This window comes from Vicugna pacos, chromosome 11 (genome assembly GCF_048564905.1).
Source record: "Vicugna pacos chromosome 11, VicPac4, whole genome shotgun sequence".
NCBI lineage: Eukaryota > Metazoa > Chordata > Mammalia > Artiodactyla > Camelidae > Vicugna > Vicugna pacos.
The window spans coordinates 33,198,049-33,326,683 of record NC_132997.1 but is presented as its reverse complement, the minus strand read 5'-3'; the positions used below and the strand labels follow the sequence as shown (position 1 = coordinate 33,326,683).

The window sequence follows — 128,635 nt, the reverse complement described above, 5'->3', positions numbered from 1 at the left end:
ACCCTGGGGACCACTACTGATCCATCTTCTCCATGTCCATGGGCATTCCTGGAAAATCTTCAGGCTAAGACTGGTGGAAGCCATACCCCCAGAAGGCTTGTGCTGGAAAAGATGCACAGTTCCTAGTGCCACCACCTGGTGATGATGCTGGCCACGGCAATCCCATCCCTGCCCTCCACCATGTCCCCTGAATGCATCATGCCCCGATCACATCCACATCTGCTCCTCCTGAAAGAGCTGACAGGGTCCCAGATTACCCCCACAGCCCTTGCTCCGCTGAGGCCACAAATCCTCTCAACCTTATGTGCTAACTGGCCTCTGGGTAACCACTTAAAGAATGACAGGACTTTTCCAGATGGACAAGGCAAGAAAGGGCACTCAGCCTGGGTAAAAGCAGCCTGGTAGAGGTGCCTGCACATCAGAGAAGCACACTGGCATGGCCCTGCTGATTTCAGCAGGCGGCAAGCAGAAGAGAGAGCCAGGCTCTGGGCAGCCCCGAGCTCAGCTCTGTCCTTCCAGAAAGAATCACCTCTGCCTGCGGGGGCCCAGCAGGTCACCCCCAGGCCTTCCAGCACCTCTGCTTGCCCTACAACTCAGGCTCTGGGTACCACCACCTCGCTAGCTACTCCAATAATCTTAACACCCAGGAGCACTCACCCTTTCCTGAGCCACCCTCATTATCTGGGCCCTTCCATTCCTCCTTTAAGCTGGCACCAGCTTTATTAATATTTGAATTCTAATGGTGAATCCTTTAAATTAAGGTAGCATTTATAAATACTTTATAGTCAATGAATAATTGACTAAATTTAGTATTGTCATAACTCATAGTAAATTATTGATCTATGGAGAATAAATATTTTTCATGTTTTATTAAGACATTTAAGAGGTAAACAAAACCATCAAGTTGGGGGAGACGGGTGGCAGCGCCACACAAAGGCAAGTGCGAGCGCTCGGGCCCTGCAGGCCCTTGAGCCCCACGCCCCTCACCATCAAAAGGCCCCCAGTGGGGAGGGTCACCAAGACTCTGCCTCCCTCCTGAGCACAAGACAGACTTGACAAGCATCCTGTCCTGCAGACCTTTTGCTTAAATGACTCTCCCGCCAGCACCCTCCTGCCTTCACTCCCGGCTCCCTGCTCAGTTTGGTTTCTGTCCATCCATCATTACAGTCACTCTGTTGCAGAGTCCCTTGCTCCTCTCTCTCCTTAAGCAGCACGCCTGGTGTACTCCAAACCCGAGGTCAACTTACCCACCTACACTTCCATGTCTGTGAGCAAACAGCAGAGAGTCAGAGAGACCCATGCACCCAGCAATGAGGGGACCCTTGAGAGCTGTGTTAGCTACTTCAGCAGGGCTCGGCCCCACCACCACCTTCACTTGCACCCTCTCCATCACCCCCCTTGCCCGTTCTCTTCCAACCTTCCAGGCTTCTCCCCCAAGTCCAACTCATGACCTTGCTCATACTTCATAGATAAAAACAGAAGCCACCATCGCAAAGAACTCACTCCACTTCTTCTAACCAGATCTACACGACTGCCTGCTTTTGTCCTGAAAGTTGAGGTAGAAAGCTTCTCCCATCTTAGGTTGGTCCCTGCTTATAAGCTTTGGTTGCTCCCACCTCCTGCCTTCCCTGAGACCCAGATCCAGACCCAGGCCCAACACGATGTCCTCTCTGTATGGCATCATCAACCTTCCTTGTATATTTAACTCATCTCTTCAAAATTATGCCCCAGTCCTGTTGATAATTCCTGTTATTGGTCCAGCCCACCGGGTGCCCTGGGCTCCTGACCCCCAGCCAGGGGTCTCCCATGGTGAGTACATTGGCAGCTCAAACTTGGTGTGTCAACACCGAGCTCCCTGGGGTGTGATCCTGTCCCTTCTGGTCTGCCAGTCCAATAAAGGGGCACCCCCACCCTTATTCTTGATTCTTCTCTCTCCCTGACCCGCTCTCTGCACCCAAGCCATCACCAACTCCTGGTTGTTTTAGCTCCAAGAAATATCTTGGATCTGTCAACTTGCCTCCATCTCCACTGCCATTTCCTTGGTCTGAACCACCATCACCTCCCCGCTGAGCCCCCACAAACCCAACCGTCCCTGGATCCACGTGCCACCCATTCTGCACACTGTGGTGGAAGAGCCTTCATGAAACACCAGACTGTGCTGTCCCTGCTTAAAATCTGCATTAGCTTCCCATTGTCCTTAAAGTGAAGCCCACACCCCCATCAGGTCCCCACATAACCCACACCCATGCTCTGAGTTCCCAGTCACCAGCCCCTGTGCAGCAACTCAGATACCCAAGCTCCCGCCACTTGGGGGTCTCCTCACACACTCTCCCTCTGCCTGCAGCACTCCTCCCACTTCCCACTGCTGGCTGGCTATCTCTCCTCATTCTGTGTTTTTTGTGGGTAACTGTGACTTTCTCTGAAGAACTTCCCACGACCCCAGTCTTCCCTCATGGTACTTGGCCTGCAGACCACCCACTGATATTTTCAATTGTGGGCTGTTCTGTGTGGCCGCTGCCAGTCAGCTCATTCTCTGAACCACGAGCCCACGAGCAGAAGCACCTGTGTACTGCTCACCCTCCCAGCTGCTGGCCCAGCACCCGGCACAGCCTAGCAGAGCAACAAACTAATACTCATAATGACTCCACAAGACAAACACTGTTGGTGTCCATGTTTCATTGGTGAACAGAGTTTTCAAATTTGCTAAGGTTCCCAGATGCTCACATCTTCCACACAGTGAAGCCACATCCCACAATTTGGAGAAGGGGAGTTTCTTAAAGCCAACCCTCCACTCTAAGGTGGGTTTCACCAAGAGCTTAGAGGGTGCCGAGGGGCAGTGGAGGGGAAAGTTGGCTGGACCAGATGCCTGGCCAAGGCAGCAGTGCCTGGGTGGGTATCTCTTCTGGAGCACTTCCAGGCTCACCCCTCTGGCCTCAGGGTCAGCCCGGCCCCAGGAGAGTGGATGGAAGCAAGACCAAAGGGTCACAGTGGATGTTGGACTATAGCCCGGGGCAGATGGACAGCTGGTGCGGGCAGGATGCATGGTGCCAATCAGGAGAGTGGGGAAGGGCTGGCGGCACCATGCCAATCTCTGGGGCCTCATCCTTATGCCAATTAATGAATCAAAACAGATTCCCTGCTCCCAAAGACTGGAAACACAGGGAACACTGGGTGGGGTCATGCTGGCTTATTTATAGCTCTCCGGCTCCTCGTTAATGACTTTTACTGCTCCGCCAATGGAATGCAGGCTCCCCGGCCAGGATTCACCGGAAGCCTACGCTATGAAAGTTAAATCAGGACAGGACGAGTCCTGGGAGACTTGGAGAACCTCGAAAGCAGCCAAGTGCCAGGGGCCTCCTGCAGCATCTCTGCCCGGAGCCTACACATCTCTTCCTGGGCTCCCCTGACCCTGCACTATGTTTCACTTACTCATTCCTTCACCCCAAAATCCCCTGATCATCGCTGTATCAGGTCCTGTGCCTGGAGATACAGAAAGCCATGAAACTCAGCCCCTTTCTTGCGACCTTTGGAATTCAGTATGAAGTCAAATCATACACACTCAACACAAGTGTGCCAGGATCCTGCAGGAAAAAGAATGATGATTTTGCCTACCAACGGGATGTCAAGGAACGTTCCATCTGTCTGTGCCACTCCTGGACCAGTCACCTGGTTGGAGCCAGGCCTGAAGCCCTCCCAGGGAGGATACTACAGCTGAACCCCAAGCTTCTGGGCTCTACTGGTGCAGAAAAGCCCCCCCCCCGAGTCCATCTTATCACCTTCCCTGATTCCATGACCAGGAGAGCCATGCCCAGCCTCCAGAAGTGAGCCTTGAGCTCAACCTGCCAACTGCAAGACGTCCCTCAAATGAGATGCTCGGGCTGCCGAGCCCTCTTCAGATCCAATACAGAGTCAGGTTTGCCCTTCTCTATTACATTATTATTATGATATTTTATTAGTAGTATTACTATATCATTACTATTATAATTACCATATTATTCTGTTATTATTGCTTTTATGGCACAGTGTTATTTTACTATGATGATTATTATTATACACATGAAGAAACTGAGCCAAGAGGTTCATTCATGTAACATCAATTTTTTAAGTTTTGTCTAACTAAAAGCATCATGGCACATGTGTACATGGCCCTATGCTAGGTGCTGGGGATGACAGGAAGATGAAGGTAGAGTTGTTTCCACTTGGGATTCTCAATCTGGGAGGAGAGTACCATGTGTGAGGGGAGCAGGGATGAAGAAGATGGAGACAGAGGAGCACCTTCACCCGTTCACCCTTCACCAGCACAAGTGAAGGTCTTGGGAGCAGATGGGAGGAGCGACTAACTTGTAAACTGGGAAAGGCAGCTGAACAGCTGTCCTATTACAGATGGGTCTTGATGAAGAACCACGTGTTTACCAGGCAGAAAAGAAAGAAATGGCATTAAGAGTAGGGAAAAAAAATACATAAAAAGCGTGGGGATGACGAGTGTGTGATGTGTTGGGGACAAATAAGTTCACTGTGATCAGAATTTTGGGAGTGTAAATAGAAGTTGCTAAAAGATAAGGCTGACACATAGTGCATTCATTATTTATTGCTGTTTAATAAGTCATCCTAAAACCTAGCTTACAGCAGCAAACATGTATTATCTCACAGCTTCTGTGCATCCTTGCTCTGGGTCATGTATCCAACAAGGCTGCAATCAGGACCAAAGTCATCTCCAGGATCTACTTGGGGTTGGTGCACTTTTCAGCTCAGTCACGTGGCTGTTGGCAGGTTTCAGTTCCTCACTGGCCATTGGCCCCAGACCTCTTCATAGGGAAGCTCACAACATGGCAGTCAGCTTCATCCAGGTGAGCAAACCTTAAGGAAAGTGTGACACATGGGAGGGTGCCAGCAATGCGTGTTGCAAGGTCTTTTCCTAATCTTAGATGTAACATCCCATTCAATTTGCCATATTCTACTGGTTAGAAGTGGGTCGGGAGAGGAGATTACACAGTGAATAACAGAAGAAAGGAAGGGATCCCTGGGGATCCCATAGACTCCTGCCTAGCACATGTAGGCTGTGACATTTATATGCTCCATTTATATGAAGGTATTTATATGCTCAATCAAGGAAGTGGTATCTTATTTTATTGGTCGTGGGAAGCTACTAATCCTGTTAAAGGAGTGGGGAAGGGAGATACTTGATGCAATTAGATTTACATTGTAGATTGGATCACTCTGTCAGCAGCTGAAAGAAGGATTCCAGTTGGGGAGATTGGAGATGAGGCCAGGAGGGAGCCCATGGGACTACTCCAGGTGGGCAATGATGGGGCTTGGTACAAGGTAGGGAGAGAAGAGGTGGCGAGGAGGGGGGCAGGTACAGAGCATTTTGAAAGTAGAAACAATGGATCTAACTTAGTGACTCATTGTAGGGATTAAGAAGGGAAACAAGTCAAACCTAACTCCATATCCAGGGACTCTATGAGCAGGAAACACTGAAGGATAAGCAGTTCTGGGGTAGAAGTGAGCCAGAGGTATTGGGCTCTGGACTAAGCTAATGGCAAACTGGAACTGGAACTCAAGCTGGCATCTGGCTTTGTTCTCCACAGCCTCATATCCTGGTGTATAAGAGCTCGGCGAAGTGCGGGCCCTCACACTGGGTCTATCACTCACTAACGATGTGACCTGAGATGAATTATTGCCTTGCCTGAGTTTCTTTAGTGGAAAGTGGAAACAAAGCTGGAAGTTACCTTCACAGATGATGATAATTAAATAATATATCCCACACCACATGCTCAGTGAAGCCTCTGGCACGTGGTAAGTATTAGCTACTATGATGATTTCCGGCACTGTGAGCTGTGTGGGTGTCTGAGTGCTGCCAGGGCTCAGCTCCAACACCCTTTAAATCACACCTAGAGATGTACAGAGGATTTTAACTACAGGTAAGTTCACCCGTATCCCCATCCTAGGCCTCTGGGATGGCTGCTGCATTCTTAAGCAGTTATTTTTAGTTAGGTCTAAATTTCTGTTGTATTTCACCTCAGTGTTTTCTGCCTCCTGGTGCAGTTGTGTTGGTTCCCACATATATGGCTTTTTGCTGGTTTCTTGTGTGTCCTTGAGGTCTCACCATCCAGGCTAGAAGTTCCCAGAAGGCAGGGCAGAATCTTTGGCTTTCCAGATGCCTTTGGTCCTAGCAGGGAGGTGGGGCTGTCTGAGTTCACTGGCCATCAGCCTCTTTACTTGGCTTCCTTCCTTCCTCCTGCCCACACTGCCCTGCCCCTGGCAGTGGCCTGGGAGCAGCTCACAGAGGTGGGTGTCACTGATGTTCCAGCATCAGCTTTCCTGAGGGGGCTCAGACTCCCCTGACCACCTTGCACAGGGATGCAGGGAGGGCACCAAGGTGCCCATGGGGAGGAGAAGGACTTTAAGGACCTGAGTAGGGGAGCATAGGGCAGGGTGAGGGGCTTGGGACCCCTTCTTTTAGCCTCCTGTCCTCCACTCCCCAGCTGTGGCCCCTGGGTTCCTCATCCTTTGGCATTTAGAGCTTGGAGGAGGAATTTTCAGCAAGGAATTTCAGCAGGGGGATAACTGCCTCTATTTTTCTCTCTCTTGTCCTTTCAGGTGGATCCAAGAGTTTGGAGTTTAACTCTGGCTTTTGGGCTCCATGTCAGCTCTAGATGAAAATGGTGGGTTTAGGTTTTTGCTGCTTCCCATCCCTTCCAGGTCTGGGAGGCTGGGAGTTTGAGAGCAGGAGGCTGTAGATTTGGAGACATGAGAATGCGAAGGGCTGGGGCTGAGGTCCTTGGACTGTTTCAGCCCGAGTAAGAGGGAGCCAGACCTGATCTTGCAGAGGCTTCCAGTGTGTGGGGGTGAGTGGTGGCTGCTGTGCACACAGCTGAGGACGTGGCTGGATGGTTGGACACCCCTCTCCCCTGGGACGTGGCTGGGAGCCCATAGCATGATGTCACCCACCGCCTTCCCACCCCCAGCTCTGTGCTTGGAGGAGGTCTGGCACATTGTCTCACCCTCGGAGCATCTCTGGTGGGAATGGGAGTGAGAGGAGCACAAGGGTTGAGCGCATGCCCACAATCACCCAGCGAAGCCCTGAAGGCCCGAGACCGACCTTGGGGGGCAATTCCCAGACTCTTCCACTGAAGCAATTCCAATAGCCAAGGAAAGAATTATGTGTCACCCAAGTCCAGGGTCAGACTAGGAGGGCAGTGGTGTCTGATGGGGGTCCCAAAAGGCTCAGCACAAAGCTGTGAGATCTCACTGAAGTCTCTTACTTTATCTCACAAATGCATGTGAATTTTATGTTCACAGCCATGCTCCAACTATGCTTATTGTTACATAAAAAAAGGCTTCCCTCCAACAACTTTGAGTGAAACTGACCGTCCAGGTGGACAAACAGTTGCACAGCCCCAACCACAGCCCTGGAGAGTACTGACTGGGGAGCATTTCATCAGATTTCAGGGCTGGGCTGACTTCTTTGTCCCATACAGTTGAGAAAATGGTGGCACAGCCTGGTCCATCCTGGTCAGTCTTCTCACAAACCATAACAACCACAGGAGCTTTTGTCCATGGAGCTGACTGTGCCACGTGCAGATGCCGAGTGTTTTCCGTGCTCTGTCTCTCACCAGCTCCTCGCAATGACTCAGTGATGTCAGTAATGCAATTAACCTCCTTTGACAGAGGTGGAAACTGAAGCTCAGAGAGGTGATGCTTCCTGCTCTCAGTGGCTACCAGATGGTGGAGTCAGGGATTGAATCCTGGCCTCCCAGCCCCTGCTTCATCCCTCTGGGGCTCTGTGTAGCTGGGTGTGGTGAGGATATGCAGTGGGGGTGTGTGGGGAGGAATCCTGAGTGCTGGCCTTTGCCCGTAGGTGCCCCCCTTGTCAGCATGCCCCCCAGGATCCATGGCTACCTGTACCAGCCCTTGCTGGTCTCCTTCTCAGTGCACAGTGCCCTCCCCTTCCGGCTACAGCTGCGGTGGGACGCAGCCAGGCTGGGCAAGGAGAGGCACTTTCGGTTAGTGATTGATGGCTGCTCATTGTCCCCAGCCCCAGGACTCCTGGGAGATTAGTGCCCTGGTGGGATCTGAGGGGAGTGGGTGGGACCTTGGCCTTGGTCATAATGTGTTCCTGGGAACCTCCCAGCATGACCACTACTGGATCATTGCCCTGTGAAGGAGTCATGGGCCTTCCCCAGATTCTGAAAACTCAACCCATGCAGGCCCAGCTCTGTGCTGGTCAGAGCAGGAAGGACCGCTGAGCCCCTCCCCCTTAATTGTTGGAAGTCCAGGGCTTAGCGATGGAAAAGGACTTACTCAAACTCATACAGCGTATCGTGGGATTTGCATGTCCTTGGCTGCCTGCCTCTTCTCACTATGTCTCCAAGAGGATTTGGGCCTCCCTTCTGGGCAGGATTCAGGGGACCAAGCCCCCTGAGGGCTGGAAGAGGCTGGAGGACCTTGACTGGGGTCAGTGCGACTGTGTGCCTCCAGCTGTTCTGTGTTCGCAGGGAGTCAGGGAACAGCAGCTGGGAGATCCCATGGGCCTCCAAGTCCGAGGCGGGCACCTATGAGTGCACAGCGATCAGCAGGGCTGGGACCCGACGAGCAAAGACCCAGACTGTTGTCACAGGTCTTTCCCTTTGGGCCCATCTGCATATACCCTCCCTACCCTCTTCCTGGTTCTCCCTCTAGGATTTCCTCCCAGGGTTTCTCCATCCATGAGCGAGCGTGCCAGCCAGCTGCTGGGGGCTGTCCATCATCCAGAGTCTGATGCTCATGCTGCACCTGCCTGCTGGCTCCCGTTTGGCCTGTCTCAGCCACGAATGGCCTGTGGGCCTCAGTTGCAGGAAGGTTGAGAACCAGCACTTGGGCCATGGCCCCAGCCCCCAGCCTCAGTCCCACCCTTGACTTCTTGGTCTGGTGTCTGGGGCCTGGTCAGCTCCGAGGCCCTTCCAAGAATCATTGTCTATCTTGTAGTCAGGATCCCTTAATTCCTCCAGGCCCAGCCACGTGGCACCACTGGGCTCAGGAAGGTTGGAAACACCGCAGACCCTCCTGAAATGAAATTGGCTTTATTTTAAAAATAATAAGCCTAAGCTCTCTTGAAGAGAAGAAAAGGGGCCCAAAGAACATGGAGAGATCACCACTCTGTATTCCTAATTGCACACAAAATCACGCATGCTCCTTATATGAACTGGGGAATATAAACCAGCAAAAGAAGATGGAAATGACCTATGACCCCTCCATTGTGGAGAGGACCTTGAGAGCATTCAGATTTACTGCCTTTTGGACCTTTATCTATGTGTGCATTTTAACAAAAATGGGATAATTTGTCATCTAACACTAGCATGTCAGCAAATGTTTTACTGTTTATAAGTGGTGAGCAGAGAAAAGTAAAACAGAGTAAGGAAACTTGCACATGCGTTTATCAGACCTAACGGGTGCTAATCTTTTGTCGTATTTGCTTTTTCACTTTATAGTTAAACTTATAAAAAGTAAATTGTAGTCGATGTGACATTTCAGTATGTGTCTCTTTTTTTAAAAAAATTGATTTTCCTGTGTAATAAAGATTCTGTGATTGAACCTAATGAAATGAACAGTAAGTAATACTTAATGCTATTTGATTTGGTCCAGAGTCAGATTCCCCCTTTAGGATGCTTGGACATCATGGTCATTGGCATGTGGACCCAACATTTTTCCTGCAGGTTCTCAGCCCACGTCCCTGGTTAGATGGCCTCTGATCTGTCACTTCTTATGGCCTTTTCCTCTTGAGAGAGAGTGGGTTTCTTAGTCTTGCCTCCTGTGGGCAGTGGTCTTTTTTAGTTCCACGTTTGGCCGCTGAGTGTATAGAGAATAGCTCTGTATTTGTCTGAGGCTTTATTCCCCAGGGTGGAATTATTGGCTCAAAGGGTGTGAAGAGTGGTGTGGCTCTTCTAAATATTGCATTTGGCCGATGTGTGGGGAGCAGGCACACACGTGCAACCCTTGGCGGGTGTGTGACGGAGGTAGGGTGGTGCCATCCCAGCATGGTGGGCCTGCAGGATGTCCCCCTCCCCATGTCAGCCCCTTAGTGCCTCCTGTATTCCTGTTCCTGCAGAACCCCCACCACAGTTGGTCCCTGTCCCCAGTGTGACCATGTGCCCAGGAGAGACCACCATCCTGTCCTGCCGGGTCCTGGGCGAGGCCCCCTACAACCTGACATGGGTCCGGGACTGGCAAGTCCTGTCAGCCTCAATGGGCAGAGTCACACAGCTGGCCAACCTGTCCTTGGAGGTCAGTGACATCATCCCCAGTGACGCCGGGCAGTACCAGTGCATGGCCAGCTAATCCAACGGGATCACGAGGGTGTCTGTCTGGCTCCTGGTGTGAGGTGAGGTTGCTGCCCTCCCAATTCAACACTGCGTAGTGTTTTCCCATCAAGTCCATCAAGGCATCCTTCTGCCCAGCCATCACCTCTGGCAGGCAACATCAGCCCTTCCAGTGTTTCCTGAACCTTCAGAGAAAGCATTCTGTAGCCTTCCAGCCTAAATATAGTGGTTCTCACAGTTGGGAAGTTCACCCTCATATCTAACCTAAGTACCTACTGCTGTAGGCCAAGCCAATTTCATTGGCTGTCCTTTTCCTGTGCCACTGAGCAACTCCATTGTCCACCCCTCCCAACATGTAGGACAGAGAAGAAACACTAGAAATTTCCAAAAGCCCAGAGATCAGATGTGCTTGGCAGGGGCTGGGCAGCACTGACCAGATGAGGGTAGAGGAGGCAGTGGGAGGAGCACACGTCTTGAAGTGTTAGTGCCTGGACATAGCCTCAGTTCTACCCAGGATTAGATAGATCCTCCTCTTTCGGGTGCTATTTCCCGAAGTGCAAGAGTGAGTGTGGTGGAACAAGATAGGTGAGTTGGCCCGGGAGGCCTGTTTGAGCCTGAAAGTCTGCTGTACTGTAAGATTTCTGAGGGCCAGGATAAACCTAAGTTTGCAGCCCATAATTAGGCAGGCCTTGGGGTCTACTCAGGGCCCCTGCCCTGGCATCTCAACAGCTCTTTAAGCCTCTTCAAGGTGCCCAGGCCAGGGCAGAAATCCAGGGAGCTCAAGTCTCCCGCTTGGGGGTGTTGGCAAATCGGGGTCCCTGTGGGGTCTGGGGATGTGTCTGAGCAGCTGTCTGGTCAACCCCAGGTCCCAAGGAAGCTGTTCCCAGGGATGCAGGCCCCTCAGAGCTTCCTTTGTCTCTGCCGTCTGTGGCTGCAGGGAGGTGAAGAGGGCCCAGGGCTGGGTACCTGGTACAGCACGACTCCTCTGACAGCCTCTTCTCCCCTTGTCCTCTCTTTAAACCACAGGGGTCCCCCAGGTCAGCATCCACACCGGTCCCAGCGCTTCTCCCAGGGTATGGAGGTGAGGGTCAGCTGCTCAGCCTTTGGGTACGTGGCACCCCACATCTCCTGGAGTCATGAGGGTCGCGTCCTGCAAGAGGACAGCAGGTGAGAGGCCTGGGACTTGGAGCTCTGGGACTGGGAACAAGTGGTCAAGAACAAGGTCAAGGTCAAGGTCAAGGACTCCCAGGGACCCCTCTGAGCCTCAGTCTTCTTAACTGAGAATGGAGGAGTAGCATGTGCCCTGCCTTCTTCCTGGATGACATGAGACTCAAGTGAGATCACTTTGGCAACATAACGATGCCTCAGGATGGGCCCAGGCATTAGGAGCTACAGCTCCAGAATCCCACAGACCTGTGCTTGAATCCTGCCTCTGCCATTCAGGCTGTGTGACCCTGGGCAAGTCACCTTACCTCTCTGAGCCCCACAAATGAAAAAAGACCACATAAGTAAAATGCTGACCACACAGCCCAGCACAGAGAAAGCAGCCAGTGTAGAGCGGTGTCACTAGTGATCTTGTTAATTAATTTGTTAATTAACATAAATGACTGGAGCAACCACACGTGACCCAATATAACCGGCCCCTTGCTGTTGAGCTCGTTTCATGACATGACTCCAGAGTCTGTGTGGATGCCCATGGAACCATGATTATTCAGGGAGTGGCCCCAAAGGATGCTGGGAATTTCAGCTGCAAGGCTGCTAATGAGGTTGGCACAGACGTGGAGACAGTCCCCCTCTACTCTACATGTATGCAGGTGAGGGCATCTGCAGGAGAGGCATCTCCAGCCCTCTCTCCGTCCCTGTGGTCCACAATACTTATCGAGCATCTACTGTGTGGGAGGCACTGGGGATATGGCAGTGAACACATGGTCCCTGTCCAGATGGAGGGTAGTGTGATGGAGTGATGTGCAGGTGGGGCAAGGGGGAAATGGCTGTTACCCACAGGACCAGCCTGCACAAGGATGTGACCCTCGACACAGACATGAATGGGAACAGCATTCCAGGCAGAGGGACCAGGCGGAGCAAAGGCCCTCAGGTGGGAATGAGTGTGGGTGTAAAGGGGCTGCAAGGAGGCTGGCTGGGTGGGGGTGGGGTGTGGAGGGGAATTTTAGAACTTTGTAGAATTTCAGCTTTTATCTCAAGTTCAATGAGGGACTACAGGGTGGGGGTTGGCCCCAGGAGTAACTGTTGTTTTGAAAAAACGGCCAAAGTTACATCATTCAGGGGTGACTGTCCCGGGTTCTGGAAGTGGGGTGTGGGGTGCGGAGGAGGCAGGTGCTCACCATCCTGTCCCCACCGCCCCTCCCCTAGCTGCGGAAAGCTGCATTCTCACTCCAGGGAGTCTGTGGGCTGGTCCCTAATTCTCCATCTGCTCCCCACACAGAGCCGCCATCCATCTCAGTCGTAAATGCTGTGGTGCTCGCTACTGTCGGGGAGGAGGCTGTGCTGGCATGTGAGGCCATCTGGTATCAAGGTACGTTAGGTGGGAGAATGGCCCGCAGAACGGTCCCCCTAGGGCCCCAGAGGATGGGGGCAGGATGGTCACTAGGGGCACTCTGAATGGAATGTCTGGGGAGAGGGAGCCATTTCCAGCAACCCCACTCAGCACTAGCCCAGCCCAGTGTCCACAGAGCTGATGCAGGCTGGCACTGTAGTTAGGTGCAGGATTTAGAATAGACCCAGATTTGAATTCTGGCTCCCCTGGGTATCCTTGGGCGAGTGACTTGGCATCTCTGAACCTGCTTCCTTAGCTGAAAAATGGGGAAGATCAAAGATGGGTTGGTTGTGTCCATATGTGGATTAAATGAGTCCATATGTGTCAATTGTTTAGAAGAGGCCTGGCTTACAGGCTGGGCTCGCTGTTCTTAGTGACGGTGATGGTGATGGTGATGATGTGATTATCTGAGAAACAGGAATAGTGGTAATAGGGCTGGTGTGAGGCTTTTCTGAGTTAATGGGTGTAGAGGGTTTTCTCTGATCTGCGGTTTGAGTCACAGACGCTGTTCCTGGGCCCACACCAATGGATGTGGGTCCTGGGGCTGCAGCCGCAGACTTTCTAGAAGCAGAACGCTGGGCTCTGCCTCCATCATCAGCCCCCTCCCATGTGCAGACACTGGTCACCAGCTGGTGGTGGCAGAGGCCTTGCGACTCCTTGTTCAGGGCTCCTGTCACTCTGTGCTGTGGCTGAGAGCTCCTCCGGCCTGGCTGGGGAGCCCCTTTTTGAAGGGGAATTTCTCAAAGGAATGTTATTCAGCCTTAAGAAAGAATGAAATTCAAGTTGTACAACAATGTGAATAGAGTTACCACTGAATCGAATACTTTAAAATGGTTTGGATAATGAATTGTATGTTTTTTTTACCATCTTTTTTTTTTAGTTGAGAAAAAGAGATGAAATTTTATTACAACGTGGATGAACGTTGAAAACACTATACTAAGTGAAATTAGCCAGGCGCAGGGAGACAAAGATTATATGATTCCACTTGTAGGCGTGGACTCTTACATGGGTGACAGCTGGAATATGCAGATTTATAGAGACAGAAAGGAGAATGGTGGTTGCCAGGGGCTGAAGGAGTGGAAAATGGGGAGTTGGTATTTAACAAGCCAAGTTTCAGTTTGAGAAAATGAAAAAATTTTGTGGATGAATGATGGTGATGGTTGCACAACAATGTGAAGGTACTTAATGCCACTGAATTGGACACTCAGAATGCTTAAAAGGTAAAAATTTTGTGTTTATGTATGTTTTACCACAATTTAAAAAATATAAATTGTAAAAAGGGGTCAGAATCAGGGTAGTCCCTCAGGCCTCAGGAGTTTGGGGGTGGGGTAGGGGTAGGGGGATAAGGCAGGGACAGAGGGACAGCAGGCAGGAGAAATGAGGGAAAGGCCCTCAGAGAGGCAGCCATAGGGGTTGGTCATCTCAGTGACCCTGAGCCCCTCCCAAAGCTGATCCAAGCCTCACCTTGCACCTGGGCAAAGGGTGCGGGGACCTGGTAGGGAAGCCCAGGCAAAGAGTTCTTGGGTGATATACCTGTCACATGTTGGGGGACAGGCTGAGACTCACTTCTGGTCAACAGTGGGGCTCGGGGAACTGGACCCAGGGGTGCTGACTTAAACATTTTTTTAATTATGATAAAATATACATAATATTCTCCATCTTAACAATTTTTAGGTGTACAGTTCAGTAGCACTGGGAATATTTGCAGTGTCATACAACCCCCCCATCTGTCTCTAGAACTCTTCATTTAGCAAAACTGAAAATCTGTACCTGTTAAACAATAGGGGTCCTGACTTTTGTGGGGAACCTTTCCCTCACACTCACCCCTCCAAGGTTCCAGCCTTGTGAAGTTGCAGGAGGGCAGGGTCAGGAAGGCAGCCTGATTCCCTGGCCTTCCACGGCAACCATGGGTACCTGCCTGATGCTTTCTCTTCATTGGTCCAGAGGGTGTTGAAATGATTCTGGCCCCTGAGGCCCCTAGCTCTGGGATGCTGCAGATCCTGGCGGCTCAGGAGAGGAACGCTGGCATCTATGCCTGCCGAGCTGTCGATGAGTTGGGCGACACCTTGGCGGATGTCTGGCTGGAAGTTGGACTTGAGTGTACACCTTGTCCCCACCTGCCACCCCTCCCTACCACCTGCCCTACCCCTGAGCAGGGAAGAGAGAACGTAGCCACGTAGCCTGCCAGTGGGGAATCTGCATCATATAGATACAGAGTATGTGGGACAGGGGCTTCAGAGGGAGATGGCATATGCGTTCCCTCTTGCTGGGTAACAAATTGCCCCCCCAAACTTTGTGGCTTAAAGCAATAAGCATTTCTTATCTCACAGTTCTGGAGGGTTAGGATTCTTGGAGTGGCTTAGCTGGCTGGTTCTGGCCTCAGGGCCTCTCTTGGGATGGCCATTAATACATTGGACAGGACTTTGATCATTTGAAGGCTCAACCAGGGCTGGAAGATCCACTATAAGTTCACTCATGTGGCTGTTGGCAGCAGGCCTCCATTCCTTACCCATATGGGCTTCTCCAGAAGGTTTCTTGTGACATGGATTTTCCCAGAGGGAGTGAGTCGAGAGAGATAGAGATGGAGAGGATCCAAGATGGAAGCAATAGTCTTTATAACCAGTCATGGTCTTGGAAGTGACATACCATCACTCCTACCATATTCTCTTGGTCACACAGACCAACCCTGGTACAAGGTGGGTGGGAGGGACCACTCAAGTGTGTGAATACCAGGAGGCAAGTGTCACTGGGGCCATTTGGAGGCTGCCTACCACAGAAACAGTTTGGTTCAACTTGAGCATGGTCATCCCCAAGACCTGAGGTCCAGTCTTGTCTCCATCACTTACCATCTATGGGCTTTGGTGAAGTCATTGACCCTCTGTTTCCTCATCTGTAAAATGGAGCTGACCACATTACTTCTTTTACTGGGTTGTTGTGAGGGTTCAGTGAAATCAGGCATTAAATGCTTAGCACAGGATTTGGCCCATCATGAGTGCTTAATAAATGGAGAAGCAGTTACCCCCTTTTTACAGACGAGGAGGAGGCTGGAGTCTTCTGTGGCTGTACATGGACTTGGCTGTGATTGTCATGATGTCTAAGCTCCAGGCCTAGATCCTGGGCACTGGGATCTGCTGAGATCTGCTCAGAAGCTGTGGGCATGGCTCCTTGGCATGCTGAACCAGAGCGGATTGGGCTCTGAGGGTTGGCTGTGGCCACAATGGGAGAGACAGGTGTTAGAAATTCTGGGCAAGTGCAGAGAATGGACAATGTTGTTAACTGGGCTGGGTGGGATGTCCAAGGGGCTCCCCACAGAGGCTCAATCAGGAGGGTCTGGCCCTGGGGGATATGGTGCCATCTCAGGGTTGGGATCCTCTCAACCTTGGGGTACCCTTAGCCTTCATTCATCTCCATCATTTATTCCTCTGACACATGGTCACCAAGTGGCCAGGCCCTGTACCCAGTGCCCAGTCCTGGGTTCAATCCCTGATACCTCCATTAAAAATTTTTAAAAAAAGAAAAGAAAAGAGATGGTAAATAGACAATTAGAATATTCAGTGTATCGAGCATTTAGAAGTAGCATTCTCGGGGCCTGTGGGTGGCTTCTTTGTCTCTGGCAACACTGGAGGCCAGGAAGGCTTCTTGGAGGAGGTGATATCTAAGCTGAGCCTAGAAGCAGTCAGGTGATGAGCTGGGAAACAGTGTTTCAGGCAAAGGGAACAGCATGTGCATACCTCCCCATGGGAAGGGAAGCAAGGTAGCAAGTGGGACATAGAGACGGTGGGAAGAGGGGAGGCCGAGGTGGCTGCCCTGCTGTGGGTCACCCCCAGCCTCGGGTTAGGGAGCCTGGTGGAGTTTGGGCTTTGTTCTGTGGGGGCAGTGAGAGGTTTTAAGGAAAGTGTGCTCAGACTTTCCATTTCTAGAGTGTACTGTGTGGCTGGGCTCTCGGGTGGGTGGGGTGGGTGTGGAAAATCATGTTTACATAATAATAAAAGTAGAAGTAAGACTTCCCATGAAATCTGTCACATGCCAGGGCCAGCGCTAAGCACATTTCATGTACCAACTTGAAATCCTCCTCACAGCCCTTTGAGATGGGCTCTATCATTATCCCCTCTATAGATGGTGGAAACGAGGCACAGAGAGTTTAAGTGCCTTGCCCAAGGTCACACAGCTGGCAAGCAGCAGAGCTGAGATTTGAACCCATAGTCGAGGCCTTTAGCCCCTGGACTTGATCCTGATGCTCCCAGCAGGTGAGCTTGGATGTTGCTTCCCCACTGTGAGCCTCGGGCTCCTCACCTGCATGTGTTCCTGGATGTTGTGTGAGTGAGAGATCGCAAAGACCTGGGACACGGCGGGCTGCCAAATGCCACTGTGGTTGTGATTAGTCAGTGGGTCCTGGGTCAGCGGAGAGGGGGCTCTAGGGAGGGCTGCTCTTGGCATCGTTACAAGTGTCATCCTTTGCTGAATATCTCATTTCTTTCTAGCAAAGCCTTATTTCTTTGGGGCCCAGGCTGACGTGCCTGCCTCGTCCTGTGCCTTCCACCTGCCAGCCATTGGTCTTGCGGCCCTTTCCCCCAGCAGAGGGAGGAGGTAGCTGGATCCTAGAAGCAGGTTTCTGGGGTCACTGGGCCACTGGTGGCCTCTGGCCTTCAGGTCAGGGACAAGGTGGATCGTGGCCTAACAGCTGTGTGTCTGGGGTGAGCTGGCCTGGCAACGGTGGTGGGAAATTGAATTTCCCACCCATCTGCTTGGCAGCTGTGGTGCAGCCTTCCTGGCCAGGTTGGCAGAGCCTGCCAGAGCTGGGAATGGGTGGGCACTGTGCCCACTTCCTGCTGTTAAGCTGGGAACCCATTTCCTGGTGGCATTTGGGGCACAGAAAGGAGGGCAGCCCTCTTCTGCACTGCCAGCCAGGGCCTGTGTTCGGGGCTGCCCTACAAGGTGCTTTGGCATTCCCTCTGGACCTGGCGTTTGACAGAGAAGAGTCCTGGATCGATGTCCAGGTCCTGCTGCTTGTTTGGCCAATTTATTTACCTTTCTGAGCCTCATTTTCCTCATCTGTGAAATGGGGATGTTTATAGTGGAGGCTTGCTCATAAAGCCCTCCAGAGGTTTAATGAGATAATGTGCTTCACTCCAGGCTTGAATGGGCAGGGCTGACAAGGACCCGGTGAGGTGGGGTGATTTGTCACATGCCTGGTGACCAGGCTCCGATGCGGGCCCCCCTCCCCTAGTTTGGTGGCCTTTCTATTTTACTTTACAATTACCCTGAGCTCAGATCCCTTTGCCCTGCTGGAGTTCTCTCCAAGTGGGTGTTCATGCAGCCCTGTTTCTCTCCTCTGATTCTAATCTCTGCTTCCTATTCCCAACCGTGAAGCCCCTGCTTGCTGTGTGGATGAGCAGGTGGGCAAGGGGTGTGCTTTTGTGGGATCAACACCTTCTGGCCAGCCTGGGGCAGTGGGAGAGAAACAGGGTCTGGCTCTGTGGCAGGTATGGCCAGTATCCGGGCGGCTTCTCCATCAGGCCCCAGAGGCCAGGCCCAGAGTCCGTGACACTTTCAGGGCCCCTGGATGGTGTTCTGGTTTGAATTTCTTTTGACATCAGAAGAAGAAAGTGAAGAATATTAAATAGATAAAAATGAATCCAGCCTGGATTGGGTTTGTCTTTATAAACAATCATAAAATATAATTTAAAAAAATTTTTTTCGGGAGAAAGAGGCCCGTGAAAGTCACGCTGCAGTTCTGGCCAGGGGGCTGTGGCTCCAGCTGGATCTTTCTATGAGGGAAGAAGGGGGATGCCAAGGCCATCCACCAGCCTTGTCTCATTCACAGACACCCTGGCATTCTGTGTAAGTGCAGGGCAGAGCCTGAGGCCGGCCTCTCCCGTGGCCCACCCTGCCCATCTGTCCAGTCTTTGGGCCTGAGCCCAGCCCCCTTCCTCCTGGCCAAACTAAGTCAAGGCTGATTGCAGTGCTCCTTCCCAAGCAGGGTCAGGGCTCTGAGTCACAGGAACTGGGGGGCTGGCAGAGGAGATGGGGGCTGCAGGGTCTCCAGACAATGATAAAGAGCCCTGGAGCTTTAAAGCATTGGAACCAGGGTAAAAGTAGTTACCTCATTCTGGATAGGGAAACTGAAGCACAGAATGGTAAAGGGGTTCACCCGGGTTCCCCAGTGGGGCCGAGACAGCATGGGGGCCCTGCCTAGGCTTCAGGCCTTCAGGCCAGTGTCCCTTGCCCTGGACGCCAAGTCAGAGGAGGGGAAGTCGTCACTTCTGTCAAGGTGTTGCGAACCTAGAATCGGTGGGCACCTTTCCCTCTAGAAAATCCCTGGGAGCTGGGGGTGTGGCCCCATCTGCTGGATGTTGTTATTGTAGTCTCGGCTCCTCTGAAGTCGGGGAAGGAGGGGTGGGGGTTGCAGGGACAGGCTGAGGCAGCCCTCAAGGTGGGCAGACCCTCCAGTCCTGCCCTGTCCTGGGCTGTTGGCTGGCATACTTCAGGGGGGCTGTTCTCTCTTCCTGGGTGTTCCAGGGCCCCCTCACAGAGCTGCCTCCCCACTGGCACATGGTAGCTGTCAGCTGATGAGACCTGGAGCTCCCTAGGGAGCCCAGCATCTTCTGTAGTCAAGAAGTTGCATGAGAGAGTCCATGGGTGCAGGGCATTCGCAGCTCCTGCCCTAGAGACCTGCCCAAAGCCACGGCAGAAAGGGCCATCCCTGGGGAAATCTGATGGCGGTAGAGCCAGCTACCTCACAGTCCCTCCCTTCAGAGGGTCACCTGGGAGTCTGTGAGGAGGGGGCTTGGAGCCTGAAAGCAGAGGTGGCTGAGCCTGGAGGATGAGGCCCTGGAAGGAGCCCGGGGTGGAAGCCCCACCCCGCCACGTGCTGCAGGATCAGGACTGGCCCCGCCCCTCCCTTGGGCCTCAGTCTCCCATCTGCACAGTGAGGGGACCAGAGGACCTTCAGCTCTGCCGTACAGGGTTCTGGGGTCCTGGCTTATTTAGGGGGCTCCAATGAGGAACAGGGGGATGGCTGCACGGGAGACCGAGTCACCGTTTTCTGGACAGGATGTGACACTAGATTTAGTTGCTTTGGGATTCACTTCTGGAGAAGACAGAAGAGGTACCAAGTTGTCCCTGAGTAATAGGGGGAAGGCAGGGTTGTGGTGGCTGAGAGCCTGGACCTTAGCAGCAGCCAGACCTGGGCTTTGATCCCAATTCTGCCATTGACTTCAGTCTGCGTTTCAGGCTGGTTCCTTAATCTCTCTGGTCCTCAGTTTCCTCATCTGTAAAATGGGGTTGTGATACCCATTTCATAAGTTTACTGAGAACACGAATGAAATCATGTTTCTAAAAGCACCATCACCATAGCTGTCAGTAGGCATTCCAGATGCTCCCCTTTGTACATGTTATTCACTTATTATTACGAGTCAGCTGTTGCTTCTCAGAGGTAAGGGCAGGGCTGGGAGGGGAACAGGGAAGAGAGCATGCTCTGCAATATCCCACAGTCGGAACACAAAGCTGGGCTGTTTGGCTAAGGACAGAGGGGGTCAAGAAGTAGCCTGAGAGAGACAGTGGAGGGAGGCCTGCCTGGAGGAGGGAGCTTTGAGCTGAGCCCTGCAGGGAACTGGGCAGAGTACAGAAGGCAGGCTCTGGGGGTACCTGTCCTTGGAGATGAGCCTCAGCTCTGCCTGGGAGGCCCGGGGAAGGGGAGGGGGAACAGCAAAGCCATGCCCCCAGGGCCAGGGCTCTGCAGGACCAGTAACCCCAGCTGAAGCACCTGAATCAGAGGCTTTCTTGAATTCTGAGCTGCGGCAGCTTCCAGGCCCCAGTGAGAAAGGACAGTGGTGTGCGGGTGGTGTCTGAGGTTGGGCCCAAGACTGTCTTCCTCCTTCGCAGTGATTTTCCAAGTTGTGTCTATGTCTCCCTGGAACTTCCCTACTGCTTGAAGCCAGGAGGGGAATTTGATGTCATGATTTGGATGGATAGGGGAGATTTCTGGAAAGAGATTGCAAGAAGAAAGAGGCGGAGGGTTTTCCATGGTGCTGGATGCAATGTGTTAAAAACAGGTCGAGGGACCTTCCAGGTCATGGGTCTGGGGACAGGGACCTGAGGACAGTGCCCAGAAGCTGCAGGGCACAGGGCTTGGACCTGTCTGGAGTTGGACCTGCTTCTGGCCCGCAGAAAGGGGGAAAGGATCATGAGTTTCTGTTTTGGGAAAGAACTTATTTCCACTCCCTGATTATTAAAGTAAGAGAATGCTTAGAAAAAATTTTGGAAGAAACACTACAATCTGTTAACCGTGGCTACCTTGTATGAAGGGCATGGGATTTGGGGCGTGTGGGACAGAAATTAAGGAAATAAACCCTTGTGTGTTGCTTGAACATTTTTTTCTAACTCAGGTGCGCAGGGCGGCCTGGCTGATATCCGTCATCCCGGTGTAAGGATGCTCTTTTCACTCTCAAGTGTCCCACTGGGACCATAAATATAAGTTCAAGTTATTTATCAGCCTGTTTTGATTTTGTGGTAGAGATTTATATGCTTATTATACAATGTTCAGCAAGCAGAGAAAGATGTACTTAAACAAAGATGTTCTAGAATCTCCCCAGAAGTTGGCTTTTTGGGGTCATGGAAATGGTTCCCGGAGTCCAGGGCACCAGTGAGAGGAAGCTCCTGTGGCCCAGGAGGAGGGCGGCAGTGGGGGAGCTCGGAGGCGCTGGGGCTCCAGAGGTGGGCTTCCGGGAGGTGTCGCCGCTGGGAGCAGGCGTGCTGCTTCCCTGCACGTCTGGGCAAAGCGAGGACCTCGAGACCCCATGCAGGGTGGGAGGTGCGTGGGCAGCTTCATCCCACCAAAGGCCACTCCCTCTGCCTCATTGTCCCCATGCGCTCTCCAGGGGTGGGCCCTGCCAAGTTCAGGAGCCCTGGAGATGGGTCAGCCCCAGGTTCACAAGGGTGAGGCTGGAAGAGAAGGAACCTTCCAGAAATGGGAGGGGAGGCAGTCCTCAGAACAGTGGTATGGGGGCTGTGTGCGTCCAGCCACTGGGGTGTGGCTGACCGGTCACCTCCCTGCAGATGCACCCAGCTGAAGGAGCTGCCCCGGGATGTCACAATGAAACTAGGGAGGAGTGCCCTCCTAGCGTGCTGGGCCACCGGCTGCTGCCCCAGTCACCTGGCGCCATGGAGACGGCCAGCCACTGGGGCCCAGGCGGGGCAGCAGGACTGGGCAGCCTGATTCAGGAGTGCTGTTTTTTGAAAATAAGAGACTGGGGCTGAGGGATGGTGGACAGGGAGACAAAATGGCTTCCAACACCCTCAGCCCCCAAGCTGGGTGGCCGGGAGTAGGACCTTGACTGCCAGGTCTGGCCTTGGGTCAGGCTGATGCAGGGTCACATTTTGGCTGGGGGACTAGTCACGCCATCCCAGTCATGCTAGTGATGATGACAGTACCTACCACCTGGGCTTAACAACAGGCCACCTGAAGAAATCGTTGGGGAATGAATGCACGTAAATCTCTGAGCACAGTTCCTGACACAGAGTAAGCGTCCCTCGTCATCACCATCACCAGCTCGTCACCATCACTGCTGCTACTGTTACTTCCTACGTGCCGGGCCCAATGCTGAGCTCTGTATTTGCACCACCTGTTGACCCCTCCAATCACGCTACAAGGTGCAGGTTTTGATAAATGATCCCCATTCTACACATGAGCAAACTGAGGCCTTCTAACCCTTCCAAGGCCCAGCTGTATCCCCCATCTGTTTCCTCCCCGCCGTCCCAGCCCTCTTACCTCTGCAGGGCCAGGCTGTGCCCAGGGCTCTGTCTGCACCTGGGGAGCTGGAGCCTGTGGGGGCTGGAGCCATGGTCTGCTCTGACAGTCAGGCCTGCCTCTTTCCTGCCCCGCAGGTGTGGTCCCTGAAGACCAGGCCCTGTACGTCTGTGATGCTCAAAATGTCTTTGGGAAGGTGCAGGCAGAAGCCTGCCTCATCGTGACTGGACACGGTTCACTGGTGGGTCTGGAGAGGAGGATTTGGTGGGGAGGCTGGGCACCCCTGGGGTGGCCCCCATGCTTGCCTGTCCTTTGGGACAGGTGTGTCCATAGCCAGGTTCTCTAAGAGGAGTATCTGGACCCCTACTTCCTGGGCAGTGTGCCTCAAGAAGTGTGCCCTTTGACCCTATAGGATCCCCAACCCTGATGATTCCACTGGGGTGAGGGGCCTCTGTCCCCTGAATGACCACCCACAGGAATCCAGTATGTCTGACACTGTCTCCTCTCCCCACAGACCCCCCACAGATCGCCAGCAGCACCTCCACCGTCCGGGTGCTGGAGAGGCAGCCTGTGTGCCTGCCCTGCATCATCCTGGCTGGGAGGCCCCACCCCGAGAGGTGCTGGCTCAAGGCCGGCCGGTGAGTGCTGGGCTCCCGGTGCCCAGGTGGAGGCGCTGTCACCTTCACGCCTTAGCCTCCGCTCTGTGGTTCCCCTGTTTTGTTCTGTCTTGGTTTTTATTTATTTACTTTTTAATGAAGTATAGTTGATTTACAATGTGTTGATTTCTGCTGTACAGCATGGTGATTCACTTACACATATGTTCCCTTTCAGATTCTTTGTCATTCTAGGCCATTACGAGGTATTGGGCATAGTTTCCAGTGCTGTACAGTGGGACCTTGTGGTGTATGTATTTTATGTAGCGGTTCCCCTGTTTTGGAATGTCCTCTTCCTTCCTCCCTCTTTCCTGCCTCTTTCCAGAGCCCTCTCTGATAATGCGCTGATGGAACCCTTCAACCTGTAGGGTCCTTGGCCGGAGGACCTTGTGCTTCATTAGTGCTGTCGCTGAGCAGCAGCCGTTTTGTGGGGGCACAGACACAACAAATTTGTCACCCCCACTCTGATGGTTCCAGGGCAGAGACAGGACCTGTGCAGCTTAACATTTGGCGTGGCTGCCTGGCACGCTGCTGGGTACACAGTGGCTGCTTCGACCCTTCCCATCAATTTGATTTTCTTTATTATCCTCTGTTTCCCCTCTCTTGTTCACTCTTTCTTTGTTGCTCCCTTTTCTTCAGTGCTTATGGCCTGTCCTCGGACATATTGGGGTCTTTGCCCTGGAGGCTGTAAAGAGGTGCCCTCACCCCAGCAGACGGCAGACACTAGACATGCAGGGAGGCAGTGACTCTGTGGCATCTTTCTATTCCCTCTGCCCTGGTCCTAGCCCCGTTTTCCCAGCCCTGATGCAGTGCAGACAGGGTCCAGTTCTCGGAGCGTACAGGCTTGGAGACTGATCGTGCCTATGACACCCTCTGCAGTCTGTATAATTAGATGTGACCCCGAGGAGGACCCTGCCTGGGCGTGTGGGCTGGGACAGTGAGACACCTGCCTGGGTATAGTCCAGCGGGCCTCATCCATACCAGGACGGGGAGTAGCCAGAGACGCAGAGCCTGTTTTGGCTCAGTGGGGACACTGGGTGGACCCGTGCGTGCCCAGCTGCCAAGCGCAAGGAGCAGAAACGCTCTCAAGCTCGCTGAGCCTCAGAGGGTCCGGTACCAAGACAGCCAGGGGAATATCCTGGACCCTGAGGGCAGAATGTGCAACGAAGTTCATGGGACAGGGACAGGGAGGCCCAAAGCCGGCTTAGGCCTGGTGGAAAGTTTTGGGCCCCTCATCAAGAATGGACTGGCTGGACTTCTTTACAGAAGTTGCCTCATGCCCCATTCTGGACCAGCACTCCCCGCCCCACCCTGGTCCTGATGGGGACACACTGGGGCAGCCACCAGGATGCTTCTCTCTCTGGGACCACTTCTGATGTGGCCACACCTCTGCTCTGCTCCGCGTGGTTCTGTTCACTCCCCACAGACACGGATGGGTTGTCCCTTCTCTCTGTGGCCTCAGTGTGGAAGGGCCTCGGAGCTCCAGCCCCTACTCAGTAAAAGCTCTGGCCCCAACTCTGGACTTCCAGAAGAGGCTCCCTCTGCCCCCTTGGGTCAGATGCCTTGCCCTGGTCCAGCTGGCCATGGGAGAGTGGGGTCAAGGGTTTGCCAGCGGTCAGGCCCACCTGGCCCTGAGGGTCTCTGGGGGTGGACAAGTCTCAGGGAAGTGGTGGGAGCTGAGTAGTTGTGACATCCACCCCGCTACCTTCTCTGAACCCCTGGCCTCTCAGTCCAGGCTGCCCCCTACTGGCCTGCAGGCAGTGAGCTTTCTGGAGGGCTCTCTCTTAGCCGGTTCTGAGTGGGGCCCTTGAAACAAGCTGGTGGTTCCTCATCTTACCAGCTCCCACCTGGCAGCCAGCATTCCGTCCGAGCAGATGGCAGCCTTAACCTTGACCAAGCACTGTTGGAGGACGCAGGGAGGTATGTGGTCACCAACACGGCAGGCTCTCAGCATAGCGACATGGACCTGGTTGTCCAGGGTGAGTCCTGGGATAGTGGTGGTGGGAGGGGAGGGGACAGGTTGGGATGGGGTAAGACCCCTGGGGGGAACTTGATCTTGAACACCTTTGTTTTTAAAAATTGCCCAAATACTGCATATTCACTGTAGGATATTTAGAGGTTGGAGAAGAAAAAAAAAAAGATAAACCTCCTATACCAGTAGCTACAAAGAACCAGATAATTTTACATTTCGGTGTGTATCTTTTATACTTTCTACACACATGAGCTTGCAAGGGTAAACATACATACACGGTATGTATGTAATGCATATACATTATATATATTCTTTATGTACATTGCATATAAATTATTTTTACATGGTATACTTTATAAAAATTATATATAAATTCTTTGTATGTACATACATACAAATACTTAAAAACCGACTGGAACCACGTAATATTACTGTCTTGCAACCTGAGTGTTTCTTGCAACCATATATTATAACTGTTTTCTGTTAATAATAAAGCATCATTTAAGGCTGCACTGTCCCCTGTTTGGATGAGCCAGGACTATCTAACCTGTCCCCTCATGTCCAGTTTCTCACCAGCGTGAACACCTGGGCTGAAGGTCCTTGTGTTCCACCTTTGCCCCCGTGATCAGTTCTTCCCTTAGGATAAACTGTTGTTGTGGACTTGAGTTTTAACTCACAGAGACTGCACATTTTTAGGGCTTTTCGTGTATTTTGCCCAGTTACTCTCCCACCTACAGTGTTGGAGGGTCCCTGTTTCCCTTTGCCCACCCACCAGGTACCACCGTTCTTTTTAACAGAAGACAAGAAGTTTAAACTAAGCTCAGTTATGTTTTGTCATTTATCTTGGATGTTAGTATCCTCTGTTTGTTTGTGTCCTTTGCTTTATTAACCCCCCGAGGGATGAGCAGGAAGAGCTCATCGTTCCCCATTTGGTAGAGCAAAACCGAGGTTCAGAAGGAGGCTGGGTTGAGAATCCAGCCGTCCTGCCTCCTCATAAATCCAATTAATAACAGTGATTGAAGGTCGGCTGTGTGTCACGTGCCAGACCTCTGAGAGCTTCTGTGTGTGTTTCACTTAATGTTCTGTTGCTCCAAGAGGTGGGTTTCAAAGACTGGCATGTTCTGAAGTTAAGGAAGCTAAGGCTCATAGAGGCAGGGCAACTCACCACATCACAGGATGAGGGAAGTATGCCTCTGCAGACAGCATCACCCACTAACTCCCCACCGCGCAGAGGTGGCCGGCCATCAAGCTCTCTTGGCTCATTTCATTTCCGTCCAACAAATACTTATCGACTTGCTGGCTTTGGCCACCTGGGAGAATCTGGGAGGGCATTTCCCTCCCTAAAGGATCGGAGTATTACTGTCAGAGCCCCTGGCTTCTGGCTCTCCCTCCTGAATTTTCCATGCCAGTTCCCCCTACCCCGCTCCTCTTAGAGATCCCAACCCCTCCCCACCTCCTGTTTTAATGCCTGCAAATCTGGATGGTGCTCAGGACGGATTTGGCATTTGTTTTCAAGTTCATTGTGTCCAATGAACACTATTTTCTGCCATTTCTCATCTGTCTCTCCCCAGAGAGTGGGCAGGGGGGAATTGGGGTCAATTTAGCTTCTTTGCTGATCAAGGAATATGGGTACCAAAAGATTAAGTGGTTTCTCCAAAGTTCCAGAGTTAAGATATGACACAGCTGGTTCCTAGACACAGGCTGCCCTTTGTCTGGGGCATTAATTTATAACAGTGATGGCTGTATTCTTCTGTTAACCCTTTTTTTTTAAATCATGGTAAAATTCACATGAATACTTAACATTTTAACCATTTTTAGGTGTACATTTCAGTGGCATAAGTAGCTTTCTCATTGTTGTGCCACCAGGATCATTTGCCCAACTCACAAGACAAGGCACTGAGACACCGAGATTTGCAGCAAAGAAAGAGTTTATTCACGAAGCAGCCAAGCAAGGAGATAGAACAGGTCCCAGATCTGCCTCCTGGAAGGCGAGGGGCTTGGGATATTTACGGGACAAAGAGGCAGGGTGGTCTCAGGCATGGGGAAAAGTGATTGCAGGTAGGGAAAAGGTGAGGTCATGGGTGTTCTGTGCAGGTGTATCTGCGTTGCTTGCTTCTTCATGGGATGCACGTTCAAAAATGGAGGTGCCTAGCTTGATCGGAGAGTGGAGTTTTTAGCCCTCTGATGTCAAAAGGTCATTCATCGGACACCCGCCCAGTTTTAGGGTCGGTGGTCCCAACCAGTCTTAGCCAGCTTAAGCTCAAACTAGACACAGCTGACTTCAACTTCCTGGAAAACAACTGGAGTAAATATCTTATTGTTTAGGCTGCATGAAGCTTGCAGGGCATGCAATTTGCAGCAAAACAATTAAGCGAGCTCGTTCAGTGAAGCCGGGCTCAAGCAGAGGGGGTTCTAACCAGCTAGAAGACAAGCTGAAGAATTTCTGTTACTTGCCAGTTTCTGTTAACCCCATGGGGCACAGTTTCAAGATGGGTTTTTTAACTCAGTGGGACACTTTTTTCACAACCAGCACCACCATCTATCTCCAGAACTTTCTCATCTTCCCAAACTGAAACTCTATGACCAGGTGCCATCCCTGATTAAGCACTAACTCCCCATTTTCCCCTCCCCCAGCCCCTGGCAACCACCATTCTACTTCTGTCTCTACGGACCTGCCTCTTCTAGTCATCTCGTATGAATGGAATCATAGTGTTTGTCCTTCTGTGTTTGATTTATGTCACTTAGCATCATATTTTCAAAGTTCATCCATGTTATAGTATGTTAGACATTTATTCCTTTTTAAGCCTGAATAATATGCCATATGTACACACCACATTCTCTTTATCCGTCATTCTTTGATGAATGGATATTTGGATTGTTTCCACCCTTTTGGCTATTGTGAATAATGCTCCTCTGAACTTTAGTTTATGAAATTGGTTTGTTTTTAAAAGTGCCACCTAGAATCCAGCCCACTGCCACTCACCATATCACTAGTGAAGGGGTTCCAGCCTCTGGTCCCCTGTGTAGCCTCAGGAGTTCCCACACCCTCATCACCTGGACCAAGGTAGGTGAACCCTGTTACCATAAAGGTAACAAGAGAGGTAGGCCCAGCACATCATGGGGAGAGGAATGATGCAAGCTGCCGCCATGGAGTGTGGGCTCTGCTGATGTCACCTGTGATCTACCGCAGGAAACCAATGCCCTGGCTTCCAGGAATCCCCACTACAATGTGAGTGAGGATGGCACCCTGGTCATCAGCCAGCCATCTGCCCAGGATGCAGGGGCCTATGTCTACACGGCCACCAATGCCGTGGGCTTCTCCAGCCAGGAGATGCGGCTTTCTGTCAACAGTGAGTGATGGCCGCTCCTGTCTTGGGAGAGGGATTTGGGAGGCGTGAGGGGCAAGGGCATGGACAATCTGACCTTACCTGCATCTTCTTTGCACCCTGTCAGTCCTACCTCCAAATTCTTCCTGTCTGAAGGGCATGTAGACGAGAGCTGTCCTCCCGCATGGCACTGTCCTCAGTAGCATGAGCATGCTCATGGTACCAAGAATGGTTCCAGCTCAGCCCTCTGTAACCAGATGGAGGGAGGCCATCACATTAACAAGCCTTGGAAAGACACAAGGCCCTACACTGGACCCCCTCCCACCCTGGCAGCCCTCTTGCCCACCCTTCTCCCTGACACTTTGTACCCAGACCCTCTGGGTTCCTTAAACTACCCATCCTGCCTCAGGGCGTGTGCACATGCAGTTCCTTCTGTTGGAATGCCATTCCCTCCTAACCTCTTGGCCCAACTGACTTCTCCATTCAGTCAGATCTCAGCTGTCTCTGGCCCCTCAGGCTGAGTCAAATTACCTTGCTGTGAACTCTCTGGAAAGTTCTCTTTAAAGCCCCCATCACAACTGTGATTAAATGATTAATTGTATATTGAGCTATTTGGAACCAGTGTTCCCCTGGGACCCGAAGCACAGGGAGATTGGGCATCATCTGGTGATTGATCCTTATTCCTGAGAATATTTGAGATAACTGAGGATGAGAAGGGAGGACAGAACCTGCCAGAATGTCCCTGGGGAAGGGAAACCAGACAGAAAGAAGCTAGAGGAGTGGAGACACTGGGGCAGGAGAACCATTCCAGGGTCATGAAAGCAAGACAAACTTCCAAGAGGGAGGATGGTCGTGGACAGGTAGGGGGAGTCTGGGGGAACCATCGGATCTGAGCCCACCCCAAGACTTACACTCCCCTGTTATAACAGAGCCCAGCCACCTTCCATACCTCCCCGAGGGCAGTACAACCTCAACTGCTTAAGGAAGCCATGCTGGTCCCCTCTGGGCCCCATCCCTGTTTCCCTACTCTGTTCACAGTCCCTGATGCTTCTGCCAACAGCCGGGCCCGGGTTCCATGTGAACAGGTCACATGACACAGACAAGCCTCTGAGGGTCATGGCCAAGGCTGGTGACGAGATGACCCTAGACTGTGAGGCCCAGGGTACCCCACCCCCATTGATCACCTGGACCAAGGACTCCCGCTCTGTGCCTCCTGTCACCGACAGGTAACCCCAATCACATGGCCTTGGGTCTGAGGATGGACAGAGCTTGGGGTTAGAGGAAACTGGCCTCAAGGTGACCAGTGACCCAGCTGGAGTGTGGGATCCTGTGGACACTCCCAGGGGGATGCAAGGGCCACTAAGGGAGCATGGATGCCCTTCAGAGGGGTGAGGCCTTCTGGAATAACATGCACTGTGCTTTATGTGGTGGCCGCGGGGTGCTGCATACAGGACCTCCTTCAATCTGCACAGCAGCCCGTGTTATCTGAGCGGAACTGAGGCTCAGCGAGGTGGTAGGTGGTGAGAGGCTCGTGGTCACTCAGCTAGAAATGAGTAACATCATGGTTGGAACAGTGTCCTGAATCCTCAGTTCAGGTGTCTGGCAGCTGGGCTTTCAAGGATCCTGGGAGTGGGCGGAGAGGAAGGAGGCTGGCTTGGGCGTCCTTCAAAGCCAGGGCGTACCCCCCACCCCAGACAGGGGTGTGGGGTGGGTTGATTCCAGACAAGGAGGCCTCAAAATTCCTGGGGCCCTTGACCTTTGAAGGGGAAGCAGGAGAGGGGATAGCTCTGGTTGGTGACATCAGTCCTGGCGAGGTCTTTGAGAAGTTCCGGACAGAGAAGATCTCAGAGCAGCCTGTGGTGTAACCCCCCACCCACCTGACCCCTGCATTTGGGGCTCTGCCTCTTGGAACATCTGTTTGGTGAGTGAGCGCTCCCAGTCCTTGAAGGTGCGCACCTGTATACAGCTGGCCTGGGGCTGTGGTGCCCCCGCCCCCAAGCCCTTTGGCGGCTCTGCAGCTCCATGTCCTGGGTGGGGGTGGGGACCAAAGAATCTGCATCTCTTCCCAGAAAGCCTGGTCCTAGTTCCTCAGCTAGGCAGCCACCAGCGAGTGCATGATTATTTTTGACTTGTTACTGAAATGGGGAACCACACTTCCCATTTGTTCACCTCTCCTTGTTGTGATGAGTTAATAGATCAGCCTGGAACCACAAATTTGTGAGAGCTGCTTTTGCAATCCTGGAGCTTTGTTCTGTTCCTCTCCCTTGCCCTCCCTACTTCTTGCTAGCTTGTGGCTTTCTCTTGAGATTTACAAGAGTCTGGGAGTTTATCTAAAAGGAGAGGGAAATATGCCTGGGGTTGAGCAGGCTGGGGTGAAGGGCTCAGACCTCGGCGTTCATCAGATCTGAGTGTGGATCCCAGCTGGTTCTGTATTAGTCGTGTGGTCTCAGGTGGCCACCGGTTGCTCTTGGCCTGTTTCTGCATCTGTAACGTGGACAGTTTAAATACTGCCCTTGAGATACAGTGATGGATGTGTGATGCTGGAAAATCATTCCCTCTGGTATCATTTTCCTGCTGCTGCTATGAACTAAAGCATCATTTCCAGCTTTTAAAAAACTATCATCATCATGTCTATCTCATTTAATTCTTACCTACTTTTTCAAATATAAAAGCTTTTGTGAGATGGAATTCACATGCTGTACAATTCTATGATTTTCGATAAATTCAGTCGTGCAGCCATCACTACCATCAATTCTAAAACATTTCCAGCCCCTTCCCCCCACCCACACACACAAAAAGTAAAAGAAAAGAACCCACACTCATTGGCAACCACACCCCAGCCCAGCCCCTGACAACCACTCCTCTGCTTTCTTTGGATTCATCTATTCTGGACATTTCATATAAATGGAATCATACACTCTGTGGCTTGTTGTGCCTGGCTCCTTTCACTTACCATGTTTTTGTGGTTCATGCTTGTTGAAGCAGGTGTCAGGACTTCATTCTTTTTTGTGGCTGAATAATATTCATTGTGTACATAGACCACCTTTGTCCATTTATTCACCAGTTAGTGGACATTGGGGTTGTTTCCACTTGTTGGTGATTGTGAATAACCTCATTGGCTTTTTAAAAAAATTTAACATTTTTAAAATTTCATTTCTTATTGAAGTATAGTTGACTTATAATGTTAGTTTCAGATGTACAGCAAAATGATTCAGTTATGCATATACATACATATATTTTCAGATTCTTTTCCATTATAACTTATTACAAGAAATTGAATATAGTTCCCTGTTCTATACAGTTGGTCCTTGTTTATCTATTTTATATATAGTAGTGTATGTCTGTTAACCCCAAACCCCTAATTTATCCCTCCCCTCCCCTTCCCCTAAGGTAACTATAGTTTGCTTTCTATGTTCATGAGTCTATTTCTGGTTTGTAAATAAAATTTGTATCTTTCTTTAGATTCCACGTATAAGTGACATCATATGATATTTGTCTTTCTCTGTCTGATTTACTTCACTTAATATGATCATCTCTAGGTCCATCCATGTTGCTGCAAATGGCATTATTTCATTCTTTTTTTACAGCTGAGTAATATTCCATTGTATATATATAGACCACATCTTTATTCAGTCATCTGTTGCTCTTTAACTTTTGATTGTATTTGAACTTCATTTGCAGGTTCTGGGTCCCTGTGGTTCTTTGGGCCTCCCTGTGGCACTCTGACACTTCCCCACACAGAACAAAACTCAGTTTTCTCCCAGACACACAGCTCCTCTTAGTCCCACAGCCATTCAGCTGGAAAATACAGAGTTTAAAAACCCATGGAAAACACACATTGAGCAGTGGTAGTGCTGGTGGCATGGCCTTGCTGTCTGTCTGTGCCTCCTCCCCGGCTTTCTCCTCCATCTCTTCTGCTCCCTCTGGATTCAGTGCTCCTTCTGCCTGGTTGAGCTGCCCCCTCTTCTGCAGTGGACCCCTCCTCTGTCCTTGGGGACGGAAGCCTGAACCTACTCCGTGGTTGCCTGGTGTCTGTTTTTCCTGATCCTGTGCTGACCTTGACCTGAGCCTCTGAGGCCTCCTCCATCTCTGTTTGGACAAAGGGTGGCCCTCTTCTCCTGCCGGCCATCCTGGAGGTGGCTGGGGTGAACGACATCATGCCCTGAGCACTGAGAGGGAAACAAGCCATGGTGTGTGGGGACCTGGGATCCTGACCTTCCGACTCCTGGGGCTGGGCCTTAACATACACACACAGACCATGTCGACATGAATACAGGTGGACAGGTGCACAGACACAGTCACAAACACGTGGGCATGCACACAGACACACCTGAGATGGAAGCGTGACAACATGTAGACACACACATATCAGGCCAGGGTCAGTCTGGACCCCACTCTCTCTGCAGATTGTAGAGAATATTCTGAACTCAGGGAGCCTTGTTCTCCTGAGTCAGAAAGTCCTAATGGAAAGAAAACATAGTAGGAGCTTCAGTCCCCATGAAACTCTCAACCACTCACCTGTGTCCACACCCCTTCCAGTGTGTTCATGCAGGTGCTTCTGTACAGTTAAAGTTAGGGCATCTTCTATTCTGCCCTCAGCACTGATTTTTTTTCCTCCATTTACCTATTTTCTAGATCCATCCTGGCCCATGTCATAGATTTGCATTTAAAGGGTAAAGAACATTCCAGGGCATTTAGTTCTCATGGTTGCTAAGATCTTCCTCTGTTTGGGGCAGATGCTCTGTTGCTAGTTTTTGGTGGTATTAAATAGGACTGTTGGAACATCTTTGCTCACATGCTTTTCTTTATCTTCTGGGTCGTTTCCTTGGGGATGTAGCCCTGAAAGGAAACGGCTGTATCCAAGGGTGGGAATGGTCACTGGGTGCTTCTTACCCTGCGGGACTGTTGTTTGTGAAAGGATCATCTGAGTTGTGAATTCAGAATTGGAGTCAGGAGGATTTACTGAGGATCTCTTGTGCTCAGCACTGTGCCAAAGCAGCCTGGGAGAGAGAAGATTCTAGCTCCAGGTGTGAGAGACATCAGGTGGCAAAAGACCTGGGGTCCCATCCCAGCCTCACCCTCAACTCCCTGCATGAACTTGAGCAAGGCCCTTCCCCTCTCTGGGCCTCAGTCTTCCCATCTGAGAAATGAAAGGGTTGGACAGGCAATGATGGCCGGAGAGTGCCTAGTGGCTCTGGTGCCATGATTCAGCCCATGATTCTGGTGCCATGGGGTGAGGTGGTTTCTAGGCAACAGTGTTTGTGGTTCTGATGTGTAGCTGGGACAGCGGCGAGTGCTCCTGGCTTCAGCTCTGGCTCCCAAGGGCAGCCAGCCAGGGTACCACATGGGGTCTAACCATTCAGGGGAGGGGAGAGGACAGTGAGAGGATGGAGCAGCCTGAGGGTGGGGCAGGGCAGTCAGCACACCCACTCCTTCTCCTGGCCCAGTGGAGGGGTGGGGGCTGCAGCTGTGTTATGATGATCCAGGAGAATAGCTGCCCCATCCCCGGGAGCCAGCAGTATGGCAGGGACCGCCTAGGGGCCCCGCATGGGGTCTCTACCTCTGTGGGTCCTCACGGCTCATGCTGATTTCTGGCTTGGTGGCTCTGAGGTCAGGTCTTTCCAGCCTATGGCCAGTAGCTCTCTTTCTGGGGAACATTTGAGTGAAATAAATTTCTGAGCCGAACATCGATGTCACCAAAGTGGTGGGGAGCTTGTTTGCAGAGTCCCAGTTCCGCCCTGACCACGGGATGGCCGTGGACGACAGGATTTCATCTCTCTCGGTCTCAATTTTCTCATCTGCAGAAGAGGGTGATGATAGTAGGACCTGCCTGCCTTGCGTGTTTGGCTGTTGGGAGTTTCAGATGAGAATGTGCGAAAGGGCTTAGCTGTGCCATGGGACACAGGAAGCGCTCAAGCATTGACAGCCATCGCTGTTAGCATCCCTGGATTTACATTACATGAGCTCCCAGGTGGTGCGTCCTCCCTCCCTGCCATACGTTGTGCTTGGCCCTTTGGTTAGTACTAGGCCCCTTTCCCTAAATTTCTCCAGCTTGGGGCTCCTGTTTGGGGCTTTCTTACAAAGGGGCTATGATGTGGGTGAGGCCCCAGCAAGGAGGTGAGGTTCAGAGAGGCCACTGGTGGATGGAGATGCCCTCCAGGCTGACTGGTGCTGGTGGCAGGGAGGGGAGGAATCCTTGCCTCAGGCTCCCACCTCAACCCAGCAGACACACACCCAGCACACGTTGACGTGCGGTGGGCATCTGTCCTGACCACGTGCTGTGGGTGAGAATCAGTTTCTGGTGGGCTTGGTGCTGCAGGGAGCGCTGTTCATTCAACAGCCACTGACCCTCCTCCCAGAAGGCTCTGCTCGCCCAGGGAGGTTGGATGTGCTCTTTAGAAATGGGGACAACAGGATGAGCACGGGACACAGCAGGAGGGACTGGGTGCAGACACACCACCCAGACTCTAAGCAGCCTGAGGACAGGGAGCATTTCCTCCACCCCAGCGGCAGCCGGGCCACCTTGAACCCCGTGGCTCTTTGTGAAATGAGTGAATGAGTGAATGAGTGAATGAATGAATGAAGGAGCATTTAGTTGAACTGGGCTCCAGGGATCTCAGAGCAGGGGAAGTTTAACCTGCCTGGATTCATCAGGGAAGGCTTGTATGGGGGCAGTGCCTGTGCTAAGGGCTGGGGACATGGCAGGAACCTGGGCACACCTGGCTCCGCCCCTCATGGAGCCATCAGACAGTGACAGGTGATTTCAGATGTGACAAATGCCCCAGTGGCTCCAGGAGCATGAAACTGAGAGCAGGGATCCAACTGGGGCAACAGGGGTGGCTTCCCTGAGCCACAGAGCAGCTGGAGAGGTGAGCCCAAGCTGGGTTGCAGCCAAGGTGCAGCCTGAGGATTTGCACTTTCTATCAGATGGCTTTTGGCCTCTCTGGGCCGGTATGTCCCCCTTGGAGCTCACGGGACCCGGGGGACCCAGAGGAGTAAGTGGACCACTCCCGAATCTCCCCCAGCACCCCCCACCATCTGCATGCCTGTGTGAACTTACAGTGAAGGCTCGAGCCCAGTGGATGTCATGAACAGGAAATTCCCCTCAAACTTCTCTGTCTTTTCATCTGGGCGCCACACAGACCATCTGGCTGCTCTCACGATGCTGGAGAGGCTGCTGCTAATGACACCACACTCACATGGCAGGAGTGCCTTCCCCACTTCCTCACACCTCTCTCCTGCCCTCCCCTCCCCTCCCCTCCAACTTCTGCAACCCCCAAACCTCGAGGAGTCTTGGGCTGTGGAGAGAGAGCGTGGCATAAGAGACAGAAGGGCTGTCCTGGAACCCCCAGGACTCCAGGTCCTGTCCCACTGGCCCCATGGGCCCATGGCGGCTGCTTTATTTTTTCCCGACATCTCATCCCAGTGGGATTTGCTCTGTGCCAGGTCTGGGCTAGGTTCTGGGGATGCAAAGGCAAATAAGACAGAAGGGAATGTGTCTTCTTCGGGCCCACAGGTGACAGGTGACACGAGCCGGCGTGGTGAGGGCTCTGCAGGCCTCAGCTTGTCCATCTGTAAGATGGGTCTCCCTTTCCATTTCCTCCTTTGGGTGTAGTGAGCAGCATTTCCTTTCTAGGAAATGACGTGTGGCTCATCACGAGAAAGACAAGATGCCTAATTTTATTGTTGAGAATTGTTTCTACTTTTGGAAGTTTCTCTCATTTTTTTTCCCCCAGAAGCTTCCCCTTCCTATCCTTTTAAGGGCTAGGTGAGGGAGGGAGCAAGGGGTTCTGTGGTCTCTAAAGTTCTTAGAAAAACTAGACAGCAAACTCTGAGATCAAGGTGTCCAGAGCTGCCTTTTCAAATATGAAGAAACTGGGGTTCAGAGACACTGACTGCCCCACCTGGAGTTGCACAGCATATAGCCAAACTGGATCTCACATCCCCAACTCTGGTGCTCAGCCTAGACCTCTTTCAGCTGACCCACGTGTCCCTGCTGGGCTAGTCAAGGTTTGAAGCAAAGTCACCGAAGGAAGGAACTGTGTCCCTTCCCCCAAGTGTCATTGAATGTGTATGTTTCAGCCTCAAGCTGATTTGGCTTGTATTTGGTGGATGTCAACATTATTTAACTTAAAAAAAAAAAAACTGTGGATGAGTAAAGCCAGGCTGGCAGAGTGGAGCCAAGCAGGGGAAATGTTTACTTGTCCCTGGGACAAATAAACATCTTCCCCCTTTTTCTTCCACTTTGACAGGTTAAGGAAACTACTTAGGGCTGCCTAGCTGGTTGGGGACTTTGGGGGCGAGCACACAGACACGTTGAGTGGGGCAGGAATTTTACTAACAGCAGGGCTGTTTATTGAGCACTTAGTATGTCCCAGGCACGGTGGGCTTTGTGTGCATCATGTCACTGCATATGTACCATCTCCTGTGACCCCAGATGAGGACACTGAGGTTTAGGGAGATGGAGTCCTTGGCCTAAGAGCAGCCTACAAGAGGCCAAATGGCGGCATGCAGAGGCCACTTGCTGTCAAAGCCCTGCTTCCATCTGCTCCGCTGGGCTGCTTCTCAGGACAGGGGCCCTTCCTTGTGACCTGGGGTAGTGTTCCCAAGGGGTGGTCCCCTGACCACCTGTGTCAGAGCCACCTGGGGCCTTGGTAGAACCCCAGTTCCAGTCTCCCCCCAAATCAGAGTCTCTGGTGGGGCCTGGGAGTTTGCATGTTTCACATACAGCTGGAAGGTTCTGATAAAGCCCTGCCCTGTAAGGGGGAACGATGGAGTCTCTACCTGTGAGCGCTGATGGTGCGTGAGCCTGTGGCCAGGAGTCCTGCTCCTGTGTGGGGAGGGCACATACATCAGTGTGCAGAGAGCTCTGGTGGTGATAGAAAGAACAAACAAATGAATGAAAAGAGGGAGGGAGGGAGGAAAGAAAAAACTCTAAATGATTAAATGTTCGCCGAAAAGGGAGCAAATTAATAAATGGTGGTATGATACACAAAGGACTACTATACAACAGAGAAAAATGAATGGGTTAGACCCACATACATACACATGATGCCACTTACATAGGAGTTTTAATGCAAAACTGCATTGCGTATTGTTATGGATGCAGTGTCATCACCATGGTAACAGCTGACCTCTGTTAAGTACCTCTCTGTTCCAGGCACCATGCTGTGAATTAGGTCTTTCGGTTTGCTGGACAACCTTATGAAGGACAAGTACCACAGTAGTCTCTTTTTCTGAAGAGGAGAAAACTGAGGCACAGAGAGGTTAAGTGACTTGCCCAACCTCACACAGCAAGCACATGGCAGAACAGGGTCAGACCCAGTTGGTTCAGCCCAGTGCCTGGGCTCTAGAGACCACTACCCAGTGTATCATGTACAACTGTCCTCAGAGAACTTGCTCCAGGTGACTGCTGGGTGCTCAGGGCAAACTGGAGGGGGGGTTGCTGAGCAGGGGGATTATGACCCCTCTTGGCAGATGGGGAGACAGGACCATCAGGGCAAAGCTAGTTGCCTGAGGTTGCACAGAGAGTAAATGGCCGGCAATGTTGACCTGTTGGAGGAGCACAGGCCCAGCACTTTGCTTGCAGCTGCTCGGGAGATGGAGGCTCCTGTCACCCCTGCTTGTGGAGGAGGAGCCTGAGACTGAGTGGAGAGGTGGGTGGGAGCAGGACGGGAGCCCAACTATACCCTGATGAGCACAGGCTGGGGGGCCCTTGGGTTCCCCCACCTCCGTGCTGGCTGCTTGTGCTTAGGGCCAGCCAGGGCCAGTGGCCACAACTGCCTCCCAGTTCAAGGGGGGCAGGGCGACACAGAGCCAGCACATATGGGGTGGTGACTTCTTGTCTGCAGGGGCCCCCTGGGGTCCAGCCCAGCTGCAGGAGCCTGGTTGGGGGTCCCAGATCCCTGTGGAATGTTCAGGTGACTTCAGCACGGTGGGCTGGATTGGGGAGGGCCGTGATGGACTACTTCTTCCTCAGGGCCCAACACAGCACTGGACAACAGGACAGCAAAGAGCACTGGATTCGGAGTCTGCCCAGCCCTGGCATGTTAATGCAGAAGGCCTCTGGGCTGCAGCTTCACCATGGAAGCTGTGGGAGGGGTCTTCAAACAAGACCTCATGCCCCCTCTCAGAGCAGGGTGGAGGAGCCGCAGGTGTGTGCATTAGAGGAGGGGGAGTTTCTGATGACCAAGTGCCAGGCCCTGGGCTAAGTGCATATGGAATCTGTTCACCAGCTCCAGTCACAGGCCCTCTGTGTGTGTCCATTTTACAGATGAGGAAATGGGGTTCCAAGAGGTGAAGGGACTTGCTTTACCTGGCTCGGAAGGGTTCAAGGTCAGACCCAACCCAGTGGACTCCTAGTCCAGTGCTTTTTATCTGTTACACCAGTTGGAATGGACCTGGCCTTGGCCTGATGGTCTGGGGAAGTGGAGGCAGGGCAGGGGGAGGAGTGAATGCTGAGTGGTGGACACTGCCCCACTCCCAGAAGGCTTCCTGGAGGAGGTAGCTGGTTCAAGTTGGGTTATGAGGCCTTTCCAGCAGAGGTGGGGTTGTTTGGGGTCTCACCAGTGCCCCTCATTCCCACAGGCATCACCTCCTCCCATCGGGCTCCCTGCGTCTGGCCCAGGCCCAGGTCAGTGACAGTGGCCTCTATGAATGCACAGCCAGGAACCCTGTGGGATCTGCCATTCAGAACTACATCCTCAGGGTGCAAGGTAGGGCCTGAGCTGGTAGCACCCTTCACACACCCCAGCCTCTTTTTGGCCTCTCAGTGCCCCTCCCCATCTCCATGCCAGGCTGTCACCTCTTCCTGGCCCTCCAGTGTTTCCTCTGGCAACCCTATTTCCTGTCTTTCTCAAGCACTGTCTCTCCTCCTCACCCCACTTCTCTCCCTCTCCTGTACCCCTTGGTTGGGCCTGGAGAGGCTGTTCAGAGGCCCCCTGAGAACAGAGGGCAGGGCCCAGTGTCTGTGGGGACTTGGAGGTCGGGAGGGGGGCCCACGAAGAGGGTTCTGGTCTCAGCTTAGGGTGGGCCCAGGAGTGGGCGTTCACCTATGTGTCCAGATCTCGTGCACAGAAGCAGCCAGTGGGGTCACTCCACCACAGAGGTGGGGGCTTATCCTCCACCAGCACCAAGGAATCACCTAAGACGGGGGTCAGCTGGCCTCCACCCTCAGCCATCTCTGGCCTACCCGCTGTTTTCAGGGGAGAATGATGTCTTCATTTTTAAACGTTTGGGGAAGAAAAGACAAATAATATTTTGTGACATGTGAAAATTACATGAAATTCAAGTTTCAGTGTCCATAAATATCAGTTTTATTGGAGCGCCACCACACGTGTTCGGTTACGTGTCATCTGTGGCTTCCGTGATGGCAGTTGAGCAGCTGAGACAGAGACTATCTGGCCTGCGAGGCCTGAAATATTTACTATCTGGCCCTTTACACAAAAAGCTGACCCCTGATCTAAGCTCACTCCCCATTTTACAGAGAAGTTTCAGAGATGGAGGGGCTCAACGCTTTGCTGTGAGTTTGCACAAGCATATGGGAGAAAAGGAAGCAGGGCGGCTGGTGATGACCAGGGCCTGAGTCAGCAGAGCTGAGTTTGAATGCTCACTCTGCCACCAACTGGTTGTGTGGCTTTAGGCCAGATGCTTGGCATCTCTGAGCCTTGGTTTCTTCTGTAAAGTGGGGGCAATAATGCCTATCCCATAGCTGTCAGAGGGGTATCAATGGCATCAGGCACTCAGTACAAAGGAAACTGTTCTCGTTTTCAGCAAGCGTTGGTGGTGCAGTGGCGGTCAGGGCGTGTACACCCTCGTGCTCTTGGACAGTGAGGCTTGGGGCATGGGGTGGGGGAGGCGACCTCTATCCAGGGGCCAGGTTCCCATGGGTGTTCTTATCTTTGGGCTCCTCCTCTGAAGCTGGGGAGAAAAAGGGCCAGCTTCCTCCAAGGTCCCAGGACACTTGTCCCCGTCTCCGAGACTTCTTCTGGACTCCCTCAGTCTGGCCCCACGGTAGGGCCACCTGGACTCCTGGTCACACAGACCCAGGCTTGGGGCTGGTCCAGCTCCTATCAGCTGATGGAGTGGGTGACTCTGGTCAAGCGACAACCTTTCTGAGCCTCAGTTTCTTCATCTGCAAAATGGGCATGGCATCACCCACCCGATAGGAAGCACCAAATGAGATGCACGATGGGAAAATGACCAGAAAACACAAATGCAGAAGAAACAAAACCCACCCTCCTTCCACCCCAGGGAAGGGAAAGAGTGAGTCTAGCCGCAATGTTTTTGGCACCACTGTGGGCCAGACCCCGTGCTGGTGGCTCTAGTGCTATATCTCCCTTCATCCGGGGGCGGCTTTGTGAGGAGGGGAAACTGAGGCTCCGGTAAGGGGCAGGGCTGGGATTTGAACCTCCCCCTCTGTGCATGCTTCCCGCCACCCCTACCCCTCATGCTGAGTCAGTCCCGCCTCCCTCTGAGCCTCAGTGTCCCCATCCAACACTGAGCTGGGTGGTTCCCAGCTGGTGGTTCTCAAATGGTGTAAGTGGGCTGGGGGTGGGGCTGGGGCTGAGCACTGAGGAGCGAGTCTTTGATGAGAGCCCATGTGTTCACGCAAAAGGCTGATATTACTCACTCTTGGGGAGATTCACATGGGGAGCCCTACTGTTGTTTTCTGACAAAACAAGGAGACGTCAGCCTTGGATCTCCCACAGGATGATTTCTGCCTGTTGGTGACATCCAGGGGTTGGGGGAGCCCTGTAGCAGACCTGGCCTTCCCCATGGGTCTGGACTCTGGGACCCTCACCCCGGCCCTCTGCCTCGACAGCCCTCCCCGTGGCCCTGTCAGTGCCCCACCAGGTGCAGCCAGGCCTGTGGGCCCTGAAAGTGGTGAAAGGGAGACATCCTAGACCTGCATTGTGTGGCTGAGGGCACCCCGGAGCCCTGGCTGACCTGGACCAAGGACAGGGTGGACCTGCAGGGCGGGGGGCCCGAGGGCTCCATCCACTTCACAGCCATCCAAACCTCTGACGCTGTGAGGCCTCCAGCAGCGCCAGGGTGGACGCCTGGGAGCTGGAGTTCAGGGTGCTGGGTGAGTCTCCTATACCCAACTCCACCTCCCCTCAACAGCAGCCTGGGTTTCTGAGCTGCTGGACCCCTTCCCTCCTCCCAGCCCCCAAACCCCGAGACTGGGAGCCCTTTGGTGTTAGACAGCTTTCGGCAGCCCCTGGGGGACTCCATCCTCGGGGTGGGCTGCAGGCGCCTGGGCCCATGTCCAGCTTCTCCCACTTTCCAGCTGGACAACCACAGGTCAGTCGTTTACACTCTCTGACCCTACAAAATGTGTCCAGTGATATGTGCGGGGTCAGTGAGAGCATGTGTGTAAAGTGCCTGGTGCACAGGAAGTTCTGGATCTGTGGTGCTAGCGTTCTCACCGTTAGGAATTTGAAACGCATGAGGAGAGTGCAGGGAAGGACGATGCCCAAGCTCAGCCCCCCTAGCCCATGGGGGTCATGCGTGGCCCTGGTGGCTGCTCCATGGGCCACTATGCAGGAGGTGAGCCGGCGCAGCTGGCGTTCTGGAGGAGAATGCCCAGTCCACTGGCCCTGGGCTCCTGGGGGGAGTGTCAAGCTTGGGGCTCGAAGATGTGAGTGCTGCCACATCACCTCCCGCCAGATCTGACGCACTGGGGGGCTGATGAGACCAGCGGGCTGCTGGAGAGAGTAGCAGCAGAGAATGCCAGCCTGCTGTGTCCTGCCAGAGGTGAGGCTGGGCCCCGGGGAGGCTGGGTGGGGCAGGAGACCCACCCACATTCCAGCACCCTGGGTCACACACTGGGGGCAGTGCGTATGGGTGTGGAGGGTTCCTCACTCTTATCCAGGGCCACGCCAGGTATTTCCCATCAATAACCCTATAGGATGGGTACTAGCATTTGCTGTTCTGTTTTTTTCATTAGGGGCAATCTAGGCCCAGAGGGGTTAAGCAGCTTGCCCGAGGTCACACAGCCAGAAGGTGACTCACAAAGGATGGTGTGCTTTGACCTTAGCCCTGAGTGTCCATTAAGCCCTGGGCCCCTCTGCGCCTGGAGAGGGGGCAGAGGAAGGCCCAAGTGTCCTAGGATCGATGACTGGTAGCCCCTGCCTGTCCCCAAGTCCCAGACTTTCTCACAGAGGATGATTCACATGTCCTGGGCAAACCAGCCCTTTGAGGCTTCAGCACAGTTTGGGGCTGAGAGAGCCACCCCTCGGTCAACTGCCCAGCACTGAAACCTGCTTCGATCCTCCCAGGCTGTGTACCTCGGGGCGGTTCCCATCTCTTTTCTGAGCCTCAGTTTTCCCAGCTGTACAGTGGGTCACACCCATCTATCCACACAGGACTGCTGTGAGGGCCCAGTGGACCACAGAAGTTTTAGTTCCTGGCATCATGCCTGGCACATAGTAGGGGCTCAGGAAAGTGGGTTAACCGGATGATGCTACCTTTCTGTAAAACCTCCCGGCAGATTCCGCTGCCTGCCCGAGTTGGGCTCTTCTATGACTGGTGAGAGGATGCGCTGTGCCCCCCTCCCACCACCACCACCACCGCATGGACGGCGCTTTCTAGCAGGGCAGGTGTCTGGGTGTCTAAGGGGCAAAGTGGCCACTTACAAAAATGCCTGGCAGGAATCAGGAGAGCTGGTTCTAGTCTCAGCTGCAGTTCCTCAGGCCACGGGGCCCAGGGAAGCCCCTAGACTAGACTGAGGGAGAGGCAGGTGGGAGGCAGGCACTGAGGTGGGAGCCCTGGGAGCCAGGTGGGCTCCCTTATGCAGAGCTGCCCACCTGGAGGGGCTGTTATCCCACCTTTGACCAGTGCGCCACCTTGTGCCAGTCATTGGTAACAGCAAGCAAGGCACTCTTGGGAGGTGGGAGGTGGGAACACTGGACTGGGCCTCCTGCCCTGCTTGCCCCATGGCTGCCTACAAGTCTAACGTCATGTCTGGTCAGCCAGGGGCCTGTCCTCTGGGCCAGACTTCAGCCAGGTCAGCATAACCCAAGTCCTCTGATAACACTGCCTCATCCCAGCCAGTGCCTGCGCCCCAGGCTGCCCCTGGCCTTTTCCCTTTCAAGTTGCTGGCTGCCTAGGGGGCAGTGTTGGGCGCTGGCAACCACCAACCATGTGACCTTGGGCTCGGAGGGCTCTGAGGGCAAAAGGAGAAAGACCAGAGCCCAGGGCCTGGATGTGGGAGCCCTGGTACCTGCAGGGCATGGCACCACCCACCTCCTCCTTGTGGGGCGGGACAGAGGTCAGGAGCCTGGCCACCAACTTGCTGGTGATTTGGGGCAATCATTGCTCCTCTCTTGGCCCCTGTAAAATGGGAGTGGGGCGGTGAGGTGAGTGATTTCCAGGGATAGCCCTCAGTCCCCTGGAGGCTTCCCATCTCAGAGCTTCGGGGCAGTTCTGTGTTACAGCTCCTTTAGGGGATAGATGTTTTAAATTGATTTAAAAATAAAAGTCCCAGCATTCAAAACTCAGTGCCCCTCTAGGCCAGCAGTCCTGATCCTTGGTGGTGGGAGGATGGGCCGGGCCCTCTAGAGAAGCTGAGGAGCTGGGACGGGCATGAGTGTGTTTGTGGGGGGGGGGAGGTGTGTGTGTTCACCACCTGCGTGTCCCCATGGTGGGGAGCAGGTCCCTGGCAGTGGAACACTTGGGCGGGCATCCTGGGCGGGCACAGAGGAAATGGCAGAGGATTCTATGGGAAAAGAAATACGGAGGATTAAGTAGCCCAGAGATCCCAGAGCTCTAGTGGCCACAGGCCTCCCTTCCCCTCACAGCCACCATGCAGCTTCCCCAGCACTTAGGGCGGAGCAGTCCACATGGTGAGTGGGGCAGGGGCCCTCCTGAATGAGACCATGCCCAGGATGCCTTGGATATGCTGCATCGTAATCTTGCCCCGCCCGCAATGGGGTGGCCCACCCCTTCCTCCCACCACCTTTCCCCCTCTGTGGCTGAACAGATAAAAGAGCAAGTGAGGCAAAAAGAGTGCCTGTTTCAAAGAGCACCTTGCTGCCAGGGGAGACGGCAGATAAAGGGAGGTGTTGTTAATGATCATTGGTACTAGCAGTGATTGAGGGTCCCGCTGACTAGTGGTGGCAGTGAACGTCGATGGGGTGATGGAGGAGCTGCAGGCTCCCCTCCCGCTTGGTGCCAGTGGAGGTAGGAAGACAGGTGTGGGCCGAGAAGGTGAAGCTATGGGTAAGGGCGGCCCTTGTCCTGAGGTCACTCAGCAAGTCTGCAGAGCTGGGGCTTCCGGGACCCCGAGCCCTACTGTGGCCACTAGACACCAGGCCTCACGAGCATGTGTGCCACTTGGAAGCCTGGGTCATTTCTTCAGCACCAATCAGAGGACCTACTGTGTGCCCAGGCCCACTGGGGCAGCTGTTCATTGTGTACCCACTGTGTGCCAGGCCAGAAGAGATGACGGTCTGGTGGCAGAGCCAGATGCTGGACAGTCCGACGTGAGGCGTGTCGGAGAAGGGGCTCCAGGAGGACTGTGGTGCTCACAGTGGGGCTGGGCATCTGTCGTCAGCGGTGCCAGACCTCTTGTCTATGTGTTGATCTGATGGGACTGTACGGGTGCTGAGCATGGCAGGCTTGTACATTCATGTGGCACCTACTGTATGCCAGGCGCTGGGCTTGCAGCTGGGCGTGCAGCAGGGAGCAAAGCAAAAGCCCTGCCCTTGTTGGGGAGCTAGACAATAGACCAAAAAAAAAAAATGAAGAAGTATCTTATGTATGTTAGAAAGTTGGAGGTGATGGGTAAAGAAAAGAAAACCCAGGGCCGATGAGGGGATTGGGAGTGCTGGTGGGGGCAATTCCAGATGAGATGGGGCCCCTGAGAAGGGAACCAGGAAAGTCTCTGGCCCCATGCCTGTGACCCCCCAGGGCTCTGGGAGGCTGTGTGGACATGCAGTGCTGGGTGGGAAGATGGCTGGTGTGTGGGCACCTGCAGCTCTGAGGGCCGCTCCTCCAGCCTGTGGGACTAGGAGGTACCTGGGACCCCTCCTCCCCAATGCAGGGTCAGTGACATTTGCACAAGGAGGGGGGCAGTGTGCGTGTGGAGAGGGAAGCGGACAAGGTGTTCATGCTGATGACTCTGTGCCCTGCCAGGGACACCCAAGCCGCAGGTCATGTGGCGGAAGGGCCCATCCTTGGAGCCCCTGTGAAGGCTCTCTGTTCCTGGCCTCTGTCTCTCCTGCTGATGGCAGAGACTACGAGTGCCAGGCCACCAATGAGGCAGGCTCTGCACCCAGGCGAGCCAAGCTGGTGGTCCACGGTGAGCGGGGACCCCAGAGCTGTACACACCTCCCGCTGCTCCCCGGGATGCCTAGGTGTGGCATTCCCGGCTCCTCGGCCTGAAGGCTCACCGCAGGGACGGCTGCGGGTCCCTGCCCCCAGTGCCTGTCCGGAGGGCTTGAGGGTGCTGGGAGAGTGGCAGGTTCCGTGGGCATCCCCTTACCCAGAGAGACCCCCACGGAGACAGTGAAGGAGAACCTGGAACTCCTTAAATGGCCTTTTAAACGGTCTAGTAGTGAATTCATTTTAGAATGAGCACTGATGGGGGGAGGGGTAGAGCTCAGTGGTAGAGCGTGTGCTTAGCATGTATGGGTTCAATCCCCAGTACCTCCATTAAAATAAAGAAAGAAACCTAATTACCTCCCCCCACCAAATAAAAAGAAAGAGCCCTGATGACAGTTTAGGGTCCCCAAACCCATCTCCCATTAAAGCTGCTGAAGCCACCTGAGGCTCATATGAGGGCCATATTCTGCCCATCCACGGTGCTGTGTCCCAAAGGAGGGGACCACTTCCCCTTAACGTGGGCTCATGGAAGGGGTGAGAAGCAGTTTTAATGGTTCCTAATCGGGTGGCTTGCCATGGAATGACTTGCCTGGGAAGTTTGTTTCAAAGACTTACCTAGACCCCACTTTCTGAGATTCTGACTCGGGGAACCCTCCCAGGTGACTATGACAACAGTTTGGGTGTAGAACCAGCTGGATCTGGGGACTTCCGCATCTTACAAAGTGGAATGTCAGAGACAGAGTGGGGCACAGTTCCTGGTCACAACCAGGTCAAGTTCCCCAGGCGAGGCTGCTGAGGCCATTCCTGGGGCCACAGGCTCCTGATGCACAGATCAGGGGCTGGGGCGGGCATCCTGGGACTCAGAATCTGGGGAAGGGCAGCAATTGGGGCTGCCTTGTCCAGACGGGGTCCCGGTGGCTGTGGCTGTGTCTGTCCTGAGGAGGGGACAGCTTCTCTGCTTCTCCTTGCTCCCAAGTGCCCCCAGCATCCAGGAGGATGGGCTCTGGGCCAACGTGTCAGGCATGGCTGGGCAGTCCTTGACGCTGGAATGTGACGCAAACGGGTTTCCGGCCCCTGAGATTGTGTGGCTCGAGGATGGGCAGCTGGTGGGTGTTCCCTGGGGTGGATGGGCTGTGGGTGGGACTTGGACAGGGCTCAGGCCTTCTGGACGGGTTCTTGTTTGTGCTGTGTGTGGCGGGAAGATGTGACAGATGATAGGTGTCTTTGGGGATGCACTGGGGCTCAGGGCCATGGGGGACTGTGGTCCTATGATAAAGCCTGGGAGGGCTGCATGGTGGAGAGGACACAACACTATTCAAGGAATCAGAAGCCCTGGGTTCTGGAAACCAACCAGATCCTTGGGCCTCAGTTTCCTCATTGCTGGTGCTGGGGGATGGCCAGACCCCGCTCATCAGCTCCCTGTGGCCTCTTCTGCCCAGATCCCCAAGGTGGGCAGCCACCGCCTCCTGGACAGGGCCCAGGTCCTCCACTTTCCCAGGATCCAGGAAGGCAATGCGGGCCTCTACTCCTGCCGGGCCGAGAACCAGGCTGGGACCGCCCAGAGGGTCGTTGGTCTCCTTGTGCTCAGTGAGTAAATCCTGAGCCCCTACACCTCCCAAGGGTGCCTGGCCCTGCAGCCACTACCCTTTTAGGTGGGCCAGGGGAAAGGGGAGACTGCCTGCTGGGAGCCAGAGGCACAGAGGGACCCATGGCAGACCAGGGCCTGTGGTCACAGAGACATGGGGACAGACATGAGACAGTAACACCATTAGCTAAGTAATTACCATTGCGTTCTGTGCTATGGAAGAGTAGCGTGGGCCTCTGAGGATGCACAGAGCAGGGGCCCCTCCAGCCAGGAGCTTGGGGGAGCTTCCCAGGAGGGCTGAGTGGGTGGAGGAAAGGCTCACCAGGCAGGGGACCTGTACATGCAAAAGCCCTGCGGCAGGTAGGGCCTGTAGGGTTTGAGCATTTTCACTCCCCACCCCTTCTCTCCCCCCGTCCCACCTTCCGTGCTTGGAGCTGGGGCCGCCCAGGAGGTGCTGGGCCTGGCTGGCCCAGGGGCGGAGCTGGAGTGCCGGACCTTGGGGTCCCCACGCCCCAGGTGGAATGGACCAAGGACGGGCAGTGAGTGGTTTCCCCCACCAACAGTGGGTAGCGTGGGGGTGGAGCCCAGGCTGGGACCGGATGGAGGGGTCTCTGGGGAGGTGGAACTCTGCAGGGTGGGGGCTTGTGCACAAGTCACCCAGGGCCCAGGCAGAGGGCAGTGTGAGGCACTCCCGCCTGAGATCACCCAGGTGAGACCCTGCTTTTGCCAGGCAGTGTTTTCTCATCACTCAGCCCGTTTTCCTCTTATTTTTAAAAGTTTTTAAAGGTATTTTGTATTTTAAGGTATTTAAGGTATTAATATGATATTCACCATCCCAAAGGGCACAATTCAGTGTATTTACTGCATCCACAGTACTGCACAACCATCACTTCTGTCTGGTTCCAGAGCATTTCATCACCCTGGAAGGAGACCCTGTACCCATTAGCAGTCACTTCTCTGTTCTTCCCCTCCCCAGCCCCTGGCAACCACGAATCTGCTTTCTGTCTCTATAGATTTCCCTGTATTTCACATACATTTCAGGCAGTCATGCAATATGTGGCCTTCTGTGTCTGTCTTAGCACACATTTTTCAGTGTTCATCCACATTTGTAGCAGGTTTTGGCATTTCATCCCTTTTAACGACTGTATAATATTCCACTGTATAGATCGACCCCATTTTGTTTATCTGTTTATCCGTTGATGGGCGCTTGGGCTATTGGCACCTTTCAGTGACTGTGAATCTTTCAGTCTTCCTTTTCCCAAGCAGCAGGCTCCCCTCCATGCAGCCTGCCCCTGCCAGCATCTCAGCCTTACCAGCAGTCTTCTCCATCTTTGCAGACCTGTCCTCCAAGGGGTCCCTCACGTCCAGCTCCAGGACGATGGCCAGGTTCTCAGAATCACCAGCAGTCACGTGGGGGATGAAGGGCGGTACCAGCAGGTGGCCTTCAGCCCAGCAGGCCAGCAGGCCAAGGATTTCCAGCTCAGAATCCACCATGAGCCCGGCCTCTTCCCAGGCCTTCGCCATGGGCTGACCACTGCATGGATGGTGGTGAGGGGAGAAATGGGGGCTTATAAGGAGGGAGCCCCCAGTCCAGTAAAGTAGGGGTGGGGGTGGGGGTGGGTGGAGGGAGTGAAAGACAGAGGGAATCTGGCCTGTTTCCCAAATCCTATCCGAGCTTCACAAGTTTTGCTATTCCTGATTCCAGTCAGGATGATTGTTTCTTTAAATCAAGTCACCTTTTCTTTACACTGAAACACACTTATTTAAAAGGATATTTAGTATCTCACAGGGAAGTAGGAACCAGGGTTACTAGGCCTTTGGGAGAGGAAGCTGGGGAAACAAATGCGACCAAAGAGGGATCTTGGAAACCCTCAAGCTCATGCATGTGGTGGGAAGTGCAGGGCAGAAGGTGCTAGAACGTTTGGGAACACAGTGGCACCAAACACACCAAATGCCTTTCCTTTATTGTAATTGGGCAAGAAGATTTGGGAAGGGTGTAGCTGTTCTGTTAAAAGATGCAGGCCTGTGTGCCCCGAGGATTGTCTTGGGTACCATTCGTGGTGTGTGTCCAGCCCTATGGGAACCCCTGATCCAGTTCAGTCCCCCATTTTACAGCTGGGGAAACTGAACCCCAGAGAGGGCTAGTGACCTATGCTGGTCACACAGTGAGTTAGAGGCAGAGTGGGGTCCAGAGCCAGACCTGGGGCCCCTCCCCTAGCTTCTGTGCCTCTTGTGATGGCCGGGCTTGCTTCTCTTGTCACCCAAGCCGGCCTCTCCCATCTGTCCCCAGACCTCACCCCTCCACGCCATCCCCCACACCTTCCCCACCCCTGCAGTAGGAGCCTGTGACGTGTGTGGCGCTTGTGGCCCAGGGGCACATGCATTCAGCCTTGAGGAATGGGACACCAGCAGCCTCGGTGTGGGTCAGGCTCCCGGTGACCACAATCCCTCACCATTGTCCTCAGCACCTCCCACCATCTGGGGTTCCAAGGAGACAAGTGAGGTGGCCATCATGGAGGGCCACCCATGCAGTTCCTCTGTGAGGCCCAAGGCGTACCTACTCCTGACATCACCTGGTTCAAGGACGAGGACCCCCTGACTTCTGGTGCTGGGGTCATTTCCACCAGAGGCGGCCGGCAGCTGCAGCTGGATAGGGCCTGGGCCTCAGACACAGGCATCTACACCTGCAAGGCCAGCAACCCCGTGGGGGACGTGGAGAAGGCCACCAGGATGGAGGTTTACGGTGAGCTCCTGGGGCAGTGGTCAGTCAGCTAGGGTGGGTGGTAGGAGGGACTCAGGGCCATGGTGGCCTCCAACTGTCTCCAAAGGTGGCTGAGGAGAGCGGCCAGGGGCCCAGGATACCATGATTGAGGGGTTACCCAGGGAGAAGTGTCATCTCAGTTTGTCTCGCATCAGACAGGCAAGGAGCAGGCCAGGAACAGGAGGGCCTGTCTTGGGGCCAGGCAGAGCAAGTCAGGAATCCAGGTCTCCCCTCAGGGTTCTTCATGAAATTGCCCCCATGATCATTAATAACCAACTGCTCTTAATCACTTCCTGTGGTCAAACCTCCTGGGGCTCTTCACACAGCACCATGGGTTACAGGGACCAGGGCCCATGTCTCCCCACTCGTGGGTGAGCCTGGTGGGCTCTGGGGCAGGTCACCCTGCTAGGAGGTGAGGGGACCTGGTTCATACCTAGAGCGTCTGATGTGAATCGTGTGCTGCTACCCTCGGGGCTGGCCTGCCTTGAGGGGCTTGGCTCTCAGGACAGGCGAAGAACTCAGAGGAAGAGCTGTGTGTGGGCAGGGATGGGTCCAAACAGATGAAGTCTGAGAGGGCAGAATGCAGGCTGGTGGGGTCATCGTGGTCCCTTGTGAAGAGTCATCTCTGGAAGTCTAGTCCCCAAAGATACAAGACGTAAAGGGCTTGGGTGCTGGAGCCCTGGAGACCCCAAAGGGAAGTTGAGATGTGGGGGGTCTAAGGGCAACCTCTGAGGATGAGCCCAGCTGCCTGCTCAGGGATTCTTCTTCGGGGATCTGAAGTCCTCCTGGAAACTGAATGAAAAAATGCATGTGTGTGTTTTCAGCGGGGCTTGTGACCCAAACACAGTTGAGAAGCCCACCCCGTTCCCTCATCTCCCCATGTCCCCTGGCGATGGCTCTGTGGGCTCAGCAACTTGTGGACCCTCCTCAAGGGAGAGAGAGAAGCCTCCCTCTGGCTACCCCCTGGGCCATTGCTGGCTGAGTTAGGAGCCCGCATGGGCCAGGTCACCTGGGCCAGGGTCCGCCCGCTTCCTCAGGACAGGGAGGGGCCTGTAGGAGCAGAGGCTCTGGTCTGGGTCCCAGGGGAACCCATCACTTTGAGTTCAGCGGCTATCGAGACCTACTGTGTGCACATGCTGGAGGCACACAGAGACAAGCATTATTAGGCTCATGAGGAGATCGCTGGGGTAGCAGGGCATGGAGAAAAGATGCAACAGTACGTTGGGGTGGGTGTATAAAACAATATACATTTACTATCTCATATCATTTCTATGTGTCAGGAAGCCCCTTACCTAAGTGGTTCTGGCTCAGAGTCTCTCATGAAGTTGTATTCAAGATGTCACCTGGAGCTGCATCACCTGAAGACTTGACTGGACTAAAGACCTTCTTCCAAGATGGTTTGCTCACATGGTTAGCAGGTTGGTACTATTGGTAGGAGGTCTCAGTTCCTCACCACATGAACCCATCTACAGGGCTCTTGAGTGCCCTTATGACACAGTGGCTGGCTCACCGAGAACAAGGGATACAAGACTGGGCAAGGGGGACGTCACATGCCTTTTGTGACCTAGCCTGGAAGTCATACATCTTCATTTCTGCAGGATCTTGTTAGTTGCACAGGTCAGCCTTTCTCAATGTGGGAGGGAAGTAAACAAAGGCACAAAGCTCAGGAACAAGGACGAAAATATAATTCCCAGAGAGATTATTTTCATAGTCACTTGCTGCCCAGAAGTTATTCATGCCCCAAAATTATGGTGAGAAGATTATAGTCCTTTCTGGAGGGCTGAGACCAAAGGGAAATGGTAGGAACAGTGGAAATACTAACAGACCACAAAGTTGTGACCATCATAGGGGACCCACAGGTAAGTACAGCAAATGGTGATTGTGGTTAATGTCAGCAAGAACAGAAAGAAGATGAGACCTTGAGGTTAGTACCTGCGGTCATACTATCCACAGGGGCTTTCTTTGGAAGACGTCCAAGAGAAGTGGGATGCAAAGAGCAGCACAAAATGAAAGCCCAGACCCTTTGGAAAACCAGAGATTAATGCAGAGCTCTGGGTAAATGCCTAAAAATTTTCATAACTAGAGAGAGAGAAGTATCTCCCATTCAGAAGCCAAATGCAGGGCACAAGAGTGCAAATATACAAAGATAGATGAAACAAAAAAGTTTCAGAAAGACTAAAAGCAGATGCTATAGTTAAAATGTTCAGTTTAATACACTGGGAACTAGACTTCAGGAAGTAGAAGGGTGTCTCCAGAGGCCTGAAATCATCTTGTTTTACAAACGCACTACTGTAATAGAAGATGCCTTGTTTGTTCATTCAATGTACATTGATTACTGCTGCACAGCAAGCGTTGTAAAGAAAAGCAGGGTCCTCATGGAAAGGACCATATTTTACATAGGAACTGGAGCCAGGACTGTCCCTATTTCTAGTCCTTGATGGTGAAAAAATGTACTCATCTCTGGGAAAAAGAGAAAGCAAATAAATAAGAACTACACTGTGTGCCCACATTTTAATTATGTTACTTAAGTATCCAGGCTAAATGTGTAGGGTCCTGTCCCCATCCCAGTCCCAAGAGTGGAAGAGGGCCTGACGGCTACCCAGAGTGTCGTGTGGGAATCCTAGCCCGTCCAGTCCTGGGTTTCCCTGGAGGCGGCTGGCAAACCCCTCTGTCTCTGGCCTGCACCCCTTCCACCCCTCACATCTAGCCCTGAGTCCCGCCCAGCCCCTGTGAGTCCACCAGACCACACACTCAGGCCAGAAGTGGCTTCTTCCTTCAAGAAGTCAAGACCCATGAACATGAAGGCCTCTAGGCTCTGAAAACAGAGAAATTGGTGGTTTCCCTATGACGATGGGACACTCAAGGGACAGTACTCATGGGAGGTCCTAGGGCACTAGCCCCTCGTCCCCTTGATGAATGGGGTAAGACATCTAGGGGAGCTGATGGAGACTGGGGCTCACACTCCTGGTTCACAGGAAGAGGGCCTGGATGATGTGCAGGAGATGGTAAACACAGACAAGTCCTACCCTGAGTGTCGGCTGCGGGGCGTCCTGAAGGAGCTGAGCTGTGGCTGCTGGTGAGCGGCAGGGCTGCTGAATGGGGCGGGGGTGGTGGGGCATGGAGAAGAGGGGGCTGGCCGAGAAGGAGGCATTTGCAGGCCTCCTGCTGGCAGGTGGGCTCTGCTAAGCCCTGCTTCCTGCTTTCTGTCCCAGCCATTTCCTCTCACTCTCTGACAAGGACCAGGGCCAGTCATCCCGCACGAGGCTAGATGGAGAGTGCCTCAAATCCTGTGTGCGAGAGCTGGTGCAGATGCTGCTGGATCACATGGGGGACAGGGGAGGGTCTGGAGGTGGAAAGAGAACCCAAAGTGGGGGGACATCTGCTCTGAAGTCACAGCCCCAGGGCCAGCCTCCATCATAAGTCATGGACTGAACCCCATGTACACCCCCTGACCCTGCAGGAGAGCATGGGGCAGCAGGCGAAGACCCTGCGGGCACAGGTGAAGCGGCACACGTTGCAGGAGAAGCTGAAGCTAAGCCAGAACTTCCTGAAGAAGCTGCACTTCCTGGCAGATGAGGTGTGTCTCCCGAAGGCATGTGCAGAGGTGATGCCCGCCCCAAACCCGAGTGACCCGAAGCAGAAGTGGGGCTGCACAGGAGGCGTTGAACCAGACCAGCCAGGAGGCCCCCTCCTGCTCTGACAGCTGTTGGGGGATGGGGGTGACCAAGCCTTTCACCCTGTCAGGTGTTCTTCCCACTGGATCAGTGGGAGAAGAAGGAAACCCCAGCATCAGGGGTCCTTCCCTCCATGGATCCAGGGCTGGCCAAGAGGCAGGACCTCTCCCTTACGGGCCCCCAGCTGCCCACCGCAGTCCCACACAGCATCCCCGATGTCTTCATCTGGATGATGAGCGACGACAAGCACATGGCCTCAGCCCGGTGCCCAAGCAGGACCTGCTCTTCTCCATCGTGGAGGAGGAGCTGGGTGAGGACCACGCCAGAGTCAAGGCACTCTTCCTCAAGGTGCTGGAAGGGAAGTGAGTTAGGGGGTGGATGGGTCCAGGCTTCGTTCAATGGGTCAGCCTCCCTTGGACGGAGCAGCGCGCCTACCCCGAGTCTGGCTGGCCTGAGTTGATGGGGAGCTCAGAGAAGAGGTGGAGAGAGTAGGAATGACAGGGGGTCCCATCCCGTCCATCCTTCTTGGCGCTCTGTTTCCAACCCCACAGCCTAGTGGGATGGCTGCGGAGGGACAGAGGCCCTCTGACCACGGCCTCCTGCAGCTCCCTGCCCCTTCCTCACTCCACGGGCTCCAACAGCTGACCCCGTGCCCACCCCCAGCTGCCAGGGTAGTGGGTCTTCGGCAAGGCGGGCTGGACAGTGCAAGCCAGGCTGGAGCCCTGCCTGCAGCTGGGCCACAGTAGGCAGCGCGGGGACTTGCTGTGGGGCCTGCCCTGCGGCTTCGAGGGGGTCCAGGCAGCCCTGGGTTTGGGCCTGCACTCCCTCCTGCCCAGGAGCCTGGTCTGCACCAGTGAGTGAGGCTGTCTGAGGCCCAGCTCAGGGAAGCCCCTGGCTCCAGCCCTCACCCTGGGAGGGCACTGGTGGTCGCCTGTTCCCAGCCCCCCAGCCTGCGTTGCCCACAGAGAAGCAGGCCTTCAAGCCCTGTGCCCACAGGTACCAGGCTCGGAGCCTCTGTGCAGCTGACAGCAGTGGCCTCTCAGACCCCTGGCCTGAGTCTTCTTTATCAACTCAAGTCAGTGCAGGGAGGTGAGGGCCGGGAGAGGAGGGAGCGGCACTGGCTTTGCGGGCACTGGGGGAGGCCTGTGAGCTTCTGGGGCCTGGGGACACAGATCAGCCAGCACCCCAGATCCTCAGAGGGCAGCCTGGCAGATACCTGTGGGCCCGGGCCACATGGTGGAGGCTTCAATGTGTGTGTTCTCTGCGATAAAATTGCCTTCTAAAAATATGTGATTTGCCTTTTAATTCCATTTATGATAAACCTGTAGTATGAGACTTAAAAAAAAAAAGATACAGGTCCAAAGGCAGCCCACCCCCTCCGCATTCACCGGGAGAGCAGAGGGCAGGGGCCCTGTGTAAGCAGAACTAGCAAGAGGCCCTCCGTGAGGGGATTGGGCCTTGGCACCTGGCCACTCAGGGCCAGGCCGGCCCCTGCCACGTCCCTCAGGCGCGGGACCGCGCGCTGCGCCCCCGGGCGGGTGGCAGAGCCCCTCCCCCACCCCTAAAGCGTTCCCTGCAGGTGGAAGGCCAGCGGCCTCGCGGGAGGGGCGGCGGTTGCGCGCCCAACGGCTCGGGCTCTGTCTCGCGCCCTCCGCCCAGGCCCCTCTCGGGTGCCCGCTGAGGCCTCGCTCTTCTCTCGAGCCCCGCGCGGTGGGCCCCGCGCAGTGGGCCCCGGCGCTCCAGCTGCTCTCCGAGCTCCCAGCCCAGCCCGAGAAGCGCGCCGCCGCACCACCAGAGTGCGGGCTCTGCCGGCCGAAGCCGCAGGCTGCTGAGGGGACTAGGGGCGCGCCCTCCCTGCCTGGCTCGCTTGCCTCCTCCCGCAGCCGGCGGGTGCGACGTGCCGCCGCCGCTGCTCACGCCGCCGCTGATGCAGCCCCCGCCGGTGATGCAGCCCCCGCCGCTGCTCCCGCTGCCGCCGCCTTCGCCGCCGCCGCCAGTGCCCCCGCTGAAAGTGACTGACGCTCCGCTTGCGCCCGGGACCGACCCCGCTACTGGCGGCCGCACCTCTCAGGTAAAGTTCGCTCCACATTGGGGTTGGTGGGCCTGGCCCGGCCCGGAGGCAGCCTCGGGGCGCCGGCTCGCTCCTGCCCGGGTGGGGCCTGGGGTCCCGGGCTGGCTGGGGTGCGGCGGGGAGCAGCGCCGCCAGCGGAGGCCGCCGAGATGTGGGGCGAGGGCCTGGCGGGCGGCGCGAGGCGCGGGCGGGAAGGCGCCACAGGCGTGGTTGGGGTCGAGGGCGCCGCGGGCTCCCGGGGCAGCCAGGGGGCCGCGGGCGAAGGGGCGGCGGGCGGCAGAAGTCGCCCGAGTGGTGCGGAGCGAGGCGGGACCGGGGTGACGTGGGCGAGCTGGGAACCGGCCGGGCTTCTTCGGGGAGGGTTTGGCGGTGGGGAGCGCTGCCTCCTCGGGGTCCAGACAGTGGGCACTTTAGGCAGGAGGGAGGGAGCTAGTTGTTTGTCTTCTACATTGAAGTGAACTGTATCCTTCATTTAGGATTAAAAAGTCAGTTGTTACTGTATAGTTTATTTATTTATTAAATTTTAACTATTTTATTGAGGTATAGTTGATTTCTATAATATTAGCTTAGGTGATATACAGTTACTTCAAACAAGGATGATTTTTTAAAAAAAGCTAGTATCTTATAGGTGCATTTGCGTATTTGCTTTGATCAGCTTAGGGAATCAGAATGGAATACACATTTCATGAGTGGAATTTCTTAGCAATTTTGAAGTGGTTCTATTTAATGTGTTAAGTATGATTTAGAATGGACAGATAGAAGTAGGAGGAGTTGAAAAAAAGATATAGTAGGCCACAGATTTTCTTGTTGATCTTGCACAAGAAAGTAATTAACAATATCTGTTAGAATAGAGTGTATTGATTTAAGGGTTACGGTAGAAAATAATTCAAGGAATTAGGAAGATAAAGGGTGTTGGTCCATGATGATTTTGAATCCTTGACTAGTTTTAAATATTTGATAACTGTGTAACTTTATTTTCTCCTCTGGATTTCTTTGATAGTGATATCCAAACCAAATTTAAAATTATTTCCTGTTAGTTTGACGTGTTACCCTTGCTTCCTAAATTCCCAAATTATCTGATTTAATCTCATTCTCATTTCACCCATGATAGAAGTCAGATTAAGCAGTTTTTTTTCAGTGACCAGAAGTGAGTTACAGAGACAAGTCATCTTTTTTATGTTAGCGGATTGGGAAGAAAAACTCATAACTCTCACAGACTTTGTGTTGTGGATGACTGAAAATAAACTTTTACAAATTAAAATAAGTAATTTTGTTGATTAAATAATTTTAAATGTGATTAAAATTTTTTTCTAAGTCTTTTTGTGAGGTAAGTAAGCAAGGAAAATAATTAGAGAAGAATTCTTATGTTTTCTTGTCTTTTATTTTCCTTCCTCCCAATAGGACCAGACATATTATCAGTCATTTCAGGTTGCAGAATATGGTAAGAGTTTTTTCACTTATTTTGAAGGAAAACACATTTATTAATTTCCATAGAGATAAGGGAAGTTTCTAAGAGATGTATTATTTAAAGTAAAAAACCCCAGTGGAGGTTAAATCCTGGTGTTTCTTAAAAGTCTAAATGTGTTTCTTTGTAAAAATAAAAGTTATAGAAATGTCATTATAAAGAATAAAGTAGGAAAAAGATCACTTATAGTCCCTTTATGCTTGCCTTTTTCTTATGCACAGTTATTCTGTTTTTCTGCTTTGTTGTGATTATATCGTATTTGAAATTTTAAATTTTTTTATTTTTGAGCGTAAGCTAAGGAAATTCCACCTCGGAGTGGTCCCTAGCTTCTGTGCAGATGGAGGTCCTTGGAGGCGGTCAGAGTTGATTCAGGTGGCATTTTTGGCCCTCCAGTCCTAGACTGGTCTAGGGCCTAGGAGTGTCCTGGCGCTCCAAGGGTCTTTTTCCTGGAGCTGGATGTCGATCCTGTCCTGCTGCCTCATTGGTCATCTTGTTAGTTCTCTTGTGTTAATTGAATGATGAGATGCCTAGTTACGGGACAGATCTGTTTCATTGGTTAGTGAAGTTAAAGAAGATTTCTATAGATTGGAAGGGGTCAATATTTTTTTAATGAAGTGATTTGTCTTAAATAACATTAATATTTATAAAATATTTCCTATCTTAGTTTTTCAAAGCTGTTCAAAGTGTCTCCTTTTGGGATTGCCTTCAGGAAGCACTCCCTGGTGCACAAGAAGAGCAGCGTTCCTTTGCAGCCACATCTTAGTTATTAACTAGAAGTATACCCTCCCTTGACCTTCATGCCTCCTTCAGCTGCTGCCCTGTCTCTCCCCTCCTCCCAGAGTTGGAGCTGCATTTTCCACTTCTTCACATCTCTTCCATCTTTAGCCCCTCTGTTCTGCTGGGCCAGTAGAAATTTTAGCCCCGGTGACAGAATCACTCACAGGTCTGTAGACGTGGAAAAGTGCAGGTAGAGATAATTGTGTGGTTCTGCTCTGTCATCTTCCCCATGGTAACTGGCACATTCCTGTGAGGCCATCCCTGCCTAAGGATGCTGTTTAATGCTGACGGTGTCATGACTGTTAGTCTAACTTGCAGAATGTGTACATAATGAAGGGGAACTTTACTTTCTTTGAAAGTATCTACTTTAGCCACATGTGATAAACATTTGTAAGTTCATATCCAACCAGAAAACTACATGGAAAGGATACATTTTCAGCTGACTAACCATCTTCTTCTTCTTTTTTTTTTTTTAAATAACCTCTTCTGAAACCTCATTGGCTCCTAGACAGTTTTCTCTTTTAGTAATAAAATAAATGTTAATTACTTGGATCTTTCTATTGCTATTTTAATAGGTTTCACCAATCCCTGAAAGTGTAAAAGGACAGTTGTATCAGTGGCCTGAATGTGTGGGGCACATGTCATTGATGGGGGTCAGTAGTGGTGCTCAGAAGGGACCCCCAGAGGACAGAATAGACCTGTATGGTCCTCTTAGTGCCCAAGCCAGAGAGGTGTCTTGAGATCCTAACCGATCTGGGAAGTAGCACAGATGGGGAGATTTGGTGGATAGGAGCTGTTGGTAAAGCATTTCTGTTTCCTTTTACAAGATGCAGTTTCCCAAACAGGTATCTCAAGAAGTGCAGGCTCCAATGTATTTTTCCAGCAACGTGGTTAACATCATTGAACTTTTTGGTGATGCCACAGTCTTGAAGCCATCTCTCAACTTCACAGCCACTGTGAGTTGGCATATTTATTAATGGTCTAAAGCAGTAAGTTCAGTTTAGTGAAACAGAATGGGAGATAGTACTGTCAGTACTTTTAAAAACTTGAAGTAGATAACTTTCCCTCTTCAGTTATGGGAGGTATGTGGAATTGTTTCCGAATGACCTTTATCTACTTTATCCCAAAAAGTAGTTTCCAAAAAAATTCTCCTCAAAGTATATTTAACAAGCTGTTTAAGTTAGCCTTGGATTGCAATGTTGAAGTTTTGTAAATTAACTGAAGGAATTCGATGCTAGTCAAAAAAATTCCATTCCAACTTGATTTTTATAATAACTAATTTTACTTCTAGCAGAGGTGTGGCATTAAAAATTATCAGCACATCTACTCACTTCTTGAAGAGAATATTGAATTACCACTTATTACCTGAGTGAATTCTGACCCTGAGCAGAGTGCTGCTGGGCGGGGCTCTGAGACCTAAGAGAGACCCAGTCCCTCCCCTGGAGTCACAGTGTTTGTGACATTGATGGGAAAATAGACACAAAACTGTGATTCAGGGCAGGAAAAGATCCACGTCATGAGTACATTTCTATAGGGATTTAAAACAGGTGTTGGCAAACTTTTTCTGCAATGGGCTAGATATAAATATTTTTAGCTTTGTGGGCCGTTGGTCTAAGTCACCACTGTGCAGCTCTGAGGTAGGGTGAAGCAGCTCCTGCAGCTTGGTAGCCAAGTCAGGGTGACTGCTTCTCAACAAACCTTCTTTACAGAGAGACTGGATTTGGCCTCCTTGCCTGGCATAGCTTGCTGACCCCTGGTTTAAAGCAAGGAGGGATCACTTCTTATTGAATAGTTGGAGAGAAAGTGTATAGTTTCCGTGTCGGTGTATCTGTGGAGATTTGGGGACGGGGATGCACTCAGAGAGGGCATGCAAGCTGTGTTCCCCTTTCCCCATACCTTGTTTGCCCTAAGCTTCTCTTCTTTTTGGCTCAATATCCTTTTATAATACACCAGTGATCTAGTGAGGGAAAAAATGTTTTAGAGAGCTCCTAATTTTAATAATCTTATAATTTAGACAGTTGGGAAAAGTAAGTTTAAAAAAAAGCCAAAAACAACTTGAGGTTGCAAATGGTAATTTCCAAATGAATAGAGGGAAATAATGAGAGTTCAGAGAGGGAGGGCTGGCTTTGGGATAGGGGTGGGGTCATTCAGGGAGGCTTTCTGGAAGGGGAAGGTTTAGGCTATTTGTGAAAAGATCAGTCGTGTTTTCAGTGTTGAGATGTGTGAGTTGGAGGTGGGGAACCAGATGAGCTGAGACAGAGGTGAGCACTTTGATTGGCAAGTTCAGGGTACATTCAGGTGGCAGCAACTGGGCCAGGGCAGTGGCAGCAGAGAGCTCCTATTCCCTGTCCAGGAGTGGTCAGAGGGAAGACAGGAGGTGGAGCTTGGGGAGTTTGCCGAGGGTCCCCAGGGTCTCACCTGTTGTTTAACTTTATGCTGTTGGCAGTGAGGAGTCTAGAGCCTTAATGAACATGGGAGGGGTGGGGCAAAAGCAGTGCCATGGGGGGACTAGGGGATCTGTGTCCTGTTGGATGGCAGCAGCCTGGGCCAAGGCAGGGAGGAGCCTCCTGGAGGGGGGAAGTGGGCGGAGATGTCAGAAGTACTTTTCCTCTTCCTGGGGTCCTCTGGTTCTGCTCCTGCAAGCTTCTTGCTTGCTTTTATTGTCTCTCCAGAGTTGGCTCTCCAGGAGGGAGTCAGGGGCCTATTATAATAGACCATTTGGGGTTCTTGTTAAATTTGTATGTGCTGCCCAGGGACTCTTGAGTACCTTGGAATAATTTAAGTGTCCTTGATCTTCCAGGACAAAGTGTCAGAGCTGGGGCTTCCCCTGCTGTCGCTTTGGCGGTGCCTGTTTACTGAGCCAGTGAGGAAAGGAGGACTTGATTCTGCAGGAGATGCTTCTTCCTTGATAGTCCTGTCACTTCACTCCTGAGTGTCAGCAGAGGCCCTCGGGCACCTGCAGGTGTTCTGTGGCAGAGCTGGAGTTCCAGAGCTGAAACCTTCCCCTCCAGCACCCCTGGCGCTGGCTCCCTTGTCTACAGTTGGGCTAACTGCATTTGCTGGCTTGTTGAGATATTATGCACTTTTCTGTTTTCTGTTGTTTTCTTGTTGGTGCCTGTTCTGGCACCGTGTTTGCTTACCATAGATGTAGGTAGGAGTGGTTATTTTTAGCATAGCAGAACCAGTGGTTTGGCTGCTTAATTTTCAACTTGGTGTGTTTTTTAAACTTTGAATCCTTCATGATTTTTCTTGCAGTTTTCTCTTGATTTGTCTGTGTTAATGCTAATGAAATAAGGGAAACATCAAAATAGTTACCCCAAAGGGTACAATATCTTGAACATTTTTACCATAGCAAAATATATATGATATAAAATTTTCCATTTTAACCATTTTAAAAAATATAATTCAGTGGCATTAATGACCATTCATAATGTACAACCGTCATGGCTATCTTATTTCCAGAACTTTTCATCACTCTAGACAGAGACTCTGTGACCAGGAAGCACTAACTCCGAATTTCCCCCCTTCCCTTAGCAACCCTGGTAACCTCTAATCTACATCTGCCTATTCTAGAAAACTCCTATAAGTAGAATCATAAAGTATTTGTCCTTTTGTGACTGCCTTGTTTCAGCTAGTATAATATTTTCAAGATTCATCTGTGTAGTAGCACATTTCAGAACCTCGTTTCTTTTTATGGTTGAATAATATTCCATTGTGTAAATGTGCCACATTTTGTTTGTTTATTCTTCTGGTGACGGACGCCTAGGTTGTTGCTGTCCTTTGCTTTTGTGACTAATGCTGCGGGGCACGTTGATGTACAAATACCTCCTTGAGGTTTCAGTTCCTTTGGAGTGGAATTGCTGAGTCATATTCTAATTCTGTGTTTGGGCCAACTTTATTCATTCTTTTAGCCTGTTTTGCTCACTCTTGCTAGCAATGAGCACTGTTTTTATAAACAGTGTTGTTGCTGGTGAGGGTGTGGAGAAAAGGGAACCCTCCTACACTGTTGGTAGGATTGTAGTTTGGTGCAGCCAATGTAGAAAACAGTATCAAAATTCCTTAAAAAAAACTGAAAATAGACTTACCCAAAGATCCAGCAGGCCCACTCCTGGGCATATACCCAGAGGAAACTCTGGTTCGAAAAGTACATACAGCTGTGTTCATAGCAGCACTATTTACTATAGCCAAGATATGGAAACAACCTAACTGTCCATTGACAGAAGACTGGATAAAGAGGCTGCAGGGTGTGTGTGTGTGTGTGTTTATAGTGGAATACATTAAAAAAGGATAAAATAATGCTGTTTGCAGCAACAGGAATGCACCTGGAGATCATTCTATTAGAGAAAGAATGGAATTGTCATTAAATGAATAATTTCTGTTTTTATATCACTTTTGTTGACTTTGAAATGGCTTTTTCTGCTTGTGAGAATGTGAGGGTATGTGTGTCTGCGTCTTTGTCTGGATATGAGAGAATGTATGCTCATGTGTGTGCCTAAATTCTGAAAACTGAGCAATAGTAAAAAAAAAAGGGGGGGGGGAGTATCTTCATATTTTGCACAAAAACAAATGATCAAGAGTGAGTTCGGAGTATGGGTGACTGATAATTTAGAGAACATTTAAACTCATATTTTAAAAGGAAATTAAAATTACTCTTCCTAGGAGTGTGGCCCTGGGTATTGAAAGACACAAACCTTGTGAAGGGTGACATTAATGGTGTTTATAAGTAAAACCTGGCAATGTGACTTAAAGTATTTAGGTCTTTCATCTCAGGTATTTAAAGTTACTTATATGGGTATGAGTACTTTCTGGTTGAACATGGATGTTGTAGTTTTCACTTTCTGTTCTTTGATCCTACAATGTGTGGAGTTTACTGTACTTGGAATTACATCCGGGCCATGACGTGGAGTGTTTTTGGCTCCTGTCTAGATCTTTGTAATGAATGCTTTCCATGTGCTCTCTGTTATTTCTTGACGTGGTTGTATTTTTGGACCTATTGGAAGATCGTTTGCCTCCAGTTTGTATTACAAACTGTGCTGTTATTTTGGAATTAGACACAACACACACTGAGTTCTTCCTGGGCGGGGTCACATTTGTACATCCTAGTTCCCTGGATTGGTAAGTAGAGATGACGACCCAACTAACAGTATTAAGTGTGCTTTTAGGAAGAAGTCATGCAATGTTTTGACTGAAGGAAATGTATCAATGAGAATGGTTAATTCTAGAAGTTGTTCTCTTTTCTTCTAGGTAAAATTATATGAATATCATCTTGAAAGACTCTAGAACTCTCCTGGCTTCTATCCATGAATTCCCTGATTCTGTCAGGTGTTTCCAGTTACTCCACACTAAGCCCCAGGGTCTCCAGCTTTAGGTTGGTTCTTGCCACCACCAGACAGTTGAGTGTCTGTCCTGAAATTAAAAGAACAATTTTATTAAGACTTGTGAAGTGATGCATGTATTAAAAGACACATGGCCCGTTTAGCTGTCCTCATGTAATCATCTCTCCTAGACAGCCTTCCAATAGTGTTTCCCATTCTCTCTCTGTCAGGTTCAGCCTTTACTCACCTTGATTCGTGTTTACTTCCTGAACCCTGATGCCCACAGCAATACTCATTCTATTCATAGTAATACTTTTGTATCCTTTACCTTTTCTGAGAACCTTCTTCTACTTTCTACTGTAGCAGAAGCAGCCTGATACTCTTACTAGTGTGTCATGGTCCTAGAAACCTTCTCAAGTCACTGACATGAACATTTCTGCCTGTCTGCTCGTTCAGGGTCAGGAGGTACATAGGGTTCAGTATTTTCTTGGTGACTTCAAGATCATTGTCCAACAACCCCCAGCGAAGAGGCCCTTATCACTTGACTCTCAATAATTTCAATTACAAATCCTTTGATCAACATTCAGGTCACCCACTTTCCCTTTTCCTCTTCCTACATCGATGACTCTCACAAAAGATTCAAAGTCTTACTTTTGTCCTCCTGGGGGATTTGAATGTCCATATGGTTGGTCCATCTAATGTGCAGTATCCTGTGATCACCACTGTGGCAACACTGGTCACCCAAGGTCACGTTATCACCTGAACACTACTTTACCGCTGACATCTCAAATGCCTGTCCTCCCACCCTGTTTATGCCCTCACTCCTTCAATTCTATTAAATGTTTCTTTGGTCTTACTAAAGAGATTATCTTCTTTGATCTTGACATCTGGTTATTCTGGGTCAGTGGCTCCTTCTGCCCCTATTTTCCTCCAGTACCTGAAGCACATGGTCAAATGAAGCTGGTAGAATTCTTCCCTAGTCCCTTGTCCTTCTATGACATCGTTCTCATGAAACCCAAGATGGACCATCTCGACTCTTTATCTTACCCGTGTGTCTGCACCCTGATGCTTACCAAGGCAATCTTTTGAGAAACAGATGAGAAAATAAATGGGAAAACAATTAATAAAATCTTAGACCCAGAGAAATGCTATTCTTCATGAGCCTAGCAACTTTGGGATACTTTACAAAAATGTACAACCAATATACGCTTCCAGGACTAATATCTGAGTCATACTTTTTTGGGAATAATTTTAGCAGAGACTTTCAATGAGGGTAAATAACATTTCAATTCTATTGGCGTCAGGTTTTTCTAATGGGACCAGAGTCCCAGGATGACACAGTTGAGTCAGGCCGGTGGCAATACCATGACATGCAATACCTTTTCTGGGCACACCCTTACCACTCACAGGCTTTGGAAAATGAGAGAATTTAATGTTCATGGGAGTTTAATGTGACAACTAGAACTGAAGAATGCACTTTCCCCACATGGCTTAAGGTAAACTGGAAAAGCATAGGAAAGAAATGAGGTTCTTTTCTGATATGCTTTCACCCTCTCCTCGGCTGAACTTTTCTGTCTCATGTTTCTCTAAGCTTGGGCCTCACAGATTGAACCACACCAAAAGCAACATTTTCTTGAGGAAGTTTATTATGGAAAGCCTTTGATGATTTTTTCTTCCAGGTTAAGGTGATCACAGAGAAGAGTGATGATTTTGATAGTCTGATGGCTTCAAATGAAATCATTGCCCCAGGACCCCAGCAGACCGTCCTGGTTCCCAGTGAGGATGGGACAACTCTTCTTTTCCCAGTTACACCAGCACACCTGGGAGAAATTCCTGTCACAGTCACAGCTGTCTCACCTGCTGTTTCTGATGCCGTCACCCAAAGAGTTTTAGTGAAGGTAAGTATTTGAATTCTAAATAAATGAAATGGAAATTCATAGTTGAAAAGGAAAGAGAAAGTGATTTTTCTCTTGGTTAAATCTATTGGCAAGACCTAGTAGATCCTCTTCACCCTCCTGGCAATGCCCAATGGTTTTCCATCTGAATGGAAAACTATATCCCATCTATGTTTTAGAAGTAATTGCCAATGTCTCATTTAAATTTATAGGGTGACTAGAAGGCAAGTCATTTGCATTCACAATCTGTGTGATGTTGGGATCCTCTTAAATCATGCCAAGTTGGTATGTAGATTTTGAATTTTGGAATTCCTCCGTATGGGTAGAAGAGGTTTTGTAGATTTTTTTCAAAGAGAGTATGCAAACAGATGGCTCAGAATAGAGGATAAGTGCTTGTGTTCTGGAGTGAGCCCTGGGTTCGCGTGCCTGCTGTCAAGGATGCCTTTGGACAAGGTATTTTACCTGCCTCTTTGGATAATAATAGGACCCACCTTAAAGGATTTCTCATCACATTTTCTTTTTCTCTGTCATTTCCATTGCCATTCTATGAAATGTTTTATCAAATTTAACTAGAACATAAACATTTATCAACAGATTTGAAGCAAAAATCAAGACATGGGTACTTATCTCACCATGCACAGGCCAGACTTAATATCTGCATAGAGTTCTCTGTAAACAGATGAGTAGAGACCATGTTAATTGTGTTCCTTTTCTCAACAGGCTGAAGGGATGGAAAAATCCTATTCGCAATGCATCTTATTAGACTTGATGGACAGCAGGTGACAAACTACCGTGAGAACTTCTTTTCCCCCTCCCTCCTCATACAGTGAGCGGTTGTGAAAGAGTGCAGATCAGCTGCAGTTGGTAAGAATAGAGTGTATCACCATCACTGCTGGTTTCTTTGCATATAATAATATATATTTTTCATCAATTTGTAGGTGCATTTTCTTAGTCCTAATGAGAAGAAGTTGCAAAATGGTTTTAGTTGGTACCCACTGCTGATGACAGAAAGGCTGCTAGATGTGTGTCCTGGACCAGTTCTTGTCAGTCGTCAGCACGCGTGAAGCACCTGGGGAGCTTGTGTGAAGGCAGATCCTGGTTTAGGAGGCCTGGGTGGGGCCACAGATTATGCATTTCTCACAAACTCCCAGGTGATGCAGATGCTTCTGGCGTGCAAACCACTCTTTGAGCAGCCAGGCCAGACTAGCCTGTGGCTGGAGGGAGGGGTTATTCTAAGGGCAGAGCTTCTTGACCACTGGTGAATGCCAGCACCATCTGTGGGGCTTTGCAAAGACACGAATCTCTGGATTCTGTTGTCATTGTGCTCAGTGAGAATCTCTGGGGTTATGGCTAGGGCTTGCATATTTTGAAAAGTTTCCACGAGTGCTTCTGATCACCAAATGCTGAGCAACATATTATTTAGCAGTTCTCTGTGCAGAGCACAAGTAACCTTCACAGCAGGAGCTGCCCACTGGCTGGGTCAGTTGTGCTGTACACATACCTTAAGGCCATGTGTAGATTAAAAACATCTAAATAGTTTGTTAGGTCTTTAAGGTGTCAGGACCAGGGACACTTTTTCAGATGCTCTTTAAATCTCATTTGCAGGTATCATGCTTTTTATTATAACCCCCAACAACCAGTGCCTCTAGCGAGGGTTTTTTGGGGAAACTTAGGTAAAATTCTTAAAAAGAATTAAATAATCTCTCTACTCAGGGATGCTCAGAGATGTCTAAGCATCTCCCACACTGTTGAGATGCTGAGTGATGCAGCAAAGACACGGATGGCTGAGGTGCACACACACACAGATATACACACACATAACATACATACACAAACACAGATAACACACATACACAAATGCAAACACACATACACACACATACACACAAATACATACACATACACACATAACACACATACACACATAACACACATACATATACATAGACACATAACACACGCATACATGCACATACACAGGAGGGGAAGGAGCCTAGAATTTTAAATTACACCACTGCTGTTTACATTGGAATGAGTCTGCCTGTGGTTATTGAAGTGCTATGAGGTTTCATTGTAAAGCTTGATTTCAGTAATAGATTTTAAAGCTTTACCATTATATGGTTATTTATTTTAAAAAAAACTATTTGGTACTCCAGATGCAAGAATGTTAGCTTGTTGTCTGTTGGAAATTTTTAAGAGTCTGTGTTCACTTTGAATATTAAAAACATAACCTGCAGTGGTAATAATAGTTAAAAACATAGCCTGCAGCAGTGTTTACCTCACTGTGTTAACATCTGATGTTTAAGACATCATACACTCTCATGGCTGCAGCCTACTCACATGAAGCTCTTCCTCTGTTTAGTGGATTCAGTTTCTTTAGAAGCAGCTTTTTGCTAGGTATCTGGACTTGGAAGGGTATATATTTCTAAAATAAGCCACATGATGGATATTCTATACAGTTCAACCATAGTGGAGTCAGAATTAGAACTCAGCCTCTATATGTGAAAAATTTTATGTATTTTCCTGAGTTATGGTGTTAGAATATGGGTAAAGTGTGTGTTTTGTATACCTTTATATAACTAACTTTGAAGAATATTTCTAATCCCTTTTCATCCTGAGATTCACTGAAATGCTCGAAACACTTGTTAATTCTACTTTGTTGTTGCTGAATAGAGCACATTGAAACATACCACAACCCCTGCTCTTAGAAATGTCATTTCTCAAGAACTTGTAGTGTATTAGTAAGGAAATCAGAATAAAGTTCTATTTCTGTGAAGAATACTAATAATAAAACCTTTTTTTTCCTATATAAGAATGATGGTTTCTTGATCAATTTCTGACATTTTTGTCCAAGAATTTTTTTAAACTTACTGTTTGCTGAGATATGCCATGTCCTTGAGCTGAAAGTCTCCTAATTTGTCACATAACCTGCAAGTTCAGTACCACTTATTTGGCCAGTTTTCCTAAAAGCTTGATGCACAGTTTCTACTCTGCTCCAGGCAGTGGAATAACGATACTGCTTCTGGGTCAGGTGCCTTCTGCTCTCACAGGGAGTCTCTTTGCCACCAGTAATACAGTTATTTGAGGATTTACTGAACATATTAAATATCTTGTGCTTTTAGGAGATATTCTTGGTTCTTCCATCAATGGCTTTGCCTCACTAATTCAGATGCCTCATGGCTGTGGTGAACAAAACATGATAAATTTTGCTCCAGATATTTATGTTTTGGATTACCTGACTAAAGAGAAACAACTGATGGGATTTAAGAGAAAAAGCCCCTTTTTTCATTTATGAGGCAAGGGAAGCATTTTGGAAACATACTTTTATTTGTAAAAGTAAATTTGCTTAGTTATCTTCAGTCAGAGTTGACCCTAGTCTGTGTTTCAAAATGGACAAATTTTTATCTCTGTTTGTGGGACCAGACAAGGTTGAATGTGCCAGAGCTGCAAGCAGTGGGAAGCTGTCATCATCCTCCCTCAGCTCAGTTCTCAGTAATCATCGTCAAGATGCTTGTTCAGGAGTTCAGTTCATTTTATGTATTTTCAGGAAGTTACCTGAAATTTAAAGCCACTTAAAATACAAAGGAATGAGTGTGCACTGATTTGTTCCACATTCATGGAGCATCTCTTAGGGCTGGGATCAGATCCAGTGCTGAGGAGGTGGAGGAAGTCAGGCCTTTGCTCTCACGGAAGTCTCTGCCCAGTGAAGAAAGTCTATACACAAACGCACGTGGTGCCATGTGGCGGGGACCTTCTCAGTGCATTTAACATTTCAAGCAGTTGGGGGTTAGGAGAGAAGTGTGTTTATGGGGAAGCCCTGCTGGCCCCTTAGTAATGCCACACTGGCAATTCCTCTGCCCTGCTTTCTGCAGAGGCTGATACTGTTTGCAGACACCAGTGTCTGCAACTTGCTAATAACAACAGTTAACATCAGTTGAGTGCTTACTATGTGGCAGGCGGTGTCCTAAGCACCTTACATCTAATATCTCCTTTCCTGGTTACAGTCAGTGTGGTGACTGTCCTTGTGTTGTTACAAGTGAGGCAACTCAGGCATAGAAAAGTTAACTAACTTGCTAGGATCATGTAGCAAGTGCGTGGCAGAGCTGGGATTTCAACTCACTGTCTGGCCCCTGAGTCCATGCTCTTACTGTCCATACTTTAGGAGAAATTGAAAAGTTGTGAGGCCTTGTGACTAATAATAATGTAAACTTGATTTCCTCAAATGCTCCCAGAGCCAGCCACCTGAAGTCCCAATCTCAGTCTTGCACTGCCATTAGGGGCCTCTAGCAAGATCTCTGTGTGACCGAATTGATCCATCTGCAGAGTCTTAGAATAGTTCGTGCAAAGAGATAGGAAAATGCTTGTTCAGCATAAAGTATATATTGATCAACACTATCTAAATTCCTAAACCTTTTGGCTTTTTATTTTTGCAGTGAATGAGTTCATTGTCACTAGAGGCAAGTGTTAGTGGTTTTGCTAACTTTCCCAAAGTTAAGAATTAGAAAACTTAGTAAAGACATTATTTTAATGTGAGCTTTTCTTCCAGTTTCCCTCATTGTGTAGAGACTTGTCTATCCTAAACTAAACTCTATGCAATAATGATAGTAACTAAGATGGTTTAAATGTTTTACAAATGTTTTCATTTAATTCTCACAAAACCCTTGGAGGTAGGCATACTGTTATCATTTCCATTTTACAGATGAGTAAACTGGGGCATCAGGAGGTTAAATAACTTCCCTTTGGTTACCCCCAGGTCGTGTGGCTCTGGGGTCCATTCTCAGAACACTATGGGACAGTGTTTCTTGGCATCATTCTTTGTTGGAAGCAATAGGATGTGATGGAGTTGGACAAGGGATTGGGTCAAGATGCTTCAATAGACCTACCTACAAGAGGTCTCTGTGGGGGTTCTGATAAAATAGTAAGGGAGGACCATGGGGCCTTGTGGGTAAGGAGACACCAGAGGTTAGAATCTGGGGAGTCAGGTTGGACCAGAAAGAGCTTTAAGATGTTGGATCTGAGGTGATGCATGGCAGGCAGCTGTCCCTGGGAAGTTGGCCCTGACAAGAGCTGAATGTGAGTAAGGGGGGTGATGAGTGAGTAACCAGTGAGGCCTTGAGTATTCCAGGATGCTTTCATAGAAGAGAGGGGGCTTGATCACCTTGTCAATTGATCTATAATACAGTTGACCCTTAAACAACAAGGGTTAGAACTGCATGGGTCCATTCATATGCAGATATTCTTCAATATTAAATCTACAGTACTCCACAGTGTGGTTGGCTGAGTTCAGGGATGCAGTGGAACTGTGGATGCAGAGGGCCAACTCTGTTATATGTAGATTTTCCCCCGTGTGGCTCAGGAATCTACTGTATACACTTGTCAAAGTGTTTTGGAGGTATGGAGGGCCATCCTATTCACTTACCCTGTAGTCGAAGGCTAGTAACTTTGCGATTGTCATTAGTGGGTCACTCATTTGGCCAAATAGAGCCAGAATTGTGAAGTAGGTAGGGTGGTGGTCTTTTTTCATTCATTCATTCATTCAGACCTTCGTTGTACACATATTTATTGAGTACCTGATGTATGCCAGGCACTGGGAATACAAAAGAAAAAGAGTTCCCTTCCCTCCTGTTGCTTACGCTGTGGTGGGGTTAGGAAGAGATGGTTAACGTATCAATCAATACATCAGGCAATAAGAAAAATGTCAGATAACGATATGTCTGGCAAAGAATTAAGAGAGGTCATTGACAGAGTGGAACTAGTAGCTACTTTAGGTTGAAGAGCTAACACTTACACCGAAATCTGAATGACACAGGCCAGCCGTCCAAAGATCAGTCAGCAAAACATTCCCAGGGGAAGGAAGAGCCAGTGCTGTTGTGTTAGACTGACTCTGCTCAGCATACTTGAGGGATGGAAAGGTGTGAAGGGAGCGTCGCTGGTGGAGAAGAATGGAAGCAGGTGAGTCTGCAGAGGTGAGCAGGAGCCAGACCACTTGAAGCCTTCAAAGCAAAGGCAAGAAGTTTAGATCTCTGTGCTTTGGGAAGCCATTGAATGGAGTGATGTGATCTGACTGCTGGAGGCTGGGACAGGGGACAGCAGTGGCGCTGGAGAGGAGTGGCCGGATTGAGGATACATTCTGGAAGTGGGCTCTTCCCCCTCATCACAGGCTACTATTCTGTCCCCACTTTTAAAACGTTCCTCTTTTTCTTTTCCTACAAGGCCTCAGCCACCACCAAGGTGTTGGCAAAGTACCACATTTGCTGCTGTGAAAGTTACATTCCATTTTGGGAATATGTGCATCTGAATTTGTGAGTAAATTGCCTTTTTAAAACCAAAGTTTCAAAGTGGCAATTTGCATCTCGGTCGGGCTTTAGGATGAGTCTTGGGTTCTAACCCTGACTCGGTATCATTTGTGATTTTGTGTATCATGTCACCACGCTGAGCTAAGTTTCTTATCTGTAAAATGGGTCAGATTATATCTACTATGCTTCATCCATAGCACTGTGATATAAAACGGAAAAAAAAAAGACAACTGAAATGACATATTTAAAATTACATTGTAGTGGTTGAATGTGAAATGTTGTGTCTTGGCTTTCACATCCACGTGTATACCCATTTTCCATCACAGCTCACAGGCGTGAGAGTAAAAAGACCTTGAAGTAGGCAGGCCTTTACTCCATCACCAGTGATGTTTGAATATTCCCTATGTTCCTAGCACTGTGTTGTGCATTACGGAGAATGTAGTAGGAAGACGACCTGGTGTGTAAACCCAAGCATCTAGTTGGAGAGATACAGTTGGCCCGTGTGGAAGGATGGATACCGATGCTGGGCCTTCCAAAGTGGGGTGGACTTGGAGAGGTGGAGAGGGGAGAAGATGAGTCCAGACAGGGAAGAGCATGAATGGAAGCCCAGAGATGAGGACGAGGGTGTGTTAGGACAGCAGGGCTGCTGTGAGGGACCAGGGAGCAAGTGAGCATACGCAAGTTAGGTGCACATGGGAAGTCTGTGACTTGTTATTGCGTATGTGCAGTTCACGCTGGATGGAGGGCTCCCTCCAACAGGCTGCAGAGGTGATGCCTGGTGGCTGTACTGTGCACTTTGTCATTTGTTTACTTCTGTCTTTGACTATGAGGTTTATTGAAACAGAGCCATTATTTTTAAACATTGGTGAATGCCTTTACTATAGAGTTACTTTAAAAAAAACACAATGGACTTTTTATTTAGCAATAAATATAGATGGACAGACAGTTTCAAAGAAACGGAGAGAAGTCTTCGATGCTCCTCACTCGTTCTTCCCTACTGAGCGCCTTGTGTAACTGCTGCAGCAGCAGACCCAGGTGGTGATGTTAGTAAAACCCACAGCGCTGACAGAGATGCCACAGAACAGTTTCAGATGCTGCCAGTTACACACACTTGTTCGTGTGTGTCGCTCTGTCACCGCCAACATAATCAAGACACGGAACTGCCCCATCACCTTGAGCTCCCTGTGCTGCTCCTCACAGCTACACCTTCTCCATGGTCCTTCCTCAGAGCCTGGTGGCCACTCCTCTGTTCTCGGTCTCCAGAGTGTTGTCATTTCAAGTGTCATATGAGTAGAACCATACAGTTTGTGGAACTTTTTGAGATGACCTTCTTTCACTCAGCATAATCTCCCTGAGGTTAATCCAAGTTGTTGTGTTTCTTTTTATTGCTGAGTAATAAGCCCGTGTTATGGACAGACAGACCAGCATTTGGTTAATCACTCACTCCCCGAAGCACATTGGGGAGTTTCCAGGTATGAACTCCATGGAAAAGGCTATTCTGAGCACTCATGCATAGGTTTCTGTGTAGCTAGACATTTTCATTTCTCTGCAGTAAATGCCCAAGTGTTTCATATGCGGGGTCATATTATAAGTCCAAGTGTCATCATTTAAAGAAACTTGTAAACTATTTTCCAAAGTGGCTGAATCATTATATTCCCACCAACAATTTATGGGTGACTTTTTTTTTTGCATTGTTGCCAGCATTTGCTATTATCACTGGTTTTTAATTTTAGCTGTTCTGATAGGTGTGTATTGTTATGTCTTGTATTTTAGTTTTATTTAGATATAACTCACATACCATAAAAATAATCCTTTTATAGTGTCCAACTCAATGGTTTTTAGTATATGTGTATACTAAATATATATATGTGTATACATGTATTTAGTATATGTTTCAGACATCTGCAATGATCATCTTTATCTATTTTCAAAGCCTTTTCATCTCTCCAAAAAGAACTCAGAGCCCATTACCATCACTCCCAAATATATCCCTCTTCCCAGCTCTGGGCAACTACCAATTTGGGTTGTTTCCACTTTGACCTGCTATGAATATTTCTGACAACATTTACATACAAATTTTTGTGCGTATCGTGTGTTTTCACTTCTCTTGGGTATTTTCCTAGGAGTCGCATTGCTGGGTCACAGGGTAATTCTGTTTAGCCTTTTGAGGAACCGCCAAACTGTTTTCCAAAGCAGCTGCACCAGTTTCCATTCCCACCAGCAGTGGGTGAGAGCTCCAGTTTCTCTGCATCTCTGTCAGCACTTGTTATTCTCTGTCTTACTGCTTCTAGTCATCATTGCTAGAAGTGAAGTGGTTCTTTCATTGTGTTTTTGATTTTTGATTTCCCTGATGACTGTTGATTTGAGTGTCTTCTCATGTGTGCTTATTGGCCATTTGCATATCTCCTTTGGAAAAATGTCTATTCAAGCCTTTTCCCGAGGTTTAGTTGGTTTGTCCTTTTATTGTTGAGTTGTAATGGTTCCTTATATATTTGAGATATTAGACCCTTATCAGACATATGATTCCAAATATTTTCTCCCATTCTGGGGGCTGTCTTTTCACTGGGGTTTAAGCTTGTATTTCCCTAATGACTGCCAGGGTTGATATTCTTTTCATCTGTGTGTTGACCATCTGTTTGCCCTTGTTGGTGTGATGTCAGTTCATGTCTCTTGCCCATGTTTGTCATTTCTTCTTACTGGAGCTGTGGCTGTAGGTAGTGTCCTTTGTAGTATATGTCTTCAAAATGTTCTTTGCAGCAGCACTAGGGTGGGTCAGAGACACAACTGTTCCAAGCCACTCGTGGCTATAGCTTTTAAAAACTGTGATTACACAACACCTAACATGAAATCTGCCCTCAACAATCACGTGTAGAGTACAGATGTTAACTTAGAGGCAGGTTGTATAGCAGATTTCTAAAACTTTCTCCTTTTGACAAACTGAAAGTCTAGACCCACGGAATAGTAACTCCCCGTTCCCTCCACCTCCCGGCCCCTGGCCGCCACCATTCTACTTCTCACTTCTGTGGGTCTGATGGCCCAAGGTCCCTTGAATGCATTATTTGTCCTTCTGCCACTGCCTTATTCCACTTAGCATGTTATCCTCAAGGCTTATCCATGTTTCAGCATGTGACCATAGCTGTGGATTTTTTATAAAAATTAAAAAAATTCTCTAATTGCAATGTAGTTGATTGACAATGTTGTGTTAGTTTCTGGTGTCCAGCATAGTGATTCAGTTATACATGTATATACATATTCTTTTTTCTGTTCCTTTTTATTATAGGTTATTAGAAGATACTGAATATAGCTCCTTATGCTATACAGTAGGACCTTGTTTATCATAGCTGTAGATTGTGATCCATGCTAGGCCATTTCTCATTTTTAACTCATAATTAACTAATAATCATGAGTCAGTTTCCCCATCAGCAAAATGGATAACGGTAGGTCATTGCGGTATGGAACTTGGACTTGACTAAACTCAGAACTTTGTGAGTAATCAATCCCCTCGTCCCCCTCATGTGGACTTCTTCACATACGCAGAGCAGGTAGCAGAACAGTTACAGTGCCTGTGCCAAAAAGTCACAAGTCAGCAGGAGAAAGTTCTCATCCAGGTTTGTTAAAGAGGCTTCACTGAGCGACCTCATTTCTTCATTTTTAATTTCTTCTTTTGCATGATGAAGCTCAGTCTTGAATCCCCAAACCATTCCAATGTACCTCAGCACATATATATGGAAATGGGAACCAGCAAAGGATCTGAGTCTCAGTAAAGGGTCTTCTGTGCCCCCAATGAGGAGGATTCTCAAGCCAGCCCCACATGGCCCCATGAGACACCAAGTTCTCAGGGAGTTGCCATGGTAATGGGCTCTCATACTAGGAAGAAATGAAATAAAGCATTCCACAAGCCTTGCAGACTAGGAAATAGATGTTCTGATATCTGTTCCAAAAGTCTCCTGCAGTTGCTTTTGTCATTAAATTCTTTCTCTGTGTTTTATTGTTCCTATGTGGACACAGAGGCTGAATGTGTTGACTGTCCTTGTAGAAGCTTGACAAAGCAGAATAGGATTGGGAAGATTTTTGACCATCAAGCTGTGGTTTTAAGTAAGACAGGACGATCATTTATCCCCCTTCTTGTCTTGGAAGCAAAAAATCTGTCACCATCTGAGCTTTTCCTGTGAACATCTTAGCTTATGCAAACTTCTCTTGGGAAAGGGAAATGTATCTTTGCCTTTCTTCCTTTTCTTCCCCACTCCCCCTCCACCTGTAGGCCCTTGGCTTCAGCATCATCCCACCCTGGAAGCTGACCAGCTTCAGCTCTCTCCTTTCTCAGCACACACTGTGGTGTTGCACACAGGTGGGGGCATTTCTGGGGATGGACCTTGGGGGTCAGAACACCACCTGTGAATCTTGGACCAGAGGTGATCTCCTCCAGTCTCCTCCATATTACTCTGGTTCTCACTAGCCAGACCCTAAGGGAGGCTGTGAAGCTTCAGTTCCCTTGGCTGGTTTTCATCTTCTCATTAAATCAGCTGTGACACCTGGCAGAGCCACACTTCCCCTACGGGGCCTGGGCAAACCCAGATGCTGCCAGCATGCTCTGGGGGGTCAGTGTCCCCGGAGTGCACTCAAGGCCAGTCGGTTTACTCTGCCCAGGCACAAAATGAAAACTATCCTTGGTGGAAGGGAGGTGAAGAGTCATCCAGCTGACCGTTAATGAGATATCAGAGAAGGATTGTATGGGAAAACAAAGACCCACCCCAGGGCTACAGCTCTTAGCATGTGACTTGGTGATGCTGATTTGAATACAGTAATCATTATTTCAATCCTAAAACTAGTGATATACCCATAGAAGCTAGCATACTGTTCATGAAGTGTCAAGCCTCTGTGACAGCTTTGTAGGAAAGCAAAGTGGTCATAATACAGGTCAGAGGAAGTAAACCAACGGCTGTGTGCTTAGGACCTACAGAAAAAGCAAAGGAAGGATGTTCTTGGACAGTGTTAGACGGTAGCAGCGCATGTGCTATCTAAGTCATTTCTGTTTATTTGCTCTGAGAAGAGGGTTCTTTTTTCCTTTCCTTATTGTGTGGCCAGAGAGAAGGGTCAGTCTCTTAGTTTTCAGGGACATGGTTGTAGTTGTGTCTGGAGACCAGGGTTAGTCTCTGTGCTGTTAGTCTTTTTGTTTTCATCTCCGGGTTCTCCCTGCAGACCCAGGTCAGCCACCTGCCTGTGGCTTCCACCTTCTCTTTTTCTCAGAGGTCATCCTCCAGGCCCCAGATACACCTACATACTTTGCTGACCCATGTTTTGTAGCCTCCAGGCTCTGCTAGACAGTTGAAACTAACCCCATAGACTAATTCAAGGTAGAACGGTAAAGGAGATGAGTAGGCTGTACATACCGCCTTTCCATAAACATTTACATTTTAAAGCTTTAGAACCTTTAATTCTAAACAGTGACTGAAAGGGCAGGAGAAGTACATGATAGAAGGGGACTAAGAGGTGTAAACGAGTAGGTATAAATAAGATATAATGATGGAATGTACAGCACAAGGAATGTAGCTAATATCTTATAATACGTTTAAATGGAGCATCATGTATAAAAGCACTGAATCACTATGTTGTGAACCTGTAACAAATGTGATATTATAAATGAACTATACTCCATTTGGGGGAGGAAAATGAGTGGATCAGGCCACTCAGGCAAGAGTGGGAAGGTAGCATCTCCTTTCTGGATGATACGTTGGGTCACTCAAACCATATTGTTGGCACCATCCGGACACCATCTGTGCTCAAGCCCAGGCCCGAGTTCATTCCTCTGTCCAGTTGTTCCTAAGGAATATTAAACCTGCTGAAGTCCAGGTGTGTCTTTTATGAGTCTTTATTTGTGTAATCAGGCTGTAAGCTACTAATGAAAAGGAATCCTCTCTTTTAAATCTGATTCTTTTCGTGAATGATAGGAACTTAATACATATCTGTTAATGATGAAATGTTAACATGCCCAAAGGAGTCAGCAGGAAGTCTTCCCCAGTGTTAGAAACCTGCCTACAAGGCTTTACTGGGAAGGTCCTATGAGGGCTTGGATTTTGTGTTGTAAGAGACACTAATTCAGTGCAACCCTCAAGGGAAGGTCATTGCTTCTCCCCCGAGCCAAGTCATGTTGCCAGTGTGTTTCTCTCATGACTGGAACTTAATGCTTTGTGGAGAGATGTATCTGAGGAAATTCGCTTTAGATGGTGCCATTGTCAGAAGTGCGATCAGCTTGCTAATCCTACAGGGGCAGTGGGCTTGCTTTTTGCCCTTGAAAACCCTGCTTCATCAAAGCTGGGCTCTATAGGCATTTAGGGACACCAGGGAAATATGTCAAAGGCACTGCTTACTCTCCTATGCACTCTTAAAGGTGGTGGATACCATCTTGAGTGTTGGCCTGGGGTGGCCCACAGGGCTGACTCCTCGGATCACTCCAAATGAGTTCTTTGACTGTAGGTGAGTCGTTCAACCTCCCTCAGCCTCGGCTGCTTTATCTGTAAAAGTTGGATAGTGATCTCTCTTCACAGAAGAGATTTAGGATTTAAATGAGCTTTTCATGCAGAGAGTTTGGTGCAGGTTAGGAAATGGCTAGCTGGTGAATGGGAACTCTAATTTGGCAGATGCCCAGATGGTTTGCATTTTGGCCCATTGAACTGTCATCTGAGAATGGTGTGTGGAGGTAAAGCTTGCAGATCAAGACATTTGAGTTTCCAAGTGGAGACTGCTTTAAGTCTTGGACCCCAGAGGATGAGCATGGAGGCCCAAATGCCTGGAAAGCTGTGTAGTGTCTCACTTTGGCAGGTGGCGGGAGGGCAGGGGTTCGGTTGCTGCCATGGAGAGGGCTCTGAGTGGAGAGAGGGCTCAGAGTTAGTCAGCTGGTTGGATGCCCAGGATTCCTGTTGCCACAGACTGAATGTTTGTGTCCCCTCTCCCCTCAGTTCATATGTTGAAATGCTAACTTACAGGAAGTAGGGTACAGCCCAGTGGTAGAGCATGTGCTTAGCATGCACAAGGGCCTGGGTTCAATTCCCAGAACGTCCATTAAAAAGAAAAAGAAATACTAACCCCAGTGTGATGGTTGAGAGGTGACTAAGTCATGAGGGTGAAGTCTTATGAATGGGATTAGTGCTCTTCTAGAAAAGACCCCGGTGAGTACCCTTGTCCTCTCCTCCACATAAGGACTCAGCAGAAAGGTGGCCGTCTGTGAACCAGGAAGCCACGCTCACCAGACACCCGATCTGCCGTCTGAACCTCACATGTCACAGACTCATTGACGGTGAGAAGTGGGTGCTGCTGTTAGAGTTGCTCTGTCTCTCGTGCTTTGCTGCAGCAGGTGGACTGGACTAGGATACCTGTCAGCACTGTGACCTAGTGGGCTTTCTGGTTTTTTTTTTTTAACCTTTTTTAAGAGAAGTTTCTGGTTTACAGTAAAGTTGAGAAGAGATCAGATTTCCTGCACACCCTCTGCTGCAGCACATGTGTGACCTCTCCTGTTGTCACCTTCCTCTCCAGAGCGGTCTGTCTGTTGTAACTGGTGAACATGCACTGACACATCTTGATCATCCAAGGCCCACTGGTTTCCCTGGGGAGTCGCCCTTAGTGCTGTCCATCGTCTGGAGTTGGGCAAGTGTGTGGTGATGCAGACCCACCGTCAGAGCATCGTACAGACTAGCTCCGTACCCTCCCCTTCCCTGTGTACTGCTGATGCATCCTTCTTCCCCAAGGGTCTTCATGGGTTTTCCACAAGCATGAAGCTATTTTGTGTATGGGGTAAGGCATGTTTAGATGCCCACGAATCTATTTTTATCTACTTGCATTGTAAGACCAAGAGTTAAAAGTAGGTTCAGATCAGATGAGCTGTAGAAAAATCAACTCTAATATAAATTTTTTCATGGCTGTGGTTTCTTGACAGTTGAGCTTCATGTGTTGGAATTCTCTTAAAATCTTTGGCTACTCCTCCCCAGAGGGTAGGGACTGTCTTCTTCATTCTTGCAGCTTAACACACAGAAAATGCTCAGCAGATGCCCAGTGAATGAGTACATGAATGCTCAAGTACCTTCCATTTCCTGCCATTTGTGCTGTTCCATGATCTTCTGCTGACCACGGGCCACCCTTCCCTCACTTATGCTGCTGCTCCTACCCATCTTTCTCCCTATCTGTCGGAGGAAACTGGGCAGTGGCTGGGTCTCCAGAGACACACAGAAGTTGCTTCTCCCAGAGCCTAGGCTTGTGGCCAGTTAAGATGGCCTTGCTCTAGTGTCTGAACCCCATCTGGGGAGACATGGGGACTTGGGTGCCAATGACAGCCATCTTACCCCTGCAAGAATTCTCTTCTACTGTCTTCAAGACAGCAGGAGGCAGTGTGGAAGGGTATGTCTTGGGGCCTAGGAGCACATGACTGCTGTGTCCTGAATTTCTAGCCTGGCTCGTTTCAACTCATTGAAACCTGGGGAAATAAAGTTTAGCACCTGTAAAGTGGAGTTGAGTTGATCCAACTTGGCAACATGGTTAAGGGATGAAAAGAGTGAAATGCTTCAAGGTTGTCCTGTAAAAATTGCTGTAAATGCACAATGTGTCAGTTTCCCATCAGCTGCCAGGGGCACCCCTTTGTTTGACTGAGGATGCTGGCAACAGAAGGCTTGTTAGCAGGACTCAACCCACTGATACTTGGCAGGTGGGCACTGCTTGTTGAGAGCCCTCTGCTGGAGGCCTGACCATGTGCATGAAGGGAGACTGGAGACCCATAGACCCCAGGAGGGGTTTAGTAGTGATTTTCCCATCCTTCTTCTAGTATTATCCTTCTTAGGAGATAATATGCCAAGTAGGATTGTGTGCCAGGCTAACAGCATCTTTTACACAGAAGGATTTATTAAGTGGCTAAAATGATAAATTTAAGACCTGCAACATGTGAAATTCTTTCAGGTATTCTGGATTGATTTCACACAAGATATATTTTATCTTTGATCAACCCATCGCCCCCCTTCCCAGTCCTGAGGCCTGTTAAAGAGCAGTTATTGGTAACCTGGAGATGTCAGTAATGTCTGAATAACTCACGTAGAAATTCTGAACTAGGTGATGAAAGAGATAGAGGTGGGAGAAGATGGAGGAAGAAGAGGCAAAATGTAGAGGATTGGAGCAGATGTTTGCTAAAGGATTTCCAGAAAGAAGAAAAGAGAGGTTCTGTTTTTATAGTATTTGGAAATAATGATTATTGAAAAAGAAACCAAAATGAACCATAACCAAAAACCTGAAGTGACTGAATGATGGTATGAATTTGTAAATCAAGCGAGCAGGGCCTGGTGCAGAATGTTCCTGGGGAGATGGAGCCCAGCACCACCGGGCAGAGTCTCATGTTGTCAGTGTTAACTCTGCCAAGAGGTCCGTCATTTTATATTGTAAGTGGGTGAAAGATAATGTTTTCTACTGTGACAGCACAAAAAAAGTTGACTTCCAAATTCATCAAAACTTAATGTGATTTTTTTCCCTTCTGTTTGGGAAGTTGACAGGTGGGCAGGTGCTTACCTGTGCCCTGCATGTTCTGTGTGCTTTTTGGTCCTTGTTCCATGTTGAGATTCTGAAGTTCATGCTGCTTCTTAGTGTCATAAGATCTCCTCCAATCCTCTCATATAAAATTTGAAGAAAATTTTTAGAGCAATTCAAAGAAGGTAAAAAGAATGTCTGTGTGGATTAGGTTTTGTAAACAAAACAAAACAGAAAAACACCTTTTCTAAAATTGAGCTGTTACTGTGCATGTCAATACCCCAAACGACAAATTTCATTTACCTACCAAAGCTGTTGGTCAGTGTTAGAAAACAATGTTGATATAATCAGTTCTAAATCACATGTGATGCCAAGGTGACATTTTGAATTTGTGCTTAACTTTGGGGGAAATATTTCTTTAAATGGGTAATGCTGATTTTTTTAAGAGGATTGAGATAAATTATAAGTGGCAAAGTAATTTTTTTTCCCAGGACTTTCTAACTACCTCCTATTTTCTATACAACTAATAGCAGCAGCATAGAATCCCCGCCTAATGGGTACATTTGATGTCCTGTAAGGTGGTGAGAATAACAAGATCCCAGTGGGTTAAATTCTCACAGAACCAAAGAGCAAATGTCTTGAACATGATAATGAAGTTGAACCACTATTCTTATCAAGTAAGAATAGAAAGCTTCTGGTGCTGATGGTTAATTTGTGAACTGAGGGTATCCTTTGATCGTTAAAAAAAAGTTTAGTTCCTTTATTGTAAACCAAGAAAGAATGTTTTATTAAGTGTGCTTGTGAATGCCTTTTGTATGTTTGCATTTACACTGAAGGTTTTGGTCCCAATTTTATGTGGCCAAAGGTATTGATGTTTTATAACTTCCACTGTTTTTGCTTGAAAAATCTTCTAACACTTGTAAAGAATACCACTCATTCATATTTCCTTCTAAAATATTTAATGGTTTCTTTTAAAAGCCTAAACATTTTTGCTAATCGGAAGTTTATTTTGGTGTGTATGTTGCAATGTGTCATTAAGTTCTTGTCATTAATTGATTTTTCCCAACCCAAACCATGACTTAATAATTCATATAACTCTTATTGATTTGGGTAGTTTCTGTTAGCAAGTTCTCAACGCTATATTGTTTTCCAAAAAATATGCTTATTTTTCTGTAGGCTAGTACTGAATTTTGTATTTATTAATTATATAGTTTATAATCTAATGGATAAAATTTAATTGATCTCATATTTCTGTAAGCATGTTTAAAACTATTTTATTATTTTAACTAGGACAAATCATACTATATATCTATGCAAAAGCCTATATTTACTATTAAAAAGATAGAAAACATGAGAAAGAAAATACATATGAAACAAGGAAGACCTCAGTAGTCAAAGTGGATGTAGGTATGCCTCACTCTGCTAACACTGAGTCCCCCACATGCAAGGTTCTAAAGAGTGATGCTAAGCTCTTGCCTACCTTCTTCCCCTACGAGAACCCACTTGGGTCTCAGGTTGGAGGCTAAGCCACCCAATTTGTTTCTGGTGAACAAAAAATTGGCCACCAAGAGGATGGTCGTAACAAGTTCTTGGCACCAAGTCTCAATAAACCTAAGAGGTCCTATGTTTGGCCCAGATTCTGGAGCAAATAAAAATGGCTTAAGACTTTGTGAAGCAGAGCTGCTCACCCATTTTTGTTGAAGGTGGAAATGCACAGGGGGCTGACTGTAGTCCTGAGGAAATAAGCTCAGTGCCAAGGTTTGCCTTTTTCTCCTCAGAAGCAAAGGCCCTTGTGGGAGGGTTAAAGTAGGTCTGCTCTGTGCTCTCAGAGTGCTGGAGGGTCCACGACACAGGGGTTAGTCTGGATTCGATGGGCAAGTATGGAAGTAAAACAGGACAGAGCTGAAATTTTAACTTGCGTTCTCTGAGAGTTTCATTGAGAGCTACCAAGAAAAGTTACAAATACCCTATTCTGCCTAAGGAACCTCAGAATCACAGATGCTGTCTGCTCTGGCTAGATGGCCAAAGTAGGAAGAGGGTGAAAACATTTTCCAGCTGTAAGCTGCCGTGATAAGCAGAAATGATCTTAAGAGGAGCCACAGAGATGTGGGGTATGCGGCAAGAAAATGCCCAGATCAGGCCTGCAGTGTTAGGGAGAGGGGAACTAACCATGCCAGTTCCCCCAGGACTGCCTTGATTTTATCACTGATAGCCCTGTGTCCCAAGAATCCCCTAGTCCTGGGCAAACCTGGGAGCCCACTTAGGACACATTACTATGCCCCAGTGACTGTCCTTCTGGATCCACATCTTTGTACCATGACCATGTTTCCACAACTGCTCCTAACCACTGACTGGCACAGTAGGGGTACAGTACAAGCCCATTTCTGGAAGAAGTGGGATTTCTTTATTGGGTGACTTAGGCTCTGGGACTCTCCTTTGGCCTTGCCAGAAACATTAGGATTGTTCTTCAGTTTCAGACGTTCTCCCCAATCCTCTTTGTTCCCCTCTGCCTTCCATGTTTGCATTTTACTTTTTTTTTAATCTGCATACTGTTCTTCAGTTATGACATCTGGTGAAATCTACACCAACCAGTCTGTGCTTTCCTTAAGTACTGCCAGAAACTGTCTCCTGTGTCTCATATTACAAAATTATGGCTTAAAAACTTTCTTCACTCCTGGTATAAAAAGCAAAAGAAAATAAAACAAACCCACAGATATCCAATGATCATTTATAAATTGTAATGAAAAAGTAATATACCATCACAATAAAGAAATGGAAAAAACCCATATATAAATATATCAAGAAATATACAGGATTTACATAAGGAAAAAAGACACCAAAAGCTAAAGAAGGACATAAAATAAGACCAACTGAGAGACATATCATGTACCTGGATACACTGTTGTAGGAGACTGATTCTCAGTGAAAGTTAATTCTCTTAACATAATTACCATCAAAAGTCTCACTAAACTAAGAATTCTTTTTAAGGGGGCATAGTGATGGTTAAAATTCACATCAAATAATTTAGAGGTCAACATTTCCAAGAGAATCCTGAAGAGGAAGAATAAGGAGGGGAACTTTGGACATGTACTACTGATGCTAGAAGCAGCAGACCATTCAGTGAAACAGAATGGAAAACCCAGAAATGGAAATAAACCTCTGAGAACTGAATGCAAGCTAAAGTGGTACAGGTGAGAAAAGATGGGTTGTTTGGGACAAGTGAATAATCATTTTTAAAACATCCTCCAATGTTACACCATGCTCCAAAACAAAGCTTGGATTGATGAAAGATGTATTTGGTGGAAAATCAAAGCAAAAAATAAAAGTGAAGCAAATGTGAAAACATAAGACTGAGCCACAGGGGAGGGTCAGCAGGCACGTGGAAATGCGTTTTCATTTCATCTGGAGAACATACATCAGATTCTCTTAAGTTTGCACTGAATGACACACATTGCCACAATCTCTGAAACCATGAAAAGAGCTTTCTGCTGTTTGCATCTGCTACATTCCATGGAGAGCGGCTGGGGCTCAGAGGTATGTGGAAAGTGCTAACTAAAAACTGGCACTTGCCATCTGCCCCTCCAAGGATTGGATCATGTTGGCACTCACCACCTAATTCTGCTTGGATTCAATCACGAGCTGCTGCCACCGCTCACCTCCAACACTCCGTGAGAGGAGTTCAGGACAGAGGTCAAGAGTGAGGCACTCTGTGCTCTCGGAAAACTGGCTGAACAGGCCTTCAGATAGGTATTTTCAGGAGAAGATTTTATGACCCAAAGTCTTGCATCTCCTCATATCTAGAAAAGTATGAAAGACATTGACAGTGACATCTCGTGACTAGCAGCAGCCTCTGCCTAAGTGTGTGCTTGACTGCATGTGCCCCTCTTCACTGAAATCCTGAATGACACTGAGTTTTCCCTTTGCCTCTTTGGAAGAGTTTCTCAGAGCTTTCTTTTTGCCGCCAATATAACTTAACCCACACTCTCACATTGTGTGACTTTATTTCAGTCAACAATGGGAATAAACTGAAGGGAAAGGAGATTGAAAGAGTTTTTGGGGGGAGCTCTCTGGGGGACGAGGCCTTCAGCATCTTGAAGCTCCATGCCACTCTACGGCCAGTCACATGCCAACACGTCTTTCTTGGGTGAGTCTAAATTCTGCAAATGTCCTGAACCACCCAGCCAACTAGCAGCAACATTTGAAAGGAATGCAGTGTGGCCCCAAAGCAGTGGCAGAGATTTGAGATGCCTGGGGCTGGCACATGCGGGCGGGGTGTGCTGGCCCTCAGGGCCTCTGTGCACATGGGCAGTGGCTCAGGGTTCCGAGGCTCATGGACACTGGAGCAGCGTTGCTAGGCTGCGGTTACTGTGTACGGATAGAGTCCAACGGACACAGCTTCCCAGCCAGACCCCAGTGGTGGTGGAAAGCCTATTCGTAGAAGTGATGAGCTTATTATTTTGCTTTTGCCGTGTGAACTGCGAGGCACCCGTGGGCTGTACCATCAACCCTCAGAGAGACCGAAGGAACTCACAGCCTGGATACCACATCTGCAGGAGAGACTTAAAAAAAATCCACAAAGCTGCCTATGTTGGAGATGTCAGGAAGGTCCAGCGTGTACTGTTCCTCAGGCAGAATGGCCTGGATGAGCCTGATAGGAAGAACAGGTCACGGGTGAAGGGACAGGGCGGGGTGTGTCTGGGAGGGGCTGGGGGCCGGCCCAGCTGTCAGTTTCCCTCTGAGGCTCCTGGAAACCAGGAGGTCCAGTGCCCAGCAAACTTTATAGGTGGCTAAAGCTTGAGCTGGTTTTGGACCCACTCATAATTCCCCTTAGAGAGCACTTTCCTGACAGTTTTTCAGTCAGTTAACTGCATGTCAGTAATAATAGAAACCAAATTCAACATAAACATAAAATAGCATCTTATTTTGAATGTACACTTTTATATACAGAGAAGTGTGTAGTGAGAAAAATAATTCCCATGATAGATGAGCCTCTGGGATAAAACTTCTTGGTATCAAATTCAAGATCCGTTTTATATCAGTGTACACGTTTGTACATACGTTCTTTACTGAAGGACCGTAGAGGACAACTTTGAAGTGGGGAGATAGCTGTGCTCTTAAATAGGTGGACTCATTTTCTTAAAATGTGTGGTCTTCCCATATTTATTCAGTTTTCCATAAACCAAGTAAACATATCAGAGTTTTTAAAAATTTTGAGTTACACATGCTGTTTTGAATTCTTGTGATGAAATTCAAGTTTCTGTGTAGTAGACAAAGAGAAAGCTTTGGCCTTCTAGATATCAAAGTGTGCTGTAAATTTCCACAAATTACTGATTTACCAACAGTTGAAAAAACAGATATGTGAATGGAACGGAACATGCCCAAACACCCAAGTCTATGTAAGACTTTGGAACTTGTTACTGATGAAATTTCATGTGAGGAAAAGAGAAGTTAGTAATGAATGGTGGAGAAATAATCTATTTAGAGAAAAGTAGCTAGATTTTTATCTCACAAACATAAGTGTCAGATGTATAGATTAACATTTTTAAATATACAGAGTTAGAAAAGTACCAGAAGAAAACATAAATTCCTATCTATACATTTTTTATGCTGACAAAGACATTCCTAAGAAGGACTTCAAAAGCAAGAATTCTGGAGGTTGATTGAACAACATAAAAAAAAAATCCTGTAGGTCAGAAATAAGATTAACAAGAGTAAAAAACAATGTGGTTTTAGAAGATGTACAGTGTATTTGTGTCAGACAAAAATCTTCATTTTTACTGACAAGTCTTTGAAAGAAGCAAGCAAAAAAAGCCTCTAATTTGAAATTGGGCAAAGTACTTTTTTTTCATATCTATAAGTGACCAATAGATAATAGGGAAAATATTTGATATCTGTGGTCAGAAAAGGAATTTAAGTTAAAAGAAATGAAATATCATTTTCCCTTCACAAAATTCATCAAGATGAAGAGCAGTGGTACTTTTACTGCTGATTCAAGTTTAAGTTGCTTTTGAGTTTTCAAAGAGATAATTTGCTGTTAAGTACTACATTAAAAAATGTATATTTCCTTTACAGATGAATGCTATTTGTATGAATGAGAGATAAATAGAGGTAAATTAGAGATAAATAACTTACAACTTACTTTTCTCAAGGACTACCTAAAACAGCAATGTATACAGGAAAACTCAAAAGATTTTTAAAATCAATTGCAGTGCATTTGGTATGGAGCAATCTTTGACCATGGAAGGTGGCATGGATACTAGATGTATGTTCACTTGCAGAGATGACCTTTTGAAGATCAATGAAAAACAGAAAAAAATCAATTTTGTTCTATATAAACAGAAGAAGGCTATGGTCTCTTAGCCAAAAATAGGTACACAAGTGTGATAAAAATATAGTTCTGGGCATTTGCATCCTATGTGAAGATTTTCCTTTTAATAAAATTAATTTCTACAATGAAGCAGTAGAAAACTTCTAGTAAATGTTTATTATGAATGAAATACTCCTGGGAAAGATCAAGAATATGAATCTTGCACAGATAAAAATAATTTCTAACTTTCTATTTTAAAAATTTTTTTGAGGATTTGAATCTTGAGACAACTTCTAGCCTCTTCAGAAGTAAAGGGAATCTTTTTATCTGTGCTTGTAGGTTTTACTGGAAATATATGCCTATGTTTTAGAATATATGTAGCTTTATTGCATATCATATGTAAATGATTATAGAGTAATCATTTTACTTTACATTCTTACAGAAATTAAAAATAGTAAATATAAATAATTATTATTGTTGCAAAAGTTTGTAAAACTTTAGGTATGTCCTTATGACAAGAAAGTCAAAAATAGCAATGTCAAAGAGTGTTCCTATTGCAAAAGTATTGCTTTCCTTTATAAAAGATTTCTTAAAAGAGATTGAACTCCCCAAGATACTTATTCATTCTTTCAATCCATTTATTCCTCAACTGTAACCTGAATACTATGATGTAGGAGACATATTCTTCATCTGTCTGTCAGAACCCTTTCCTCCTTAAAAACTCCATGTTGCCTCCTCTGAGCAAGATGAGAACTTTAAAACTGAAATATTAAGACTTCATTTTGGTTTAAGCTTTTCCTCCCTTCTTTCAAACAAAAGTGTGTCTGAGGGTAGGAAACTGTAAAAGCTAACGTTTACTTGCCCCTTTGAACATTTAGAGTAGTATATAATTTTGATATTTATCATTGGAAATTTTGCTTTCATACAATGTACAAATCTAAATATTGAATAAAAGGAGCCATCCTGATTCAACTGAATCCTGAATTTCCTTTGGCTTAAAGTTTCTTGAAAATCAGAGTAGGAGTTCCATTTTCAGAAATTCTTATTTTGTTATTTGAGTTCTCTTTCCTCATAATGCTTTTATTTTATAATTTTTCAAACTGAAGTCTAGTTGATTTACAATATTGCCTATCATGTTTTTAAGATCTAAAGTTGATTTAAATGCCACCCGTGTGACAAGAACTGCAGTAGACCTGTGGTATAGACCATTACTGCACTTACTGGAAGGCACCATAGGTTGTAAGATGCCCCACTATTTTATGCCCCAATAAGGAAGTTTGTTAGGTGCTGCCAACTCCCAGATATAGAGAACAAACTAGTTCACAGTGGGAAGAGGGAAGCAGGGAGGGGCAGTATAGGTGTAGGGAACTTAGGGGCACAAACTGTTAGGTTTAAAATAAGCTACCAGGATATATTGTACAACACGGGGAATATAGCTACTATTTGATAATAACTCCAAATAGAGTATAACTTTGAAAAATTGTGAATCACTGTATTGTACACCTGTAATTTCTGTTATCATGTTATACATCAACTATACTTCCACAACAATACAAATGCAACCGGAGACAAAAAGACATTTCAATAATTAGACCAACAGGAAAAATGAGAAACAGTTTTTTAAAATTTTACCAATTATGGTTGTAAGACATGATGAATTTTAAATTGCCTTCCCATGCCAGAGATGTTAAACTGTGAGAACATGAGCATCTTAGAATCATTGAAGTCCAGTGTTCTCTCGAATCCTTACAGCAGCAAAGTAGGTGTGATGTCATTTTACTTCATTGAAATGTTGTCCTTGTAAAATAGTAGTAAGAGTCATAATTATGTTGTCTAACAGAAGCTGAGCTGTTATTTGTGCAAGGAACTGTTCTAAACACTTGGCATAGATTTTCATTGAAGGCTCACAGCGGTGTCCTGTGAGATAACTCCTACTTCATCCCTGTTTGGTTGATGAGGAAATTGAGGCACAGAAAGGCTGAGTAAATGACAGCTAGTAAGTGACAGTTAAAGTAGAAGTCTGGCCCAAGTTGAGCTGAATCTCAAGGTCATGCTTACTATCCAAACAGGTTGCTTTTCCTTTGATGTGGTGAGTAGTAAGAGCTTCTAAATCGTGTTCTTTCTGCATAAGAAAACGGAATATTTCTTTTAAAGGGGAGGAAGAGCATGCTATTGAATGTTCCCAATGATATGAGTAATGGTGTGTTTGAACTAGTTCGCTCTACTGTCCTAAAAACTCCTCTCCCATTCGTAGGACTGCCCTCCATTTGGCCTGTGCCAGTGGCCACGGAGGCGTGGTAGCTCTCCTTCTGGAGCGAGGATGCCAGGTGAACACGCAGGACAGGAAGAAAAGGACGGCGCTGATCAAGGTGTGTAGCAGCCAGCCTTGCCCGCGTGAGATGGATTCCATGTAATGACTTAAATCAAAACTGAATTGATCTGGTTTATGTAAGTATAATGAATGGTGGGACTTGTGGCATGTTGACTTGGAATTCCTAGCACTTACAGTCTGTTTCTTGGCATGATACCGACAGGCTGTACAGTGCGAGGCGGAGGAGTGCACGGACATCCTTCTTAAAAGTGGAGCGAACGTCAATGCTGCAGATGTACTTGGCAACACTGTGCTCCACTATGCTGCATCCTCAACACAACATGTATTGCGGCGAAGCTTCTATCCCATGCTGCGGACATGGACGTGAAAAACCAGGTATAGCTCCACTCGCTTTCTTTACAAAATATTTGAAATGCAGGTTCTTTTTTAGCCACAGGTGTTTTATTTCTAATAAATGTACCAAATAGGCTACATCAGGCCCTGTTACCTTGGAAACAAAGCCAAAGCCAAGGCCAGGGGCTAGAGAAAGGTGATGCCCACAGAAAAGGCAGGGCTCTGTCTCCCAGCCCCTCTGCTACCCTGAAAGGAACAACTCTCCATTAGGAAGTGCTTGGGAGTGAGTGGTAGGTTCAGAGCCCACAAAAGAGGAAGGCCTTGGGGGAGTGAAGTGATGATGTGGGCTGGCTGCCTTCAGAGGCAGGGTGGCTACTGGGGATGGGTGGGAGGGAGACCCAGTATGCAGCAGGGGAGCTGGGTGAGTGCACTTGGGCAGGGGAGGCAGCAGGCCACAGGCCCTGAGCACCCCAGGACCTCTGATAATAGGATCAGGACAAGTGAGGTCAGGTCATGTTTGATGACCAGCAAGGGTATTCACTGGTGCTGGTGGCCATGTGGCCCACCATATACACCTTGAGGTCTTCCATGCTTAGCCTGGTGTAGTTCCTCAGCAGGGCGGTGGCTGTATGTGGGCAGCAGGTGATGGCAAAGCTGGTCCACCTGCTTTTGCTCTGGGACATCTGTTACCTCCTGGCACTGCAGCCCTGCCAGGAATGCCCTCTGCTGACATAGTAGGTGCAGTTTTACGTATTGGAGGCTCAGGCACTTCCTGAGTGAAAATATTTGGAAAGAACTTAATTGTCTAAGATTTCACTTTAAATAATGAGATTTCCAAAGATTGCATTAGAAGTTACAGCTTTCTTTTATTTATTTATGGCAGATATTTGTGCAAACATTGCATTTGTTGCAGGTAAAAAAATTCAGTTTTTTCCCACTCACATTTTTTTCTGATTGGTGTAAAAATCAATGAAAGCAAAACTTGCCTTAGAAATAGGCTTTGTCTTAACACTGAAGCAAAACAAAAAACATCTGACAGTATAACCAACTTCTTGCTGCTATCGATAAGTTTCTGTTTTATTAAAAATAAATTTATCTAAAGATGATTTCTGTCTCATTGCCCAAGGCTTAAGAGGAAATTAAAGGAAACAGACTATGGATTGAGCAGTTGAAATACGCAGGCTAGTTTGGAAATTGGGCAATTGGGAAGTAGCAAGAGGAGGTTTTTGTTTTCTTTCTGTTTATGTAGTTGTTGGGCAAGCTGCTCTTCACTTGTTGAGGAGAAACATTGTCATCTTGGGAAAGAGTGTGAGTGAACTGTACACTTGCCGAGACATCATTTTTATGGGGACTCTGAGGAAATCACGCTGGTGGTGAACAGGGGGTAAGTGGGAAATAAGAGAGAAGAACAGATAATGAACTGACCAGTGTCCTATTCTGGCAGAAACAGCCACTTAGATTAGAGCCTAGACTTGGCTTTCAAATCTAGGATGTGTTGATGGGAAGTAAGGAATGCATGGATAATGAAATCAAGTTGCTTCTGAATTGACTAGTCCCTGTTCTACCGCTGTATACCCAGGAGAATGAAATGCAGTTTTGTTAAGTGACTTTCACGTCTTGCACTTTTCTTTGTGCAATTCCTCAAATGAGAGAAGGAACTGGCCATGTGGGTAAGCGATGAGTCCGAACTGGTCGGTTGTCTCCTGTGCGAGTTCTCAGCTAAAATCGTGCCAGTGAACCACAATCACCTGGCAGCATTTACAAAAATGTACAAGCCTAGGCTCTCCCCTGAAGATTTTGATTGAATAAATCTAGTAAGGCCTGGACACAGATATTTAGAAAGATTTCCTTGAGATTCTGATACAACCCTTGGGTAAGAACTGTTGAATGGCTACGTGTAATACGTGTAAATCCACAGATCTTGAAAAGAAGACCTCTCTAGAAGAGTGGGAGTTTGACAGATGCTGCCTCCTTCAGTGCTCTCCTTTCCAGCCACATAAACTTGACTTGACTTTTATCCGTCTCTACTTCTGTGCCTGACAAGTTAAAACGAGTATTATTGGCAGTATCTGTGGGCTTGAAGAATAACTCCTTTTTCCTTCCAATCACTGATCATTCAGTGGCACTCAGAGAGTCTTAGAAATTTGCTTATGGTGAATGATTTAATAAGTAGAGCCCTTTAAGGATTTTGCATCTCTTGTTACCATCCAAGTCATTAGGCCAACAGGGTTTTCCTGACTGCAATAATAATAAATCATGACCCTTCCACTGGTTAAAGCTGTGTGACCAAATCTTGCAATATATCAGTTAGATTCACTGAGCACCTGCATCATCAAAATGTTTTTTTTAATTGCAGTATACTTGATTTACAGAGTTGTGTTAGTTTCTGCTTTATAGTGGTGATTCAGTTATATATATATATATACACACCACACATATGCATACACACACACACACACATTTTCATATTGGCCACTTTGGTTTACTACAGAATGTTGCATACAAGGCCTTATACTGTACAGTGGGACCTTGTCATTTATCTGTTTTATATGCAGTAGTTTGTATTTGCTAATCCCAAACTGCTAACTTATCCCTCCTCCACCACCTTTCTCATTTGGCAGCCATCAGTTTGTTTTCTACATCTGTGAGTCTGTTTCTGTTTCTTAAATAAGTTCATTGGTGTCATAGTTTAGAGTCTACATATTAAGTGATATCACCTCGGATTTGTCTTTCTCTTTCCAACGTACCCCATTCAGTATGATAATCTCTGGGCCCATCCATGTTGTTGCAAATGGCATGATTTCATTGTTTTTACAGCTGAGTAGTATTCCATTCTATATGACTGTACCATGCAATATGACGGTTTTAAACATCAAAACCCAGGAAGTTACTAACAGAAGGGAATTGTTTTAATAATGTAGTTTCAGCCATCTTATGAACTAAAGACCCATATAATTAACAATAAGGGAGATTGAGGTACAGATTGTAGTCTGATAGGCATAGGAAAAATTCTTAAAGTGGGTATTATGGGTCTTAATAGCACTTTTTATGACATGTTGGGGCCCAGTTTTATTTTTATTTTTTTTCTTTGTAGGACATACGATACTAAAGAAAGGAAAGGTTTTACATCCAAATAGTTGCTTTTATACCCAACTGTTTGGAAACACAGCAAACATAAAAACACAAGTGGGCTATAGACGAAACATGGCCCCTGGATATGTTCAGTTGGCCTCCACACATCGAGTCAACGTTTAAAGTTTAGGAGACTCATGCAGAAATCTAAATTTCAGACTTCTCCTAAAGGAACAATTCTAGTGCCCCGTGAGCCCAGGCTCCCGTGTGGTCTGCTGTGCAGAGGCAGCCCCTTGTCAGTGGGGTGTGTGTTCTCCACTTTACTGTCCTCTCTTGGGACCTTCATTTAACACGGGTCACCTACTTTGCCTCTGTAAGCATTTGACTTGATAATTCCCATCTTATAGTATATTTTGATAATGATTTTGAGATTTTAAAGGCAGTCTGTATTGATTTATAATCTATTTCATATTATATAATAATCTCAAGCATGGGATTGAATCTTTCAAATTAGAACTTATAAGTTGATTTTTAAAACAAACTTTCTTTTCATGAATATGCAAATAACCATATTCCCATCAGAATGTCTGTAAACCTGATAAGGTTGGTCGCGGTCATAGCTGGATAGGTTATGCTCACTGCAGACAGTGTGATATCTTTCTCCTCCGCGTGGCTCCTTAAAGCTGCACTTGACTCAGCAGTTACATGGTTCCCTGTGGAGCAGCACTGAGAGTGCTGAACACAGTCATGGAGCAGTAAGGGGACGACAGATGGCCTGGCAGAAGCAGAGGTTCTTGGAACCAGTAAGTGCTTGAAGTGAGTTGTAGAGAATGACTTCACAGTGAATCTTTTGAAGCAGTCAAGGAGGAATGTTTTAAAGAGTAGGAGTACAGAGGGGTGAGGAGGAAGAGGCTACTTTTTATTTACTTTACATGACATGTTTATGTTCAGAGACTTACAAGTTTTTACATTCAGTTTTGAAACATGTCATTTTGTACATTATACACTGTTTTTGCTGTTTTACAGGATGACCTGACACCACTATTAGTTGCCATGAGGGAAAACAGACAGCGAATGGCAGAATTTTTAAATGAAAAACAGGCAAATATACATGCAATTGAGAAGATGAAAAGTTACAGTAGTTTGTTCTCTTTTAAAAAAAAACCTTTGATGTTGTTCTTGAGTAGTATCAGTCAGGAAAATTAAGTTAATAAAAGGATTAACTTAGAATCCATACGTCATCGGTTAGGTAGAAAAGCAATTCTGCTGGGTGTCACAAAGAACAGAATAGAGCAGGATTCATCTTCCTTTAGAATATTGACTGATGTCATTTGCAGCCTGTTTCTTTTGATCATATGATCTTCTCAGAGGTCAGGGAGATCACTTTCATTTTATTAGTATGAATTCCACTTTTAATTGACCTTATGATAGAACATTGAGTTTCTGAATTCTTTTATAATGATTTTTAAATGTCTACTGTGTATAAGTTTTTTCTTAAAACATGAAGGTTAAACATAGAGGAATTTGTTTTGTGTTTTGGATGACTATTAGCTTGAAATGACTTTCTTTGAAGAATACTGATATTTTTATGTTATCACGCATGAGTATTCAACACCATTACCGGATCCTATGGACTCATCCGTTTTTATCCTTTTTCAATTCTTGTACCTTTTGATGTTTTTATTTTTAATTGATAATGGTAGAAAGAGGAAAGATAGCTTTAGTGAATGAATGAACATTTCCTTTAAAGCTGACAAGCCAGTGGTAGATAATAAAGAGGAAAGAGTTGAGCTTTAGATCCAGACCAGGTTTAAGTCCTAGCTTTCCTGTTTGTCAGGTGTGTTCCCTGGGGAACATTACTTCTTATCGACAAATAGGTTTCCTGATACGTAAAGGAGGAGAGGAGTATATCCTTTAAGGGGGGTTGTGTGTAAGAAATACATACGGTATTTAATTCAGTGCCGAGCACATGCTTCTCAGCATGATTCACTGCAACCGTGACTATTTTTATGGCCATCATCATTCATATTATTGTTTTAAGCCTGCAAACAGCTTTTCTTTTCCTGACCTCTAGCTGATATTAAAGTATAAGATTTCAGACTCAGTAAGAAGTGGGGAAATCTTTATTTAAATCTTTACCTACTTGAAATAAGTGACCTCAGCATCATTTCTTGTCCATCAGAGGACTTTAAATCTGCAACTTCGTCTCTGTGTTACCCCAGTAGGACAGGGGGATGCTTTTTTGTGGCTTGCTTTTGGCCTTGAGGTAATTTGCTGAGATGAACACGAGCATGTATATGATCAGTCTTACAGAGATGGTCAAGATATAAACTTGGTAAAATATATCAAATTAGCTGTTTAAACAAGTTAAGTAAATTCCTCAGGGGAGGGGGTGAGTTTTCTTCTCTGATTTTAGAACAACCCTCATGCTTCTGTAAGTGATGAATCACCAAATATGATCAGGCTTCTTCTTCAACAAGGCATTGATGTCTTTTCTCAAGATATCTAGGCATGGAGTGTAGAAGGATATACTCTTATTGGTGGTTTTAATATGTAAGTGTTTGCATTAAAACGGCTATGATCACTAAACTGAGGGTGAAACTAACTGTTGCTTTCACAGGACAGGTGAGAGTTCCGAGTTGGGTGCAGGCAATTGGGGGATGGCAGTGAGCTGTGCCACATCATGAGCTGGAAATCATGCCGAAGGCCAGACTAACGAGATGCAGCAGTGGCCCAGGATTCTTTATCTCAGGGTCTATGAGCCCTTTATCCGTCAGCATCCTTGTGTTCTTTATTTCATTCCAAGTGTATCCCTTATGCATGGGGTACAGTGTCATAACTGATTTTTCTAAGTAGCTATTTGGGTGTTAAAATGTTTAGTTGAGTAGAAAATCCTGTCTTTTGCCTTGAGGACTTTCTTCTGTACTCTTCCTCTGGAATCTTCCGAGAAGCGAAAGGATTCCCCGAGACCAAAGTGACAACTGTCTTCCACAAGTCACTGGGGTTGGGGTTGGGGAGGAGGGCTTTCTAACCATTCTGTTGTTTCCCTCAATTCTGTTGCTGCAGCATCGGTATTAAAACTGGTCTTAACAGGGTCTCGTTGGCAGCTGGGTCTGCGCTCTGCATGTTGCTCTCTAAAGACCTTTAATAAAATCACTTTAAAAGAAGAAAACAGAAAGTGGCCCTGCGGTTGGTCCTGTTTGACCTCTCCCAGGATGCCCTTGCGGACCCACATTTCTCAGCCTTCCTGGTGACCCACACTTAGACTGCAGAGCGACAGCTTGCTTAGTTCTCATGCATTGCTTGTGTGATGTCCTATATTTATAAATTTAGCTACAAAGTATGTAATAGCTGAGGTGCCCTGAATTATAAACCCTGAAAAAAGGACGGCTCATCACCATAACTTGGAACATTTTCTGAAAACTGCAACCTTTGAATGTTCCACCTATGAAAAAAGCACACATTGGTTTTATTCGGGATGCTAAAATAGTTCTGGCATTAAAGTTCAAGTAGGATTTATTCCATTTCTTCACCATTTCTCAGAGCATTTTGGGGGTATATTATGTCATGAAATCCCCTGAATACTGTTGGAAATTAAGGCAGTAAGGCCCCAGTTTTATAGAGTGAGACTTTGAGCTGATTAGAAACACCTTTTCCAGGAACAAATAGCTGTTGGTTTCAGAACTCGGACTTCTGAGTTCAAGATCCTTTCCATATGTCAGGCTAAATCTAGTTCACTTAGTGAGCTATCCTGCCCTCAATTCATGACTACTTCACCTTACTTTTTTTCTCCTTCAATTACATGCTAAAGGAAAAGTTTATAGAACTTACAAATTTGAGGTATACAGGACCATTGAAGTTTTGATATTAGCTGCTATTGTCTGAAATAATGTAAGAATTTAATATATTTGGTAATTATTTTCATATTGGCATTCAAGAGTAATATTTATCGATTCCTTTTTTTTTATATAGCAATCACCAATGGATTTCTGAACACAAAGACGAAAAGAGACATGAAATGCCTTTTTAAGATACCAACCTGGATAAGACTTGTGATTGTAAGTTACTCCCTGTGGTCCTGCCATAGATGAAGAAAGTAAGAGTGAGGAAGTATTGATCATGACAGAGCAGTGAAAACAACCAGTGTGGAAATTTCATGTATATCTTGAGTTTTAAAATTAACTTCTCCCTTAATGTTCTAGTATTCAAAATTATTTAGGAAGTGAACTGTAGGTAATTTAAAACCTGAAACAGTGTTGTCTGGAAAGAATTTCACTTATTTAAACACAACCCCTGAAATCCCATATTCTATCTTTGTGTAAAGAAGAAAAACAGATTTTTAAGTTTGTTGTACATTTCCTCCATCAACCACATCATAACACATTGGACTTCTTATAGAGTTGGATCTATAATGTTTACAACAAATGGATTACACTTAGGAAATGAATATTAGTTATTGCATAGTGACTCATCTCACTTAAAAAGTTATTATCTTTAAAACTGGGGAGTCAGCAATACCTTCCTGGTACTCTAAACAAATGGCAAACAGTGAGTACTGCAAAGCTGAGCCAGTGTGCAGCACACCAGTAAGAGACAGTTTTTGAAAAGTACCCAGCGACAGTACAGAAGTCCAGAAAGCAATGCCTTATGGAGAAGCACTGGTCATTTTTCCCATCCTTACACCAACCAGGTCTCACTCTTACCAACTTCATGCCTCATAAGGGCAAACAGAATGAGATATGTTGACCTAATGAGAACCAGATTTTTTTTCTTCTCTTTCTCCTCCTTCTCCTCCTCCCTCCTCCTCTTCCTCTTCTTCTTTTTGGATACTTGTCATGAAACTAATTTTGTTAGAACAAGCTGCTCTGTTGCCATCAGTTAAAGGATTTTCATCATAAATATTCAAATAGCTCAACTCAGGACTTAAGAAATTCCAGTAAAAGCACGAAAATGCTTCCCATGAACATGAACACTGCTGTGCTGCCTAGGTGAGAGCCCTGGCACTTGCACAGTCTGCGCTGTGTGAGGGCCCCTGTGACACAGCAGGCCCCTGGCGAGCGAAGTGCTTCTGCTGGTTGGCGTTACGTGTTATAGGAGACACAACGATGGCGTTGGTAACTTTTGTCTTTAAGGTAATCACAATACAATAAAGTTGTCCCTGGTTGTTTTTTGTGTTTTTTTAAATAGAATTTTGAAAGAAAGCATTCTCATTTATCTGATAATTATTTATCACTTGTTAACTCATTTTTTCCCGTCTAAATGGCTGTCAAGTGTCTTGTAGGTACTAAGCACGTCAAAATGCAAACATTTAACATGCAGCCCCGCCCCCCAGGAGCATGTCACATCATGTTTATGATTCCCTCTCGGTGACTCTGATCCCTGTGTCCCAGGGCCCCTAGGGCTTCCTAAGTTTCTGTCTGTATCTTTCATTGGTATTTTGTATGTGCCCAATACTTAAATTAAGTTCATGGTGAGGAAATGCCTTTTGAAAAAGTGGGTAGGATTTGAGGGAAGCATGCAGAGTGAGTAAAAGTTTGCCAGGAAGCAGACAGAAGGACAGTGTTTGGTAGTAGGAACATCTTTCAAGATGACATTTGGCAAAAGGAACAGCAGTGCAGAGGCAAAGATGTGGCAGGGAACTCAAGAGGATTCATGAGTTTCATGTTGTTGGTCCAAAAAGGATGCCGTGGGCCTGGTTGGGAGCGAGGTGAATACGCAGCTCAGGAATGCTCCGGAAAGCCCTTTTAGTTCTGTAGAGAAGAGTAGGTCTCCTGTAGACCCCAGGGAAATATATCGGAATGCTGCTTGCTGTAAAGAATAATAGGCCTGAGGGGCAGTGGCTAAAACAGGAGGAAGCAGGATTGTTTAGATGGTTCATTGATGCCATCAGCATCCCAGATGTTGTCCCTCCTTCAGCTGTGAGGCTGGTGGTGTTTGACGTCTCCTTTCCTGGTCTGCTGGTTAGCAGCAGGTCCCAGCATCATATTCTCCCATGACAATATCCAAAGGCAGAAGGGCTCCTTTTGTCTACCTGTTTTCCTACAAATAGGAAGAACACTGAGATGCTTATAATAGACTTCCCCGAACATTTTACTGGCAGGGTTATATCACATACTCATTCCTAAATAAGCCTCTGATAAAGGAAAGGTAGTTCCACTGATTATCTTAGAATAGTGAATTCTCTTTTCAGAGCTGGGGAGAGGTCACTTTCTTTGTCTGTTGGGATAAAATAATATCAAAGTTGCAATTGTGCAGCAAGAAGGAGGAAAAAGAGTGGCTGTCAGGTTGGAAGTCAGCAATATGTGCTGCAGGGATTCCACAGGAAATTTTGAGCACAAGAGCAAGAAGATTAGATTTGAATATTAGGGCTCTCTCATCATGACCTAAAGCATAGGAAGGGGTGACCGAGCCAGAAATAGAGAAACAAGAAAATGGTACTGAGACCATGAAGTTGCTCCAGAGGAGCCACCAGATGAAAAGAAGTTGACCTTTGTGGATGGAAAAGACAACACTGATATGGCCAGTAAATTAGTGAACATCTATGGAGTTTGATTTTTCTTCTCTCTGTGCTTAAAAGCTACTATAGGGCGAGGGAAGGGAATAGCTAATTGATAGATGGATGGCATGCTTTGGATGCAGGAGTTCCTGGGTTGAATCCTGAGTACCTCCATAGAAAAATAAAAAAAGAAAAAGAAAGGCTAGTGTAAAATATCTGAAGACTGTAGATCCATTCACCATATCGATTAGTTTGCTGTCCTTTTGCCAGCTGTCTTCATACATATCCCAACCACAACCAGGTTTTTCTACAAGAAAATGCTTCAATCCTCTGCAATTCTTTTGTGCAACATAGTTTTATGGAAATCTTGTTGAATGGAGATAGACCTATATGTGTGTGTATAATAGACAGTGGTCAATGTTGTCATTAATACATGTGTGACTACATTCTCTAGGTGAAACATCAGCTTTCTACTCGACAGAGGAGGAAGATGCACCTTCTCCTGATACGGAGGTAGTGTCTCCTTTTGTTACTTTTCTTCTTTTAATATGTAACCATCGAGGGTTGTTAAAACATAAGCGGATGGGTGCTTTGACTTTGCATTCTGACATTTACATTTTCCCATCACAATTCACATATTTTCTAATCTACAATTAATACTGGCGTTCTGTGCTTTCGGTCATGCGAGTTCATGGTACACTTGTGTTAATTTTCCACGCTCAGCTACTGAATGCAGCCTCAGTATCTAAATTCTATGCTTCACATACTTTTCTGTTACAGATTAGTACAAAATATCTAATATAGATAGTTCCAAGTGCAAGCTAGGTGTATATTGAAGATCCTTCTCTTTTTAATTTTTGTGTTGGTTTTTTTCTATCCTCATTTTGGATTGAACAAATGATGTCTCCTATTCAATCTTGGAAATGAGAGCTTTCCATTCCGTTCGGACTAAGTCTGTTCTAGTTTCCCATTTGACATGTTATACTCTATGACAACTCGTCCTTTTGCTCAATCTGCCCCTCCTCGAATCCCCTTCACTTCACCCTGTGTACCTGACCTCTCTTTTAAGGCACAGTCCAGTCTTCCCACCATTCCCTGAGCCAAGACATGCACCAGACTCTTCTCTCCTTTGTGCCCAGACTGGATCCATTGAATTCAGTTGGAGAGCTGTTCAATGATCATTTTCTGTGATGATTGTTTTTCACTTATCCCTGGCTCTTGTACAATAGAAACAAGGATCTGTTTTCCATTTGTATTGCCAGTTTTCCCAGGATAATCCTTATGATTTGATAGATACAGTAAATATTTTCTGTCTCACTGACTGAGACTGAATGGCCAAGTGCATGAGTATGATGGCTTCTGAAGGTGGGTTTTTGTATTCTTTTGTTTTTATAGGAAGGGGTGACACAGCCAGAAATTAAGAAGAAACTGGTACTGAGACAGATGCAGGTTATGAAGGTGCTCCAGCAGAGCCAACAGATGAGAAGAAATTGATGTCTGTGGATGGAACAGACACAGATGACATGGCTGTTAAATTAGAAGATCTATGGAGTTTGAATTTTCTCACATCTGTGCTTATTAGCTGGTCTGGGCAAGGGAAGGGTATAGCTGTTTGGTAGACGGATGGCATGCTTCAGATGCAGGAGTTCCTGGGTTCAATCCCCAGTATCTCCATTAAAAACAAAAAATGAAATCATACTCTAATATATCTAAAAACTGTAGATCCAGAAACCACATCCATTACAGTTTGTTTTCCTTTTGTCAAATGTCTTCCTACATAGCCCAACCATGACCAGGTTTTTCTTCAAGACAATGGTTCCACTCTCTGAAATTCTTTTGTGCCCCATTATTTTATGGAAAAGTACTTCAATGGTGATAGACTTATATGTGTGTATACAATGGACACTGGCCAGTGTTGTCATTAATATATGTATGACTACATTCTCTAAGTGAGACATTACCCTGCTACTCAGGAGAAGAGGAAGACGCAGAGTCTCCAAATGCGGACTTACCGTCTACTTTTGTTGTTTTTCTTCTTTTAATATCTAACCATCTTGGGTCGTTAAAAGAAGTGGATGGATGCTTTGACTTTTTGTTCAGATGTTTGTGTTTTCCCATCTCAATTCTTGACTTATGTTTTCCAATCTACAGCTAATAAAGTCCTTCTGTGCTTTCGGTCATGCGAGTGCATAGTACACTTGTGTTAATTTTCCAGGCTCACCTACTGAAATCAGTGTTTATACCTAAATTCTTTGCTTGGAATACTTTCCCGTTACACATTAGTACAAGCTTTTAAATACAGATAGTTCCCTATGCAAACTTGGTATATTTTGAAGATTCTTCTGTTTTGCTCTTTACTGCACTCCTCAATTTTGGATCCATCAAGTGATGTCTCTTATGGAGTCCTGCAAATGGGGTCTTTCCATCCCGTTCCCACTAAGTGTGTTCTAGTTTTCCATGTGACTTCTTATGCTGTTTCCAACCTCATCCATTTGCTCAAGCTACCCTTCTTTGAATCCTGTTCCCTTCCCAACTGCCCTTGGCCTCTCTTTGAAAACACAGCCCGGTCTTCCCAGCATTCCCCGAGCCAACACATGCACCACCCTCTTCTCTCCTTTGTGCCCTGAGTGTCCGTTGACTTGAGTTGTACAGCTTTTGAACGGTCCTTTTGTGCGCTGATTGGTTTTCACGTGTCCCTGCCTCTGGTACAATAGAGAGCAGAATCTGTCTTTCGTTTGCATTGCCAGCTTTTCCCAGGATAATGCCTATGATGTGGTAGATACAGTAAATATGTTCTGTCTCACTGGCTGAGGGCCTGAATGGCCAAGTCATGAGTACGATGGCTTCTGAAGGTGGGTTTTTAATATTCTTTTCTTTTGTTTTTATAGGAAAGGGTGACCGAGCCAGAAGTTAACAAAACATGAACCTGGTACTGAAAGGGATGCAGGCGATGAAGGTGGTCCAGAGGAGCCAACAGATGAGAAGGAATTGACGTCTGTGGATGGACCAGACAAACCTGACAGGTCCGGTAAGCGAGTGAACATTTATGGAGTTTGACTTTTCTTATCCCTGTGCTTAAAAGCTACGATCAGGCCAGGCTTGGGTACAGCTGATTGGTAGTTGGATGGCATGCTTCAGAGGCAGGAGTTCCTGGGTTCAATCCCCAGTACCTCCGCTAAAAGGAAGAAATGAAAATCCAGCGCACAGTATCTGAAGAGTGTAGATCCAGATACCACATCCATTACTGTTTGTTTTCCTTTTGCCAGCTGTCTTCCTACATGGCCCAACCACGACCAGGTTTTTCTTTAAGAAAATGCTTCAGCCCTCAGAAATTCTTTTGTGCCCCGTTATTTTATGGAGAGATTCTTGAATGGAGATAGACTTATATGTGTGTGTACAATGGACAGTGGTCAATGTTGTCATTAACGTATGTGTGACTACATTCTCTAGGTGAAACATCACCCTGCTACTCGGGAGAAGCCGAGGACGCACAGTCTCCCGATGAGGAGGTACTGTCTCCTTTTGTTATTTTTCTTCTTCTTTTAATATCTAACCATTGAGGGTTGTTAAAACATAAGCGGATGGATGCCCTGACTTTGCGTTCTGATGTTTGCGTTTTCCCATCTCAATTCTCGACGTATGTTTTCCAATCTACAATTAGTCAAGTCCGTTTGTGATTTGGGTCACGCCAGTGCATAGTACACTTGTGTTAATTTTCCACGCTCACCTACTGAAATCAGTGTCTATATGTAAATTCTTTGCTGGGAGTACTTTTCCGATATCTATTAGTACAAGTTATTGAATACAGATAGTTCTCTATGAAAGCGTGTTGTAGTTTGAAGATTCTTCTGTTTTGTTTTGGTCTATATTGCACTCCTCAATTTTGGATCCATCAAATGATGTCTCTTATGGAGTCCTGCAAATGGGGTCTTTCCATTCCATTCCCACTCAGTGTGTTCTAGTTTTCCATGTGAGTTTTCTGCTGTTTCCAACCTCGTCCACTTGCTAAAGCTGCCCTTCCTCGAATCCCTTTCCCTGCCCCCTCTGCACTGAGGCTGTCTTTTAAGACACCGTCCGGTCTTCCCAGCATTCCCCGAGCCAAGACCTGCCCCAGACTCTTCTCTCCTTTGTTCCCTGACTGTCCATTGACTTCAGTTGTAGAGCTGTTGGATGACCCTTTTCTGTGCTGATTGGTTTTCACGTGTCCCTGCCTCTGGTACAACGCAGAGCAGAATCTGTCTTTTGTGTGTATTCCCGGCTTTTGCCAGGATAATGCCTATGATTTGATAGATTCAGTAAATATTTTCTGTCTCACTGACTGATACACTGAATGGTCAAGTGCATAAGTATGCTAGTTTCTCAAGGTGGGGCTTGTTTTGTTTTGTTTCACAGGAAGTTTCAACTGAGCCAGAAACTGAAAAAGAAGAATATGATACTGAATCTCTTGAAGGTCCTACAGAGGAATCAACTGTTCAGGCCAAAATGACTTTTTGATGAAGGAGTTTTTATATTTATGTTATTTTACTGTAGCATTTACTTGATATTTGTAGTGTTATATAAACCTACACTTGATGACATGTGGCCGGGTTAAATGTTGTATACTGCATTGTATCCGTTTGTTTGTGTCTTTTAAGGCACCGTCCGGTCTTCCCAGCATTCCCCGAGCCAAGACCTGCCCCAGACTCTTCTCTCCTTTCTGCCCTGACTGTCCATTGACTTCAGTTGTAGAGCTGTTGGATGACCCTTTTCTGTGCTGATTGGTTTTCATGTGTCCCTGCCTCTGGTACAATGCAGAGCAGAATCTGTCTTCCGTGTGTATTCTGGCTTTTGCCAGGATAATGCCTATGATTTGATAGACACAGTAAATAGTTCCTGCCTCACTGACTGAGAGCCTGAATAGCCAAGTCATGAGTATGATGGCTTCTGAAGGTGGGTTTTTAATATTCTTTTCTTTCGTTTTTATAGGAAAGGGTGACCGAGCCAGAAGTTACAAACCATGAACCTGGTACTGAAAGGGATGCAGGCGATGAAGGTGGTCCAGAGGAGCCAACAGATGAGAAAGAATTGAAGTCTGTGGGTGGAACAAACAAAGCTGACATGTCCGGTAAGCTAGTGAACATTTATGGAGTTTGCCTTTTCTTATCCCTGTGCTTAAAAGCTACTGTGGGGCCAGGGAAGGATGTAGCTGATTGGTAGATGGATGGCATGCTTTGGATGCAGGAGTTCCATCGCCGGGACCTCCATTCAAACAAAGAAATGAGATGCTTATCTAAAATATCTGAAGACTGTAGATCCAGATACCATATGCAGTACTGTTTATTTTCCTTTTGCCCACTGTCTTCATACATAGCCCAACCACGACCAGGTTTTCCTTCAAGAAAATGCTTCAGCCCTCTGAAATTCTTTTGTGTCCCGTTATTTTACGGAAAGATTCTTGAATGGAGTGAGACTTGATATGTGTGCGTACAATTCGAAGTGGTCAATGTTGTCATTTATATATATGTGACTACATCCTCTAGGTGAAACATCACCTTTCTACTTGGGACAAGAGGAAGATGCACAGTCTCCTGACGAGAAGGTACTGTCTCCTTTTGTTATTTTTCTTCTTTTAATGTCTAGCCGTCGAGGGTCGTTAAAACACAAGCGGATGGATGCTTTGACTTTGCGTTCGGACATTTGCGTTTTCCCATCTCAATTCTTGACTTATGTTTTCCAATCTACAGCTAATAAAGTCCTTCTGTGCTTTCGGTCATGCGAGTGCATAGTACACTTGTGTTAATTTTCCAGGCTCACCTACTGAAATCAGTGTTTATACCTAAATTCTTTGCTTGGAATACTTTCCCGTTACACATTAGTACAAGCTTTTAAATACAGATAGTTCCCTATGCAAACTTGGTATATTTTGAAGATTCTTCTGTTTTGCTCTTTACTGCACTCCTCAATTTTGGATCCATCAAGTGATGTCTCTTATGGAGTCCTGCAAATGGGGTCTTTCCATCCCGTTCCCACTAAGTGTGTTCTAGTTTTCCATGTGACTTCTTATGCTGTTTCCAACCTCATCCATTTGCTCAAGCTACCCTTCTTTGAATCCTGTTCCCTTCCCAACTGCCCTTGGCCTCTCTTTGAAAACACAGCCCGGTCTTCCCAGCATTCCCCGAGCCAACACATGCACCACCCTCTTCTCTCCTTTGTGCCCTGAGTGTCCGTTGACTTGAGTTGTACAGCTTTTGAACGGTCCTTTTGTGCGCTGATTGGTTTTCACGTGTCCCTGCCTCTGGTACAATAGAGAGCAGAATCTGTCTTTCGTTTGCATTGCCAGCTTTTCCCAGGATAATGCCTATGATGTGGTAGATACAGTAAATATGTTCTGTCTCACTGGCTGAGGGCCTGAATGGCCAAGTCATGAGTACGATGGCTTCTGAAGGTGGGTTTTTAATATTCTTTTCTTTTGTTTTTATAGGAAAGGGTGACCGAGCCAGAAGTTAACAAAACATGAACCTGGTACTGAAAGGGATGCAGGCGATGAAGGTGGTCCAGAGGAGCCAACAGATGAGAAGGAATTGACGTCTGTGGATGGACCAGACAAACCTGACAGGTCCGGTAAGCGAGTGAACATTTATGGAGTTTGACTTTTCTTATCCCTGTGCTTAAAAGCTACGATCAGGCCAGGCTTGGGTACAGCTGATTGGTAGTTGGATGGCATGCTTCAGAGGCAGGAGTTCCTGGGTTCAATCCCCAGTACCTCCGCTAAAAGGAAGAAATGAAAATCCAGCGCACAGTATCTGAAGAGTGTAGATCCAGATACCACATCCATTACTGTTTGTTTTCCTTTTGCCAGCTGTCTTCCTACATGGCCCAACCACGACCAGGTTTTTCTTTAAGAAAATGCTTCAGCCCTCAGAAATTCTTTTGTGCCCCGTTATTTTATGGAGAGATTCTTGAATGGAGATAGACTTATATGTGTGTGTACAATGGACAGTGGTCAATGTTGTCATTAACGTATGTGTGACTACATTCTCTAGGTGAAACATCACCCTGCTACTCGGGAGAAGCCGAGGACGCACAGTCTCCCGATGAGGAGGTACTGTCTCCTTTTGTTATTTTTCTTCTTCTTTTAATATCTAACCATTGAGGGTTGTTAAAACATAAGCGGATGGATGCCCTGACTTTGCGTTCTGATGTTTGCGTTTTCCCATCTCAATTCTCGACGTATGTTTTCCAATCTACAATTAGTCAAGTCCGTTTGTGATTTGGGTCACGCCAGTGCATAGTACACTTGTGTTAATTTTCCACGCTCACCTACTGAAATCAGTGTCTATATGTAAATTCTTTGCTGGGAGTACTTTTCCGATATCTATTAGTACAAGTTATTGAATACAGATAGTTCTCTATGAAAGCGTGTTGTAGTTTGAAGATTCTTCTGTTTTGTTTTGGTCTATATTGCACTCCTCAATTTTGGATCCATCAAATGATGTCTCTTATGGAGTCCTGCAAATGGGGTCTTTCCATTCCATTCCCACTCAGTGTGTTCTAGTTTTCCATGTGAGTTTTCTGCTGTTTCCAACCTCGTCCACTTGCTAAAGCTGCCCTTCCTCGAATCCCTTTCCCTGCCCCCTCTGCACTGAGGCTGTCTTTTAAGACACCGTCCGGTCTTCCCAGCATTCCCCGAGCCAAGACCTGCCCCAGACTCTTCTCTCCTTTGTTCCCTGACTGTCCATTGACTTCAGTTGTAGAGCTGTTGGATGACCCTTTTCTGTGCTGATTGGTTTTCACGTGTCCCTGCCTCTGGTACAACGCAGAGCAGAATCTGTCTTTTGTGTGTATTCCCGGCTTTTGCCAGGATAATGCCTATGATTTGATAGATTCAGTAAATATTTTCTGTCTCACTGACTGATACACTGAATGGTCAAGTGCATAAGTATGCTAGTTTCTCAAGGTGGGGCTTGTTTTGTTTTGTTTCACAGGAAGTTTCAACTGAGCCAGAAACTGAAAAAGAAGAATATGATACTGAATCTCTTGAAGGTCCTACAGAGGAATCAACTGTTCAGGCCAAAATGACTTTTTGATGAAGGAGTTTTTATATTTATGTTATTTTACTGTAGCATTTACTTGATATTTGTAGTGTTATATAAACCTACACTTGATGACATGTGGCCGGGTTAAATGTTGTATACTGCATTGTATCCGTTTGTTTGTGTCTTTTAAGGCACCGTCCAGTCTTCCCAGCATTCCCCGAGCCAAGACCTGCCCCAGACTCTTCTCTCCTTTCTGCCCTGACTGTCCATTGACTTCAGTTGTAGAGCTGTTGGATGACCCTTTTCTGTGCTGATTGGTTTTCATGTGTCCCTGCCTCTGGTACAATGCAGAGCAGAATCTGTCTTCCGTGTGTATTCTGGCTTTTGCCAGGATAATGCCTATGATTTGATAGACACAGTAAATAGTTCCTGCCTCACTGACTGAGAGCCTGAATAGCCAAGTCATGAGTATGATGGCTTCTGAAGGTGGGTTTTTAATATTCTTTTCTTTCGTTTTTATAGGAAAGGGTGACCAAGCCAGAAGTTACAAACCATGAACCTGGTACTGAAAGGGATGCAGGCGATGAAGGTGGTCCAGAGGAGCCAACAGATGAGAAAGAATTGAAGTCTGTGGGTGGAACAAACAAAGCTGACATGTCCGGTAAGCTAGTGAACATTTATGGAGTTTGCCTTTTCTTATCCCTGTGCTTAAAAGCTACTGTGGGGCCAGGGAAGGATGTAGCTGATTGGTAGATGGATGGCATGCTTTGGATGCAGGAGTTCCATCGCCGGGACCTCCATTCAAACAAAGAAATGAGATGCTTATCTAAAATATCTGAAGACTGTAGATCCAGATACCATATGCAGTACTGTTTATTTTCCTTTTGCCCACTGTCTTCATACATAGCCCAACCACGACCAGGTTTTCCTTCAAGAAAATGCTTCAGCCCTCTGAAATTCTTTTGTGTCCCGTTATTTTACGGAAAGATTCTTGAATGGAGTGAGACTTGATATGTGTGCGTACAATTCGAAGTGGTCAATGTTGTCATTTATATATATGTGACTACATCCTCTAGGTGAAACATCACCTTTCTACTTGGGACAAGAGGAAGATGCACAGTCTCCTGACGAGAAGGTACTGTCTCCTTTTGTTATTTTTCTTCTTTTAATGTCTAGCCGTCGAGGGTCGTTAAAACACAAGCGGATGGATGCTTTGACTTTGCGTTCGGACATTTGCGTTTTCCCATCTCAATTCTTGACTTATGTTTTCCAATCTACAGCTAATAAAGTCCTTCTGTGCTTTCGGTCATGCGAGTGCATAGTACACTTGTGTTAATTTTCCAGGCTCACCTACTGAAATCAGTGTTTATACCTAAATTCTTTGCTTGGAATACTTTCCCGTTACACATTAGTACAAGCTTTTAAATACAGATAGTTCCCTATGCAAACTTGGTATATTTTGAAGATTCTTCTGTTTTGCTCTTTACTGCACTCCTCAATTTTGGATCCATCAAGTGATGTCTCTTATGGAGTCCTGCAAATGGGGTCTTTCCATCCCGTTCCCACTAAGTGTGTTCTAGTTTTCCATGTGACTTCTTATGCTGTTTCCAACCTCATCCATTTGCTCAAGCTACCCTTCTTTGAATCCTGTTCCCTTCCCAACTGCCCTTGGCCTCTCTTTGAAAACACAGCCCGGTCTTCCCAGCATTCCCCGAGCCAACACATGCACCACCCTCTTCTCTCCTTTGTGCCCTGAGTGTCCGTTGACTTGAGTTGTACAGCTTTTGAACGGTCCTTTTGTGCGCTGATTGGTTTTCACGTGTCCCTGCCTCTGGTACAATAGAGAGCAGAATCTGTCTTTCGTTTGCATTGCCAGCTTTTCCCAGGATAATGCCTATGATGTGGTAGATACAGTAAATATGTTCTGTCTCACTGGCTGAGGGCCTGAATGGCCAAGTCATGAGTACGATGGCTTCTGAAGGTGGGTTTTTAATATTCTTTTCTTTTGTTTTTATAGGAAAGGGTGACCGAGCCAGAAGTTAACAAAACATGAACCTGGTACTGAAAGGGATGCAGGCGATGAAGGTGGTCCAGAGGAGCCAACAGATGAGAAGGAATTGACGTCTGTGGATGGACCAGACAAACCTGACAGGTCCGGTAAGCGAGTGAACATTTATGGAGTTTGACTTTTCTTATCCCTGTGCTTAAAAGCTACGATCAGGCCAGGCTTGGGTACAGCTGATTGGTAGTTGGATGGCATGCTTCAGAGGCAGGAGTTCCTGGGTTCAATCCCCAGTACCTCCGCTAAAAGGAAGAAATGAAAATCCAGCGCACAGTATCTGAAGAGTGTAGATCCAGATACCACATCCATTACTGTTTGTTTTCCTTTTGCCAGCTGTCTTCCTACATGGCCCAACCACGACCAGGTTTTTCTTTAAGAAAATGCTTCAGCCCTCAGAAATTCTTTTGTGCCCCGTTATTTTATGGAGAGATTCTTGAATGGAGATAGACTTATATGTGTGTGTACAATGGACAGTGGTCAATGTTGTCATTAACGTATGTGTGACTACATTCTCTAGGTGAAACATCACCCTGCTACTCGGGAGAAGCCGAGGACGCACAGTCTCCCGATGAGGAGGTACTGTCTCCTTTTGTTATTTTTCTTCTTCTTTTAATATCTAACCATTGAGGGTTGTTAAAACATAAGCGGATGGATGCCCTGACTTTGCGTTCTGATGTTTGCGTTTTCCCATCTCAATTCTCGACGTATGTTTTCCAATCTACAATTAGTCAAGTCCGTTTGTGATTTGGGTCACGCCAGTGCATAGTACACTTGTGTTAATTTTCCACGCTCACCTACTGAAATCAGTGTCTATATGTAAATTCTTTGCTGGGAGTACTTTTCCGATATCTATTAGTACAAGTTATTGAATACAGATAGTTCTCTATGAAAGCGTGTTGTAGTTTGAAGATTCTTCTGTTTTGTTTTGGTCTATATTGCACTCCTCAATTTTGGATCCATCAAATGATGTCTCTTATGGAGTCCTGCAAATGGGGTCTTTCCATTCCATTCCCACTCAGTGTGTTCTAGTTTTCCATGTGAGTTTTCTGCTGTTTCCAACCTCGTCCACTTGCTAAAGCTGCCCTTCCTCGAATCCCTTTCCCTGCCCCCTCTGCACTGAGGCTGTCTTTTAAGACACCGTCCGGTCTTCCCAGCATTCCCCGAGCCAAGACCTGCCCCAGACTCTTCTCTCCTTTGTTCCCTGACTGTCCATTGACTTCAGTTGTAGAGCTGTTGGATGACCCTTTTCTGTGCTGATTGGTTTTCACGTGTCCCTGCCTCTGGTACAACGCAGAGCAGAATCTGTCTTTTGTGTGTATTCCTGGCTTTTGCCAGGATAATGCCTATGATTTGATAGATTCAGTAAATATTTTCTGTCTCACTGACTGATACACTGAATGGTCAAGTGCATAAGTATGCTAGTTTCTCAAGGTGGGGCTTGTTTTGTTTTGTTTCACAGGAAGTTTCAACTGAGCCAGAAACTGAAAAAGAAGAATATGATACTGAATCTCTTGAAGGTCCTACAGAGGAATCAACTGTTCAGGCCAAAATGACTTTTTGATGAAGGAGTTTTTATATTTATGTTATTTTACTGTAGCATTTACTTGATATTTGTAGTGTTATATAAACCTACACTTGATGACATGTGGCCGGGTTAAATGTTGTATACTGCATTGTATCCGTTTGTTTGTGTCTTTTAAGGCACCGTCCGGTCTTCCCAGCATTCCCCGAGCCAAGACCTGCCCCAGACTCTTCTCTCCTTTCTGCCCTGACTGTCCATTGACTTCAGTTGTAGAGCTGTTGGATGACCCTTTTCTGTGCTGATTGGTTTTCATGTGTCCCTGCCTCTGGTACAATGCAGAGCAGAATCTGTCTTCCGTGTGTATTCTGGCTTTTGCCAGGATAATGCCTATGATTTGATAGACACAGTAAATAGTTCCTGCCTCACTGACTGAGAGCCTGAATAGCCAAGTCATGAGTATGATGGCTTCTGAAGGTGGGTTTTTAATATTCTTTTCTTTCGTTTTTATAGGAAAGGGTGACCGAGCCAGAAGTTACAAACCATGAACCTGGTACTGAAAGGGATGCAGGCGATGAAGGTGGTCCAGAGGAGCCAACAGATGAGAAAGAATTGAAGTCTGTGGGTGGAACAAACAAAGCTGACATGTCCGGTAAGCTAGTGAACATTTATGGAGTTTGCCTTTTCTTATCCCTGTGCTTAAAAGCTACTGTGGGGCCAGGGAAGGATGTAGCTGATTGGTAGATGGATGGCATGCTTTGGATGCAGGAGTTCCATCGCCGGGACCTCCATTCAAACAAAGAAATGAGATGCTTATCTAAAATATCTGAAGACTGTAGATCCAGATACCATATGCAGTACTGTTTATTTTCCTTTTGCCCACTGTCTTCATACATAGCCCAACCACGACCAGGTTTTCCTTCAAGAAAATGCTTCAGCCCTCTGAAATTCTTTTGTGTCCCGTTATTTTACGGAAAGATTCTTGAATGGAGTGAGACTTGATATGTGTGCGTACAATTCGAAGTGGTCAATGTTGTCATTTATATATATGTGACTACATCCTCTAGGTGAAACATCACCTTTCTACTTGGGACAAGAGGAAGATGCACAGTCTCCTGACGAGAAGGTACTGTCTCCTTTTGTTATTTTTCTTCTTTTAATGTCTAGCCGTCGAGGGTCGTTAAAACACAAGCAGATGGATGCTTTGACTTTGCGTTCGGACATTTGCGTTTTCCCATCTCAATTCTTGACTTATGTTTTCCAATCTACAGCTAATAAAGTCCTTCTGTGCTTTCGGTCATGCGAGTGCATAGTACACTTGTGTTAATTTTCCAGGCTCACCTACTGAAATCAGTGTTTATACCTAAATTCTTTGCTTGGAATACTTTCCCGTTACACATTAGTACAAGCTTTTAAATACAGATAGTTCCCTATGCAAACTTGGTATATTTTGAAGATTCTTCTGTTTTGCTCTTTACTGCACTCCTCAATTTTGGATCCATCAAGTGATGTCTCTTATGGAGTCCTGCAAATGGGGTCTTTCCATCCCGTTCCCACTAAGTGTGTTCTAGTTTTCCATGTGACTTCTTATGCTGTTTCCAACCTCATCCATTTGCTCAAGCTACCCTTCTTTGAATCCTGTTCCCTTCCCAACTGCCCTTGGCCTCTCTTTGAAAACACAGCCCGGTCTTCCCAGCATTCCCCGAGCCAACACATGCACCACCCTCTTCTCTCCTTTGTGCCCTGAGTGTCCGTTGACTTGAGTTGTACAGCTTTTGAACGGTCCTTTTGTGCGCTGATTGGTTTTCACGTGTCCCTGCCTCTGGTACAATAGAGAGCAGAATCTGTCTTTCGTTTGCATTGCCAGCTTTTCCCAGGATAATGCCTATGATGTGGTAGATACAGTAAATATGTTCTGTCTCACTGGCTGAGGGCCTGAATGGCCAAGTCATGAGTACGATGGCTTCTGAAGGTGGGTTTTTAATATTCTTTTCTTTTGTTTTTATAGGAAAGGGTGACCGAGCCAGAAGTTAACAAAACATGAACCTGGTACTGAAAGGGATGCAGGCGATGAAGGTGGTCCAGAGGAGCCAACAGATGAGAAGGAATTGACGTCTGTGGATGGACCAGACAAACCTGACAGGTCCGGTAAGCGAGTGAACATTTATGGAGTTTGACTTTTCTTATCCCTGTGCTTAAAAGCTACGATCAGGCCAGGCTTGGGTACAGCTGATTGGTAGTTGGATGGCATGCTTCAGAGGCAGGAGTTCCTGGGTTCAATCCCCAGTACCTCCGCTAAAAGGAAGAAATGAAAATCCAGCGCACAGTATCTGAAGAGTGTAGATCCAGATACCACATCCATTACTGTTTGTTTTCCTTTTGCCAGCTGTCTTCCTACATGGCCCAACCACGACCAGGTTTTTCTTTAAGAAAATGCTTCAGCCCTCAGAAATTCTTTTGTGCCCCGTTATTTTATGGAGAGATTCTTGAATGGAGATAGACTTATATGTGTGTGTACAATGGACAGTGGTCAATGTTGTCATTAACGTATGTGTGACTACATTCTCTAGGTGAAACATCACCCTGCTACTCGGGAGAAGCCGAGGACGCACAGTCTCCCGATGAGGAGGTACTGTCTCCTTTTGTTATTTTTCTTCTTCTTTTAATATCTAACCATTGAGGGTTGTTAAAACATAAGCGGATGGATGCCCTGACTTTGCGTTCTGATGTTTGCGTTTTCCCATCTCAATTCTCGACGTATGTTTTCCAATCTACAATTAGTCAAGTCCGTTTGTGATTTGGGTCACGCCAGTGCATAGTACACTTGTGTTAATTTTCCACGCTCACCTACTGAAATCAGTGTCTATATGTAAATTCTTTGCTGGGAGTACTTTTCCGATATCTATTAGTACAAGTTATTGAATACAGATAGTTCTCTATGAAAGCGTGTTGTAGTTTGAAGATTCTTCTGTTTTGTTTTGGTCTATATTGCACTCCTCAATTTTGGATCCATCAAATGATGTCTCTTATGGAGTCCTGCAAATGGGGTCTTTCCATTCCATTCCCACTCAGTGTGTTCTAGTTTTCCATGTGAGTTTTCTGCTGTTTCCAACCTCGTCCACTTGCTAAAGCTGCCCTTCCTCGAATCCCTTTCCCTGCCCCCTCTGCACTGAGGCTGTCTTTTAAGACACCGTCCGGTCTTCCCAGCATTCCCCGAGCCAAGACCTGCCCCAGACTCTTCTCTCCTTTGTTCCCTGACTGTCCATTGACTTCAGTTGTAGAGCTGTTGGATGACCCTTTTCTGTGCTGATTGGTTTTCACGTGTCCCTGCCTCTGGTACAACGCAGAGCAGAATCTGTCTTTTGTGTGTATTCCTGGCTTTTGCCAGGATAATGCCTATGATTTGATAGATTCAGTAAATATTTTCTGTCTCACTGACTGATACACTGAATGGTCAAGTGCATAAGTATGCTAGTTTCTCAAGGTGGGGCTTGTTTTGTTTTGTTTCACAGGAAGTTTCAACTGAGCCAGAAACTGAAAAAGAAGAATATGATACTGAATCTCTTGAAGGTCCTACAGAGGAATCAACTGTTCAGGCCAAAATGACTTTTTGATGAAGGAGTTTTTATATTTATGTTATTTTACTGTAGCATTTACTTGATATTTGTAGTGTTATATAAACCTACACTTGATGACATGTGGCCGGGTTAAATGTTGTATACTGCATTGTATCCGTTTGTTTGTGTCTTTTAAGGCACCGTCCGGTCTTCCCAGCATTCCCCGAGCCAAGACCTGCCCCAGACTCTTCTCTCCTTTCTGCCCTGACTGTCCATTGACTTCAGTTGTAGAGCTGTTGGATGACCCTTTTCTGTGCTGATTGGTTTTCATGTGTCCCTGCCTCTGGTACAATGCAGAGCAGAATCTGTCTTCCGTGTGTATTCTGGCTTTTGCCAGGATAATGCCTATGATTTGATAGACACAGTAAATAGTTCCTGCCTCACTGACTGAGAGCCTGAATAGCCAAGTCATGAGTATGATGGCTTCTGAAGGTGGGTTTTTAATATTCTTTTCTTTCGTTTTTATAGGAAAGGGTGACCGAGCCAGAAGTTACAAACCATGAACCTGGTACTGAAAGGGATGCAGGCGATGAAGGTGGTCCAGAGGAGCCAACAGATGAGAAAGAATTGAAGTCTGTGGGTGGAACAAACAAAGCTGACATGTCCGGTAAGCTAGTGAACATTTATGGAGTTTGCCTTTTCTTATCCCTGTGCTTAAAAGCTACTGTGGGGCCAGGGAAGGATGTAGCTGATTGGTAGATGGATGGCATGCTTTGGATGCAGGAGTTCCATCGCCGGGACCTCCATTCAAACAAAGAAATGAGATGCTTATCTAAAATATCTGAAGACTGTAGATCCAGATACCATATGCAGTACTGTTTATTTTCCTTTTGCCCACTGTCTTCATACATAGCCCAACCACGACCAGGTTTTCCTTCAAGAAAATGCTTCAGCCCTCTGAAATTCTTTTGTGTCCCGTTATTTTACGGAAAGATTCTTGAATGGAGTGAGACTTGATATGTGTGCGTACAATTCGAAGTGGTCAATGTTGTCATTTATATATATGTGACTACATCCTCTAGGTGAAACATCACCTTTCTACTTGGGACAAGAGGAAGATGCACAGTCTCCTGACGAGAAGGTACTGTCTCCTTTTGTTATTTTTCTTCTTTTAATGTCTAGCCGTCGAGGGTCGTTAAAACACAAGCGGATGGATGCTTTGACTTTGCGTTCGGACATTTGCGTTTTCCCATCTCAATTCTTGACTTATGTTTTCCAATCTACAGCTAATAAAGTCCTTCTGTGCTTTCGGTCATGCGAGTGCATAGTACACTTGTGTTAATTTTCCAGGCTCACCTACTGAAATCAGTGTTTATACCTAAATTCTTTGCTTGGAATACTTTCCCGTTACACATTAGTACAAGCTTTTAAATACAGATAGTTCCCTATGCAAACTTGGTATATTTTGAAGATTCTTCTGTTTTGCTCTTTACTGCACTCCTCAATTTTGGATCCATCAAGTGATGTCTCTTATGGAGTCCTGCAAATGGGGTCTTTCCATCCCGTTCCCACTAAGTGTGTTCTAGTTTTCCATGTGACTTCTTATGCTGTTTCCAACCTCATCCATTTGCTCAAGCTACCCTTCTTTGAATCCTGTTCCCTTCCCAACTGCCCTTGGCCTCTCTTTGAAAACACAGCCCGGTCTTCCCAGCATTCCCCGAGCCAACACATGCACCACCCTCTTCTCTCCTTTGTGCCCTGAGTGTCCGTTGACTTGAGTTGTACAGCTTTTGAACGGTCCTTTTGTGCGCTGATTGGTTTTCACGTGTCCCTGCCTCTGGTACAATAGAGAGCAGAATCTGTCTTTCGTTTGCATTGCCAGCTTTTCCCAGGATAATGCCTATGATGTGGTAGATACAGTAAATATGTTCTGTCTCACTGGCTGAGGGCCTGAATGGCCAAGTCATGAGTACGATGGCTTCTGAAGGTGGGTTTTTAATATTCTTTTCTTTTGTTTTTATAGGAAAGGGTGACCGAGCCAGAAGTTAACAAAACATGAACCTGGTACTGAAAGGGATGCAGGCGATGAAGGTGGTCCAGAGGAGCCAACAGATGAGAAGGAATTGACGTCTGTGGATGGACCAGACAAACCTGACAGGTCCGGTAAGCGAGTGAACATTTATGGAGTTTGACTTTTCTTATCCCTGTGCTTAAAAGCTACGATCAGGCCAGGCTTGGGTACAGCTGATTGGTAGTTGGATGGCATGCTTCAGAGGCAGGAGTTCCTGGGTTCAATCCCCAGTACCTCCGCTAAAAGGAAGAAATGAAAATCCAGCGCACAGTATCTGAAGAGTGTAGATCCAGATACCACATCCATTACTGTTTGTTTTCCTTTTGCCAGCTGTCTTCCTACATGGCCCAACCACGACCAGGTTTTTCTTTAAGAAAATGCTTCAGCCCTCAGAAATTCTTTTGTGCCCCGTTATTTTATGGAGAGATTCTTGAATGGAGATAGACTTATATGTGTGTGTACAATGGACAGTGGTCAATGTTGTCATTAACGTATGTGTGACTACATTCTCTAGGTGAAACATCACCCTGCTACTCGGGAGAAGCCGAGGACGCACAGTCTCCCGATGAGGAGGTACTGTCTCCTTTTGTTATTTTTCTTCTTCTTTTAATATCTAACCATTGAGGGTTGTTAAAACATAAGCGGATGGATGCCCTGACTTTGCGTTCTGATGTTTGCGTTTTCCCATCTCAATTCTCGACGTATGTTTTCCAATCTACAATTAGTCAAGTCCGTTTGTGATTTGGGTCACGCCAGTGCATAGTACACTTGTGTTAATTTTCCACGCTCACCTACTGAAATCAGTGTCTATATGTAAATTCTTTGCTGGGAGTACTTTTCCGATATCTATTAGTACAAGTTATTGAATACAGATAGTTCTCTATGAAAGCGTGTTGTAGTTTGAAGATTCTTCTGTTTTGTTTTGGTCTATATTGCACTCCTCAATTTTGGATCCATCAAATGATGTCTCTTATGGAGTCCTGCAAATGGGGTCTTTCCATTCCATTCCCACTCAGTGTGTTCTAGTTTTCCATGTGAGTTTTCTGCTGTTTCCAACCTCGTCCACTTGCTAAAGCTGCCCTTCCTCGAATCCCTTTCCCTGCCCCCTCTGCACTGAGGCTGTCTTTTAAGACACCGTCCGGTCTTCCCAGCATTCCCCGAGCCAAGACCTGCCCCAGACTCTTCTCTCCTTTGTTCCCTGACTGTCCATTGACTTCAGTTGTAGAGCTGTTGGATGACCCTTTTCTGTGCTGATTGGTTTTCACGTGTCCCTGCCTCTGGTACAACGCAGAGCAGAATCTGTCTTTTGTGTGTATTCCTGGCTTTTGCCAGGATAATGCCTATGATTTGATAGATTCAGTAAATATTTTCTGTCTCACTGACTGATACACTGAATGGTCAAGTGCATAAGTATGCTAGTTTCTCAAGGTGGGGCTTGTTTTGTTTTGTTTCACAGGAAGTTTCAACTGAGCCAGAAACTGAAAAAGAAGAATATGATACTGAATCTCTTGAAGGTCCTACAGAGGAATCAACTGTTCAGGCCAAAATGACTTTTTGATGAAGGAGTTTTTATATTTATGTTATTTTACTGTAGCATTTACTTGATATTTGTAGTGTTATATAAACCTACACTTGATGACATGTGGCCGGGTTAAATGTTGTATACTGCATTGTATCCGTTTGTTTGTGTCTTTTAAGGCACCGTCCGGTCTTCCCAGCATTCCCCGAGCCAAGACCTGCCCCAGACTCTTCTCTCCTTTCTGCCCTGACTGTCCATTGACTTCAGTTGTAGAGCTGTTGGATGACCCTTTTCTGTGCTGATTGGTTTTCATGTGTCCCTGCCTCTGGTACAATGCAGAGCAGAATCTGTCTTCCGTGTGTATTCTGGCTTTTGCCAGGATAATGCCTATGATTTGATAGACACAGTAAATAGTTCCTGCCTCACTGACTGAGAGCCTGAATAGCCAAGTCATGAGTATGATGGCTTCTGAAGGTGGGTTTTTAATATTCTTTTCTTTCGTTTTTATAGGAAAGGGTGACCGAGCCAGAAGTTACAAACCATGAACCTGGTACTGAAAGGGATGCAGGCGATGAAGGTGGTCCAGAGGAGCCAACAGATGAGAAAGAATTGAAGTCTGTGGGTGGAACAAACAAAGCTGACATGTCCGGTAAGCTAGTGAACATTTATGGAGTTTGCCTTTTCTTATCCCTGTGCTTAAAAGCTACTGTGGGGCCAGGGAAGGATGTAGCTGATTGGTAGATGGATGGCATGCTTTGGATGCAGGAGTTCCATCGCCGGGACCTCCATTCAAACAAAGAAATGAGATGCTTATCTAAAATATCTGAAGACTGTAGATCCAGATACCATATGCAGTACTGTTTATTTTCCTTTTGCCCACTGTCTTCATACATAGCCCAACCACGACCAGGTTTTCCTTCAAGAAAATGCTTCAGCCCTCTGAAATTCTTTTGTGTCCCGTTATTTTACGGAAAGATTCTTGAATGGAGTGAGACTTGATATGTGTGCGTACAATTCGAAGTGGTCAATGTTGTCATTTATATATATGTGACTACATCCTCTAGGTGAAACATCACCTTTCTACTTGGGACAAGAGGAAGATGCACAGTCTCCTGACGAGAAGGTACTGTCTCCTTTTGTTATTTTTCTTCTTTTAATGTCTAGCCGTCGAGGGTCGTTAAAACACAAGCAGATGGATGCTTTGACTTTGCGTTCGGACATTTGCGTTTTCCCATCTCAATTCTTGACTTATGTTTTCCAATCTACAGCTAATAAAGTCCTTCTGTGCTTTCGGTCATGCGAGTGCATAGTACACTTGTGTTAATTTTCCAGGCTCACCTACTGAAATCAGTGTTTATACCTAAATTCTTTGCTTGGAATACTTTCCCGTTACACATTAGTACAAGCTTTTAAATACAGATAGTTCCCTATGCAAACTTGGTATATTTTGAAGATTCTTCTGTTTTGCTCTTTACTGCACTCCTCAATTTTGGATCCATCAAGTGATGTCTCTTATGGAGTCCTGCAAATGGGGTCTTTCCATCCCGTTCCCACTAAGTGTGTTCTAGTTTTCCATGTGACTTCTTATGCTGTTTCCAACCTCATCCATTTGCTCAAGCTACCCTTCTTTGAATCCTGTTCCCTTCCCAACTGCCCTTGGCCTCTCTTTGAAAACACAGCCCGGTCTTCCCAGCATTCCCCGAGCCAACACATGCACCACCCTCTTCTCTCCTTTGTGCCCTGAGTGTCCGTTGACTTGAGTTGTACAGCTTTTGAACGGTCCTTTTGTGCGCTGATTGGTTTTCACGTGTCCCTGCCTCTGGTACAATAGAGAGCAGAATCTGTCTTTCGTTTGCATTGCCAGCTTTTCCCAGGATAATGCCTATGATGTGGTAGATACAGTAAATATGTTCTGTCTCACTGGCTGAGGGCCTGAATGGCCAAGTCATGAGTACGATGGCTTCTGAAGGTGGGTTTTTAATATTCTTTTCTTTTGTTTTTATAGGAAAGGGTGACCGAGCCAGAAGTTAACAAAACATGAACCTGGTACTGAAAGGGATGCAGGCGATGAAGGTGGTCCAGAGGAGCCAACAGATGAGAAGGAATTGACGTCTGTGGATGGACCAGACAAACCTGACAGGTCCGGTAAGCGAGTGAACATTTATGGAGTTTGACTTTTCTTATCCCTGTGCTTAAAAGCTACGATCAGGCCAGGCTTGGGTACAGCTGATTGGTAGTTGGATGGCATGCTTCAGAGGCAGGAGTTCCTGGGTTCAATCCCCAGTACCTCCGCTAAAAGGAAGAAATGAAAATCCAGCGCACAGTATCTGAAGAGTGTAGATCCAGATACCACATCCATTACTGTTTGTTTTCCTTTTGCCAGCTGTCTTCCTACATGGCCCAACCACGACCAGGTTTTTCTTTAAGAAAATGCTTCAGCCCTCAGAAATTCTTTTGTGCCCCGTTATTTTATGGAGAGATTCTTGAATGGAGATAGACTTATATGTGTGTGTACAATGGACAGTGGTCAATGTTGTCATTAACGTATGTGTGACTACATTCTCTAGGTGAAACATCACCCTGCTACTCGGGAGAAGCCGAGGACGCACAGTCTCCCGATGAGGAGGTACTGTCTCCTTTTGTTATTTTTCTTCTTCTTTTAATATCTAACCATTGAGGGTTGTTAAAACATAAGCGGATGGATGCCCTGACTTTGCGTTCTGATGTTTGCGTTTTCCCATCTCAATTCTCGACGTATGTTTTCCAATCTACAATTAGTCAAGTCCGTTTGTGATTTGGGTCACGCCAGTGCATAGTACACTTGTGTTAATTTTCCACGCTCACCTACTGAAATCAGTGTCTATATGTAAATTCTTTGCTGGGAGTACTTTTCCGATATCTATTAGTACAAGTTATTGAATACAGATAGTTCTCTATGAAAGCGTGTTGTAGTTTGAAGATTCTTCTGTTTTGTTTTGGTCTATATTGCACTCCTCAATTTTGGATCCATCAAATGATGTCTCTTATGGAGTCCTGCAAATGGGGTCTTTCCATTCCATTCCCACTCAGTGTGTTCTAGTTTTCCATGTGAGTTTTCTGCTGTTTCCAACCTCGTCCACTTGCTAAAGCTGCCCTTCCTCGAATCCCTTTCCCTGCCCCCTCTGCACTGAGACTGTCTTTTAAGACACCGTCCGGTCTTCCCAGCATTCCCCGAGCCAAGACCTGCCCCAGACTCTTCTCTCCTTTCTGCCCTGACTGTCCATTGACTTCAGTTGTAGAGCTGTTGGATGACCCTTTTCTGTGCTGATTGGTTTTCATGTGTCCCTGCCTCTGGTACAATGCAGAGCAGAATCTGTCTTCCGTGTGTATTCTGGCTTTTGCCAGGATAATACCTATGATTTGATAGACACAGTAAATACTTCCTGCCTCACTGACTGAGAGCCTGAATAGCCAAGTCATGAGTATGATGGCTTCTGAAGGTGGGTTTTTAATATTCTTTTCTTTTGTTTTTATAGGAAAGGGTGACTGAGCCAGAAGTTAACAAAACATGAACCTGGTACTGAAAGGGATGCAGGCGATGAAGGTGGTCCAGAGGAGCCAACAGATGAGAAGGAATTGACGTCTGTGGATGGACCAGACAAACCTGACAGGTCCGGTAAGCGAGTGAACATTTATGGAGTTTGCCTTTTCTTATCCCTGTGCTTAAAATCTACGATCAGGCCAGGCTTGGGTATAGCTGATTGGTAGTTGGATGGCATGCTTCAGATGCAGGAGTTCCTGGGGTCAATCCCCAGTACCTCCGCTAAAAGGAAGAAATGAAAATCTAGCGCACAGTATCTGAAGAGTGTAGATCCAGGTACCACATCCATTAGTGTTTGTTTTCCTTTTGCCAGCTGTCTTCCTACATTCCCCAACCACGACCAGGTTTTTCTTTAAGAAAATGCTTCAGCCCTCAGAAATTCTTTTGTGCCCCGTTATTTTATGGAGAGATTCTTGAATGGAGATAGACTTATATGTGTGTGTACAATGGACAGTGGTCAATGTTGTCATTAACGTATGTGTGACTACATTCTCTAGGTGAAACATCACCCTGCTACTCGGGAGAAGCCGAGGACGCACAGTCTCCCAATGAGGAGGTACTGTCTCCTTTTGTTATTTTTCTTCTTCTTTTAATATCTAACCATTGAGGGTCGTTAAAACATAAGCGGATGGATGCCCTGACTTTGCGTTCTGATGTTTGCGTTTTCCCATCTCAATTCTCGACGTATGTTTTCCAATCTACAATTAGTCAAGTCCGTTTGTGATTTGGGTCACGCCAGTGCATAGTACACTTGTGTTAATTTTCCACGCTCACCTACTGAAATCAGTGTCTATATCTAAATTCTTTGCTGGGAGTACTTTTCCGATATCTATTAGTACAAGTTATTGAATACAGATAGTTCTCTATGAAAGCGTGTTGTAGTTTGAAGATTCTTCTGTTTTGTTTTGGTCTATATTGCACTCCTCAATTTTGGATCCATCAAATGATGTCTCTTATGGAGTCCTGCAAATGGGGTCTTTCCATTCCATTCCCACTCAGTGTGTTCTAGTTTTCCATGTGAGTTTTCTGCTGTTTCCAACCTCGTCCACTTGCTAAAGCTGCCCTTCCTCGAATCCCTTTCCCTGCCCCCTCTGCACTGAGGCTGTCTTTTAAGACACCGTCCGGTCTTCCCAGCATTCCCCGAGCCAAGACCTGCCCCAGACTCTTCTCTCCTTTGTTCCCTGACTGTCCATTGACTTCAGTTGTAGAGCTGTTGGATGACCCTTTTCTGTGCTGATTGGTTTTCACGTGTCCCTGCCTCTGGTACAATGCAGAACAGAATCTGTCTTTCTTGTGTATTCCTGGCTAACATCACCCTGCTACTCTGGAAAAGCCAAAGACGCACAGTCTGCTGATGAGGTCCCATCCTTGTGTTTGTTTGCTTCTTCTTCTAATATCTAAGCATCAAAGATCATTAAAACATAAGCAGATGGATGCCCTGACTTTGCGTTCTGATGTTTGCATTTTCCCATGCCAATTCTTGACCTGCATTTTCTAATCTACAACTAATAATGTCGTTGTGTGCTTTTGGTTTTGCGAATGCACGGTGCACTTGTGTCAGTTATCCATGCTCACCTAGTGAGAGCAGTGTCTGTATCTAAATTTTTTGCTTCGAATATTTTTTTGTTATTGATTAGTACAAGTTATTGAATATAGATAGTTTCCTGTGTAAGTTCGGTGTAGTTTAAAGTTTCTACTGTTTTTCTTGTATTGTTTGCACTCCTTATTTTCCATTAATCGACTGTTGTCTCTTACTGAATGTTGCAAATGGGGTCTTTCCATTCCTTTCCCATTCTGTGTGTTCCAGTTTTCCATGTGACTTCTTATGCTGTTTCCCACCTCATCCTTTTGCTCTAGCTGACTTTCCTTGAATCCCTTTCCCTGCCCCCTCTGCACTGAGTCTGTCTTTGAAGACACAGTCCGGTCTTCCCAGCATTCCCCTAGCCAGTACCTGCCACGGAATCTTCTCTCCTATGTGCGCTAACTGTCTGTTGAGTTCAGTTGTAGAGCTGTTGGATGACCCTTTTCTGTTCTGGTTGGTTTTCTCGTGTCCCTGCCTCTGGTACAATATAGAGAAGAATCTGTCTTTTGTGTGTATTCCCGGCTCTTGCCAGGATAATGCCTATGATGTGATAGATTCAGTAAATATTTTCTGTCTCACTGACTGATACACTGAATGGTCAAGTGCATAAGTATGCTGGTTTCTCAAGGTGGGGGGTGTTTTGTTTTGTTTCACAGGAAGTTTCAACTGAGCCAGAAACTGAGAAAGAAGAATATGATACTGAATCTATTGAAGGTCCTACAGAGGAATCAACTGTTCAGGCCAAAATGACTTTTTGATGAAGGAGTTTTTATATTTATCTTATTTTACCGTAGCAATTACTTGATATTTGTAGTGTTATGTAAACCTACACTTGATGACATGTGGCCGGGTTAAATGTTGTATACTGCATTGTATCCGTTTGTTAATTCTTTCCCCTCGATTCATTAAATCCATCTGTATATCTCAAAAACCTGTGGTTTGTATTTGTATGGTTTCCATTTTGGTTCTTAAACTGTGTGTTCTCAAATTTCAGAAGTATTGTTTGTCATCCTGTTTCCATAGTTGTGTTTTTGGTATAAATGGTTTTTTTAAATTTTACAATGATTCAGAGTAAAACATTTGATTAAAATGAATAGTGTTTTTGTTTTTTTATTTTTTCTGTTTTCATCTCTTTAACTTTTAAAACATATCCCTGCTTCCTTCGAAATGTTACTATATTTTCACGTAGATCTGCAGGGACATTTCAGGAGAAAGAACAGTATGATAAGCAATACGAAATATGTCAGTTTCTTACACCAACAGTTGATTCAGTCGTGTTTTATTCAGGGCCACCCCTAATTATAGGAATGGATTCTTTTCCTCGAACTGTGTGAGCTGTATGCAGTTTTCTGTTTTTAAATGTACCTACCCACCCTCCCCCATCTCCAGTGTTTTCTCACCCTTTATGCAGTTTTTCACTCAGTGGAATCCTCAAGGGGGCCCCACTGCAGATCTCCAGGGTCCTTTCTGTGTTCCGCTCCCTCCTCTCCAGCCCTCTCTCCTCTGATCTCTATCTGCATTGGTTTCGCCAGACTCCCTACTTCATCACATCGACTGAGGGAGTCTGGTGGACCCTCCTACCTCGTTCCCTGTCCCTGTGTCACAGCCTGGATATTCTACCAAGGCCGTGCACTGGGGCGTTTGGTAGACTCACTTCATGTGTTTTTAGGGATCCCTGTCCTTCATTGCCTGAAGTCCTTCGTCTTAAAGAGTGTTTTTTTCATTTATTTTATCTGTTTTGGTTTTGCTTGTTTTAAGGAGGCAGGCCCGTCAGTGCCTGTTCCTCCGTCTTGCCTGGAAGCCACCTGCAGGAGGCCTCGGGCACACGCTCTAGGTGGTCGGCTTCCTCCTGTGCTTAGTTGCTTCCTGCTCATCCTTCATTCTCAGTGTGACCGTCTCTTCCCTGGGGAGTCTTCCCTGGGCCCAGTCTAGACCAAGTCCTGTTATGTGATCATAGAGCTCTCTTTTCTTATAGTAGCCATCTGAATTTATAATTATTGTATTTGTGGTTCTCTCTTACTAGACTGTACACTAAAGGGGAACCAGGGTCTTGTCTGTTTTATCTTCAGAGCTTAGTAGAATGTCTTCCACATTATAGATGCTCAGTATATACAATTGTTCAATCTATGGATGAGTGAATGTGAAAGTGCACAATCCTTTATACACAAAAGTTACTCATATCTTTATTTCTATTTTTTATTTCCTCCTAATGAAGATTATGGTAGCTTATTGAAAATTCAGTATGCAATTCTTTCATATAGAAAATGAATAGAACTCAAAAAAACAGTGTGAACTACTTACAGGGAAAATTCAAAAATTGGAAAGAAGCTTAATAGGCTATGAAAGGAGCTGTCAGAAACAAAAGGAATGAAATCACAGAACACGAAAAAGTGGTGCGGGAACGAGAGCTCTGTAGTTGACGCATTGAGTTTCTTGTTTGTAAGGAAACATTTGAACTCTTTATATTTGCTTTAACACTACAGATATGTAGGAGAAGTTTTATAATTGCTAACTTACCTTCTGGGATTTTACAGGAGAGAAAATTTTATTAGTATTGTGGAGTATGAAATTCTTGGAAGTAATACAGCAAAATAAATACACACACACATATATATACACACTATATCTTTAAAATATCTTTGATCCGTATTTGTCAATTGATCTCCAGAAAGTTTATGTTACTTTACATTCCCACATGTAGGATTAGAAAAACGGCCATTTTTGTCAAGACAAAGTTAAAACAGTTTGCAATTTTATTCTTAACATATGAATGGGTGGAATAAAAAATAAAATGAAAAGTGATTGTTGACTAGTTTATTCAGCATCCCTCTCATACAGAGAGAAAATTAGTACAAGGGTCTTAACTGAAAGCACTGATTACTCTTTATTGTTTAATTAACATGGATCCTGTCTTTTTCCAGAAGTGATTCTAAAAGGATTTATTAAATAGATAATAATCAAGGTAACTTTAAAGTGTTGTGGAAGAAGAAACATAAAGCTTGGAGGGGGGAGGGTATATACCTCAGTGGTAGTGTCTGCCTTGCATGCATGAGGTCCTGTGTTCAATCCCCAATACCTCCCTCAAAAACTAGAAATAAATAAAGCTAATTACCTCCCCCCCACAAAAAAAAAACACCTAAGAAAAAAATCTAGGGCAACAGGGAGTAGACTCCCCAGCCTAGCCTTGGAGGATAGTAATTTGCGGATCTCTGCTCTGTAAAAGACATCTGCAGGTGTTACTTTACACCTGGGTGCCAGTCACCCAGCAGGGGCACAGGAGCAATCTCTTTGGATGCCCACCTGCAGGAAGTCACGACAACACAGGCTTTTGCACACCTCCCCCTACCAGGTGTCCAGTGCCCCAGGAGGCTGAAAAGGGACAGTCTAGGGCCTCTCTTCAGGCTCACTTACAGGTAGAAGCCATTCAGTCCAGCCCTGCCTGGAAACCTCTGTCCAAAGGCTAGGGGAAGCACCAGGCCCCTGTTCTCTCAAACCACCGCTTTCTGTCATGGGATCCATGTGCCTGTGGGAGTTAGCACCCACAAGCCTGAAACTTGAACACAAGGGTTCTCACCCAGCTAGTCACCATGCACCGTGCTCCTGAGAATGGCTGGAGACCACAAATCCAACCTCTCCTGCAGTCACCAGCTCCCTAACACTCCCCTGCATCCCCTCACTCCACCCGCAGCACCCTCGTCACACCACTGTGGTGAATCTGACTCCAAAGCTGGAGGCAGACATTCCTCCTCTGTGCTGACCCGGGAATCCAGCAAAGGCACCTCTATCCATCTGTGCTTACCTGCCTGGCATCCCTGGCCCACTCTCTGTACCTGGCATTGCCTGAAGCTTTCCCAGGAGCCTCCTCTTACCCTCCCACCACCTCTAAGTCTGTCCCAGGGTTCCCCTTCTCCAGACATGACATGTATCCCCCCAAGCCTCACAGCCCAAAGCTCTCCCTGCCTACCCCACTCCCAGGTGGTGGCATATGTGATCCCAGGAATCTAAGGTGAGTCTCCCACTATGCAGATGGCTTGGAAGGTCCAGCTGCCAGCCAGAGGCAGGTAAGCACCTTCCAAGGGGCAGAGCCGTTCCCGTCGCCCTTCACCTTGAAGTAGATCATGCAGCGCACTATCCACTACTAGATCTGGGATACAGTGAGCCATTTGTCCAGGAAGATCTTGGTGGTGTGAATCATCAGGTCGGCGAGGCAGCAGCTTCCTTCCCCCAGCCAGGCTAGGGGAGACGTGAGTGAATCCATGGGCTCACACAGGGCAGCCTCCTCCCCCTGCCGCTGCCACCACTGCCATGGCCACCAGAGCTCTGTGTGTCTGCTGGACCAGGTGGCTGGGCAGGGAAGAAGGGGGAGGGGTAGGGCAGGAGGGGTACGGGCATGGCCACTCCTTCCTTTTCCTTTTCTTTGTTGACGTATTTCTTTGATAATATCAAACTTTTTTAAATTGAAGTATAGTTGATGTACAATGACATACTACAGGTGTACGAGAGAGTGATTCATAATTTTTAAAGATTTCACTCCATTGGTAGTCACTGTCAACTGTTGGTTCTGTTCCCCATGGTGTACAGTCCATCCTTGGAGCTTCTTTTATACCTGACGGTTTGTACCTCCTCATCCTCCGCCTCCATCTTGCTCCTCCCCCTTCCCCCTCCCCACCGATAACCACTCGTTCCTTCTCTACTTCTGTGAGTCTGTTTCTTTTTGGTGATATTCACTAGATTTTTTTAGATTCCACATGGAAGTCATATTTTAGAGTATTTGTCTTTCTCAGTCTGACTTGTTTCACTTAGCGTTATGCCTTTGAAGACCATCCATGCTGTACACCAGAATGTAATACAACATTTTCAATCAACTACCCTTCAATTCCAAAGGAAACAAACAAACACCCTATTTAAAATTTGGGCAGAAGAACTGAACACATTTTTCCAAAAGAAGAAATGCAGATGGCCCCCAGGAACATG

General features: G+C 47.1%; 1 protein-coding gene, 1 long non-coding RNA gene and 1 pseudogene across 2 annotated transcripts; all 3 read left to right on the top strand.

Annotated features, from left to right (window-relative positions):
• The first annotated feature begins 10,286 nt into the window (after window positions 1-10,286).
• On the top strand, window positions 10,287-12,386 carry LOC140699742 (uncharacterized). The gene is made up of 3 exons (XR_012077991.1): window positions 10,287-10,360; window positions 11,325-11,465; window positions 12,303-12,386. It is a non-coding gene; the product is annotated as an uncharacterized lncRNA (long non-coding RNA).
• A 2,421-nt stretch (window positions 12,387-14,807) lies between these two features.
• On the top strand, window positions 14,808-47,474 carry LOC116279527 (hemicentin-2-like; annotated as a pseudogene).
• Window positions 47,475-56,197: 8,723 nt separating this feature from the next.
• LOC116279524 (uncharacterized) lies at window positions 56,198-124,592 on the top strand. Its single transcript, XM_072971060.1, has 39 exons — window positions 56,198-56,264; window positions 57,372-57,411; window positions 59,040-59,168; window positions 65,207-65,425; window positions 66,143-66,201; window positions 89,778-89,892; window positions 90,058-90,230; window positions 97,233-97,318; window positions 100,211-100,269; window positions 101,152-101,214; window positions 102,645-102,784; window positions 103,207-103,265; window positions 104,149-104,206; window positions 104,722-104,860; window positions 105,276-105,334; window positions 106,217-106,356; window positions 106,779-106,837; window positions 107,721-107,778; window positions 108,294-108,432; window positions 108,848-108,906; window positions 109,789-109,928; window positions 110,351-110,409; window positions 111,293-111,350; window positions 111,866-112,004; window positions 112,420-112,478; window positions 113,361-113,500; window positions 113,923-113,981; window positions 114,865-114,922; window positions 115,438-115,576; window positions 115,992-116,050; window positions 116,933-117,072; window positions 117,495-117,553; window positions 118,437-119,148; window positions 119,564-119,622; window positions 120,505-120,644; window positions 121,067-121,125; window positions 122,015-122,154; window positions 122,577-122,635; window positions 124,318-124,592. The coding sequence occupies exons 2-7, from the start codon at window positions 57,409-57,411 to the stop codon at window positions 90,220-90,222; spliced, it is 690 nt and encodes a 229-aa protein (XP_072827161.1). The 5' UTR covers window positions 56,198-56,264; window positions 57,372-57,408; the 3' UTR covers window positions 90,223-90,230; window positions 97,233-97,318; window positions 100,211-100,269; window positions 101,152-101,214; window positions 102,645-102,784; window positions 103,207-103,265; window positions 104,149-104,206; window positions 104,722-104,860; window positions 105,276-105,334; window positions 106,217-106,356; window positions 106,779-106,837; window positions 107,721-107,778; window positions 108,294-108,432; window positions 108,848-108,906; window positions 109,789-109,928; window positions 110,351-110,409; window positions 111,293-111,350; window positions 111,866-112,004; window positions 112,420-112,478; window positions 113,361-113,500; window positions 113,923-113,981; window positions 114,865-114,922; window positions 115,438-115,576; window positions 115,992-116,050; window positions 116,933-117,072; window positions 117,495-117,553; window positions 118,437-119,148; window positions 119,564-119,622; window positions 120,505-120,644; window positions 121,067-121,125; window positions 122,015-122,154; window positions 122,577-122,635; window positions 124,318-124,592.
• The last annotated feature ends 4,043 nt before the right edge of the window (window positions 124,593-128,635 follow it).

Excerpts from the sequence above, each read along its gene's own strand:
- LOC116279524 (XM_072971060.1), top strand. Across the intron at positions 59,169-65,206 it reads CTCTCAACTTCACAGCCACT|GTTAAGGTGATCACAGAGAA; the intron begins GTGAGTTGGCAT and ends TTTTTCTTCCAG. Across the intron at positions 66,202-89,777 it reads TTAGACTTGATGGACAGCAG|GACTGCCCTCCATTTGGCCT; the intron begins GTGACAAACTAC and ends TCCCATTCGTAG.